This window comes from Nipponia nippon, unplaced genomic scaffold (assembly GCF_047370975.1).
Source record: "Nipponia nippon isolate SJK-2023a ecotype South Korea unplaced genomic scaffold, ASM4737097v1 scaffold_23, whole genome shotgun sequence".
Lineage (NCBI taxonomy): Eukaryota > Metazoa > Chordata > Aves > Pelecaniformes > Threskiornithidae > Nipponia > Nipponia nippon.
Window position 1 is genome coordinate 4,193,775 of NW_028262340.1, and position 136,129 is coordinate 4,329,903.

The following is a 136,129-nucleotide window of genomic DNA, read 5'->3' on the forward strand; positions in this document are numbered from 1 at the left end:
CTTTCTTCCAGCACTCATTAATACTGGCCGCTAAGAGCACCGTGCCTGTAACGAATCCCAAGAGCTCCCATCCCAACAGCTGAGTCATGAGGCCAAGCGGAAGGCAGACACTGTTTGTGCTTTGCAAAAATAAACCCCCAAATCCAAGCAAGAGGCACACGCACCCCCCCGGCCGCAGCAGCTCCTGGGCAGTTCAGGCTCTTGCTTTACCCCTGTTGTCTCCTGGTCTTTCTGCCCTCCACCAGGCTCCACCGTGCACAGCAGCATGGGACCCGCCACAGTCTCCCATGTGCAAGCCCAGGGGGGTGAGGAGAGCCCCCAGCCCCACACAGGGTGCTGCTGAGCGGGAGCCGGGGATACCCCAAAAGCATCGTTAAGAGCCCTTTGCAGCACCAATGAAGAGCAGCACCGATGAAGAGCAGCGCTGATGAACGGCAGCGCCGATGAACGGCAGCGCCGATAACGGCAGTGCCGGGCGGTGCAGAGGCTCGGGCGTTGCTGCAGACGCCTTTTGCCTGCAGACACGCTCGCCAAGCACACCTGTCGAGGAGGTGTGACGGATGAGCTGAAGGTTTGTTTCCAACACACGGTAAAAGCTGTGTCCTATTGGTACAAGGCCAATTAGCGCAGGAACAACCGAAAATGATGAACTGCAGGAACTTTGTCCTGATGGTGCAGAGAAATCTTCTCATGCTCCAGCCAAAGAGAAGGCGAGATGCTCTGAGGGTACCATCACCCGCAGCCCTGCAGCCAGTTGCAACCAGATGCTGTTCACACGGGAAGGCTGGGCCGGAGCGAGCCAGCTGGATTAGACCCTGGACCCAGGCTCTCCCTGGGCTTCACTCCTTCCCCTCGGCATTTAATGAGGTCCTGGCAGTCCCCATGGACTGCTGGGTCTGAACAGAAAGGACAGAGCCCTGGCAAGGCAGTGCCTCAGCTGCAAGCAGGTGACAGCTTTGGACGTCTGTCTAACGGATAAGCCGTAGGTTTTGGGGGAGCCAGGGGATCCCTACCTGGGTGCCTCTGCCAAGGCCTGCCCCTGTCCCCCTCTCATGGGTCCCAGCGGGCAGTTGCACCCATCTGGCGACGGAGCTGTGGGGCAAGCGGGCTCCGTTTGGCCTGGAGCGTGGCTGGTTTTCTCCAGCCACACCAATGGGTTTGGTGATGGATGTGAGTTTCTGGTACAGCCACGGAGAGCCAGGAGCGAGGTGCTGCCTGCCGCCCACCCCCCGAGGCGGGCAGGGGGGCTGGGGACCCTCCGGGCAGCGCTGGCAGCTCTGGGAACCGCTGGCTCCCGGCACCAGGCTGCTTTCCCGGGAGAGTGGGGCTCCGGGAATGTCAGCTCCTTAATTAATCCTGAGCCTTGTCACCTGCCTGGGGTGTGAACCCCCAGACACACTCTGTGTCTGGCCCAAAGGGAGAGTGAGAAAAGTTAATTGAACTACGTTCTTCAAAGTCACACAGAAGCTCTCCTGTTTTTCTATGCCAAGCAGCCTGAGAGTTTCCCGGAGCCTAATCCCCGGCGAGAGACAGACTGTCTAGCGACTTGGTGAATGCAGCAAATCCCGGCCTGGTGAATCTGCCCTCTGGTGCCGCACAGAGATTCTTTAATTAAAGCAAATGTTGCCATGGTGGGGCATAGAAAGCTCTTGACAGATGCAAGCTGGGGAACAACAGACAACGCACAATCTCATTAGCACCTGCAGCTCCATCTGGTTATTGGATTGGGATGCTTTGAATTTTTATTGTATGGCCTCCTTAGGTTCTCACCCCTCTCGTGGTGCAAGGCGCAGGTTTGTGGCAGGTCGCAGGCATCCCTGCTCTGATCGGCACCGGCACATCTCCCAGCGTGATGGGACCCTTAGTGCGGGTATTAGAGAAACAACAGCTTCTGCTCTGATCTTTGGAAACGAGGCAGGTTCTGGCGAGCTCGTGCCTGGCATGGATAAGTTGTGTCTGTTAACACAGGACCCCTCCGCAGATGGCAGGAAGGTGTGGATCCTGCCCTCAGCCCAGGGAACAGCTGCTGACGGAGAGCTGAGCATCTCACACCCGCCTCTGGAAGTGATGGGAGAGGCCGGGTTGTCTGACGGCTCCCGGCGCTGCTGCCCGCACTCCCAGTGAAAGGCAGATTGGCTGCCCTGCAAGTTGAATACGCCACACAGGACCAGTCACGTCCTGGGGAGCTGGAGTGGGACACACTGGTGAAATGATGTGCAATGGCGCAAAGGGGCCGCAGACCAAGCAGCCGCACGCTGCCAGCAGGGTTACAGGACGGAGAGGTGCTGCCCTTGCTGCAGACGCCAGCTTTGCAGGAGTGAGGGAAAAGAGGGTTTGTGCCTGCCCCCGATTCTTTCCGTAAAACCCTTTTGTGGTGTCCCTTGTTAAAAGCAATGACTCACGCTGGAGGCAGGCTCCCAGCTGGGCGTGCCTGCTCCCGTCCCATCCCATCCCATCCCATCCCATCCCATCCCATCCCATCCCATCCCATCCCATCCCATCCCATCCCATCCCATCCCATCCCGGGGCAGCTGTGCTGGGGCTGTCCCTGTCCAGCAGCACACGGCCCATCTGCTGAAGCGCTGGTGAGGAGGCCTCCAGGTCCGTTTCTTATCCACATCCCAGGCAGCTGCCGCAATCAGAACAGTCTGCTTTTTGCAGTAATTACCCTATTTGCCTTTACTCAGCCAGCTTTATTTGTAACCCGAATGGAAATCAGAATGATCCAACTTCAAAGCCGAGCCGAGATGTTGGGAGCTGGGCAACACCTGGTGCCCTTACCACAGCCGATGGTGGCCTGGGATGAGCAGAGCTTCAGCATTCACTGCAGCGCAGAGCCTTGCTATTTAGCATCCTCCATCCCACCCTGGCATATCCTCCCGTTCCCAGTCTCTCCCCACGGCCAGTGCAATTCTCAAATAGGGTGTGACGAAGCCTTTGTGGCGGCACTCAGCCCCCAAAGAGCCGTGCAGCACTTGCTCTTGCTGCTGCTGTGCTTCCAATTAGCTCACATCTGTTCCAACTATCCTTCCCTCCAGCCCCCACCTCAAGCGCCTGCAAGTGATTTTATGCAGTAATAACAGAAATCACGAAACCTGAAATGAATCTAAACAAAAGGAATCATTCAAATTACCCTTAACTCTTTGAAGACCAGGCCCTGGCCATAACAAAGAGGCTCAGGTTCAATGTACTCCATGACACAGATCCAGCATCTTGGCCAAATGAGTCATGACCTGCAGGAGAACCCAGCTGCAGGGCTGACGCAGGCTCCTGCGCACAATGGGTTATTTATGCTGAGAGTATCTGACACAGATGTGCAGTGCAGCACCCCGTGGTTCACATGGCATCCAACCTCTCCGCTCTGCGCGCAGCAAAACTGGCCTCTGCTTTGCTGTGCAAGCTGAGGCTCCCACGGTGACACCTGACTTCAGTTTCTAGAGTTTTCCTGCTGGAGGGAGCAGATACGTTTGCCTTGGGAAAGCTGCTGGGTTGTCCTGTTTTCCCTTTCCATCGTGCGATGCGATGTTGTGTAACATAAGATTTAATTTCTCCTTGGCTTAGGCAAGCTGCTCCTGCTGTATTGCTCCAGTGCATCGGAGGGGAGCACTCTCCCGTGCATTTCTCATGGCACGGCTCCCGCAGACCGCAGGGGTCCCGCTGGACAGGCAGGTGGAGCATTGCTAATGTTCTCAAGAACAGCATGCAAACCCATGCCCCAGGAGGTGGTGAGTTGCCAGTGGAGTTAGCAGGGAGCTGGCAATGCCCCGAGCACTGGTGACATGCTGCCCTGAGCCTGTGGTTCCCTGCCCCGCGGCACATGGCTCTGTCCCGCAGGGCTGCTGGCCCTGCTGCCATCCCAAAGAATCGCTGCAGACTCGCAGGGAAACGAGCAGGTCCCTCGCCGAGGTGAGGTCTGCACTGTGGTTTCCCACAGAAGCAGCGCAGTCCAAGGAGCAGTTGTCTTCTTCTGGAGCTCTGCTTTAGCAGCCTGAAGCTCTGCAGACCCACCAAGCGCTGTCTCCTGGCCTCTCCGCTGTCCCTCCCCGGTCTGTGCAGTTGAGATCTCCCACCGGCTCCGCCTTCCCACTGCAAATGTCAATACACCTTACTCCCTGTACAACTCTGGCTGATAACCAGCGTGCTTAGCACACTCTGTAGCGCCTGGCTTTATCATGGCTCGTGGCCAGGCTCATCCCAGGATGGCAGGATGGTTTTCACACCAGATTGCTCAGTCGTCAGAGGGCAGGCAAGGACCCACGTACATCTGCGACAAAGCGGGCAGAGCCCGGCGACCATGATCTTAGCCCATGAATGGAGCTGTCCTGCACTATGGCCACCCTGGGATTCCTGGCCTGGAAGGCTCCAGATGTCCACAGCGTTTTTATTACTGTACTCCAGAATTCTCAAAGGCCCAAATAAATAAATAATAAAGCTGCTTTTTTTTTTTTTTTTTTAAGGAACCCACCAGCTTCTTTCAACATGGCCCAATTCTGAGGCATTTCTGTGGGTTGTTGCAAATGACCCCCAAGCAGGAGGTTAATGCTGGTGGTTGTGGTTAGCAGTCACCCACAAGCTGGAGGCTTCTGACACTGCTAATAAGGCACATGTGTGTGAACGGAGAATACAGCATGTGGCAGCACCAGGATTTCCTGCGTTCAGGGCTGTCTGAAGCTCTCTGGCATGACCAGCTGCCAGGGCTCAGGTCTCCAAGACCTGCCGGGGCAGGCTCCCAGCACATGGCCTCAGCCGGCAGCAGGACGGCATTGCCATCCCAACCGAGTGCTGCGTTTCTCCTCTGCCACCTGCAAGGAGCTGGGCAATGAACACCCCTTCTGGCATGGAGGAGGCTTGTACAGCCGTGAGCATCCGAAAGGGCATCAGGGGGGTGGGCAACACTTCCCTCCCTCTGTCCCGCCAGTGAGTAGGCAAATGTTCTCCCCTTTCCTGCTGATCTCCAACAACCAAGGTCAGAGAGCTCAGATTTTGACTGAAGATCCATCTACATCTAAGGCTGGTTGTGATTTAATACTGGTTGTTCGCGTTACAGAGACCCTTGTCCAGGAACCTGTCTTGCATGGCAACGAGCATCTCCTGAGCCTGCCCACACAGCCGACATCTCTGTATGCTTTCCGTCCCAGCAGCAGAGAGCTGCCCTGCACACAGCAACCCAGCCTCTCCTGTTTTCCCCGCTTCCTTCATTTCCAGGCTCCAAAACTCCAAAATAAGCTCAACTCCAACTTGAGCAACTGACTGGGGATGCAACTGCAGAGCAGAGAATAAGGCACCACTCATCAGCATTGGCATGGTGACCACAACTAACTTATCCTTCTGTATCCCCCATACGAATACAGGTCCCACGTGAACACCTGGCTAATTTATGGGAAAAAAAAGGAGCATTAAAGATGATGTATTCAATAAATTAATGTCCACTTCTCCAGAGAGATGTCAGAAGAGAAGGTGAAGAAGTCTCCTGATGGCGAGATGACAAGTTCCCCATGGCACGCAAGAAGGTAGTGCCTTGCTGGCCACAGACTTCAATATTTGCAAAGGCCATTCTCATCTCTGTCAATCGGATAAATTACTCCAAACCCAGAATGCTTAGGAATTTGTCTCACAAGCAGTGCTGTATTTTGACAAGTTGCACTGCTAAAGAAACGCCATTTTCACAGCAGCAGTATCGCATTTTGCTATCACGCTGTAGCAGGTATTTTTGCAGAGGAGGCTCTACACTCCTCGTAGGCTGCAGTCACAGTAAATGTGTTTTTCACTTTCTTACCATGCTTAAAAATAGCATTAAGTTTTTGCTGATCACATGATTTAAAAAAAAAAAGCTAATTGAATGATGCAGGGAGTAAAAACATGTGGCACAGTAAAAACAAATTAGGTTCGCATATGTTTTGTGTAACCCTCAAGACTTGTCTGTATTAGATATCAGTAATGAAAAGAATATTAAACTCTAACAGCACAAAATACCATATGCTTAGGAATTCAAAGAGGAACAACATATTTGCATTGGATGCTCCTGAATGGAAAATGCCCGCAAATAAGCATTTTTTCCTTAGCTGTGGAAAAAAACTATCGTTCCTCTACTTTTCAGTAACTTTTTAGTAAGTTTTTAGGCGCTGCTGCCGAGTCACTGGAAGCCGCCTGTGCGTCCACCCCGCGCGGCGGCTGCTGGCCCGGGGGCCTGGGAGCAGGGGACGTGTTGGGGACGGCCACACGCCCGGCGGTGGGAGCAGCACGCACGGGGGGCTGCTGGCCCCCGCAGACACAGTGCCTGCTGGAGGGGCGCAGGCAGGGGCCGGGGCAGGCAGGGCTGCCAGCTCTTCGCCTGACCCATGGCCACGAGGAACCAGGCTTTGCCGTGGTTTTGCCCTGCGTACCGAGGAGAGGCATGGGTGGCGGTGGGGAGGCATGTCCCATCCCCGTCCCCATCCCCATCCCCGTCCCCATCCCCGTCCCTGTCCCCTTCCCGTCCCATTGCGAGGCCCCCGGGTGCAGCCCCGGGCCCCCGAGGGGAGCGTGTGTTTATCCCTCCTGTTTACGAGCTGCGAGTGGGGATCCTCGGCGTGACTCACCGCCTGCAGCCACAACTCAACCACAACTGTAAATTTCCAGTTTGCCTCGGAAAAAGGGGGGAGGGCAGCGTGAAGAGGGAGGAAGAGCTGGAAAACGTTAGGAAAAGGCAGCAAAGGCTCTAAAGAGACCAGAGGCAGCTGAGAAAAACAACAAACAGTCTTAGAAGGATATTAACATTTTAACGAGAATTCCTTTAATTTAATCACAATAAGATTCACCAAGAGGAGGAAGAAACAGAAAGCTTCATCTGAGCTCTTAACGAAAAAATGTTCATGCTATGGGCCAGTGCTCCTGCAATTAATTCCCCTTGGTGGAGCATTTCCATGTGCACCTCCGGAGTCAGAGCTTTCACGCCTTGGCATTCACAGAGCAACCGAAGGGGTGGCAGAGATTTATTTGCTTTAATCTTCTACATCTTCTTCTGATGTTTGTGGCATCGCAGACATTGCCATGGCCACTCGCTGGGACATCCCAAGTGGAAACATGTGAGGTGGCAGGAGGCTCTGCCCCATGGTCCTCTGCAAAAACACCCTGTGTGTCGCTGGGCACGGGGCTGCAAGCGGCGGGGACGCCTAGGGGGGCTGGGCCCCCCAGAAATGGGGTGCTGACAAGGCACCAGCCAGAGACCGTCCGGGAAATCCTGCTGTGTGCAAAGTGAGTGGGAGCGTGGCCGGGTCAGCCCCGTGGATGGGCGCTCGTGTCGGTGGGAGCAGCGTCCGCAGAGGCTCTGCCGGGACCCCACACCCCCCTGTCCGTGAGACCCCTGGGGAGCTCGCAGGGCGATCCGAGGTGAGACGTCCCCAGCAGGCAGGGTGACCCTGCCCAGGGCAGCAGGGTGTCACGTCTGAGCCAAGGAAGCTTCTTGGTAAGTGCTTCCCTCGCCCTGCCCCAGCAAATAAAATAAACTCATTTGGGTTTTACGTGGAAGCAGTGTTTTACTGCCTCTGAGATCAGCCGTGGTGCAAGGGAGCTGAAGTCAGACAATACAAATGACATGTCCTAAACGGCATTTTTAAAAGCTCAAGGCAAGCTTGTAAAGATTTTATTTGTATACGAGGCTGTAATGAATAAAGGAATTGGCATTGCCGCCTCCGCCACCCTCCAAGAGCCCTGTCTGCTTTCCCGAAGTAAACACACCAGGGAGCAGCGGCCGTGACGCCAGGCCCTCGGCGCCCGGGCGGCCGCAGCATGGGGCTCGGTGCATCGCCGCGCTCGGGGCGCGGGCAGAGGCGGCTCCGAGAGGATCGCACCCCCCGGGCTCAGGGAGTGGGGTTGGGGGCACCTCTCCCATTGCCGCAGCACAGCCCAGCTCCGCTCGCAGCCACAGCGCTGCCAAAGAGCAAAGCCGCTGCTGGCGCTGCTGGTGATGAGGTGCCCCGTTTTCACGCTTACTGCTTTGGGAAGTTTTTTAGCAAAAACATATCTTGCATTTAACCATTTTCCTTGGGAAAAAAGCAGGGCACAAAGATGCTGAGCACCCAGGGAGGGCTGTCCTGAAGCGTTCGGCCGGGACCCTGCCGGCCGGGACCCTGCCAGCCGGGGCAGCTGCGCAGTGCCCTGCTCTGAGCCGGGCTGCCACTGCCGTCCCCACACCCCGGCTCCCCGGGTGGCTCCTGCCCCCCCCGGCCTCCCCTGTACAAAATCCACTGCTGCCCTTTCCCAGACGCCCTTCCCAGGCTGTGCAGGGTGATTTCACCACGCTAATCCCGGGCAACTGCTGAACCATTGTCTGCCCAGCGCTGAGCTAGGATATTATGGCTGGGAAAACTTCCTTCCGAACTGCAAGCTGTGTGAACAGAACTTGTTTAAAATAGCTGCTTTAACAAACAAACAGGGCCAGCTCCATTTCCATCAGCATCTCCTCTCCTCAAACATCAACATTTACGTTTTGGTAACAGGAGACTGCCTTTAGAGCAACCAGAGCCACGGCCACGCTGATCGTCAGGGCTGCTGCCTGCATTGCTGGCAAAGGGCAGGAAAGAAGAAGCTGCTGAACGGCCAATTTGGGCAGCGACAGAATCCCAGACATCCCAGCATAGGTGCTGCCAGCCGGCAGCCCCGCCGGCACCCACTCCCTCGACCTCGGCTCCGCAGGGTGGCTGAGCGGTGAGGGGCACCGCGAGCACCATGGCAAGGGGCTGGTGTTTCTGGGTGCGTTCCCCGGGTTGGAAAGGAGTGTTGCTGTCAGAAAGCCCGTGAACCACAAAGCATCCCGAGGACAGACTTTGAAGCCCACATTGTTTTCATTTGGATGTTATTATTAAAAAAGTCACTTGCATGTTTTCTGGTAAAACAGTTTGCTGAAATGTTTCCTCTTCTCCTCCAGCTCAGACCAGAAACCGACGGGGGCACACACAGGGCCTGACCGTGCGCATGTGGGCAAAGGGCGAGATGGGATGGAGGTGCAGTTGGTTCAGCAAAGACCTCTGCAAGTAACCGGGGTGGAGGTGGGAGAGGGCCGGCAGCCGCCCGAGCCTCCCGGGCACCGAGGCGCTGTCAGGGCTGGGTGGCCCTGGGGTGCCCGACCTTCCAGATCCCATGGCTGGGGCTGGAGCTCGCAAAGGGGAGGGCCTCTCTGGGACGCCGAAATACGGCTGAGTTTCCAGCACTGTGCAGCCTTGCTGCAGGCAGTGCAGGGGCAGAGGAAAGAAGTTGTGCAGAAGCCCAAGCGGCTGGCTTAGCCTGTAGCCGTTCCCACTGCTCGGAGTGCTGTCGGGGACAGGCCACCTGCCTGGGCAGGCCAGCACCGCGCAGCTGGCACGGCTGCTCCCGCGGGGCAGGGCGAAGCTCAGCCCGTCCGTGCTCACGGCAGCTGCTGTGGCCAAAGGCGGCACTGGGAGCTCAAGTCAAAGCCCAGCGCAGCTGGGTCCCCGCAGCGGCCAGCCCGTGGGCTTCTCTGATGCCACATGGGGAACACCGGATTTGTAACGCACAGTGAAGCTGCCGTAGTGCTGTGGAGAAATCATGTTGTATCTAGAGTTATCTGATAAAGCTGAACAGTTGGGCTTGTGCAAAAAAGAAGCATGGTGTTGTGATAGGCAGGAACCCAGGGGTGCTGCTGCTGCCTCTCCAAGCCAGTTCTTGAGAAGAAAGGGTGGCCTGTGCTTTGGAAACCACTTTCACCGACTGGTAAACCCAGAGGATCCCTGCTTCTCAACTGGAAACTACCCCTCCAACAGAGCAAATTAATTATGTCCCAAAGACAGTGTGAGAAGCAGCGAGGAGGCCAGCTGGAAACAGCACTGAGTCCTCTCGCACCGAGGGCCAAGTTCCACTTCACATGACATCAGTGGGCGCTTTGACTGTGATGCCAATGTAATCAGGGTCTGCCCTGGGTGCAGACAGCTGCCTTCGTGGAGAGGAGAAAATCCAGGTCTCTGGATGGTGCTCCCAGCGCAAACAGTCCCCTCCCTGCTCCGCATTTGCGAGGGGGTTTGGAGCGCATCACCCTGCGCTGCAGTTCAGGCAGGCTTTGCCCTTGGCATGCACATGGCGTCCCTGAGCCGCTCACCAGGACAGCGGTGCTGCCTTTGCAGCCCCACCACCCAGAGAGCCCCAGCAAGGAAGAGCCACTTTCGGACAGGGCGTCCTCCCACCTCTCCTGCCTGCTGGCCGGGGGTGGCAGCCCCGAGGGGCCGGGGAAGGTGGTGGGGGCTGCCCAGGGCAGGTGGTGGGCAACCGCGTGTGCAGAGTTCCTTTGCCCTTGGGAGAGGGCGAGCATGGCCACGCGAGGTGCTTTCAGCCCTGAGGTCTGGGGATGAGGACTGGCAGAGAGCTGTCCCCAGGGCCTCTCCTCCACCCAGACTGAGGACAAGACAAAAACCTCTCTGAGGGAGACCATTTCATTACAGCAAACAGCTCTTCGGGGAGCTCCTCCTGCCGGTGCCGGTGCTTTGCTGGGTGACACTCCATGCGTGCAGCCCCGCGTGACACACAGCAGCCCGGGATGGACACGTGCAGCCGCTCCTTCCTGTGCTGAGCTGGGCAGCACCATCCCTGTGGATGTGGTGAAGATGGTGGGAAGTGGCATAGGAGCAGAGGGAGGAGAGACCTCGAGCCAGCCCTGGGGGACACTGCAGGCCTCCTCAGCTGCAGTTGTGTGTCAGGGACGGTCCCTGCTCAGCCTTGGCATTTCAGCTTCCTGCGCCCCTCTTTGCTCCTGCGCCAGCCCTTCGAGCCCTGCCTGCCTGATGGGCAGGATGGGGACATTCCTCCTGGGAGCAAGCAGGGCAGCATGGATGATGGGCACAGGTCCGACAGGGCTTGTCCCAGACCATCCCCACACAGCTCCCGAGCGCCAGCAGAGCCAGGCAGCCGTGCCACGAGCTGGGGGAGGCCTCACACCGTGCACTGCCTCCCCTGTGAGCAGTGCTCAGGTTACACTTGACATAGTGAAGTGGCAGCAAAATGGATTTAATTTATTTACTTTTTAAATGTAATGATGGAAAACAAAATATGTTGCAAAAGTTGTTTGTTTCGTACCAGCTCTGCACAGACCCACTGAGGAAGGAGTGGCTCCTGGCAGCTCCCGCTCTTCGGAGACCAGCGATTACTGTGCCAACATGCTCTGCCAAGGACCAGACGGCTGCTGGAGACACCCTCCCTCCCCAGAGGCTGCGCTGGGCGCAGCTGAGCCTCAGAGTGGGCCATCTCCCTGGCAAGGGTGCTTGTGCTCCGCAGTGGCTCCCGGGGCCGGCTGGGCTGCAGACCCACTGCCGTGTGGAGGCGCAGGTGCTGCAGAGAGGACCCAGGCCTCAGGGACCCCGAGCAAGCAATGAAGGTGGAGAGAGCTGTAAGCGACGGGCATGCTCCTGCACACCCTCCAGCAACACCCTTGGGCCATTTTGCTCCGCGCCTGCTGCGGGGCTTGGCACCCCTCCGGGCCCAGAACAGGGCAGGGGCGATGCAGGGAGCACGCCTGCCCATGCCTCCTGGGAGAAGGGATGCCCACCAAAGCAGCCTGCACCTCGCAAGGCAGGATGGAGCATGTGGATGAGGAGGGAGCCATTGGCAGAGCCCACCCGCCGCACCAGCACAACAGGTGCTGGCGGTGCGTGGGTGCCCGGTGCGGAGCAGCCCGCCGCGCTGGGGCAGCTGCTCTGGCGAGGGGCTCGAAAGTGGCGTGGGGCTGGGCTGGGTCACGCCGGGGGGAAGGCAGCTGGTGCGTCTTGAAAGCCGGGCCCCGAGATGCGCCCCGAGGTACCAGTCCCCTTGGTCCAAACTTTCCCATGGCACCATTAGCCCTCAAAATTTATGACGGACCACCGAGCCTGGGCATTGTCAAGTGCCTAATTGAAAACACTGTAAAGGCAACACGGCAACATGGCCTGGGAGCCTGATGCTGATGGCCACCCGGGTGCCCTGTGACACCAGAGCCCAAGCATGGCGCGGCCGCCATGCGGTGGTGGTGCGGGGCTGGGGTCCCGTTTGCTGGGCGCTGCCTGGCCTCAGGTCCATCCCGGTCAGGCATCTGTGGGCCGAGGAGAGGCCCCAGGGAAACCTCCCGCAGATGTGCTGCCTCCCATGCAGGAGGGTGCTCTTTCCCAGAACTTTGGTTAGGAGATACTCATGAGTTAATTAATCCTTGAGTTTTTAAGCAGAGACATATTTATGAGCCTTGTAAGAGGCTGGGGCCCGGAGAGACATTTCTTTATTCTTCCTCCAGCTCAGCTGAAGGAAACCATAAGGGGAAAGAGCGACTGAGCCACGAAAGCATGGAAGATGGATTTCAGGCTGGTGACGGGGAGACAAAACCCAACTTGCCTGGGTGGGAGTGGTGGCCAAATGACAGCTCCCTTCCCTCTCCTTTGTCTTCTCGTCCTTTGTCTACAGGGTGCTTGCTAGAGCCTGGCTGCTGGATGCCTGGGTATCTCCAGCATTTGAAGTGCATATGTGAAGCACGCATGTGGCATGAGTGCCCACCATGAGCCTCGCCGGCTCCTTTGGGCTGGTGGGGGCAGCTGCCGTGGTCCCATTGCCACCCTGCCGGCAGCACACAGCATGGGCAGTGCCGGGCTGTGCTTTGGGGTGAGGGTTCAGTCCCGTGAGCTGCCGGCACCCAACAGCTGGAGCCACCCAAAGAACAGCTAGCGAGGACACAGGCAGGGACTGGACCGCTCTGCCTGCACCTCCCTTGTCACGCACCCAGCCCTCTCCTCTCCTCTGCCCTCGCCTGGCTGGGCTGCCCTGAGAGGGGCAGGTTCACCTCAGATTTCCTTCCCCCCGCACTGCTGCAAGGCATCCTCTGCAGCCCCCACTCAAACACACCTGCATGAACTTTGCAGCTCTCCAAACTGCACCATAAGTGGACTTGTAGACGAGGAAGGTGTTAAATCAGCGTCTTGTTCCCTGTGATTCTCATGTGCAGTCTCCCAGCACCAGTGAGCGAGCTCTGGCCCCCAGGAGCCCGGCTTCCCCTGCCAAGTGGATCTGACGGGCTTTTCTCTCAAGAGATCTGGGACACCGCTGTGAGCGGGTGGAAACGACCATTGGTCGCCTGCAGCTGGGGGAGCAGAGGAGTGCAGTGATGCTGATTACATCAGCCAAGACGCCGATGGAAAACCAAGAGTGGAAGAAGCATCCACTGTGCTTTCACTGGGCTTCTCCGCTACATCACAAGCAGCTGAGAAAGTGCGTGATGGGGACAGCCAGATGCCTTCCTGGGCAGGGCACATTTTTCCAGGCTAAGAGCTTGGAACTGAGGCTATTTTGCTTTATCTCTTTTCTTGGAGAGAGCTGCTTATGACATTCGCTGTCTCTCTGCAATCACCGGTTTATCTATCCACCTCAAATGATGCTTCCTCGGCTTTACTGCGCATCTTGGCCAATAGCGGCAGAGAAATGTGGCCGCCACATGTTGGCAGCAATTGAATCCTGGGCACATTTTTTCTCTGCACAGCCTTTAAGCTGTGGGAACCATTTCAAAGGAAACCATTCCCCCTATAACATGCTTGTGATCTGAAGATGTCTATTTAGATGGCAGCCCGGCATTAATTTAGCAATTCACTACAGAGTTTGGCGTGATGTTTAAAGCACTAAAATAAATTGTGGTGAAGTCGTTTCCCTCAAACCAGATTGTGTGGTTTACATTATTTGTCAACCTTAAGTACAACTGGCATGTTTGTATCACTCATGCAAAGCCCCATTGTGCCTCTCTAGAAGGGGGAAGAATCCGCACAGAAACGCATCCAAGTTCCTGCCCCGGCAGTCTCATGTCCCTGGGAGATCTGCCCCGGAGGCATGCAGCCCAACTGGCTGGAAGAGAGCCTGGGCTTTCCTCAGGATGATGGGTGTTAAGTGCAGGCTCATATAGGTTATATTACAAAGGGCCATTTTAATCAGACGCAGATTTGTACTTTCTGCCTGCAGTGCCTAAAATCCACTGAGCCGCAATGACTTAGACACGCACATACAAGCGCGCACATACGAGCGCGCACACATGCACGCCGCCATGTGAACGGGGCTGCGTGGGTAACCTGGGCGGCTGTTTGCCCACCGAGGACGGTGCCTGCCACCAGCACCAGGTGACAGCCTGCCCCCACTGCCCCGTGCTTGGTGGCCTCTTGCCCTGCCCGGCATGCCCAGGGGACGATTGTGGCCAGGAGCTGCAGGGACGGAAGGGGCAGGTGATGGGGAGGCTGTCCTAAGCTTCTCGGGAGCCTGCCGGGTGCTTTGGGGCTGCCTTCTTGCAGGGGCTGGCAGCTCCTCTTTCTCCGGAGAGGCTGGTATGACATCCCAGCCACACAGGCAGCCAAGGGGAGCCGGGATGGGCTGAAGGCTGCCGGTCTCATGCAGGGGATGTCTGGGGAGGTGTCTGCCTCTGGCCAGGCTGAGATGCTGCCCCAGCCTGGCTGGAGCACCAGGCACCGCTGTGGGGTCCCCCTGTCTCACTGGCCATGCTCAGGCTGTCACAATGCCACCAGACCTGGCTGTTCCTGCTGCCTTTGGCTATCGGCGTGCCGTGGGGACGTGTGCGGGGTCAGGTGAGGACAGCACGTCGGCACTTTCACCCGCGCCGCCGGGAGCAGCTTGGAGGGGTGTGCTGTGGTGCTGCGCCTGCCTCTGGGCGAGCAGGCGGGATCCCGTCTGTGATCTCAGTGCTTTATCCCTTCCTTCCCTCCCTTTCCTCAGACCCTGCAGCCAGAGAAATCCCCGGATGGCTGTCACAGCTCTCTGCACACAAGCTGGCTGGCAGCGCCGAGGGTGTTTCATTCCTCCACCTCCCAGTGACTCGCTAGTGCCAGAAGAGCTGTCCTGCGGGAAGCAGCCAAGGCTTTGCACTGACACAATTGCACTCGCACGTCTCCTCCAGCCTCTGGCAGCTCTTGCAGGCTCTCATGGAGGGTGCTCCCCACCCTGCTGAGCTGCCCCTGGGGTGCCGGGACCCTCCGCTCAGACAGTCTCACTGCCTGCCCTGGGGATCACCGTTCAGTGACCGAGGGCTTGTGCCCTCCATGCTCTCCTCCCGCAGTTCACTGCACCACAGCGTACAGTCGGAGAGCAGGAGCTCATCAGCTGCACTTCTTCTGCAGCATCTCTGAATTGTAAGAGACACCCAATTTTCTGGAAATCTAATTCAGACAATAAAAAATTCTGCTGCTCCCAAGAGCTGTCCCTGTGTGCTCTGGCCGCATACATGTTTGTGCTTTCATTGGATGAGGGCAGAAACTCCCTTGCTCCTATGAAAATTCAAAAGGACAGAGCAGAAGCAGGGCCAGGCTGCAGAGACATCTGGCAGCTCCGGCTGCAGCCTCTGGATGCAGGCGCCCGTCCCCTCTCACACCCCGCAGCCCTGGCAGCCATGCAGCCAGTGCCCAGGTAGCCTGGGCAGTTTTGTCCTCGGCAATGCTTTAGATGAGACATTGCCCAGTACAAACACATCGTACTAAGGGCAACACAAAAGCTCCCAGCCATGGCATTAAATAATTGTCACATTTTTCTTCTGTAAGGATTAACGTTCCTGCTAACCTTGCAAACCTTCATTGAACTACTGTCACCCCCCGAAATGCAGCACAATTGCCAAGGGATTAGGGTGTCTGCGGAGCAGCCTGTCCTCACTATTGTGCGCTCCCGGCGGGGTGAGGAAATCCTGCGACATCAGCCGATAAGTCCCTGTGGCGGGGACGCCAAATTCACTGCAGAGCCAGGCACAAGGCAGCCCCGCGGGAGCCGGGGGCTGAACGCCTGTGGTGGCACCTGGGATTTGTCCCTGCAGCGGGTGGGCGGCTGGGAGCGCAGCTGGGAGCACGGCTGGGCCGGTGGCACTCGTGGTCAGGGCTGCCCTCTCGGCATGGGCAACCGCAGCTGTGGGCACCAGGGAGCCAGGCGGGCCCCCATCCCTTCCTGGCACTGGGTCTCCCCACTCGGCTCTGCCACCGTCTGGCCGCTGCCCACACCAGGCTCCTGGGCCTCCTAAGCCAGGCAAGCACGTTCATAAATCTGAAAGCTGAGGAAATCCCATAAAAATTTAACAGGAAATACGGAGCCATAAAGGGAAGCTCTTGGCATTTCTTGCCGGCAGTCGGCAATGCCCGCTGCGTGCACTGCGCTCAGGCACCTGGCAGCCACAGCAGGACCTTGGCAGGGACAGACTGGATTAGCATCTAGTTCCCACAGCCCTCCCTTTGGAGCAGGAGGAGTATGGCAGCAACACAGATGATGCTCTCAGGAGCAGGACTTCGGTTTCTGCAGAGCTCAGTCTCACAGATGTACAGCACAGGCAGAAGCTGTGTTGCAAGGATGCAACAGAGAAAAAGAATGCTAAAGCAAGCGCAAGATTTATGCACGTAGGTCCCAGGAGGGTCTTACAGTGCTTATAAATGACAATACATATTGTCGTCCCAACACCCGTGTTCAGTAGCAAAGGAAAAGAAGTGGGAAGTGTCTCCAGCTCTGGAGCCATTGCACAATAACAGAGAATGGAAAACAACTTCATCTGTTTGTCCCCAGCATCAGCATCCCCACTCCCATGGCACTTTCCCAAGAGAAAGAACCATCCCTTCCAGGGACAAATGGGGAGGATAGAGAGAGAGGAGAGTCCAGAGAGAGTGTGGTGCAGAGGGAGCAGAGCCCAGCATCCTTCTGATGCGCCCAGTTTGGACTGCTCAACCAGCAAACACCAAGCGCCTGCTTCAGTCCTCTGCTTAGTGTTGATAAGGACTCTTCTAGACAGAGTGAAGTCTCTGTCATGGTTGGGCGTTAGTTTCTGGGCACTCATTTCTGGCAAAGGGCTTGAGCAGGCTCTTGGAGAAGCGGCTGGGTTGGGGCTTGTCTCTTGCAGACCCGCACGAAGAGGATCTGCAATGGCAAAAGCAACATCAGGAGACCCCCGCAGCCCAGGAAATGTACTTGCCTGCTCTTTGGCAGGGCACTCGGTATTTGGAAGCCAGCACTTCCTCATTGTTACTGCTGTGCAGTGGGATTTCATGGGAGTTTTTCATCAGCTTTGCACGTGTTTGATCATATGAATAGGGACTGAACCTCCCCACAAGTGACAGCAGCCTGGCTGCCCAGGGTCCATTGGGTTTTGGAGGAAAGATGCCTGTTCTCATCCAGAAACTTACTGTATTCTCTGTGCACGTGGGGAGAATTTGGCTTCCCTTTTCTGGCATCGTGGCAGGGAAACAGCTTCTCCCTCTGCCTTGGGGACGTGCAGGTGGCCACGTGTGGGAAAAGAGCACTCCTAAAACATGCCTTCCACAAAGAAGTTCAGAACAAATGTGATGCCAGCATGAACATAAAGAGAAGCAGAATGTCACCCAAAGCCCAAGTGAGTTTGCTTTTCATTGGGCTTTGCTGGCAGGTGGGAGCAAGTGTCCTGGGAAGTAGCGCGGGTGGCCGTGGCATCCCCCATGTCTGCACCAGTGACACCGGCCTCACCACCGCCTCCCAGGTGGTGCACCCTGGGGCACGTGCTGAGGGTTTGGCTGGTGGTTGGCCATACAGCAACCAGGAGCTCCCCCTGCTAAATCCTACAGCAGGAGTTTCTCCTGGACACCTCTGCTGTAGGCAGTATGTGGGCTTTGCATTTTACTCCGTTTTGCTTCATCTGGAGAAGCTTTGAGAAATGAGTCCTGCAGTCAAGCTAGCTCTTCTCAGACTAATCTCACGAGGCTGAAATGAGTCTTCATGGGCAGAGAAGGACTGGCTGGGGGCACTGAGAGCCTCTGAGCGTTGGCTGCACCCTGTGCTGCTGCGGGACTGCTTCTCATTGAACTCTTCTCAGACCATCCTTCATTTTCTATCAGGGTGTCCATTTTCAAAAGCAGGTGGGGATTCTGGTTACCAGGATCCATCCTGAGCCATCTGGAAGGAGGCTGATTTTCAGGAGGTAGCAGCAGATGGGCTTAGTGCCTGTTGAAAATCACACCCTTTCTATATTGTCCTGAAGTTTCTCATGGGTTTTGAAAACACAAGCAGCTGCAAAAATCTCCATCTTCTGAAGGCAGGAGGTGGTGATGACTCCGCTTTGCTGGTCTGGCTCCTGCGCGGGGCAGAGCGCAGCACAGACCAGCGCTTGGCCACGCACGCGCAACTGCTGCAGTGAAATCGGGAAAGTTTCACTGGATTCATTTTTCACCAGAGAAGGTCATGAGGTCTGGGATGGGTGTCCCACGCTGGGAGGAGATGTCGGCTCATGCCAGCACAGCCACCAGCACGGCGGTCCGAGCCGCCGGCGGGCCGGGGCAGGCGGGAGTCCCCGCTTCGCCCGGCTCACTGTGACCCATGGCTATTGGCTATTCTGGAGCTGGTTTCCATGAGGACTTCTTCTTTTTTGTAAAAACGCTGAACAATTCTGGATTCATCCCCATGTGGAGCGGGAAAAATTTTGAAATCTTGAACATTTTTGAGGGCTTAAAAACAATTTCCCACCCAGTTATAGCCACCAGTCTCATCAGGATGTGTTTGAAACCACTCCAGCAGGAGCTGAGCAGAGCTGGTCTCAGCTGGATACCACTCTCGACGAGAAATGCCTTGGTCAGGGGTCATGTTTCTTCAGAAAAAAAGTATCTTCAATAGCTCAGGAAGTTATTAGTGTCTGCTAACAATAAGAGCTTTGGATTGATTCAATAGATGCTCATTTTAATTGTAAAATGCCAGTAATGAGAAATGTGCCATCCAATGACTCATTTTTCCCTTGTAAAAATTATTGGACATTTTTATTAGTTTTACAAATGACAGGACCTCGTATTTCTGAGAACACTTTATACAAGCCTTGCACAAGCCCACTCTCATAAAAGCGTGTCTGTGGTGACATCCAGAGCCACAAGAAGGGGAGCGGTAGAAAGGCCCAAAGTGGTGAGGACAGCCCACAAGTGGAACTGGCAGGACCGAACCCCAAGAGGGTGGGAAGGGGTGGATACAGCGCCGGAGACATGAGCTTCGGCGCTCCTTCCCAGCAGTGCCTTTCTGGAGAGGCACGGGGCAGACAGGGGGATGGGTGCCAGCCGGCGCCCGGAGGTCTGCCCGGCACAGAGCCCCGGCGTGGGGCAGCCACGCCGGCGCTGAGCGGCCGTCCGGGTGGGCGATGCGCCGGGCGCAGGGAGGGCAGGAGCCAGCCCCGGCTGGGCAGAGCTGAGCCAAGGTAAGCGCCGTCCCCAGCCGCGGCCCTTCTGCGACCAGCACCGGGCAGAGCGGGACCACACAACCTCCTTCTCCTCCTCTCCCAACGGAGAAGCCGCTTCGCGCCGTTAACCCCAGCGCCCAGCTTTATCCATCTTGGCGTTATCTCTGCCGGCAGACAGCCGGGGCCAGGGTGCGCTGGGCTGACCGCGGAGCACGCCTGCCCTTGGCTTCCCAGAAACAAGATAAGGAGTTGAGCGCGGGCAGGGGGCAGGGGGCAGGGGACAGGGGCAGGAGTGCAGGCAGGCAAGGGGCACGGGGAGATCCCGGACCCAGCCTGGCTGCGGCAGCATCGCTGCTGGGCTGCGTGGCTGGACGGGACTGGTGGGGAGCGCCGGCAGGGTGTTCCTCCTTCTCCGGAGAATAGAAAAGCTGCTTTGGCCAAACCATGCTCTTTTATAAAATCCAAGCAATTTCCCATGGAGAATTAATTTGCACAAGGGGGAAAAGAATCGTTTTTGAGAATTTCTCATTTCAGCATTTCATTTCTCCTCTCTTGTTGACATTATTTGTATTTTTATTTACATCTCCTCATGACAAGTCATCTGTAATTCTGCGCAGTGTACCATGAGCTGGCATGATATGACATAATGCAAGAGCTGAGATAGCCTACTTCTTCTATTTTAGTTTGGAGGATATTTTAAACTTTATGTTATCCAGGAAATTTCTGAAATATTTGTCTTCATTCCAAGCCAGAATGAAAACAATTTTTGAAATGTCGGAAGTTCCTGTGAAACAAGTAGCGAGTGCTTCCAGCTCTGCCGCCGCATGCGACAGGGTGGCCGGCGGGGAGGCCACAGCCCCATGCAGGAGGGTGGCAGCAGGCAGCGGGCAGCGGGCAGCAGAGAATGGGTAGGAAGCAGTGGGCAGCGGGCAGCGGACAGCAGGCAGCAGGCAGCACGCCTCTCCCCGTGCCTGCTGCAGCCTGGCATGCATTTGTTTTCCAGCAGCACAACTACAGTCATGCATTTAGGGCGGGGGGTTAACGGGAGGGATAGCTGAAGGAAGGGCACGGGGAGAGCGCCTGGCACATCCCTGTTCCCGGGGGCAGCAGCAGACACAGGGTCAGGGTCAGCTCGGACCCGGCACATACCACAGCCTCCCAGCAGTGTCCAGGCAAGGAGCTGGGACAGGGAGCAGGACGTGCCGCAGTGTCAGCCGAGGGAAATAGGGACAAGCAGCTCTGCCACGAGCCCGTGCAGCAGGAGCAGCCCTGCATCCCCCTCCCTGTCTGGGGCAGCACATGATGCTGGGCTGGTAGGGCTGTAGAAGTCGGGTTGTGCCAGCTTCCCCCAGCACTGTTCTTTGTTGGTGCAGTTCTGGGCCTGTCTGTGGGCTCTCCGCAGGGGTGTCAGTCCACCCCAAGCCCCCGGGGCTGATGCCTTGCAGAGAAGGTTGAGACTGTGTGAGGCAGAGAAGTGATACCAGCAGCCTCCCCGTGCTCTAGAGCAGATGGCTTCCTCGCACCAGAATATGTCAGGAGGGACCCGTGATCGCTTTGCAAACCTTCTCTGGTTTGGGGGGCACCAGCCCGGGGAGGGAGAGGCTTGGCCGGCAGCTGCAGGGCTGCAGGCAGGAGGAATCTGCTCCGAGGTGCTGGCCCTAATGCTGCATCCGCCGAGACCGAAGCGCTGCAGGACAGGCAGCGCTCTGCGGGGACTGCAGGAAGCCAGGGTCCCCGTATCCGTGTGTCCCGGTAGAAAGCGCTGTCAGGTTCCCAAAGTATTTGCCTTTGCCTCTGTGCTGAGACGCTGAGTCCTCAGAGCTTTGTTTTGTGTACTTTGGGAACCGACAATTTGTAAAGACATGCTGCTGGGCTAATCCTCCATCAGCTCCCGGAGCAGAGACCAGCTGGGATCTGGCAGCTCTTTCCCTTCTCCCACTTCAGTCTGCTGAAATAGTGTCTCTGTAACCAGTAGCTTACAGGTTTTGACTTATGCACAAAGCAGAGCAGCAGCTTTCTGCAGTTGGCAGCTGGGACTGCACAGGCACGTCGTCCTCCCGTGCCAGTGCGGCGACCTGCCGGGCGGGCATGCCAACTGTGCCAACAAGGTGTTGCGTGCCATGCCGAGTGCTGGGGGCAATGCCAGGCTTGGTGGTGAAATCATCTTGGCTCCCTCCTGGTTTTGGAGCCGTTGTTATGCCCTGGAGACGCTCTTAGGGACGGGAGCTCTTTCCATGGCACGGTTTGCTGTGGCTCCAGTCCACGAGCTAATGCATCAGGGAAGCAATAAAATTAGGCTCTAAAAAAAGGTACCTTCCTCTTTGTGCACAGGAAACCTCATGCTTTGCACAGAGCTTTTAACAGAGAGCACAGTAGCACCGTGGGTCTTGAAGCGAGTTAAAGATCACTTGTGCCATCTCCTCTGTTGAGCCTCAGCGTGCCGGCTCAGTGAGCAGCAGGCTCCACAGCTGTGCTGGACAAGCACTGGGGAGACCATTAGGAACAGGGAGACACATGCACTGCCTCGCTCGAAGGAGGTTTGGGAAAACAAGGAGGACTCGGGTCTCTGAGGTGCTGAGATTTCACTGGGGCCAGGAGTCGGTGCATAGATAGGTGCTGGCTGGCGTCAAAACCCGGATCTTTCCCATCAGTTAGCAGGTAATGAATGTAGAGCTGGAACTAGTGCACACTAATCTGGGGTCTGCCAAGGAGAAAGGCTGGCACAGGGACATCCTCAGTGAGCCAGCTGTCAGTGGAGAATAAATACAGCCCTGAGAGCTGCGCTGCACCCCAGGCCACTGCATGCAATTTGGAGGAGGCAGAACAGCAGGATGTTGCTGTTAACCACTGGCTGCCCAAAGAGACACCAGTGTCCCCACAGACTGGCTGGCTCCCTCCAGCCTGACCCCAGCTTGCCTGCGCCCACTTGCTCCTGCTCCCAGCCAGCACCGCTGCAGCTCGGTTTGGGGTTAGCCATGACCGGTGCTGCGGGAGGACAGCACAAGTGGTGCCATCGGACAGACTGTGGGGCACCCCAAAACCTTCAGCACCTCTTTGCCGAAGTCATGCTTTGACGGGACAGCCTGGGCTGCATTGCCTGTCCAGGCTGTCCCCTCCAGCACACTGTGTGGAAGCTGGCAGGAGAAACCTGCCAGTAGAGCCGTGTGTGCCGTGGCCATTGCTGGAGTGCTCCGATCCTGGGTTCGGGATTCAGGTCCCAGGGCCGTGTCCATGACCCCAAGGTGTGGCTGGAACATGAGCTGCCCCGTCCATCGCCCCTTGGGATGTATCTGGGAATGGCAGGGGCCTGGGGGGCACGTAGCCGAGGGACCAGCTCTGCGGCACACGGGGACCTGCCCCAGGTCATCCCAGATGCCAGTCAGTGGCCATGCCCCAGCTGTCGCCCTGCTCCCAGGTGTGCGCCTTAGGGGCACAGACACATGCCGGGGTGGGAAATCCGCTGCTGGCCAGGACCAGCGCGTGGCTGGGGTTCGCCCTTTGTAAAGACAGGTAGCGTCTCCCCGCCATGGCAGGGTGAGGCAGGGCAAAGGGACAAGGGTCCATCACCCATCACCCCCACGGCACAGAGATGCCCCCGCAGTGGATTGGGGTCCCCCATGGGCAGTGGGTGCCCAGAGGCACTGCAGGAGCCTGGCATCCACCGGGCTCATCCCTGGAAAATGGGATCATCCTGCAGCCCTAAGTGGGAAGGTACCAGTGCCATTGTTCCGTGTGTAAAGGGCCTGTGATTTTTAAGAAAACTCATTTTGAAGCTGACTGGAGTCTGTCAGAGCAAATTAGTTGCAGTTTCAGCTAGCCACTTGCTTCTGGTTCAACCCTGGGAAAGCAACTGGGCTACAAATGTTTACCTTATGAGGTAAACCATCAATATCCTTGAAACTTTGATTAAAAAAAATACTGGACTAGAGCATCTTGTGGTGGGGTTTTTTTTCCTGATTCGTTTCACAATATGCCAGAAGCATGGCTTGAGTTAGGGCTTTGGCAGGGGCTTTTATCATGATGGATATAGTGGAGGATAGAAAAGAAATTTGGTTATCAGAGGATGCCAGAACTCAACTTCCTAGCACATACATTTAATAATGCAAAAGTTCTCCTTTAAAGGTCTCCTTAGAACAAATCCTAGTCATCACAAAATCCATGGAGATAAATTAAATTACATTTTAATAGTGGAGAACTCATTCCTGGGCCGGGCGCAACAGTGAAAGTATGTTCTCTCTTAGACAAAAGTAGCCTCATCTCCCATCAAAATTCTGAATGTTACCATATGAAAAACTTAATTGGAAGCGAAACCCTGAAGCTCCCAGGGCGGAGGCACTACGAGAGGCTGTCATGGCTGTGGTAGCTCTCTTGCCGACATTGCAGTCACGGGAGCGTTATTATTCTCTCCCATTGTAAATGAAAAGGCATCTCCAAGAAATAGCATCTAATGTGTATTTGCTGGAGCTGCATCTGGAAGTGGCTGGCCACAGACGTTTTTGTCCAGCATAACCTAAGCTCTTCCTCAAGAAGAAGTACCACGCTTCTCACACAGGCTTCGTGCACTTCAGAGCCCCGCCATGGGCTTCGGTAGCACCCGCTCTGCCGCCCAGCCCAGCGCTCCGGCAAAGGCCTGGCTGAAGCGTTCTTGCCTTTGCCTCGGATCATTGCTTTCTGCTCTGCCATCTTTTAAAGCCAGGCTCAATCAATTCTCTTCTTCACGCTGTCATCTTGAAGATATTTAACATACGTACAAATGCCTCCCGTGCAGACACAGATATGTAAAGTGGGCAGTGTGTGCAATAAGTGCCGCAGTACGGGGCGATGCGGGGTGATGCGGGCAGGGCCAGTGGCAGCTGGCAGTGAGGCCTCACCTCGAGGTCCTGCATGATGAACACTTGCAAAAACTGAGAGAAAGGGGGAAAAAGGGCAGAAAGAGAGAGACAGAGGGAAGAGCTGCCACAGCTCTTCTGCTCATCCCTCCCGTCGAGCTGTGGGCCTGGCGAATGGGGCTGGGCCTGCGCTGGCACGGCCGTCCTGCCCTTTACTTCCTCATCTTGCCCTCATCTTCCCCATCTCGGCCTCCCTATTCCCCTTACCCCAGCCCCGGGAGCCCGAATCCCCACTCTCTGCCCTGCCTCCTCCATCCCCGAAAGCAGGGCCCGGCCCCCCGCGCTGCCCGGGCTCCTCCCTGCAGCTCCCCGCAGTGCTCGGGGCTGGGCCTTGCTCCTCTCAATGTCTGTACAATTACCAAAATCCCTTGGCAGAATTAGCTCCTTGCAGAGCACTGCATTCAATTAATTATATAGTTTAAAACACAATACGTAGACATATCCCATCCACACCAGCAAAGCTTTTGGCTCCACTGGAAATCTCTGAAAAGCCGCAGTGCAGCAGAAGGCAGGCCGTACGCACAGCCCTGCCTGGGCTCCTTCGGCATAGTCACAGGAGACAGTCTTTAATTGTAATTAAAATAATTATAGGTGTACTGCAAATGTCTTGGAGAATGCAGCAGAGCAAGCACATTTCTACAGCTTTTGCTGCACAAGGATCCCCTCAACATATGTTTTCAGCTGATTTATTTATGCTGGGCTCAGTATAGTGATATTCCTGTCTGCCTGCGTGGGTCTGGACTGACCTGTGCAGCTCCCTCCCCAGGGTACGCGTGTTCGCCGTCAGCGGGGACACGGCGACAGGCACTATTCACCCTTCAGTGCCACTTTGGTACAACCCAGAGCACCAGCGGCAGTGCTGCATCCCTTTGCGGGTCAGCGGGAACCTCTGGCTCACGCCTATGGGGTTCCCAAATTGCCCCGGGGTTCCCAAATTGCCCCAGGGTCCCCAAACTGCCCCAGGATCCCAAAACCATCTGAGGGTTCCAAAACCGCCCCAGGGTCCCCAAACCATCCAAGGGTCCCAAAACCTCCCCAGGGTCCCAAAACCATCTGAGGGTTCCAAAACTGCCCCAGGGTCCCAAAACCATCTGAGGGTCCCAAAACCGCCCCAGGGTCCCAAAACCATCCAAAGGTCCCAAAACTGCCCCAGGGTCCCTCCTGCCGGCAGCCTGCTCTCTGCAAGGGCCCAGCTGGGGCAGCAAGGAGCAGAGCCAGGGGCTCACCCTGGCCCCAGATGCTCCTGGGTCTCATGTTGGTCCCAGAGCCAGCCCAGCCGGCCGTGGCTTCTCTGCTCTCACTGCTGCAGGTTACTGACAGGGGGACTTGGGACTCCCGAGGTTACGAGCCTGCGTCCCCATGCAGCGATGGGAGCCCACAACAATTACAAGCTTCCTGCGTGTCCTTCTCTGGGGTTTTGTCACACATCATGTCTCACATCTGGGATTCGACCAGTTGGTGGGGATGGTAGTGCTATTTCCATGCCAAGCTGTAGCTTTTTTACCCCCAGCTGTTTCAGGGCTTACAGCTATTGTGTGGTTTTTTTAATGTTGCAAGAATTTATATTGGGAAAAAAGTGCCTTTTTTTTTTTCTTTTCTCAACGCCCTGGGAAATGTCATCCAGCAGGAATGTTCCCAAGAGTTGCTCGTGGCCGAGAGGAGGATGTGCTCGAGCAGGGGCCCGCATGCCCAGCTCCCATCCCTGTGCCCAGCCTCCTGGGACCAGATCTTTGGGCTGTGGCTCCCCCGGATGCCCCATCCCCCCTCCCCAAACTCTGCCCCATGCTCCCGGAGAACTGGGGCCAGCCCGGCCCCACGGCAGCACCAGCTCCTGCCCCGCTGCTGCTGGGCGCAACAGCAATGGAGGCAGAAAGGAGGGGGCAGAAGCCTGGAGAGGGACAAGCTGTTCACGGGGCTGCTCCTGCTGCAGAGGCTCTTGGTTTCGTGTCCTCTTGGCTGTGCCAGTGGCCTCTTCCACTTCCAGCTCTGGATGGAGTTACAAGAAACGCTGGAAGTCCCAGCCCTGTGGTGTGTCATCATTTAAACTTGTCTTCAATAGCGTCCCAAAGCAATTGACTTTTCCCAAACATCAAAGCCCCCAGAGCGACATGGGGAGAGGCAGGGCTTCCCCCACAAATCCCAGTGGCTCCCGTGCCCCCTGCCCTGCCCGGCTTGCGGGGGCTGGACACCCTTCTTGGCTGCGGCCAGCAGCCCGGGCTGCTTGTCCCCTCACATGCTGGCCCATAGAGCAGACCCTGCTGCAGCCTGTGTGAAGCGTGATGTGCTTTGGAAATGGATTAGCACTGTGTGAGGGATCGGGGCTTCGGCTGGGTTTGTTGAACAGCTGGACTTTCATCTCAGGGAGAGCAATGCATCTCAGGTGGGGCTGTGAGAGCAAGGGGAGGCAGAGCTGAGACATTGCACGCAGGATGAGAAGGCAGATCTTCCCCATGAAAATACAAGTGAGGTTTATATCGATTGCCCCACCGTGAAGGTGCTGGATGCCTTTTTCCAGGCTCAGCATCACATCACAGACCACTTCCACAGGACTCATTATGGGACAGAAAAGGCTGCAGGGACAAATGTCCGTGTTCGCCAGTGGTTTTGCTATGACCAACCTCAGAGGGGTCTGCTTTATGCGTGGGGAAGGGAGGGCAGGGAGCAGCTGAGCTAGTAAAGAGCTGAGTTGTCCAAGAAAGGTGCTTGCAAACCTGCCTGCCTGTTGGGCTTTTACACAGGAGGGAACTGATAAACTCAGAGAGAGAGAGAGCAGAGGGCAATGCCTGGGGTAGTGCTTGGGGCAGTGAGCAGGGCAGTGCCCGGGGCCGTGTGTGGGCAGTGCAGAGGGAGCCCCAGCCTGCCCAGCACTTGGTGTGAGGAGCGTGGGGCTGGGGATGGAGCCATGACCCCCATGCCATAACCCTGCCGTCCCCCGCAACGCTGGGGAAGAGCAGCAAGGCACTTGTGCTCTGGCTCGGGGGGGACGGGACACAGCTCCACCTTGCAGATGTGAAGTAAGGTGACCTGCCCAGGGACTGACACAAGGACCGGGCAGGCGCTGGCTGGTGGGAGCAGGCACAGCTTGGCTGTGGCTGTTGGGTATGGCCTGATGACAACACACCTCAAAAATCCAGGCCCAGGAGCAGGTATGAAGGGAAAAAAAAATAATGAGGAGAAAGAAATAGTGAGGAGATGCCAGTCTGCATCTCCTTCTCTTCTGCCAGGATCCAGAGTAGCCCTCCACCCTCCTGCGTGCCAGGGGATGCTGGGGGACACTGGGGGATGCTGGGGGATGCAAGTGGAGCAGCTCCTCAGTGGGACCTGTGTGCCCAGGGTGCTCCCACCATCCCACCAGCACTGCCTTCCTCCCCAGCCTCAGAAGTTTTGTAGAGGAAATCTTATAGAAAAAATTGTGGCAGCTCCTGCCTCTACAAACACAGTGCACTGCTGTCTCTGCCAGAGCTCAGTGCTGGTTTGCCTCAAGGAATCTGTGAGATCCGTCCTGCTGTGATCTGTAACAATATTGGGATTAAATTAGCTTCCCTGAGCTGCAGAGGGGTCAGCGTGTGAGGCCCCCTGGTTAATCCAGCAGGCCAAAGAGAACAGAAGCCTCCCTGCATTGGGAAAGGAAAACAACGGGGTCTGTTTGCAATCCGTGGAGCTAATTCAAACAGCATTCCTCAAACAACAGGGGAAAAGGGCCTTCGAAGCAAATGAGAAAGGAGCGTTTCCCAACATGCGCATAAGGTTGCTCCTTGGAAAGAGGCAAAATGTCCAGCCTGCAGGGGGCACGGTGTCAGAAAGTGCGGCAGGCAGGAAAGAGAGATCCTGAAAAGCAGGGCAGCTCGCTGGGGCGCACACGTTCACCACTCGAACTCTGCCTCCCTGCCCCGTGCCTGGTGAGCACAAAGCAAGTCGGTCCTGCCAGAGCCCTCTTGATCTGCCCATGGCATGATGTGCCACGTCTGGGGTGGGGTGGGTCATGCGGATCTTGCTCTTCCTCCACCCACAAAGAGTTTTATGCAGAAGTCATTTTCATGGCTCTGCAGCTCGCGGCTGCTCAGCACCAAACCAGGGTGACCTCCCCGGGGACACTCCCGGACAGAGACATCCTTCCCGGCACAGGCCACTGCCAGCGCCAACCCCTCCAAGCAAGGCCAGTGAGCAGCGCTGCCTGGCCAAAAGCCCAGGCTTGCTTGCTCTACCCGGGAAGAAGAGGCATGCCTGGGTGATCCTATCAGAAAGTCATCTCCCCTTCCTCTTGCTCCCGCATCTCCCCGTGGAAAGCATGATCCTGCGTGCCCCCGTGCCTGACCCCCCAGCATGGCTTGTGCAGCCTGTGTCAGGAACTTGATAGTTGTCTTTGCAACCAGAGCAGTTGTTTATGCAATAAGTTAGGCACTTGGGATAACTGTATTACCGGGGACTGAGGACTGCAGGTGTTCAGATATTATTAAAAACAATTGCCCAGGCTATCAATCATTCCGCACAGAGATAAGCCTTCTGAGAAGCAGACCTCTGTGTCAAAGCAGGGTGCAGAGAAGCAGCACACCACAGATTGAGGCTAGGAGCGTCGGAGACAACTTCAGAACGTTCTTGCTTTCCTTCTGCTTTCTCGGCAAGAGTCTTTTTTGATTTTTGCTTATGCTGAGATATTATCAAAGGCTGATGAGGCACCAGGGATGAGTAATGCACTCTCTGTGCCAGCCGAAAACTTGTAGGCACTGGTACCTGCCTCTGCACACAGGGTTAATGTCAAGGGCGAAGAGCCCTGGGTCTGACAGAAGCTGCGGTGCTCAGTGCCGGAGCTGCTGGATGCAGACCCCATCGCCTGCGCCTCAGGGCCCCCCCTGCCCTCAGCTGTGCCCAGAAGCTGAGGGACACAGCTCCTGGCAGGAGGCAGCTTGGCCCCATCCTGGAGGTCCCCATGGTCCCCAGGCAGGGCAGGATTTCCATGGAGGAGAGGCCTTTCCCCTGGCCAAGAGAGCAGAGGGGGCTGCAGGGCAGGAACTGGAGAGGGATGAACTCAGACCAAAAATTGACAGGTCTTTAATGGAGAGGGGAACCATGTGCTCGAACAGTGGGCTGAGGGATGTGGGGGAGTCGGTGCCTCCTCTGCAGAAATGGGGGACTGAGGTTGTCCCCTCGGCTTTGTGTGGAGCGGGACCCGGAGCCTGGCCGGGGAAAGACTGGAGCTGACTGGGCAGGGTCGCCCAGGCTGCGTGATACCTGTAATGCAGAATTAGACCTGCTGCTTGCTTTTCCACCCAAAAAACCCCGAAACAAATGAATTCAGGCAGCCTTCGTCTTCTCCGGGAACATCCCGATGCCCCTTTCCCCACACAGCGCGTTCCCCAGGGCGAGCTGTGGGCCATGGGCGATGTTTCCCCAGCACCGGGAGCTGGGACTGCCGCTACTGCCTGCCGTGCTGCTGCACCTGCGTGGCCCGGCCCGAGGAGCCCAGGCTGCCAGGCACCTGCTCGGCAAGGACTTCTGTGGGCGGCAGGGAAAATCTCCCAAGTCAGCAGCTCTGCTTTCAATCTGGAGCCGCTTGGCATTTTTACCCTGCTAAAATGTGGAATTTCATGTCCTTTTGTACGAGAGAGAAACAGCCTGTTTAGGATTAATTCAGGATCAGCCTCAACAGCCATTAACTAAAGAAAAACAAAACGGTAAATTAGCTGCCTGTCAGAAGAGGAAGAAATGTGGGACTTGATGCTGGATTTATTGTGGAGGGTGTTAAGGCAGGATTTAGTGTGATTTACTGTCCTCCGCAATGATACCTTCTAACACCAGGGAGCTGGCAAGCACACCTCCTTTGCCTTCAGTCAGATATACTGCTCTGTTCACTAATTATTGACGTGTCCGGTAGCCCTGTTCTTGCAGCTGGGTTTGTCAGCATTTCCATTCTAGAGCTCTGTCTTTGGGGTTTATTGCTCAGTTATAAACATTTGCTCCAGACTGAAACTTGATCTACAACTGTCAACTGGAGTTGCAGTGCTCTGAGAGAGATTAGAAAGAAAAAGGTTTGGCTATTCAATGCAAGCATAAAATACAAGATCTTTGGTTTATGAAATTTTTCACTCTTACAGTCAACTAAGTGAATTTGTCCCAGAGCAACATTTGATGGTACTTCAGAATTTCCTAGAATAGAAAAAAAATCTTGAAATATAAATAGAAAAGGTCTTTAATATGGGGATTCACAACAGTAAACACTTTGCATCTGCCCAATATTCAAAACACATTCACTAATGCTCCTGTGAGATAGCGATGAACTCAGAAAATATCGTTTACAAGTAGGAAACTAGGGACATTTAATGAGGTGCCAAAGAAAATTCAGGATGAATAACACTTCCATATACATGTGAATTAACACAAACACAATGCAAAGGAAAAGCTGCATAAAGGGTGGATTTTCCTTCTTGCCTGTTTTGGGTTATTTTGCATCTTTGTGTTCATACCTGCCCCCGCAAAAGCGCTGTGCAAAGCAGAGATGATTGCACGTGTGTGAAGAACACAGATCTGTGGGACTCTTCAAACCCCGGTGTGGCTGGGGGGCTGCTCCATGCCACGTCCCGTACCCCAGCCCTCCTCTTCCTCGGGGCTGCCAGTTCCATACTGAGTCCCGCAAAGAGCTCCAGGGCTCGTGCCAGCGACTGCTGGGGATGCTCAGAGCCCCATCTTCAGTGGTGGCTCGTGGGCAGCGGGGTGTCAAAGGGGACCTGCCCTGGTCCCCAACAAGGGACTCGGGTGGGGATTCGGGAGTTAGAAGCCCGTCACAGCCTTTGGAAGAGCCTGTGCCCTCTGGCTTCCAGCTAGGAGCCCTGCAAGCTTGGGGAGGGTCAAGTGAAGATAATTCTGCTCCTTGTTGCTTCAAGACTTTTGCTAAGCCCTGCAGGGTGAGTCACTGCTTGGCATGGGTGTCTCACCCATCAGCATGTTGTCCTGTGATGTCCCTAGGAACACTTGGAAGCTAAGACAAAATTTTACTCATTACAGAAGAATTAAGGCATTTGCTTGAGCGGATCTTTCTTACACCTAAAATAAATACTGAAACGTGTTCAGATGGTTGGAGAAGTTGACCCACAAAAGGGGGAAGGTAAAGATGGAGCATTCAGTGCATCTCCTGCAGCTCCCTCACTCCTGCCCACTGCAGGTCACTGGTTTGGGCTTTACGGAGACTACCTTGTGTTATGGCCAAACGACCTTCATGTAGAGAGTTTAGAAGATATTGCCATTGATTTTTGCAGCACCCCTCAAAAAGCACAGCCTGCAAATTACCTTCAGACAGAGAAAGCCAGAGGCAATTGGACAAGGAAAGTGTTAGAGAGGGGCAAGCTTTCTGTCTGAGATTCCCAAGAGAGGGAAGGTGAATGTGAAGAAGCAGCAGCCTCCTCCCCAGCTGCAGAGGCTCAGAGTGCAGGTGGCTCAGCAAAGCAAGGAGATGTACTCCACCCTCTTGTACTAAGGATGATGGTCTTAAATGGTAAGGAAGGGGGGATGGACAGACGTTGCTGTCCCTCCCACCACACCCTTGAGTCCTCCTGAGCCCACCCTTGGGTGGGAGCGGACCCTGCAAAGCAGGAACGCGCAACCTCCCGGGCTCTTGGGAGCACCAAAGGGAAGCACCAACCCTCCCCAGAAGACTGCTGGGGTCCACGGGGCACAATGTGGTGCGAGGCTGATGGGCAGCTTGCCACACAGCTGTGCCCCTGGGACCACCTGCCAAGGCACCAGGGCTCTTGGCAGAGGCCCATGGCCATGGGCACCGCATCGGCCTCACGAGAGCCGGGGATGAGGGTCATGCACGGGGACCCGCTGCCACATGGCACTGCCGGCCACTCGGGAAGCAGGCAGACACTGATTCCTGTTTATGGCTTGTACAGAGAGACGCTGGTGCAGGGTCCAGCACGGCTCCATGGCCACGTGCCCTGGGAGTGCAAGCTCCCTGCCTGAGTGCCTGGTGCAGGGGGCATGAGAGGGGATGGGGACCCCCTGCGCCTACCCCCGGGCTCCCCTGGGGTTGGGGCACTTCTGCCTCCTCCGTGGGGGACAGGCAGGTTGGGGCTGCCTGCTGCCAAGCGCAGCCGAGTCGGAATGGCATTGCGCGCTAGCACGCTGGCAAGGGCGAGTTGCTGGGTGCTGCCCAGGCCAGATCCTGCTCAGCCCGCCAGGCACAGTGGATCTCGGGGAAGGTGCCCAAGCCTCGATGTTCCCCTTTGCGCCCGTGTGAAGCAGGGGTCCGTCCCACGTCCCCGCTGGCCACCCTGGTTAAGGCAGAGAAGGGAAGGAGAGCTGACCACAGCACGGGGAGGAGAGCTCCCAGGGTGCCCAGGTGTGATGGAGGGCAGGTATCCCAGCACAGCCTCACTGCAGTCGCGCTGTTTTCCTGAGCGTGAGCATTTCCTCCTGCTGCACAGCCAGAGATTGAAAAATAACCAGGCTTTCAAGCTCTTTGCTTTAGTGCCTTCCCCCCTCCCGAGGATAATAAGCTGCTTTTAATATTTGACATGTTTATTAACAGATGCAGTTGTGACAGCTGATGACTTCATATGCCAGTTACCACTGAAATGTTAGTAATAACTTAGAATTAACTGTCATAAATAAAAAAAGACTACAAAGACAACTAGATGGTGTGTCACTCTGCAGTAATTTACTGAGACCCTGTTGGCTCTGGATGCAACGCTGGAAGGTCCTTTGTGGAGCTCCAGTCCGGGTTTTGCAACAGTCACAATATTTTGGCTGGATATTGTCTTAGGAGGTGGTACTAGTGGGGTGGAATTCCCTCATGCAGGAGTTTGCACTAGATGCCTTTACAAAGCTGGATACTCTGGTAATAATAATAATAAAAAGCCCCTACCCGGTGGATGGGGATGGAGTCTACGGCATTGAGACCAGGATTTATTAATGTGCAAATTGCTCTGATATGATCACATACTTTCTGCTTTGCATACGCAGGGAGCAGCGTGGGCTGATGGAGTATGAACTAGCCTGGGCGATCTTTACGAGCTGAAATCCTGCACATCACAGAAGGGTTTGTTTCTCTGCGCAAAACCTGGGAAGCTGTTAGAAACCTGCTTTAAAAAACAAGTGAACAAAATACCCAGACCCAAACGCACCAGACTTCTCCATGAACTCGCCATGAATATATTTTTCATTTTTTTTGACAGAAACGTGCATGTAACTTTCTCTGGAGGAACCGAGGATTTTTGTAGTTGTTCTTGTAGTATTTTAAAACTGAGAAACCAGTAGAGTCTTTTCAGCAGTGATGAGGGAGTGACAAGTCAGAGGTAAGGGTTTCAGAATGCATGTTTGTTTAGATGAAGCTTTTGCAATGTGGGCTGCTAATGAGGAATGCAAGCCTTGTCAGCATCCGACTTGCGGGTTTGCCTTGTGCAATGTGGATAATGAGTTCAGACAATGAAAGCTGTGAGAAATCACAGCACGATCTGTTGGGATCCCCGTCTCCCCCACCCCCAAGGTGCGTGGGGCTTTGCGGGGAAGCTGGGCTGCTGCGCGCTGTCCCCTGCCACTCTTTTACCTTCCCAGACCCGGGAAGGGGACACGGAGAGCTAGTCGCAATATTGATCCGTTCGCTGGAGTCGTTGCTGATACTGGACCAGCCCCAGGGTCTCGCCGGCCGCAGCGCAGACGCTGAGTGCTGCGCAGCGGGCTGCAGTGCCCTGCCTGCTTTCCCACTGACTTCCAGAGATGGGAGCGTGCCCGAGCTGAGCAATGAGGGGACGAGGCAGTTAAGCAGTTGCTGTATCAATATTGTCGTGGCTGCGCCTAACTCAGCCTCCTGCAGAGGACGGCACCGATGGGGGCATGGCAGGCACCCGGAGAGTGCGGGGTAAGTACGTACTCCCGGGGTTTTCGGATGGGGGATCAGTGGGGAAATGGTTAACAGTGATCATGGTAATAATTAGTCGTCCGTGTTAACACCCCATGCTGATGTGCAGGGGAAGTGCTGCTGGATCTTGGTGCTGGGCTGCCGAGCCTGTGGGTTAGCAAGGGCTCGGGGCTCGCTGCAGCGCGATCCCGCAGCCAGGCAGGGACACGGCTCCCCAACGTGGGCTCGGGTCAAGGTGACATTTCAGCCTCTGTCCTCCTGGTCCTCCGTGCCGACTGAGCTGGGGTGCTGTGAGACGCGGGTGCGAGCGACTGGGGAATGGTCATGCCTGGACTGCTGGGGTTTCTTGTAGGCTCAGGCGTGTGCATTCCCTTGAATGGCCCTGGAGATGGATGAGGGGGTGTTCAGGTGATGCAGTTTGGTTATGAAGGGGTGTCTTACAGTAAAAGGCATTAAAATAGGGTAATACCAGCAGAAGCACATGTTGCACAGCATGGCAGGCGTGGAGCCTTCGCTCTCCTGCACAGGGGCTGGCGGGTACCATTGCAAAAACTCCTGTTACCTGAAGGTCTGTGGACTTGGGGCAGTGCTTCCAGGGCTGTTTGTGGTGGCCAGGTTTAGGCTGAGATCCCGCGGGGACCCAGCACTTGCAGTGAAACATCTGCCCGAAGTGTTCTCCAGTTTGAATGATTTTGTCTGAAGTCAATCCGTGACCCTGGAGCAGGTGAGCTCCTGACTGCCCCATCACCTCATCCCCGCTGCAGGGCCAGGGCCACAGAGGCTGGGTGGGAGGACGGCGGCAGCACCGTGGGCCTGGGAATGCCGGCGCTGCAACATGCCTGGAAACCACTCTGGAAAAAAGGCTCGTTTCAGCTGGATCAGCTCCCCAGCCCCAGCGCAGCCGCTGCGAGAGCAGCAGCACCACCCTGAGGGACACAGCGGGGAGCGAGCCAGGGGTGCAGAGGCTCCAGGGTGCTCCAGGGCCACAGGGGCATGGATGTGACTCCCTGAGCACAGCCGAAATAACCTGGCCGTGCCAGCGTGCGCAAGCAGTGGCAGAGCAGAGCATAAACTCCACGTTTCCATCACCCAAGCTAGACTTGAGCTGGCAGAGCACCACTCTGCCTGTACTACAGGGCCATGAGACTGCAGTGAAGGCCAGAGCTGGGGGCCAGGTCAGCCTCTCCTGGCCTGTGGGGATGGCCCCAGAGTGGGAAAACGGGGACCACGCAGCTGAGAGAGGCGGGGACTGGCCGGCAGAGACATCGTCCCTGCAGCTCCACGAGGGCGAGCTGTCATCTCCCCGAGGACTGAAGTGCCCATCTTTGCCTGAGACCCTGGCAAACACAGAGACAGCCTTCCAGCCGTACCCACCAACAACCCACCTCCGACGATGATCCTCTGGGATTGCAGCTTCCCCACACGCTCGTGCGCAGCCAGGTGGCATGGGCTGGCTGCAGGATGTCCTTCATTGCCAACCACCCCGAGCAATGCCAGGCTCTGCAGAGCTCAGAGCTGGGTCCCCCTGTCCTGGTGGTGCAGGTTGCTGTCACCCCTCAAAAAGGCAGAACTCGCATGTGCTTGCGCCAGGCTTGCAGCAATGGCCGGTCTGGGGAAAGCTCAGGCTGCCCTGCTCGCTCCCTCCCACCAACCAAACGTCCTGTCCCGACCGATGCCCAAAGCTGAGGCTGCTGGTTATTTTCTCCCAGTTGTGTTTTCTTCTGCTGCTGAAATCAGTGCTGCTCCTGGCTCTGCAGGGCTCAGGTTTCCCAGGCAGTGACATTTTGGCGGGAGAGCCAATGCTGCAGGAAGCTCACCCTTGGCAGATCCTTCCTTTGCACATGGCCAAGCAGAAAGCCCCAGGTGCTGTTTAGGGTCTTTGCCCTGGGCTTCGTCTCTGCTTTTGCCTGGAGAAGCTGATTAGCGCAGTGGCTTGTGACTCACTGGGCTCCTGTAAGCCCTGGAAATTTGCTTCTGAAAAGCCTGCATTTAGAGTCAGTTGTGGAAGGCTGCTGTAAGCCCTTATTTGGACACATTTACACTGAAATAAGAGGGGAATTGGGTACTGAGCAGAACGTGTGCATACTCGTGTAGGACGAAAGCCTTAGGAGCCCTGGCTGTGCTTCCCATTTTGCATTAGACCCCCCTGCTCCCTGCACACTCAGGGTCTCCGGGAGTGGGGGCTGTACGCTAACATGGTGTGTATCCACTCTGCACCTCCCGGGGAATCTGCTGAGAACATCCCTGCATGGCAACAGGGCCTTTAGGGTTGTTGAGGAGCCCTTTTAATGGAAGAATGAGGCTTTCAGTGCCCTGGATTGCATTGCTCTGAAATGGGCTGTTTTGCAATTCCTGGTCTGAAATTTGCTTTGGTTGCTGCTGCTTTAGTGCATTTTGTCCCTGATTGGCATTTGGTAAGTGAGTTATTGAACTGTAGGAGGCTTAAACCTACCTGAAGTTGTAACCTAATAGAAATAGGTTTGCTTTTTCAGTGACTGCAGCTAAATCCCCAGGCAGCTTCCCGGTCTGCGGTGCCGGAGCTGCGCCTGCCAGGATGACTCCAGTGCATTTTCAGATGCTGCTCTGTTTTTGTTGAGAAGCAGCACACACCGAGCCTGCAGCCTGCCTCAGGGCTTCGCGGCTTCCTTCTCCTCCAGACCAGTATGCCACCTCCCTGCGCTAGCAAGAGGGTAATGGAAATCCCCCAGTAAAAAATTTCCTGATGTTTTACAATGCTGAAGCACAAGCGGTCCCGGAGAGAGGCCTGTGGCACTATTAATCGCAGCATTACTTGGAGCAGCTACTGTGCCGGGCACTGCACAAGGCAGGCGAGGAGCTGGCGCTGAGCGGAGCGGGGGGCTGGAGCCAGCGGGGAGGCTGGGGTGCTGCTGCGGCAGAGCCCCGGAGCGACTCCCTGCCGCCAGGCTGGGGCAGAGGGGCGGCCGTGGGCAGGAGCCTCTCCTCGGCGTATTCCCCATTAGCCGGTCACAGCACGGCTCCGCAGATCCGGGGAATGCAGTGCAGAAGCTGGTGGAAGGAGTCAGACCTCAACAATGCTGTGGAGAACTCTGCTGCCAGATTGGTTTTTATTATTTTATTTTTTCAGTGAAGTTTATGGGTTAGGGATTTTGCAGAACTTGGCACTCAGATATAATATCAAATGAAGACCTTCTGGTTCGGAAATTTGACTTAATGCAGCCTTCTTTTATTGCTTCAAGGATTAAGCAGAACAAAGTGGCTCTGCATGTGCATGTGCAGAGATGTTTGCTGGCTGGAGGCACGTGAGACACCCTGTGGCAGTCGCGATGACCCAGCTGGGCGTGCATGGGACCTTCTTCCGTGGAGGGTTTCACAGGGCTGCTCAGGTAGCGTTAGCACTGTCTCTGCCTTGCCAACAGGGAAACACCCCTTGGAAAGACAGCGAGAGAGGGAGAGACTTTCCCAAAGAGAATTGAGGACCCCCAAACCCGCTACCTGCAGCACCGCGCTGCTTTCCTCCCGCTGCGGGGCTGGCAGAGCAGACAGGGAGCTCCAGCCATGGGGGGCCACCCAGCGCAGGCAGGACAGTGCAGGCAGAGCAGGGACATCGGGTTCGGGGAGCACCAGCACCGTGGGCACATCTCTGTGTGCCTGTAGAATAGGAATAATGGTGCTGCAGGGCTGAACAAGCTGCCTGGGGTGCCCAGGCAGACAGGGTGTTTGGTATTGCTGGTCCTGCAGCACCCCAGCACCAGTACAGCCCTCACCCACTGCCTCTGCCTCCTGCCCAGAGGGTTTTTGTGCCGAGGCAGCCGTGCAGCCGGCGCGGGGCAGGCAGCCGGCACTGAGCCGCTCTTTGGTGCTCACCTCTTTGCCCCTCTCCCTTGCTGCTTCCTGCCGAGGCCGGCTCTGCTGATAGTCGCTGACTGCGCCTGGATGAGGCTCCCGCTCTTCACGCCTGCTGGCACTCGCCTCCCCGGTTCCTGACAACCGCGTCTCCTGGCAGGCGCCGGGGGAGCAAGGGAAGATGTGCGCTTCGGAGCCCGCTGGCTCTGCTCCCTCGCCAGGCTGGGGAGCCGCACAGCCACACCTGGGGCTGCGAGCTTTAGATGTCTTGGGGAAGCTTTGCCTGCCGGAGGCTTTCGCCAAGGGAGGGCAAGGCATGCAGCGAGATAAACGCGTGTGTGGGCTTCGGCTTGTTTGAAAGATGCCTCCTCTCCTGCTGGCTATATCCCACCTGCTGAGGTTCAGCCCTGCTGCAAGAGCAGCTTGGCTGCTCTCCAGGGCAGGGCCGGACTGGGGAGGGTGCGGGGGGCTCATGGTGGCAGCAGTGCCTCCAGGCAGGGAGCAGGGTGCCGCGCCAGCATCGCCCCATCCTACTGCTGCTTGACAGTAGCCCAGGGGCTTTGGTGGGTGCCGGGGAGCTGTGCCACCCTCAGACAGGACAGCTGGTCCCAGTGCCGGTCTGCAGGAGCACATCTCCTCCCACCCCTGCGTAGTCTCCTTTATCTCCCCTCCGGTATTTTCTGGGATTCGTACCCCCGCAGCCCCGCTCTGGCTGGCTCGGACACCAGGCAGCAACTCATCGCACCACGAGCGAGGACCACGATATGCCCCATGGACCCCATCCTCACGCGTGGCCCTGCTCTCCTTAGCAGCCCGCTCTCCTTTCCTCCTCCTTTTCCTCCTCCTGCTCCCCTCCCAGCGCCTCTGATATCCGGGTGCCATTATCGTTATTTGACCAGCTTGAAAGTTTACACAAAGGCAGGTTGGGGAATCTGCCGGCAGCATGGGGCTGGCTGCTGCCATAAACAACCGCCCCGGAGCTGGACTCTGCCTGCCCTGGGGCTGGAGAGATTTGTCCCAGGTGCCGTCCCCCATGCCCGAGCCTGCCGGGCGCGGGGCTGGGAGTCTGCTGAGACCAAACAAAACCGGGTGAAACCCTGCAAAACTGCAACTCTTCCTGCAGGCAAAGGCATTTCTGGAACCTGTTCTCCTGTGTATTTGCATCCCCTAAACAGACTACCAAGGTGGAATTCAAATTCTCTGTTCAGCTCCAGGACCTGGAAACCCAAATTCCCCTGCGCTCATAGCTGAAGTCCTGCTGGCTGTTGGCAGCTGACCTGGCAGTTCCCGGGGGTTCATTACTGCTGCTGCTGTAATCGGACTTTGTCCTGCCTCCAGCCCTCGCACAAGCATCTGGTCCTTCTCTCCCAGACTCAGTAAACCTTTGGAGAGCCCGTTTACATTACGGATAGCCTGATATATTCAACAAGAGGCAATATATCAGCAATTTAGTTATTGTGGATTAGGTCTTGAATATCCCGGGGATATAATGTTGGTCTTTCTCACCTTGTGTGTAGGAGGACTAATGGTAAATTATCTGGATGGTTTACATTTTCTGGTTTGTATTGGAGCTCCCAAGGACCAATTTATCCTGATTGAATTGCAAACAAGGCTTACTGTCATCTCAGATCCAGAGGCCAGGTCTCTCCATAAATGAATTCAGAGCAATTCAGGTTACCCCAAATTTTTCCTATCGATGGGATAATGGCATAAATCCTGCTAATGTTTAGACTGGAAATTGTTTGCAGCAACCTGAGCTTGACTGATGGCTGCAATAGCAGAAAGAATCAGAATTTGTGTCCTGAGGTGAGGGTGGGAAGAGCTGGAAGCCCGGCCCTTCTGCCGGTGGGCACGCCGCAGACACTGTGTGCTTGCAGGGACGTTTTGAAACATGGGGATCGTGCTAGTGACCCGCCTTGGCACTGGCTTTTCAGCATCCAGGATGCCAGTAACTTTTCCGTGCTGAGTGGGCAGCTGTGGCTGGAGGCCCAGGCTCTCTTTGGGCTAAAAAGCAAGGAAACAAGGAGGAAAAAGCGTGCGCTTGTCTGGTTTGTGCTTGTGGCCTCAAGGTTTCCCATGGCACTTCCCTCCCCTTGCACTGAACAAGCCCTGAGAGATGGGGTATGTGGCGGCGGCATAAGCGTCACGCTGGCTCTTGGCACGCTGGGGCTGTATTTGCTCCCTAAGAATATCCCTGCTGCTGTCCCCGCACCGAGGGGGCTTTGCCTGCGCTGTGAGTGTTGTGTAAACACTGCAGGACGCGGAGCGGGTTCAGCGTGTACTTCCTGCGAACGCGCTTCACCTGCAAACCCGCCGTAATTAAAAACAAGGGGCAGCCAGACCAGGGCGGCTGCACCGCGCTCGCTCCAGCACAGCTGGCACTCAGCACTAATTTGGGGAGAGTTTGGACTGTGCTGTACTGATGCTGCCGCGCTCACGCCAGCCAGCATCTCCAGGGTCCTCTGGCTGTGCCGTGCTGTGCCGCACCACGCCGTGCCATGCTGTCTGTCTGGAGGGTCCCTCCTCGCCCGGCCGCCTGTGCTGCCTCGCCCCCACGCAGGGGAGCCCCGCACCATGCCCACGTCCCTGCACATGAGCACGGTGCGGAGCGGGGCTGCGGTGAGATCCCCTCTCTGCACAGCTCTCCGCTCTGGTAAACACTCCCAACAGCCCAGCTTAAGCACTTGACAGTGTTTATAAAGCAGCTTGCAGCAAACAGACTTGGAAGTGCAGAACAAGTTGGTGTTTACACAAGCGACTAATTATTTATTTGAAAATCCTGTGGATGAGCTGTGGGCTGTAACGACAAGCACATGGGGAGCGCTGTGCTCCTGCCCCAGCAGCACTCGGCAGAGTCGCAGCAGGGACACGGTGAAAAGTTCAAAGCCATCGGGGCGGGAGGACAATGGCAGCACTCTGCAGTGCCCGATGGCCTCCGGGCCTCACCGGCACACGTGAGCCAAAGCTGCCATGAGGTACCTGCTCCGGGGCACATCTCGGCATTGAGGCACATGGTGCTACGAGGCCCGGCAGTACCCGGGTCGTGTCTCCCCTCAGCAGCTGACTCAGGATGCTGCCAGCCTGCTACCGCTGCTCTGGGCAGCCCTCTCCGTTCAGGTATTTTGCTGCCATAGCCGTAACCGCCCTACAGCTGGGCTAGGGCAGGGGAGCTGCTCCGGCCGGCGGCTCCTGGCCACGTCCCCCACCCCACGGTGGGCATGGGAGGGGGCCGGCACCCCGGGGCCCGTGTCCATCCCGCAGGCAGTGCGCGAGCTGCGGCCGGACTTCGTTCCAGCACCATAGCCGCTGGCCATTTGGGGCACTGGCAATTGCACAGTTATTATAAAGGGCTTTAAAACATTTTCTGTTTCATTTGACCTCACAGAGTGAATATTGTCACCTTTTTTCCCGCACAATGTCAGCCGTCGGTGGGGCTTTGCTCTGTCAGCTGCAGAAAGAAGAGTGTGGCCCTGCCTGGCAGTGCCAGAGCTCTTGGTGCAGCCCGGAGGTCGCCCGTCCTGTGCCCCAGCTGCAGGGCACACGGAAACCCACCTCCCGGGTCATTTCCCGGGGGCGCAGCAGACTGCTCCGCAGCAGCCCTGCCTGCGTTGCCCAAGTCGGGCAGCACAGCCGGCAGGAGCAAGATCTCGGATGCTCCAGGGTGAGGACGGAGCATGCAGCAGCTCCCAGGCTGGCTGCGCCTGGAGCCCGGCGCACCCCGCTGCCATCCAGCTGCGCTGGGCTTTATTTGCTCTCCAAGTTCATGCACAGCAATCGGTTTGTTGCCCAGCCTGTCCTCCCGGCATTCCTGTCGCATGGCCCTGTCCTACCATGCATGTTGGGCAACTCACCGCCGCCGCTTGGCAAAGGCAGCGCAGCACTTACAGCCACGCTCGCTGCCGAACGCCGGGCTTCCTCCGCCGGCAGGGCTGTGCAAGAGCCGGTGAGCCCTGGGCAGAGCAGCTCCTGTGCTCGGCCCCACTCAGCACTGCCTCTGCCCGCGCAGGCAGCGCTGACCCGTCCCTGCTGCTCTGGGGGAACGGGAGCTGAGAGGTTTGGAAATTCCCTCCGAGCAGAAACGATCCCACCCTGTCCCCAGACAGGCCTGTCTCCAGCTTGGGACTCAGGCTCGCTTTCTGCTCGGCTCAACTACCAGCCCCAGAGGTGCCCACTTGATGGGAAACATCTTGTGTGCTTGGCAGTCCGCAGAGGCCATCTGCTACTCGAGGAGGGGCGGCCGAGGGGGACTGGCACTATTTTAAACAAGTTACAGCTATAACCGTATGCAGCATTGGCAGATGGCAAAGCTGCGTTAGGCGTTTCTACATGTGCTAACTCTTATTAAGCAACGCAGTGGCTTGTGGATGAGGTTGGAGGGCGATTCACCCTGCACCGCTCCGGGTGCCACCGTCTGCCTGCACCCCCTGCATGCCGCTCCCCCAGTTCGCCCCACAGATTCTGCGCTCGCCCGCTGCAGTGCTGAGCCCAGCTGTTACGGGAGCGATGTCGACTGTCGAGTTAATCTGTTCTCCTCTTCCTTTGCAGTTCCTGGGAGCGCACTTGGAAACTGCAAGCAGCTAACGCTTGCTGCCAGAGCCCCCAGATGGGACTAGAGCCAAGCTCCTGCGCTCCTTACAGGGATGAAGGTAGAGCCATGTTACCTGCTACCTAAGCTCGCTGTTGCTGATATAGTTTGTGGATATGGTCCTGTACCAGGCTTCGTGCACAGACTCTCAGCTCTGATCCAGCCTGAGACGTTTTAGCGGCAGCAGAGAGATCCCCAGCTGTGGAGCGGGCTCCTCTGACCACCCTGCGACGGAGGGGCTGCAGCGCTGGAGAGTTACTATGCAGCTTGGACTGTTTGTGGTGGTGGTTTTTCTAAGCTCGATGGATCTAACAGGCAGCAGCAAAGTGGTGAAGGGCAAGAGGCAAAGACGAAGTATGTATGAAATGCTTTTCTTCTCTACTTCTCGTGATGCTGTATGGTTCGTGCAGATGGTGAATGTGCTTACCAACGCAGAGAGCTGGGCAGAGGCTCGGGGTGCCCCGCGAGCCCTCGGAGCTCCTCAAATCCCACTCCTGTGCAGAGATGTGCACTGCCCTGTTCCACTGGACCGGCCACAGCCCCGAGCTGCAGGCAATTGCGCCGGTGCCTGCAGGCTGCGGCTTGGGGCAGGGACTGGCCAGTGCTGCTCCTGGGGCTGTGGCCCTCGGGTGAGCTGGTGCCCACGGCAGCGCTCGCGGCCAGAGGAGTTTGCTCTGTGGAGCAGGACCTGGTTGGCCTCCCGCGGCGCCTCGGCTGCCGTGGCCCCTGCCCACCTCCGCCCCTGCAGGCACTGAGCAGGCAGGCAGCGGTGCGCGTCCCACCCTGCGCCCCACCGAGGCCGGCAGCCTCCAGGTCCCCCACCATCATCAGGTGCCTTCCTGGGAAAAGTGAGCAGTAGAGGGAAGGGAGCGTGTGAGCACGAGCCGTGCATCACTCCCCATCCGCCTCCCCAGCGCCGCTCTGCTGGCAGGCTCCTGCCCAGCACCGTCCTTTGCTCCGTGGCCACCCCGTCCCACCCCGAGCCGCCTGGCAGGCTCTGCCCCAGGCAGCAGCCACGCACGAGTGTGTTGGGCCGTGGAGCAGCCGGGCCATGGTGGGACCCGAGGTGCATGGGGAGTACAGGTTTTAATTATCCCTCCAGCCTGGATGGTCCTTGCCCGGTCCCAGCCCGGGGCTCACGCAGGGCAACCAGGCTGAATCGGCACAAGAGCAGCCACATGGGTTTGCCCTCATTTGTGTAAGCTAGTTTTAGAACTGTTTTACATTATAACTGTTTTAAATTAAATTATATAAAAATGATTTTATATTAAAACTGGAACTGCTGAGCCCTGTGAGAACAAGGAAGACTTGATGTCATGGCTAATGCTATAAGGTGCAATTTCCAGCAAGGGCTGGGTTTATACCTTTGCCATACAGGCAGACCTCAGCACCGTGGCTCAGCGCTGCGGGAGGGATGGGGCTGGATCCCCCGGGGGTCCCTGCGTACGGGGGGCCCAGGGCCCCAAAATGCCGAGGGGAGGTCCCGGTCCAGACTCAGCAAACCCTCCTGGCAGCCGGGCACTGAGGGTCCGGGGGGCTGGGGACCCCCATCTGTTTTCTGTTTCCTTTTCCAAGGCTGCGGCAGCCTCCGCGCCTGCGGACCCAGCGACGGGGCTGGGACAGGCAGCAGGGGAGTTGCCGGGGTCTCAGGTCACTGCGGGGGGAGAGGAAAGTTTTCTTACCTCTTGGTCTGGCATGTGAACACTGTGGTGCTCCACACTTGCTTTTGAAGTGTAGTAAACACAGTATTTAAAAGAATACATTTTTTAATACACAACTTTTCTATAAACAAGGATACTGCTTGCATAATAAACTAATAAAAATAACCTGCATTCTAGCCTGCAAAGAATGCTATTGGTTTCAAAACAAGCAGCATTTTATATGATAATTAAAAGCAGAAAACTCTCAAGACATGGGATTGAGTATTTTTCTTGGACTGAACTTAGGAGCTAAGAACACATCTCTGTTCTGGGGGCATTGAAATCTCCCGCACTGCCAGATATAGTTAACATGAGTGGGGTCAGAGCGAGATCTAGCTTGGGACGCAGCCTGGCCTGAAGCGCAGCGCAGAATTAGTTAGACGGTTTTGCTCCAGCACCGCGTGGCTCTGGTTCCCGCTCATCCTGCAACGCACCTGTAGCTCGGCGGGGCGGCACCGCCAGCTCCAAGAGGGGACGCGGCAGGGAGGCACTGGCCCACCCAGGCACGTGTCCCCTGTGGGTGCCTGCCCAGCGCGGGCGGCAGGGCTGATGGACAGGGCTGGGAGGCAAGGGGCTGGTGGGGAGAGAGCGCCGGGACTCTGGGGAGAGCTGGGGGCTGCTTTTGGGTCCTGCTCCTCACTGCTGCCGCTGCCATGACCCTCGCACCCGTGCTCAGTGTGGTGCTGGTGCCTGTGGGCATCAGGCATGGGGCCGTGACACCCAGCCAGAGCGGTGCCGGGAGCCACAGCGAGCGTGTCAGTGCAGCAGGACCCCAGCCCTTGGGCTGCCCTGGTCCCTGCCCTTCCTGCCGGTGGTGCCGAAGCCGGTGTGTGCAGAGCCCGGCCGTGCGGACGGGCACTAACCACTGCCTCTCTCTTGCTCTTCCAGTTAGTACCGAGCTGAGTCAGGGTTGTGCCAGAGGCTGCGACCTGTGCTCCGAGTTCAATGGGTGCCTGAGATGTTCCCCCAAACTCTTCATCCTTCTGGAGAGGAATGATATCCGGCAAATTGGGATTTGCCTACCATCTTGTCCACTGGGATACTTCGGCCTTCGCAATACAGACATGAACAAGTGCATCAGTGAGTATGGGGGTGGGAGGGAAAGGGCGAAACGCCGGAGGGTGGCGGTGCTTTGCAGGGGATCGTGCCACCTCCGGTCAGGGGAGAGGAGATGCTGTGGCTGTATCGAAGGGGAGAAGGTGGTGCTGAGCAGGGCAGCGATCTACCCAGGGAATGACCCCATAATTTATGCCGATGTTGGCTAACGCACCTTGCGTGCCCAGGCGCTTCCCCACCGCAGCACTGTGCAGCCGGTGCAGCGTGCAGCCAGGCTGAGATGCTCCTTCCCTTTGACCAGCCGCTAGACACTGCCCGGACAGTGCCCTCAGAAGGTGGGTGAGCATCCGCTGCCCCCACACCAGCCCTTCCATGCAGGTTTTGACTTGAGTTTTGGCCTTCCTGGTCTTTGAGAGCCTCTGTGGGTCTCTCCGTGCTGTGGGCAGGTGATGGTAATGGACCAGTGGTTCATTAGAGCAGAGGGCCACTGGCGAAGCTTTCAGGGCTGGATTACCCTGTCACAGCATGCTCAGCACCGCCCAGGTACGCTGCGGATGTGGCATCCTGCAGGACATTTGGGCAGCTCTGTTAGCGGGGCTGCCAGGCTGGCACCCTCTTTGGGAGGAAGAAGGAGGAGGGAGATCCTTTCAGCTTTTAAGGTACTGCTCGCACAAGTACCTTTTCTTCTCTCCTCTGCCCGCTCACCATAGCCAAGCAGCTCTCTGAATGAGATCCTTGGCCTGGGGCTGCCTCTTTCAGCCAGAGCACCAGAAAGAAGCTGGACATGGAAAAATGCAATCACTTCCCTGGCAGTTTCATGCAAACCACCCTCATGGCCAGATTTCCATCTAACTCCGCTTCTTTGCAGCTCGTACTGTAGCTGCAGCTGGAGCAGTTGATGCGAGACTTTATTCTTTGCACTGTCCCACTTTGGCTGACGGATGCTTAAGCTGAACACCAGCCCAAACCTTTTCCACCCTGCCTGGTTTCGATCTGGCAGCGGCTGCTGCTGGCTATGACAGCTGCAGCACAGTGGCTCCGTCCTGTACCAGGGAACGGTGCAAAGAAACCTGACTTCTATCTGAGTAGCACAACCAGGCCTGGCAGGACGTTCAGAGACTCGCCCTGGCTGCTGGCAGACCCCTTGGAGCCAGGAATAAAGTCCAGTTAGCAGTCAAGAGATTCCCGAGTCTTTTGCTCACATCAGACTACATGACGGCTTTGTGGTTTTTTTTTTCCCCAGAATGCAAAATTGAGAACTGTGAGTCCTGTTTCAGTCGAAACTTTTGCACAAAATGTAAGGAAGGTTTGTATTTGCACAAAGGGAGATGTTACGTCACATGCCCCGAAGGCTACTCTGCTGCCAACGGCACCATGGAGTGCAGCAGTCCTGGTAAGTGATGCTCAGGCACCTCTCACTGAGCTTTTCGTGCGTCTGTCGGGCCCAGTCACGTGTATTGCTACAGGTTTGGTTTAGATGATAAAACAAACCCCTCAGAGACGATGGCTCATCATACCCATGTCGAGTGGGTGACGGTACAGACCAGACCCAGCCCTTCAGAGGGCAGAGCCCTCTGGAAAGCAGCCTAGACGGGGAGCAGCACCCCAGCGTCGCTGCTGCGTGTTTGTGAAGCGTGACTCAGAGTTTGTGTGGTACGGCAAGGAAGGGGGTGCCTTGAAAACTTAGGAAGCTGCTGGGGAAACACACCTACCCTTCAAGCCTACAGTGGGGGAGAGGTGCGATGGCGTGCAAGGGCTCCGGGAAGTCCTGAGGCAGCCACGGAGAAATGAGAGTTACTGCTGGCCTCTCTTGTTATCTGGCAGCACAATGTGAAATGAGTGAGTGGGGGCCCTGGGGGCCCTGCTCCAAGAAGAGGAAGCTCTGTGGCTTCAAGAAGGGCAACGAAGACCGAACGCGGCGGATTCTGCAGGCTCCCTCCGGAGACGTGTCCCTGTGTCCTGCCACCACGGAGGTGCGGAGGTGCACCGTGCAGAAGAACCAGTGCCCCGAAGGTGAGCAGATGTGGAATATCTCACCATCCTTCCCCAGCATCCTTTATTTGTCAGGCACAAGTAACCAGCCAATTGTCCAGTATCATAAATGCGCTGCGCATCTCACTGCCCCTCTCCGGTACAGGGAACACAACGTGACAGCAGCTAGAAGGACCCCCGGGTGGGTGATGCTCAGCATGGCTTGCCACGTGTCCCACGGGCTTTCAAATATTTTACCTTCTTCCCCGGGCAGAGAGCAGCAAGGCAGCTGAGCCGCCGAAGGTGCACGCCTGTGCGCTGCGGTGAGGGGAGTCGTCTTCTCCGCTACCAGAATGCTTAGGTCTGTGTTTTTCCCAGGAATTAGAGTGTCTTCAGGATGAATGGTGGTTTGGTCATCCTCTTACAGGATGGACAAGGATTGCAGCTGGGTTGAGTGTTTTGAGGGAAACCGGTTCTGAGCAGTGACTAACACCACAGGGATTGAACAGCCGGGCAGGGGGAGGCAGACACGGCCGATCCGTTCCTGTGATGCACACAGCAGCGTGCGTTAGCTAAGGGGCTTGGTATGCAGCCGTGGAGAAATGCAAGTGTTAACACTTCTGCCGGAGACCGACAATTACAAAGCTAAATCCTGATTTGATCCTCTTCCCTGTTTATATTTAGGCAACAGCTCACAACGCAAAGTGCAGACTGGCAGATAGGGCGGCTCTCGGGCACCTCTGTGCCTGGCGAGGGGTGCAGGTCCTTTGGGCCACCGCCGGCAGCAGTGGGCCGTGGGCCAGCTCGCTCTGCCCGAGAGCCTCACGGTGCCCCTTTGCTTTACTGCAGGGAAAAGGAAGAAAAAGGAAGAGCAAGGAAAGCAAGATAATGCGAATGGGAATAGAAATCGGAAAGACACCAAAGACGCTAAGTCTGGCACCAAGAAGAGGAAGAGCAAACAGAGAGGGGCCGCGGTCCCCGCGACGTCCGCCAGCCCTGCCCAGTAGCTGCCCCTTTACGTCACCTGATGGCAAGACTTCATTGCTGCTATGTATATGAAAGCTTTATTGAACCAGAGCACTGCTACACAACACGTACACATGTCCAGAAAGACAGACATATACTCCCAGACCGACCCACAGACCCAACAGAAACCACATACACAATACTTAAGGAGGCTGCACACACATGCACCACCCAGGACCACGGAAGGACGCTGCCGAGGAGTGGGAGCGCACAGGGAGGGAAGCCCACCTCCCCAGGGCTCCGCGGGGGATGCTGCGGGGAGAAGAGGTGGAGTAGAAGTCAGCAAAGGACCCAGATGCGAGATTTCATGACCAAAGGCCTCAACTCAAGACCAGCCGCGTGGCCCCAGCGCAGCACGGCTGCAGCCAGAGGGATGAGACTGGACCCACACGGCCGCTCTCCCCAACCTGGGACCCGGACTCACACAAAGGCAGTGGCCTCTTTCTCTTCCCCCCACCCTTTATTTTGTGTTCTAAGCTGTATGACTTTATCATTGCGAATACATGTTAAACGTTTGTGGTAAGAGGTCAGTGGTATCTGCCCTGAATCTGCTTCAAAGAGTTATTTCAAATTAAAAAAAAAACAAAAAACAAAATGACAACCAGCTTCCCGAGTGTGTGGTTCATGCCTTGGCCCCTATGGAGGCTGGTGTCCCACAGGACAGAGACTCACTTGTGGAAGGGAAACTCACCAAAGCTTTAAGAAAATCCCAGAAAATGTTGCCAGCTGCACTGCAGCCACAAATCAGCCGTCCTGCGCTCGCAGGACCCCAGCTGTGCTCCGCGGAGCCCCCTGAGGAATTTCCCATTGAAGGATCCAGTTAACATGCAGCAGATTGAGAAAATGAGAGGCTACAACAAACCGCAGGTTGCCGAAACATTGTGACTCCGCTTGTACAGTCACAGCCGCGGGACTCCATCCCAGGCTAGGGACACGCTCGTCCGTCCGCCCGGACACCACCCAGGCGCGTAGCAGGAGGGAAGGCAGGTGGGAGGGGGAAGGCACAGTTCGGGCTCTGCAGAAGAGAAGCAAACTGTTAAGTTTCGTAGAAACTACTGGTCTGCATGCCGTCGACTGGAATTCCCTGGATTCAGCACAAGTGCTCCTGCTCTGCAAGAGCCGACACCTGGGCAGAGGAACCAGGACGAGGAGCGTGCGGGACAGAGACCCAGTGAGACCCGCACGGGGCGCGCGTGAACCCTGCCGTCTCTGCACGGAGAGCTTTACCCTCAGCAGTGTCACGAGGCGGCATACCGCTCAGTTTCCCTTATATTTTAAAATGTGCTTCCTCGATATAAATATGTGCAGACATTTAATTCCTCTAGAGTTCAGCAAAAGCCCTCTGGTCCTGAGGGATGCAGCCAGGGGAGGTGCCGTGGCTCTGAGATGTGGCCGGGGCGGATCACTGACGTGCTGCTGAAGCTCCCAGCTCCCCCAGTAAGGTGATGGGCAGGGAAAAGCTCACCCCAAAGCTAAACCCGGCAAATACAACCTCCGCTGTGCTTGCTTTGGTACCACCTTCTCTGCTCTGCAGTTCTGGAGAGGAGAGAGCACCAGTGTGTGGGGATGCCAGCGGGAGAGCCCCCTGCTCGCTCCGGGTCACCTGCCCGCGCCCAACAGTCCTGGTCCTCTCCTGCGAAGAGCTGGTGGTTTGTGGCACCCGCCGAGGACTCGGCTCCGGCAGCGGACACCTAAACTCTCCCTTCGCCCCGTTGGCTTTGCGGCTGGTTTGGCTCAGCGCAGGATGTGGGAGCTGCACAGTTGTTTCAGCTCCGGAGCTGTACCAAGCTCTCCGTGACTGCTCTGTTGGCAGCAAAACCTTTCAGCCCATCATCCACTTTGTGTTTAAGTAAACAAGAAGCCGTTATATCTTTTAAAGGGGATTCCATTTCAGCACAATGATAAACGACCAGCATACCAAGCAGAGAGAGAAAGAGGTTCTTAAAAGTCATCCTTTGAGTTGTTTATGGATCATGTTCAGACAATTCCTGAAAGCCTCCCAGCTGAAAGATCAGATCTCACTTTATTTTCTAGCCTCAGCTAGCCTGTGAGATAAGTATTTTGTTTGTGCCATGGCGTTGCATGTAAGCAGAACCATTTTTCCCTTCCGCTTTTTAGCAGCAATAATCAGTAACCCTTTCATGAACCTCAGCTTGCTAATTCATAAACGACTCCTCCCTCCCTCCTGCTGCAGTATCTCAATCCCGTTCTCAGCAAGGATTAGACAGAAGCGAGAGCGCATTAGTATGGTTTTATACACAGAGGCTCTGTTAACTGACTGGATTCCCTACGGTAACCCATGGCAATATTAGCACAACTATTTCAAAACTAAACCGCGTATAATAAATCAACACAACCTATTTTATAGAACTTTTCTAGAGTTTTTTAGAAAAACTGACAAATTTCTTTCTGTCGTAGCCTTTTCCCTTCTTTCTTCCTTTTTCACAGCAAAATGGGAAGAAAAAGGGAGAAAGGCAAAGGAAAGTTGAAAATGCATATTAAGAAAATCCAAGATTTTTCAGTATGGGTGATTTTAAAATTAAATTGTTTTAGAAAAACTAGGAGGAAAATATAAAAAACAAATCAAATTTCTTTTCTTTTTTTAATCAGCTCGAGAACGGTGCTTATTCCCACTCCCAGAGAGCTGGTTCATTTATGAATTTAGAAACATATTGCATTTGACCAACGTGATTTGCACGCTGAGCTCAACAGTCCAAGCCGGAGATGTCCTTAGATAGGTTGCTGTCATCTCAACTCACATGCACATGAACGCTCTCTTTCAGCCCACCAAATAAAATCTGTTGTGGTGTTCTCTCCACGGCATCACTGTAAAATATGCTTCTTTAAACAAATAAAGAAATAAATGGGTTTGCTGAACAAGCTTTGTTGGCTTTATTCACCAAAACTGGAGTCAAATCCCAATGGACCAAGAATGTCCAGAAGGAGAGAGCCTCTCCTAAGTAACTTCTGTCTACTGCTACCGTCCAGAAGCCCAACGTACCTATACGGATCATGGCATGGAAACGTTGCTGCTCCGGCTTCTGCGCGTATTCACGTTCTGTGCTTTGACCGTCTAGTTGCTGAACTGGAGAAGTAGTCGCTAGATGTATAGACAGACAGACAGACCCTTTGTCAGAAACTCCTTTGCATAGAAAACGTCTTCATTTATACCGTTGAACAAACCGGTGTTTATTCACTGGACAGACTTCTACGCAAAATCTGCAGTTTCCAGGCAGTTTACTTAGCTTTTGGGTAATTCATCCCACGTAACGGGGAACGAAGGGCAAGGAATAATATATTAACAGCTTACAGTTGTGGGGTTGGAACTGTTTAATTTTTCTCTCATTTACCGAGATTTAGGAGGCAAAGCAGACAAATTTCACCAAACACAGGTTGGTTGTATTATATTCTTATCCTCTCTGTGTAATATAAATCTGTATTTTTCATTAGCTGCAGTCAAGTTAAATGTGTGCACACATACTCCTCGAACAATAATTTACTGGCTTTCTACCCCCATGGAGATGGAGGTAATGTATATACTTTTTAGTTCATGTTTATGTTAAAATGATTTCTCACTCAGAAGAAATCTTAGCTTTGATTAAAGGAAATAGAGTAGGATAGCGAAACAGGTTATCCCTAATACTATTACTTGGATTACATTGTCTGAGAACACTAAAAGGGATATTTTATATATATTTACAGATTTTAAGTCAATAGTCTTCACAGAGAGAGGTTAGGCATTACATTTTTAAAAAAAAACCTCTATTAAAATTACAGAAATGCCAGCTGTATTTAAGCAGTCAGCATAAATAAATCACGCCGATGGTATTTATATACATGATAATATGTTATACCCAACTGAACGGCAAACCATAGTTTAGATGGAGCCGCTTGCCAGGATCTCCATGATTTTTGAAGAGCAGCAGGATCTTAGCGGAAAAAAAAAAGGGGCAACCAGGTAGATAATATATTGTTCGTTACAGCACAAGCAAAAGCGCATGGTTAGAACCTCGTCTGCAATTCACCACTGAAACGGCCTGCAAAAGGCCACGTCAAATCCCGCGGCGCGCAAGGCTAACAGGCGCGACGCGGCACGCACAGCTTTCCAGAAAAGAAGTCACTTTTCAGGACTATCAAAATCAAATCGCAAAAGTAAAACATTTATATGTAAATGCTTTAGCTTCCAGATTGCTAGTAAACACTTCATTCCTGCAAGAGAGAGCTGCAGCACTGGCGTATGTTCAAAGAGTAAAGCAGAAGGCTCTGCAAGCCTGCGAGAGCTGCACGGGACCGAGCACGACGTTCTCTCCGCAGGCTCGATCCTGCCGGGCACAGCGCCGCCCGCGCTCTCAAACTCCTTTTTCACCTTTTTGCCTTTTTTTTTTGCTCGACTTCAGTTTTCTCCTTCCCCCAGCTTTCCCCTACTGCTTTCAGTCGCCATTTTGGGAACTCCAGATCCAAGGCAATGGTAATTTTGTTTTTTCTGTTAAGGAGCCGTCAAACCTGGAGCCTTTTGCCAAGGAGCCCTGCCTCCCACTCTTGTGAGCTACATCCCTGAAAACCTATTCCTGAGAAACAGAGTTGGGAAAACTACTGTGGTGATAAACCATCTACGGTATCTTCTGGCAGTGCTTGGGATGATTTTGAGCTACAAAACCCACTTCTGTCCTTGTGCTCTGCAGGGAATCACTGCAACGAGGAGAGTAACATGGCTGATGTTGCCTTTATCCTATTAAATAAAGCAAAGTAGCTCAATACCACACCGAAAAAGTGCTCTGAGTACAAGTCCAGTCTTGTTCCGAAGTCTTGGAAATCTATTTTTCCTTCATTTAATTGACAAAATCTGTAGATCATACAAGGAAGACAGTCCCTGCCAAAAATCAAACATCACTAGTTTTTAATAATACAATGGGAATAACCCCTTAGAACATATGTAATTATGGCAATGAGTCATTCTGATGGCATCACATAACCACATTCGCTGGGATTTTGACAAGGCAGAGGCCACGTAAAATTGGAAATGATTTCATTTCAGCAATGGTCAGGCCAGCCGTGTCAACGAAGCAGAGGCTGTTCGGCAGATCCAGCAGGCCTGGCATCTATCACTAACCCCCCTGCCCTGTCTGGTACGCAGTATGGACAACATCCCACTGCAGCCTATTTAAAAAGAAGAAGAAAAAAAAGGTTAAAAATTGAAACGGGAAGATGCACCCATAGCAAATGAAAAGCTTGTGAGTCATACAGCAACGAAAAATTATTTTAGTAATAATTTAATCTGACTCGTATGTTATCAGATACACAAGTAAACAACCACAGCTACACAGATACTGCAAGTTAAATACTGTTAGCCCCAGTAATGTAATTTTGGTCAGAAAAAACACGAGAGAGAGGAGAGCGCAGCTGAAAGGATTAATTTATTCCAGTTTGAACGCAACTCCCATATGTTATCAGTACAATCTTTTCTTACGACAGAAAATGCAGGATTGTAGCCCACTCCGATATGGGCGACAGGGCTCGCTGTAAGCAAGGCTGGGGAAAGTGGTGCTGAGACCTCCGCGTTAAAGCTTTCAACGTGGGAGCTCAACAAATAACTCAGAGGCTTTACCAATAAAAGTTCTCCAAGACATAACCTCATGTCTAAAGCTAGCTATTTCTATTCTTTCACAGAAAGAGACAGCAATTTTCTGGACGCGCTCCAAGACATCTTGCTAACAATAAAAAGAGTGTTTTCTTAAGGAAAAGGAAGAAAGAGTGGGGGAGACCAGAGCAAGTATTACTCAACTATTTAGTCTAAAAATTTGAAAATCAAAAGGATCTTCTGACAGATTGATATCAACTCTAATAGAAAACACACTTGTCCTGAGAAAACTCTTTTACATGAGCCTCAAGTCTGATAGCTTAAACAATTATCTACAGCTTGGAATTAATTTTTATGCCCACATCAATGTGTATTTTTAAATGCCCAAGGCATAGATAATTCTATTAAGAGAAAAAACAGAAATCGTAGGCTTAACCAAAACTGACTGAAAAGTCAAGACCGCCATCTTACAAAACATCTCGCGAGTCTTGACTCATTAGGACTTCACTGCACAGTAGGGACTGTGCACTACCTAAAAGCAAAATGCTGAAAATCATTAAAAGAACAACATCTCAGAAGCTCTGTTATTGTTCTGGATTTAGAAGAGCATTAGCAGAACTAGAAGGAAATTGAACTAGCCCTGAATACTCTGCTGCGAATAAGTATTTAGAAACGACGGGCCAGACCTTGGTTTGGGGGACGATTCCCCGGCGTGCTGAGCAGTTTGGCCCCAGCCCAATCTCTGGTATAAATTAACACCGTTTCAGTGGAGCTTTGTTAATTCCCCCAAGGTGAGGATCTTTCCAATTCCTGTTAAAATCTGGCACTAACATGAACGTAGGCTCAGTCTTTAGACATATAATTTGCCTAAATTTGATTTACATTTCTGCACTGTCCATGCAATTCTGTACATGCATACAAAAACGCCAGTGTTATTACTTCTAATTTTAAAAAGTCATTGCCAGGAACCCAGAAAAAACAACGCTGTGTGCCCATAAACATCCCACCAATACAGCCCTGCCGCATGTAAGTATGCTCTGCAACGCCAGTGCTCCCACCAGCAGCCCTACACCAACAAACCAGCTTGCTGACCGCATGCATTCATCTGCAAATGGAAATACGCACTAACGCCAAGCTCCCAAATGATTCTCATTATGTTTCTGTGAACAAACAACATTTCACAAACAATGAGGACTCCTCTGCCAGCCCCCTCCTTATTACAGCCTTCCCTTCCTTTCAAACGGCCTGCGGTCCCCCCGCTGCCCAGGGCGGGAGCCTCGTCCGCGCCAGCAGCGTCCCGCCCTCCGCTCCGAACGGGGCCCTGCGGCCCGCCAACCTCGGCCTGGCGGGGCCTGGCGGGGCCGGGCGGGGCCGGGCGAGCCGGGAGGGCCCCGCGGCCCGGGCCGCCCCCCCGCCGCCCCTCTGGCCGCGCCCGCGGGGGGCTCCTGGCGGCTGGGGAGGAGGGAGGCGGCGGGGGAGGCCCCGGGAAGCCCCGCGGGCACGGCGGGACGGGGCGGGCGGCCGCGGGGAACCGGGGACACCGGGGCCGGGCCAGCCCCACGCGTTGCCACGGAGACCGGAGGGGGCCCTACACGTGGTTGTCAGGGCAGCGGGATGCGCCTGCGCAGCCGGAAGACTGACTCGGCGGAAGTGCGTCATGCCGCTGACCCCCACGTCGGAAGTGCTTGTGCCGCTGCTTGCTGCCCGGTGCGGCGCGTGTGGCGGAGCGGCCTCTCGGTTCCCCCCGTTCTCCCCCGGTGCGGCCGTGAGCGCTGCCCGCCCCGCTCAGCAGGATGGTGAAGCCACGCTACAAGGGCCGCAGCACCATCAACCCCTCCCGCGCCAGCACCAACCCCGGTACGTGTGGGGCCGCGGGCCGTGCCGGGCCGGGCCGTACCGTACCGGGCCTGACGCTGTGTTGTCTCCACAGATCGCGTCGGGGGCGCGGGAGGAAACAACATGCGGGACCGAGCCACTATCCGGCGCCTTAATATGTACCGGCAGAAGGAGCGGAGGTGAGCGCGGCTCGGCCCGCGGGAGGCGGCGGGGGACCCGGCCTGGCCGTGCCGCCCTTACCGGTGGCGCGGGGCGCAGGCGGCTCCCTGCGCCCGCCCGGGCGGAGCCGCGGGGTGGTTTCCCGCGGGCCAGGCTGGGGCGCGGGGCCGGGCGCGGCAGCGAACGGGCGCCGGTAAATGGCGCTGTCGGCACCGGGGCCGGGCCGGGCCCTGCGGGTCACCCCGGGGCCTGGCGGGGCGGGCAGCGCGTTCGCCGGTGCAGAGCAGCAGCGTGGCCTCTGGTGGGAAATGGCACCGCGCTGAGGGCAGCTGGCCCTTGCTCTGATGGCAAAATGCCCGGTTATTGGCGCAGAGCCGCTCCTTTGGTTTGCCTTAACGGTTTTCCGTTAATAGCGTGCGCTGGGAAGCCTTAGCCCGAGCGTCAGGCAGGCCAGCGATACGTATCAGGGAATACAGCTGGACACCATATGACGCGTAACAGCTGATGTGATCTCACCGCAATGTCATGAACCCAAAAATGCCCAGAATTCCTACATTTCAAACAACAACATAACTCAAAAGCTCCCCTCAAAATGTCTTAAGAGCCTGACTTCCACATGGCTCCTTCGCTGAGAGATGCCCCTTCGCTCGGCTTGAGAATTGCTGGCTGTGGAGCAGCTCCCACCTTGTAAACATGCGCGTCTGCCATGTTGTAGATGCCACCACGGTTTCTGAGAGTCCTGGTTCAGATTAGCAGATTTGTTTTGTTTTGCCAGATTTCACTTTGTTTTGAGAGCAGGCTGGGAAATACGTATTTTAAAAAATTCCTAAATGTAAGCCAGATCTCTACTTGGAAGTGATCTGATGATGAGTGCTCTGCACCAGCTGGTGGGTAGCGCTGATTAAAAATTTCCACGTGAGCCCACGAGAGAAGAAAGCAGTGTTTACTGGAAATGGTACGTTGGTGCTTTTTGCATCCCAGTAAGCCATTCCTCGTTTGACATAAGCAGCCTTCATGAAGAGTCTGGTCAAGCTGGCGTGAGAGTTAGGAGCGTGCGCTGGCTGACATCACTTCTTCTGTTCCAGCGTATGAGTTAATTAGCCCTTACAGGCAGTACCATCTCCGGTAACAATCTCAGGGGCACCAGTTCTAGATGAAGGGTCTTTCTGGATTGCGTGGACGTACTTCTGGTCTCGTGAACAAAAGTGCTAGAGGGGTGTGTGCTGCCCTTGCGTATTTACACGTGTTCTCATTTTTCACTTAGAAACAAATACGGTAAAGTGATTAAGCCTCTACAGTATCAGTCAACAGTGGCACCCGGCACAGTTGCAAGAGTGGAACCAAATATTAAATGGTTTGGTGAGTTTTTTTTCAGCTTTCAGACTCAGCAGGCTTAAAAACTGTTGAACTTTGTGTGTTTGGAGGGTGTTTATTTCAGAATTGTGGGCTCAGTGCTGTGTGGGACAGATACTGAAGGTGAAGGACCCCCACCGTAGCCGTGGGTGTGGGCTCACGCTTTGCGTGTACCTGTCCTTTGGGTGTTTGCTTTCCCCGCACTCCTCTAAAGTGTGGTTATTCTGTCTCCTTCGGTCATTTTCTGGAGTTTGCCCATGTGTGCGTATGTTGTAGCCTGTGTATGTTAAGTGTCCTAGGGATACTTTTAAAATTTTCTTTAAATGGTGGGAGATAAAAGGATTGGCTTATTTGTGCTAATTTGGGGTTTGTCTCAAGTCAAATCCTCTATGTTTTGTCACTGGTATTTTTGATTCCAGGTGGAGTATTAATATTTTTTTAGTGTACCCAGGGTCTCTGAAGCAGTTAAGATGAGGAACGGTCAGGTGCAATATTTATTTTTACATGCAGGAAATACTCGCGTGATCAAGCAATCATCCCTACAGAAATTTCAAGAAGAGATGGAAACTGTCATGAAAGATCCTTACAGAGTGGTCATGAAGCAAAGAAAGTTGCCGATGTCCCTTTTCTATGATCGGATTAAACCACATGTGAGTATCGTTCATCCGCACAGGGTGGAGGCTGGTTATGCGCACAGAGGTGTCGTGAATGTTGTTTATCTGTGGGTGATCGTGCTGTCTCTGCTCAGCCTGGTGAAATGTTGTGTTCTAGAAGCATTGGGAGGGGCAATCGAAGCGGATGACTTGGGGAAGGATGTTTTTGAGAGCCTATCACTGTGAACATCGAATGTGAAGGCGAAGAAACAGCGTATTACTTCCCCGCAGTTTGTGAGAAGGTCTATTATTTATTAGAAATCCTCGTTTTCCGATAGGAAATTTACCCTAAAACATCCTAGGTTAGCGTGCCAGCTAATGACTGTGGCAGCTTGCCACCTTATGTTCTAATGCTTCTAACAGCTTGTGTGACAGAGGGACTTTTTTTGAGGATGCTTCTCACTGCAAACGCTCTCGTGTGGTGAAATTGAACTCAAATATGTGCGTTTTATCTTGAATCAGAAATTCTTGTGCGTGCAGCCTTCATTTCTAGTACATCAAGTTTTAGATATTACCAGGTTTCTTTCATGACGTCTGAACTATTATTTTGGACTCTGGCTAGCTCTTTTTTCATATGGAAACTTTCCAGGTTTATGTCATAAAAATGTTACCTAAATTAAGGAAAAGGTTACAAGAAACTAAACTGTACATTACAAAACCAAATTACTTCTTTCAGCAGTGAATTGTATGCTGTTCCAAGAAAAGTTGGCATTCGTTACAGGCTTTAAAATCTACAGTTTTGATTGTAATTGTCCCTGACAAAACTCTGTGAATTTGGCAAGATTTGTGCACTTGTTAGGAAAATAAGAAATGATCAAAGATAGCAGCTAGATTTTCATCATTGTAGCTTTAATTACATTTGACGTCGTGAAAGAACTGAAGCGTAGTTCTTTGGCAAGTGCAATGTGTTTTGTTGGTTATTAAGTATCCACTCCTGTTTCTCAAAGATTAAGCTGGAGAACTCAAACATTGTTAGGAAGGTGCCTGTAACTCTTGTCACAGGTTACAGAGTTGTGTTGAACTAAGAGCTTGCACGCTGCGTGTGATGAGAGTGAAAAAAAACAGTGTTTGTGGGGTTTTTTACCAACCTGTTTTTCCTTAGACCTCCAGAGTTCACATTCTTGACACAGAAACATTTGAATCAACATTTGGCCCCAAATCACAGAGGAAAAGACCAAATCTTTCTGCAAGTGATGTGCAGTCTCTGGTGGAGAACGCTGAAGCCTCATCAGGATCTTACGATCAGGGCAAGGACCGAGACCTGGTGACAGAAGACACTGGTGTAAGGTAAATGGAAAGGAGAAATTATTTGTTGTTTACATTTCTGAAAGGCCAGCTTTACTTTAAAGAAGTATGTAGTGCATCCATCAATGCTGCTGCTGTATGAGGGGTAAGGGAAGTGAAATTAGCTGAATTTGGGATTTTTTTAATCCTGTTTTGCCCCTGTGTATTTAATCAGACTGTTGCTTCCATGGGACCTTTCTGTCTTTATTCATAATTTGTTTTCTGTTCCATGTCAGAGTATCTCCAAACTCATGTTTTGGGTTAGATAGGGACCTGACCAGTGGGCAGATAGGAATTGTTGGAAGAGTGTGTGTTTGTAGGATCTTTCTGCAAATGGGTAGATTGACGGTGGAGGACAGGGAGGGGGGCTAAATCCCAGCTGTCTGTTACTTGGGCCTCATCTCCTCTTTTGTCCTTAAATGGCTTTAGAGAAGACAACACTGTAACCCTGTTATTGTTGTTCCTGATATCTCTGCTAATCCACTTCCAGGGATGAAGTACAGGAGGAAATATATAAGAAAGGACAGTCCAGAAGAATCTGGGGTGAGCTCTATAAGGTAAGCAACGCTTATAATTTGCAGCAGAGTCATGTCTGTCAGCCTTTACGAAGTCAGGTGCTTCAGCACAGCATTGGAAATCCTATACAGCAATAATCAGAAAAGGTCTGAAAACCATTTATTGCTCTGTTAGGGAAGCTTTGATACAACTAAATTTGCTGTAAAGTTTCTTAGAAACATTAAGACAGTGACTTTCTTCATGCAGAGAAGTCCTGAGTTTGTCATTCCCTTGCCTGCTTTCCTGTCAGCCTAGTTGAACTGACTGACCTGAAACCATACACCCTTTGTCTGGTACTGATACAGTACATAAATGGGAACAGAAAAAGCCAGCTGTAGAAGAAAGCACAGATTAATTTTCAAATCTCTGCCTGACTGAGCTTGATTCTTGAGCTCTTGTCCCACTGGAACAAACATCCTTAAAATATATGATCTTGAGATGGACTGGCAGAGCGAAGGTATGAGCTTCTCTTAGATGCCTGGGGCTTTACTGCAAATAAACCCCAAAGTTTCTTTAGGCTAAAAACATCTGGCATGTTGATAGGGTCGTCTTTGGAGGGCTCTGACCCTCAGTTCCCTGTGAGCCACCTTGGCTGCTGGAGGAATGGAGGCTGAGAAGGAATTAGGGTTGTAAAAGCGGTTTGTCACTGACTGTTAGGTGTGAAGTTGCTTGACTTTTTGCTCTGAATTTCCAAATGTAGCTTAAAACCTTTTCATTTAGATCTAAAAGCGCTGGGAATGATAGAGCAAAACACATTTCAGTAAGATGCTGCCAAAAATGCAGGAAATAGCTGTGAAACAAATTCACTTGGCTTGAAGCAAGTCATAAAACAACAGCTCCCTGCTGTAGATGCTTAGTGGGCTAACAGCAGGTTCCTGCTTGGTTGTGTGTTTCATATTGATCCAGAAAACATACTTTCTGTCCTGATCCTTTATGAAATGGCAGAATTGAATTGCTGCAGAATGGATGGCGAACATTGGTTTTTGTCTACTGAAGCAATTCATTTTCCTGCTTGGGTGCAGTGTTTTCTTTCCCAAGTGCTGCGAGCACCTTCCTGGTGCCTAAGAACAGGTAAAAGCTGTTCAGCTGTCCAGCCCGAATGTGGAGGGGAGTTCGGGGGAGAGAGAGTGGAGGATCAATGGATATTAGTCTGAGCTTTACTAGTCTGTGCGGAAGTAGCAGTTGTTCGTGAAGGATACAAGGTTTTTAAATTAATGATGCAGTTTAGAAAACTACTAGTTTTCATTTTGGAGGTACAGATGTCTTTTTGTAAAATTCTTTCCTTCTGCATGATTTTTTTTTTTCAGGTGATAGACTCATCGGATGTTGTTGTTCAAGTTCTTGATGCCAGGGATCCCATGGGTACTCGCTCCCCTCATGTGGAATCTTATCTTAAAAAGGAGAAACACTGGAAACATCTCATTTTTGTCCTCAACAAATGTGATCTTGTTCCTACCTGGGCTACTGTAAGCACAGTCCTGCATGTTATTCCTTCTTTGTTCCTTTTGCAGCCTCTGCTTTAATTCTGTTGCCAGTCCTCATGCTGGTCTCAAAGGGCATAATGTAACTGGGTCAATGGGAACTCTGCTTGCCTGCTATAAAAGTAACAATTACAATGTAAGTCTGTCCAAGTTTGGCTGAGTTGAGCAACACTCACCAGCCACAAATTCTCTACTTCCTCTGTCTGGATTTAACAGTTCAGCTGATGTCTCCAGAGTATCCTAAATGTTAGTCCGCTTAAGATCCATATCCACCACAGCTGGTTTGCTTTATATCGTTAAACTAATTAGTTTTAGCTAGCAGTGAAGGCGTTTTTGGGAAATTGTCTTTTATAAAAACAATACTCAGTTTTTTAGCTATTGGGTTGGTGAAATGCTTCAAAGAGTCTTACATAGCAATTTTCATAGACAGTTGCATTTGTGACCCAAGCGAAGATGCTGTGTGCTTCTGCTCATAAGCAGATTGTTTCACCACCTCCGCAGCACAGGATCCCTAACCGAGTAATGTTTTCCTCTCCAGAAGCGCTGGGTTGCTGTCCTTTCCCAGGAGTATCCAACACTTGCTTTTCACGCCAGCCTCACAAACCCTTTTGGCAAAGGTGCTTTCATACAGCTTTTAAGGCAGTTTGGAAAGGTACAGAACAATTTTGGGGATTTGTATTGTTGTTTAGGGGAGGGCGTTTAGTGTGGAGTCTTCTGGTTTGTTAGTGTTTGGGGTTCAGTACGCTTTCTTGTGGCCATTCTGTCAGCAAACGACTCCGTCAATAAAGCTCCCTTCTTTGGAGAGAAATTGGAAAATATTCCTTCAAATAGGTTCAAAATGTTTGTCAGACTGAGGAGATCCAGAAAGCGTGGGTTTGACCATCAGTCTCTGGCCTAGGTTTCTTGTAGACAGAATATCCCATTGACACTCCGAGGTCTCATTTGAATGTGTAGAAGAAAGGAACATATTTCACACCTGTTTATGGCCGGCATGTATGCATATTCTCTTAAGGTATTCTCCTTTTAAGTGTCTTCATTTTTCCAAGAAAGGCACCTTCTGTTGCCTCTAGATTAGTTACTGTCTCTTCAAGCCACGTCTGTATTCTGTCCCCAGCTACTGTTTGTATTTGCTTGGTTTCTCAACCTAAACATTTTCTAAATAAGGTGTTCACAAGTAATTTTAGAGCAACAAGGGATTCACATCTTTGTTTTGAAGTAGCAAATATTTTCTTCAGTGCTTGGAGTTCTTGCATGGCAGGTTGGTTGTACCCTTACACATTTCTCCTGATAGAAAAGAGCCGATCTCATTTTTTGGTCTGGTACTTGGGCGTCCTCTTTGCTTTCCAATGTAGTGAGAACAGTAGCTGCTCAAATGCTCAGAACTGTAGTAGTAATTCTGTCTTTCTCTATGAGGTGGTAAAAAGATGTGTTATTTCTTAACAGTTACACTCTGACAAGAAACAGATCAGCGTGGGTTTTATTGGTTATCCGAACGTTGGCAAAAGCTCAGTGATCAATACATTACGGTCTAAGAAGGTCTGCAATGTGGCCCCTATTGCAGGTGAAACAAAGGTAGGAAGAGATCCCTACATTAAAGATAAAAATCAATTATGTAAGTGCGTTGTCAAAGGCAGAATTCATGTAAAATTAGCTCAATGACATTTTCAAGTCTAGCACTTGAACTGTACAGGCTGTGTGACCCTGAGTCTGAGGAGTGGCCGATGGATAGGCGTTGCTCCGAAGCGCTGCTACTGCAAGCATTTCTGAGTTCCCGCTCTCCCTGTACTGTAGTGCTCTGATCTCTGAATGCTCAGCTGCCCTGACTCAGTGTCTGCGCTTTCCCAAATGAAATAATTGGGTGTATTTGTGCTGTCAGGCTCTGTTAGTGCTGGTTTTCTAACTCTGTTCTTCAGGAATGTGACAATAAACAAGAAGACAAAGTTACAGGAATCTTCCTTGCTAGCCTGTTCATTTTACTCCTAAATATCACTAAAGTTAAGGATCATGGAAGAGGAAAACCACAGAATATCAGAGTTTGTCGTGATTTTAGTTTCCTCACCTTGGTCTTGTGAGTTAGTAGTTCGATGCGAAACCTTAGGGATAGCATTGGCTGATCGAGAAGGAGCAAGGTGCAATATGTCTTGGCTAGCTAACAAAAGTCCCAAGTTATATTCTGTTTCTGTGTGTTAATACCAAGTTCCTAAGATGACTCCTGTGTGTTAGAACCGTGCATTTAAAAAGCAGAACGGAGGGCTGTCTGTGGAAGGAGATAACATGGGGAACTCCTGATCCCTTTCAGGTGTGGCAATACATTACCCTGATGCGGCGGATTTTTCTCATCGACTGCCCAGGTGTAGTTTATCCATCTGGAGACACGGAAACAGACATTGTGCTGAAGGGAGTGGTATGTATCGGCTCTAAATGCTGGAAAATCTTTGCTGTTATTAACATGATGGGTTCAAAGAAATGAATGCACACTTTCCAGAGGGTTGATGTTCTACCATTTGTTTTCAGGTTCAAGTTGAAAAGATTAAGAGCCCTGAAGATCATATTAGTGCCGTGCTGGAAAGAGCCAAACCAGAGTACATCAGAAAGACATATAAAATTGATTCCTGGGAGGATACAGAAGACTTCCTTGAGAAACTTGCTTCTAGGACTGGAAAACTGCTAAAGGTGTGACAACTTTCTGTATTTGCAGGCTGGAAGAGCACGTGGCCTGTTACTGAACATGGGAAACACAAATATTTGTTGCTTACAGGTAATAGAAAGGTGGTATGCCCTGCAAACGTGGACATAGATTGTTACTGGGTTCTTTCAGGGTGGTGAGCCTGACATACAAACTGTGAGCAAGATGGTTCTCAATGACTGGCAGAGAGGCAGAATTCCGTTCTTTGTGAAGCCTCCGAATGCAGAAACGGGTCCTCAGGTGAGAATGTGATGCTCCTGCCTCTTCTTCTCACATTATTCAGTTTTCCTAATGGTATTCACTGCTGTTTTTCCCAGAGTGCCATGTAACTTGGGCAGTGCACGTCTTGGGCTCTGCCCGAGTCTGGTGCTTCAGGTGACACTCACTTGAATTTGGTGAGGACCAGGTAGCAATGCTCTTCACAGAGATGTCTGAGCCATTTTACATTCATCTGACTACCAGAAATGTCAGTAACTATCACATCATTAGGCTGTCATCTTAGGCTTTTTCCAAAGAGATACAATGGAAATTGCTCTCAGAGATGATGGGACAGACTTTGTAGATAATATATCCGTGACGCTCTTTCTTGTAGCCTCCTGCGTTGGAAGTAGCTATGACATCAAGCCAAGATAACAATGAGAAGAAAATCTCTGAGTTGGTAGCATCAAGTGTGGAGCCAGCAGAAGAGAAGAATAATACAGACACTGAAATTAAGCAGCTCATGTCGCATGTTCGGCAGAACTTTGGGAGGATTAATGTGGCACCTGAGTTCTCAGAAGAAGACCTGGTTCCTGTAGATGTGCCAGGCTTTGATGAAACAGACAGCGATTCTTCTGGAGAGGAGGAGCAGGAAGAGGAGAAGGAGGAAAAGGAGCAACCACAAGGTTCAGTAGAGGAGGAATCTCAGTTGGCTGTACCAGGTGCCAGGGAGAGCTCTAAGGCAGTTCTTAAGGCTTTGGAGGAGAAGATTGCAAAATACAAAAAATTTCTGGATAAAGCCAAAGCCAAGAGATTCTCAGCAATAAGGTATCTGAATCTGCTCAGTGATCCAAATATTTCGCAGGGGGGAAAAGGGTTATTGTGGTTCTGCTGTAGTCTCACTCCATTCATGACTTGCTTGACTGGTTCCTCTGTTGCCACACACAAGTTGCCACAGCTTATCTATTTTAGCCATAAATATTTGAACTTGGGCTAAGCAGCAGTTTGTTTTTTGAAAGATTATTCCAAAAAGTCCTATTTACCAGCATAACTAAAAATGTTCTCGCTTTTGGAAAGCTGCCTCTTAAGCTATGGATTAGAAATCTGTTGGTATTCTGGGAAGTCTCCATGCGTGTACAAGAGTATCCTAGCTCATACAGCAGGTCCAGTTTCAGCAAGGCTCATCCACCAGCTTTGTGAGGACTAAGTTTTCAAGGTTAAGTGTTATATTTTGTCCCTTTGTGCAGCTCACAAGCGCAGTAAGTCCAGAGACGAGATTACTGTAATATGTTTTTTAGGTGCAAAGGCTGTGGCTTTGCTGCTGACGGGCTGCTGGGATCTACTGGAGGCTGATCACTTCTTGGAGATGGTTACATTTTGTTGCGACATTCTTTTATTGCTTATTTTATCTTTTGTAGAATCCCTAAGCAGCTGACTGAAAAAGTGTTTGCAAAATCCATGCAGAAGTCTGAAGAACCCAAAGAAACTGAAGGCAGAGGTAAAACAAGATCAGCAGATGTTCTCAATTTACATTTGGAAATCCCATAAGCAAGAGAAGAGAGGGAGTTAGGGGGAGAAGCATTCATTAGCTCCTGATTGCAAGTCCTTTTTCCCCTAAAGCCATTTAAATATTTCCATAGCTAACCTGAGGGCTGCCTGATGACCTTGCTGTAGCCTGCCTGTAGAACACCTGTCTGACATACAGTAAGATATCTCCCTCTACTAGTGAATGAGGGTAAAGTGAAGACATATGTTGTATTTCCAAAAGAATGGTGCTATGGGCAGATTGCAGTCTGAGCAACTTCCATTCCACGTGGCTTAATATTACACAGAAGGGAGTGGAAGGGTTTTACGACATTATAAAAGCACAGAGCTACTTCAGGCTGTAGGTTTTACTGTGGTGACTTCAAGAGGCTGTGGCTTCCGTTTCCATAGTAAGTTTGATTAAAGGCAAAAATCCTGTGGGAGAACCCTATTCTGACAAAGCTATGAAATCCTTCTGGATTTGCATGGGGCTTTAAGCAATCTGCTGCTCAAGAGGAGTTCTCATAGTAATAGCCAGTGATTCTCTGGCAAGGAACACGCGTGCTGTTTTGGTAGAAGCTATACGACCAAAGGAATGCTTTGCTGAAGTAGATGGAATGGTGACCCCAGTCTTAAGTTCTGCAAACAGATGGGTGTTTTGGAGGATGCCTGAGTAGTGATCTCTGCTGTTTGCAGGCAGCACAGAGAAGAAAAGAAAAAGGAAAGCAGAAGAGGAAGGTGATGATGATGATGATGATGACCATTTGGGTAAACAGCCTTGCAAGAAGCTTACATCCAAAGAAGTGAGTGTGATGTCTTGTGGTAAAACAAATGAGCAGAGCAATGTTGCTGGCATTCTTTGTACATAGATTGCCCGTTATCACTTAGGAGCTTTGAGACTGGGCACTCGCAGGAGGGAGGGAGCGCAGGGACTGTAGCTGAGGTGGGGGGACTGTGAAGACAGGGTGACTTGCTGCTGCCGTGAGATGTGACAGTGGCACGTTCCAGCTGAGCATGGACCCCTGAAAGGGTCCAGCAGGTAACCATGACAGAAGAGTGGCGAGGGGAGAATCCTTCGGGGAGAACTCTTCTGCTTTCAGCCTTAGCTTGCCCACTGATGCTGTTAAGAGAGCAGGGGTCTAAGTGCTGGGAGATGGGAGAATTTGGAACTAGATGGGCAGTACTGTTCTCTCTTCAAAGAGAGCTGCTGCTATTTTCTGTTTGTGTTAGTCAAGTCAAAACAATTCTTCTGGAATAACTTAAATACCGAGTGAAATAATCTGTCTGCAGGACTTTGAAAGTGATTCGTAAGCCCGCTTGTACAGCAAGGGCTTTTTGGAGTGTTGCTGTGGGCTGTTAGGACTGTCGGAGGGGTGCGGAAGACTGAATTCCGTTTGTGAACGTTCTGTCACACCTTCTGTTAAAGATCTCTTACGTGACTGCACATCAGGTTCCTTCTTGTATCTTGTTTACTGCTATTGTAAAGATTAAAGCCTATCTTGTAACATTTTAAGAGCATGGGTGGGTGGATTCCATACAGATGTCCGTTTATTCATGTCGGTAGTGTTTTGTTTGGAATTATTTTACTTGAGGCATGTGGCAAAGTGAACAACATTTGAAAGAATGCAAACAAATTCAGGCTGTGGATACTGTGGATTTGCTAATGTGGTTTGTGTGTATTTACAGAGGAGACGAGCTGAGAGGCAGCAGCGGTCCAAGAAAGTTGGAGTCCGGTATTATGATACTCACAATGTGAAAAATAAGAATAAGAACAAGAAGAAAACTGGCTTGGAGGGACAAAGATCAAAGAACAAAAAATATAAACATAAGCAATAACTGATTATTCTATTAAATTTTACATAAAACAGCTCTAGTATGCAGTGGTTTTTTTTAATACAACACTTGTAGCTCCCATTCAAAGCCTAGTTTGACTTGTCTGTCTTGTTCCCAGGAGTAGCATCTCACTCTGTTTCTGCATCATCTGAAAGTTCTGTCTGCAGCTGGAGATCTGCATCTTTCTGCATCACCAGCTAAGGCCAGTAAACACTGCATTGGCAAAACATCCTGACGTGTTATTCAGTGGTTTGGTTTATTTTCCCCCCAGAAACGAGCTTTATGGAGGTTTTCGTATGACTACAGTGAATTATCTTTCCCATGCCTGCTTGCTACCTATAACCAGCTAGTTACACAGGTACCTCGAGTAAAGAGTTCATTTGCTTCCGCTGAGAAGTGACGCTTGGAATGGTGTCGCACCCCTTTATTTCATCAGAAATAACCTCGTAGAGAGCTTTGGCATTGCTCATCCTAGGTTACTGCTAACGGCTCTGACAAGGGCTGTTGATGTACAATTAACACCAACTTGCACGTACTCGAGGAAACGCCCTCCAAACGCCTGTCCAAGAATTGCCTGTGATTTGATTCTTAGTGAACGTGACTTATATTTATTGTAGACACTGCATATATTCTTTCTGAATTTTCTACAGCCTTTTCAAAGAAAAAATATTACAGAGAGGCTTGCACATAAAATCATTTATTAGTTTATTGCTTTGGAAGTCATCTAGCGTATTACCAACAGGCAAGTCCCAGACAGGTTCACTATTCAAGGAGCTGAATGCTGAGATGGCATTGAAAGAGGGTGCAGTAATTAACGAAGCTGTTGAATTTCAACTCTTCAAGAGAAAAAGAAAGAAAGAATACAATTACACTGCCTTCAGTTACCAGTAAGTGAAAATGCAAGACACTTTTATGAAGACAAATCTTTGTCACTAATTGCAAACTTCTTGCTCTGACAGCTCTTCGGAGCGCTGCCTGGAGGACAGCAAAAGAATCTACTTATTTGGTGCAATGATGCTTTCAAGTTGGGCCTGAAAAACAAATGAGACAGTAAGTCAAATTAGATTCAACCTAAAAAATAAACGCGCAGCGCTGTACAGTGATAAATTGTCTGTTAGATATTCAAAGTGAGGAGCTGGGGGATGGTGCAGTACTTCAAGAGAAGCAGGCCAGGGCTTTTTTCCCTAGATATTCCATTCCTTGCATGTTTTATAAATTAGCTTTTCATTCTTGGCATACACACTTGGTGCAGTCGGAGAAGAAAAGAGCTGGCCTCGGTTCCATACAATGAAAGACTCATTTTATCGTGTAAAGCATTGAAAAGGAAATTAAATAAAAGCTGTTGAAACAGTGGTCTGAATTCTCTGATTTCAGGCTGGACTATGTTAGCTAAATTAAATAGTTGGCTTTCTAGCATTTGGAACACAAACTCTTGACTCTGGGAGAAAAGTAGCCGGGAATGGCAATTTTTTCAGTTCCTGAGACAACTTGACACCCAATTAGTAGATTGATGGGTGAGCTCCGTGTGCTTTGGGAGTCCGTGAAGCTTCCAGGGCTCTTAGATCGTCCTCTTCCTACAGCTGCCGTCGCAATACACAACAGTGGTGCATGCACAGCTGCTAGAATACCTGTACCTCAAGGAAGAAACGGATTCAGTGGCAACACGTATTTGATCTAACGGTTATTCTGTTTTGTGCCCTAAAGCATTCCAAGATGGCCTGAAGACGTTAATGGTTTAGAAAGGAGGAACAGTGAAGATAAGGAAAGCAGCTCGGTGTAAAGGAAATATTTTTAACTGTAGCCAGAAACATTTAACGTTGTTTACGGTAACGCTTTTTCTTTACTCAAATGATGTGGGATTTCTTCCTTTCAAAAGCGAAGTAATGAGCAGAAGCTCTGTTTTCACAAAGCAGCGTGCACAGAATTACTCCTGTAATCATGCAGTCCCTATTGCGTAAGTACACAATTGTTCTTATTAGGTGATATTTAATGTTAAATGGTGTGTCTTGTTATCAGGGAGCCAACTTTAATGGCAAAGAACCAAAACATCTTAATTTGCCTTCGCTAGAGTTTCTATTTTGTAGTTGAGAAGGGGCGCTAACCATTCTAACCTCACAGTCGAGTTATGCAGAAACAGATTCCTAGGGTATCAGTCAAGTTTGAAGCCTCTGCGCTGGGGGTTCAGCTGCACGCGTCTGCTCTTCTCCAGCTGGCTATGACAATCGATCGTTCGCTGAACAAATCCTGATCTCCCCCTGGCAAATGTGTGTACGACTAGGATGCAATTAATCTGACCTGCTGTTTGCATCATCGGGTTCACTAGTAACGACCAATTACTGACTGAGCCAGGAAGCAGAGAATGCAAAAGCACTATTTTCCCATTTCACTGAGAATTTAAAGTAAGTGGAACATCAATACAAATGCATCATAAATGTAACACTTCTAAAACCATTAGGAGAAAATTATTTTTAGATCTTTCCAAATACAAAGTGAGAAGTTTTACCATTACTATTTGGAATTGCATTTTTTTTACTAACCTTCAGCTGTTGATTTGTTCGTTTCAGGAACTGAACCTCTTCAGTGTGTTTCTTCTCTTCTATCTGTCGCCTTTCACTTTCACGCTTTTCAACAGCTTCACATTTAGCTTTCTCTTCACTCACTTGTCTTTCCAGCTCCCGCTTTTCCTCTTCTAGCTCTGCAATCTTGGAAAAGAGGACAGATCTCTCAAGTTTTGTTTGTTAATAATCGATTTTCAGTTAAGATGGGACAAAGTTGTATGTTGTGCAGTCTTTAGCAGATAATTTATGAAGTGCAATTAAGCCCTAGGGAAACAGTAAGACGAGTATTTTGATGATCTTTACTGCCATCCAGTGGAAATAGAAATAACTGAGTTCATATAAAATGATGTACGTAATATTCTTATGCTGTATCACGTGCAGAAAACAACATTATGGAATTAAGAGCCCAACTTACTCTTTTTTCCATGTCAGATTTGCCTTGCTCAGCTTGCAGTGCCTTCCGCATGCCAAACGCAACGCTGCTCTCGTACAAGGTCTGATAAGCAGCAATTGTCATTTGGATTTCATCCCTGACTCGGAGCAGCAACAGTCCTCGCTCTGCACAGTTAATTGTAGTTTCACGGATCAATTCATCTTTAAAGAAAGGGTGGAACAGTCTAGTTAGAGTAGCTGCTGTACATTTAGCTGGGAGTGCTGGATATACTCAGGGTCCAGAGCTTGTTGTCTTACCTATTCTCTGCACCACAAACTAGAGATAGTCACAATTTTTGTTGTTGTTGTTGCATTACAGCTATAGCATCAAGTGCTAGCAAATAAAAAGAGGGTGCTGGTACAGAACCTATGGTAACAACAGTGATACCCATCTACTAAAGCTGTAACAGCAAACACCTAAAAATTTGTAATGATTTTTTTAGTTATCGGGAAGCCTCCAGAGGAGTCAAGAGCCTCCAGAGGAATCGTGCTCAAACCAGTGAGTCTCTTGCGTTTGGAAGACCAACGCCACGTCGTCAGAGCGCGTAAGAGAGCTTAACAGTTGTGCAGTGGTTTAAGTTATTTTAAATTAACTGTTGGGGTTAAGTACAACTAAGAATTTGAAGCTTCTTTGCATCTTTTACTATTACGGATGTGTAAGTATACCTTTACGACATGTTTTTTGAGTGTCAGCTTTGTGAACAAGAGGGCACTGTAAAATGCCCTGTATAACACCTGCCTAAGCTGCCAGCTTTTAATGGTCACGCCGGTCTGATCCGCAGGGCGCCGACGAGCTGGAGGCCGAGAGGGAAGGCGAGCGCGGCTGCTGGAAGAGCCCCCTTGCCCCGCTCAGCCTCCCTCGCCGGCACCCCTCAGCCCTGCCCCGTGGGCACCGAGGCTGCGTTAAGCCTTCCGGACGGAGGAGCGCTGACGGGGACGTGGACTGGGGTCGGGGAGAGGCTGCGGAGCGACGGTTTTCGCTGGGCACTGACCGAAGCACTGCCCGTAGAGCTCCCTGCGGACGGGGCAGATGCCGGTCTCCCGCGCCTGCCGCTGCTGCAGCCGCAGGTCCAGCTGCTCCTGCAGATGGACGACGTCCAGGCGGGTGCTGGGAGCGCTGGACACCTCCTGCACCCACAGCCGGTTCTCCTCCTCCCACTCCCTGCCACGACAAGCACCGGGCGTCACCGGGCGCCCCGCGGGCCCGGCCGGGCGCTGCCAGGCGCGGGAGGGCCCGGCCCCGCTCACCGCGGCGGCAGGATGGCGTTGAGGATCTCCTGCGGTTGTTTCGCGGACTCAGCGGCGGCCGCCGGCCGGGGGGGCGGCGGGACGGGCCCCGTCGAGGCGGGCGGCGGCGGGGTCCCCTTCAGCGGGCGGGCCTGCGGGGGGAGAGAGAGAGCGGAGCGCGGTAGGCGCGGGCGGCGCTCATTCCGCGGCCGGCCCGGCCCGCCCGGCCCCGCTCACCCCGGGGGAGCGCTTCTCCGTGCGGCGGCTGACGAGGACCGGCGGGTTGTACCGCAGCAGCGAGTCCGGCGGCGGGATCATGGCGGCCGCGGCCTTTGTCGCCATGGCAACGGCCGCCGCGCGGAGGGCGCAGGCGCAGAACGCGCCCGCCGGAAGTGCTTCCGGGCGGCGGCGCGCGGGCCGGAAGCGGCGCGCACTTCCCTTTGTGGCGGCCGGCGGCGCCATGGAGGCGGCGGCCGAGCGGCGGCGGGGGGAGCAGCGGCGGCGGCGGGAGGTGGCGGTGAAGGCCGAGAAGCGGAGCCCCCGGCGCTCCGCCTCCCGCTCGGCGCGGGGCAGCCAGTCGCCGCCGGCCGAGGAGCGGCGGGGCCCGGGCGGGCAGCGCCAGGGCAGCCGCGGCAGGAGCAGCAGGTAGGGCCGCCCGAGGGCCGCGGGCCCCGCGCTGCGCCCGGCCCGGCCGCGGCTCCGCAGCTCACCCTTCCTCTCGCTGTTTTCAAGATCGCCCAAGAGGAAGAGCAAGTCCGGGCGGAGGAGCCGGTCCCCGCGGGGCAGGAGGAGCCGCAGCCCGCACCACGCCGCCGTCAAGGTGAAGCAGGTAAATCGCGTTGTCGGTAGCAGCGAGGCCCGGTCCTGCCCGCCGAGGCGTCGGCGGGGCCTTGCGCCCTCCCCGGCTCCGCTACGGCAGCTGTTCCTGCGAGACTCGGCCGTGCCAGGTACGAAAAACCACGTCCGCCTGGCAGGTATCCTCTTCTAGTCCCTGTGGCGCGGCATCTTAGGAAGAGCAGGGTCCTGGGGGTTTAATAGTTCCCGCTGCCCACCTCGGGCTGTGCCTTAAGTGCCCGGGTGCTCACACGTGTGCGTGAGCCCGGCCTTTGCCCCTGAGGCTGGCGGCCCCGCGAGCTTCTTCATCTGCCCGGAGCAGGTGATGCATCGCGCCCTTTCTTCATCTTGCTTTATTCTGTGCAAATTGTAGGAATCTCAATAGTTTGGCCAGGAAATAAGCGTCTCTCGCTTTGTGTTAGATCTGCACGCAGCGCATCCAAGTACGTGTTTTCCGTGTGTCGGGTTGTGATTTTCTTAAAAGCTGAGGTAGGTTCACTCCTCTTTCATTCGAATTCTGAATACGTCAGTATAAGCGATTCTTCATTACAGGAGCGAGATGATCATTGTCGTAGAGGAAACGAGGAGCGAAAGCAGAGATACTCATCAGAACAAGAACACAGGAGAGACAGAAGTGGTGACAGAGATAGACACAGAGACCACTCAGACAGAAGGAAGAATCCAAACGAAAGGCCTGGAGTTCGAGGCCACGAGCGAGAGAGGGATGTTCAGAACATCCGTGAGCAGCAAGCGGAGAGGGAGTTCTATAACGAGAGAAGACGAGAGCATCGACAAAATAACGAAGGCAGTGGTGTTGACCAGAATCCAGAACTCAGGCAATCTGAGAACAAACCTAAAGAAAAAGCTGCTGTAAACAAAGAGAAGCCAAGCTTTGAACTGTCTGGTGCGCTTCTAGAGGATACCAACACTTTCCGAGGTGTTGTGATTAAGTACAGCGAGCCCCCCGAAGCTCGGATTCCGAAGAAGCGATGGCGCCTCTATCCTTTCAAAAACGATGAGTTTCTCCCGGTCATGTACATTCACAGGCAAAGTGCTTATCTCCTGGGCAGGCACCGCAGAATCGCAGATATTCCTATTGACCACCCCTCCTGCTCAAAGCAGCATGCTGTCTTTCAGTACCGGTGAGTATTACTCTGCCTGCTGGTGAAACAGGATTATTCAGGAGCTTCTGAAGGAAAAACCAACCAAACAAAACCTGGATATGTGCAGTTGAGCGGTACGAGTTTGCTGTAAGTACGTTAGAGAGAGATGGAATTTGTGTTTGATGGCTGTATATCATCCTAGCAGTAATCAAAAAGATCTGTAATTCCTCTCATTTAACCACAAGCAGCCTTTTAGTAAGACAAATAACACAGCAGGGTTAAACACGGAACTGTGCGTGTATCTGAACTGGAATAAACCGGCAGGTGTAATTGGCAGTAAAAGTGTTTCAGGGAGAGGTTTTTTTTCATTTGGTCTTTCACAACAAAGTCTGCTGATCTCCTCTGAAGCAGCAGGGGTTGCCTGCTGCTGAAGACAAAGATGCTCTCTTAGGGAACAGCCATCTGTTCTGCTGTAGGAATTACTGTGTTATAGCATCGGAAGTTTTAGAAGGTGACGCGGTCTGTCAGAATCCGCTCAGTCTCACACAGTCTCTCATTGCTCTCTCCAGACTTGTTCAGATCTCTGCAAGCACAGATAAGTATTACCTGCGCTGGGGCTCCTGCGTTGGAAAACCCATCTGCTTTCGGAGTACGTTTTCTGTCTTTCGCTGTTGTGATTGAAACGGTGTTTTTTGTTTTGCTAGGCTCGTGGAGTACACTCGTGCCGATGGTACCGTTGGCCGCAGAGTACGGCCCTACATCATCGACCTGGGCTCTGGGAACGGCACTTTTCTAAATAACCAGCGGATTGAACCTCAGCGTTATTACGAACTAAAGGAAAAGGATGTACTGAAGTTTGGGTTCAGTAGCAGGGAATATGTTCTTCTCCATGAATCTTCAGATAAATCTGAGGCCAACACAAAGGACGATGATGAGGAGGAGGAGGAGAAGGAGGAAGAGTCTGACAGTTAACAGATGAGGAGGAAATTGGGGGGGAGCAGGGGAGAGAAATTCTTTGCAGTTGAATATGCATTGGGATGTAAAGATTGGAGCATCGCAGCACTGATGCCTCGTATTGCCTTAAAGTCCTTTTTCTGTTGCTGATCAGTTCTCGTAGTTTATTTGGGGGGACTTCACTGATTATTCATCTTTGATAGTTCTGCATATCAGGAAATACAGCTTGCTTTTTTTTCGCCTTTTTTCCCCCTGACAAGCAAAAGAGCACCTGAAGGTGAAAGCTCTGATGCTGGAAATATTCAACAAATGTTGAAAGACTGTCCTCTTCTAGGAAAGGATGTAAAACACAGCTGGCATAATTAAAATGACTTTTATTAATTGTTTTGTTGTAGCCCTTTGAAAATGCTACTTCACTGAAATATTAGTTAGAAAGTAACCCGATGCATTTTGTAACATGTCTTGTTTGGTAGAGTTTGCCAAATTCCTTTGCCTGTTAGGAGTCCAGACAGGAGAATTTACCAGGCTCGCTGTGAAAAAGGCAGAAATGTTGCAGAGCCTCTTGGATTTGTATATTCTGGGGAGCTGCTTTGCCGGGTGATCGCTTTCAGGGACGGGCATTTCACTGGAACACACCACCTGAAAACTGCAAGGTAACTTGAAATGGAATTTAAACGCTTCCTGGGATTTTAGGTGAGGCTGCTGTGATTCGGGGGCTGAGGTCTGGGTCGGGGTCTGCCCGGTACGCGTTCCAACGTACGATGCTGAAACTGTTCCTGGATGTTGAGTGTCTGGGTCTGAAGCTGGGGCCTTTATTTCTGATACCACCCCTGCCCCGGGAACAGCTTCTCCTTGGTTTTGTTTCTATTACGCAGAAGTACCTCTTATGTGGTGACGTTTTTTAACCAGAGTTTGCACTATTTAAGTTTTCTTTTTATAAAAAGTTACACAAGTCACTTGTTCAAAATGGCCTTCTCCCCCGTAAAACAAAACAATGCTTTAGGAAGAGAAAAAACAAGTCCGCTCGCTGAAAGTACTCGCGTCTTGCGTATTTTTGGATGTCTTCTCCCCACTGCTTTATGGTATAAGAAATGTATATTTTCCACACTGTTTACTAATTAGCCTGGATGTTTGTTCTGTGGTCACAAGCTATTCATACCTGCTGTGTATATACTTTGTGTATACAAGTGCTGCATACTGTATACACAGGCTGGAACATTTATGATGTAAATATGGGGCATTGAGGTAGGTTTTCAAACGGTAGGTAGAATGAGTTTTGACTAGGAGGATCTCCTTTATATATACTCTAGGGGTTTTTAAATAAAGAATTTGTAAATTTAGCCCTCATTACCTTTAGTTGTAATGTTTTTCTCGTGTCCCTTTTTTTTTCCTTTACGTTGCTTGAAATAGACGAACTTTCAGTGCTCATTTTGGTATTAAGGACACCAAATAAGTTTAAAAAAAAAAAAAAATTGCGTGATTTGTGTACTTGGGAGGCTGTGACTGTGGAGGGTTTGTACCGCAGCCCTCTGCCCGGGCCTTTCTTACCCGAGTGTGGGCCAGGTGGCTTCTTCTGTGCCCAGGCCGTTTGCCCCCGACGCAGACAGGTTCGCACTCGGAAATACGAAATTGCTGTGTGGTTTGAGCCAGAGGTGATCTGCCCCGTGAAGGGGCGAACTAAGCCCCTCCAGTCTCACTTATCGCAGAGCGTTTAGACTAACATAATTTAAAAGACGCTAGAACATAGCTTAAAAAAAAGTTTTAATCAAACATACACAAAGTTGAAATGACCTATTTTGAATGTGGTTTTGTTGGTTTTTTTTCCCCACAAACATGGAGCACGGAGATGGGATAATTACGGCTGTGATGAAAAAGGGAGACCCTGTCTTGCCTCAGCGAGCCTCTCGTTCTGGTTTTGTGCCCGTCCCTCTGTGCTGCCAGCTGTGAGACCCCTCCTTGGCTGCTCTCTGGCCATGTCCTGCTGGTCCTTGGGCTGGAGGCACAAAAGCAGGAGTGGAATTCCCCAAAAGCGGCACAACGGGCTGTGGCCCGAGCGCACCCGCCGTCCCCAGCACTGGGGAAGGGGTGGTGGGACTGGGGGTCCCTGCTGGCGGTGGGCTGAGGCCGGGGGGGTGAAAACTGAAGCCACCCCAGCCCAGCAGCCATGCAGCGCCTGAAGCGAGGCCTTCGGGATTTGTTGCCTTATTGTCAGCGCCAAGTTTCCTCATCTCGGTGCTGCCGATACCGGGGCTCCTGGCCCGCTGGTGTGGCGGGCTCGCCCTGCGTGGCCAGAGCAGGGCAGCGAGGCTGGGGCAGGGGCTGGAGCACAAGGCTGGGGAGGAGCGGCTGGGGGAGCTGGGGGGGCTCAGCCTGGAGAGGAGGAGGCTGAGGGGAGCCCTCATCGCTCTCTGCAACTGCCTGAAAGGAGGCTGGAGCCGGGGGGGGTCGGTCTCTTCTCCCCAGGAACAAGCGATGGGATGAGGGGAAACGGCCTCAAGCTGCGCCAGGGCAGGTTTGGGTTGGATATCAGGGAAAACTTCTTCACGGAAAGGGCTGTCAGGCCCTGGCCCAGGCTGCCCAGGGCAGGGGCTGAGTCCCCATCCCTGGGGGTATTTAAAAGCCGGGGAGATGCGGTGCTGAGGGCCGTGGTTCAGTGGCGGCCCGGGCCGTGCCGGGTCAGCGGCTGGACTCGATGATCCCGAAGGTCTTTTCCAACCCCCCCGGTTCCAGGATGCCGTGCCGGGCGCGGGGGACGCCCCCGCGGGGCCGGGCGGGCGGGCGGAGCGGAGCGGAGCGGCGGGGCCGGGCTCGGCGCTGCCCCCGGCGGCCCCTCCCGGCAGCGCAGCCGCCGCGCCCCGCCCCGCCCGGCCCGCGCAGGCCGCCGCCGCCGCCGCCGCCATGGCCGCGCTGCACGCCAAGGCCGGCGGCCCCCCGCAGATCCCCGACACCCGCCGGGAGCTGGCCGAGCTGGTGAAGCGCAAGCAGGAGCTGGCGGTGAGCGGCGGGCGGCGGCGGCGGGGCCGGCGGGCGGCGGGGCCTACCTAGGCCGCGGGCGGCGGCGGGGCCGGGCGGGCGGCGGGGCCTGGGCCGCGGGGCGGGCGCGGGGCCGGGCCCGCTCCATGCGCTGCGCTGTGCCCGGCAGGAGACGCTGGCCAACCTGGAGCGGCAGATCTACGCCTTCGAGGGCAGCTACCTGGAGGACACGCAGATGTACGGGAACATCATCCGCGGCTGGGACCGCTACCTCACCAACCAGAAGTGAGTCCCGGCGGCCCTGCCCGCCCCGCCCGCCCCCGCCGGGCCCCCGCCGGGCCCCCGCGACCTTGGCTCTCTCTGTTTCAGGAACTCCAACAGCAAAAACGACCGGAGGAACCGCAAGTTCAAGGAGGCTGAGCGGCTCTTCAGCAAGTCCTCGGTCACCTCGGCAGCGGTGAGTGCCGGGCTGGGCTCCGGTGGAGCTGAGCAGACCTCCCTGTTCCCCGTCCCCGTCCCTGTCCCCATCCCCGTCCCTGTCCCCATCCCTTGGTGCTTCTCGGTGCAGCTGGTCGCGTGGTGATTGCCTGGGCTGCTGCAGGACCAGTTTTCCATTTAAGCTCCTGTACTTGCCCTGTCTCCCCTGACCCGAGCATCTTCATCCCAGCCTCTTTCAGAAACCCCTTTCCTAATGCCCAGAGAGGTGAGAGGGAGCTGCAGCCAAGAACCACCCGTGCCACACGCTTGTCATTGCCATCCCTGTCTTTATCTTTTTGCTCCTAACCCCCGTCTGCTGTCCCGTGCTGGTGCTAGGTCATAAGCTCTTTCAAGCAGAAGCCTGATGTGTCTTTCTCTGTGACGTGATCTCTGTGTTTTTGAACATTTGAAAAGTGGTGAGTCAATTACTGCTTTCATTAACATCCCTTTCGCTTTTCTAGGCGGTCAGTGCATTAGCTGGAGTTCAGGACCAGCTCATTGAGAAGCGTAAGTCACTTTTTCCTTTCTCTCAGAATTGGGAAGGAATTACACTGCTCCCCACCATTCAGCTCTGCCTCCAGTTGTCTGGATCCGCGCTGTGCTCGCTGCTCCCCCGCAGCGCTCCCCGTCCAGGGACCTGCGGCTGCTCCTCTTAGGCCGGCTCCTGAGTGCTCCCAGCACAACCACTAGCTACAAACGTCAGCAAAGTGGCCCTGTGAGAAACAGAAGGAAAGTTGAGCTTCCTTTCTTGAGTAAACTTTTATGCTCGGCAAGGGTTTATTGTGCATAAAACTTATTTAAATGGATTTGGTGCTTTTTGGAGAAAGAGGTTAGAAGAGCCGAAACAACGCATTTCTGTTTGTGTGTCTGTCTGTCAGCTGCAAGTGACGTGGGGAGGAGCCACTTAACGTTCAGGATTTTTAAAAATGTTTTTGTAATCAGTACCAAATTGGATGCAATTCTAGTGTGCTTCGGTTGCTGAGGAGGTAGCTTGCTGTCCTTCAGAAATATTTTTCAGGTTCTCTTACGTACCTGCCGGTGCCATACGGCTCAGCGTCTCTGCTTCCCCATGCAGTGTTGCTGGGGGTTGCTTCTTCCGTGCAGGGCTTTGCCAGGGCAGCCTGGGGTGTGAGCTGCGGGGAGGTGACCATTGTGCTCGTCCTTCTCCTGCTCTAGGGGAGCCAGGCAGCGGCACAGAAAGTGACACTTCTCCAGACTTCCACAATCAGGAGAATGAGCCCAACCAGGAGGATGCTGAAGAGCTGGATGGGTCTGTGCAGGGGGTGAAACCCCAGAAAGCTGCTTCCTCTACTTCTTCTGGGAGCCACCACAGCAGCCACAAAAAACGGAAGAACAAAAATCGACACAGGTTAGTGGTACCAGCAGCCTTCTTGTCATGCCTTCTGAATGGTTAGCTGTTGCTGGATCTACTTTGTTATGTGAAAGGAACTAGGAACTTGTTAGAATAATGAGCAGCTCAGGTCGTTTGTTTTGGTGATTTCGCTGGTTTTTAGTTGTGTGCATCCTGCAGCGTTCATCAGGACCTCGTTGTATCAAGGAGGGGAAAGCATGCTGAGGAGGTTAAACAAGCAGTCAGCACAGGGTGCTCACTCCAGCTCTGGTACAGCTGTGCTTCTGACCTGGCCTTTTCGGCTCTTCTCTCTGTCCAGGAGAATAAAGCTGTCTTCCTTCCAGTAGAGGAAGATTGCAGTCCTGGCCTCCTGTGCTCGCTTCTTGGTTTCTGCAGAACCAAGTGAGATGATAGGAATGTCAGTACTTTCTTTGGAAAAGAAGGATGAAAAAGCAAACTGGAATGTTTTTGGGGTTGTGGACACCCTTCCCTAAGATTTCCACTCCAAGCCCTTTCAGTTTTCAGTGTCCCAAACGGAGTCTCTTGATTATAGCACTGAAGAGTTGCTTTATCACATTAACCTCAAAATGTTTGTTATTAAACTGACCCGAAATTCATGTGAAACAAAAGCTTTTCTGAACTCTTTGGGGTTGAATTTAGATGACCACTTCTGCCCCTTAAGGTATGCCCCTAAGGCGTGATGCAGCGTGGCGGGCTCATGGCTCAGAAATCTGCAATAAACTCCCTGCCTTACAGTGCTGCTCTGCGTGGGCAAACGTCACCCGCTGCTTAGCCATGGCTCGGTGCCCCTCAGCAGAGCTAGCCCAAGGATTTCTGCAGAGTATGACAGTGCGCTGTGGAGTCACACCCTAAGGGGAAAAAAAATACGTGGAAACCCATGCTTTTGGAAAGAGGAGACACTGCAGAACTTCGCCTCTCTGGAAATGATTGCTGGAACTGGTACCTAAAGATTATTAGAAGTAAAAGAGCTTTTAAAAATCAAGTGTTCTTGCAAACTTTGAGCTTGTTGGTTGTGTCTATGGATGGGCTTTCCTCTTTGAGGGACTTTCCCATACAATTACAAGAGAGATATGTTTTAAAGAAAAGTGGTAAAAATTTACAAAGATTGCTGGGGGAAGGTTGGTTTGGGAGATGCGGAGGTAGGTACAGTACTTGAAAAACGCTTAACTGCTTTTTCTCCTTCATTAGGTTTTGAGTCATTGGTGTGTCTTTGATTCCTAGATCAAAACTTTCTTCCTACAGCAGTCTTAATTGGGCAAACATCCTAAAATAGTGGCTGTCCCTTTGGTTTCTCGTGAGCTGGGAATCCAAAGCAGTTCAAAACTCTTTTTTTTTTGCCTGTAGGCAATTGGAAAGAAGTTCAGGAATAACCCAAGAAACTACGTCTGTAAACGAGTTCAGAGAAACAGTCTGTAAAACTGAAGTACAGCTTAAGAAAACTGCTCTTTCAAACAAATTATAAAATATTCTCCTAGGCACTTACATGGACAGCAAACCAATCCGCTGCAGACGCAGTGGGGTGCAATACAAATGCTGTAAATAATATAAATTCTTTTGAACCCGAACTTTAGTGACAGGAGTTAGGAAGAAACTGCCCTACTGGCAGGTTGTGTTGCTTTGGGGTTTCTTCTGCGTTCCTTCCACTGAAGCAGCTGGTGCTGGCTACTGCCGGGGACAGAATGTTGGACGTGAGGAGCCCTGGTCTGATCTGGTATGGCAATTCTTATCATCCTAAGAGATACGTCAGACACATCGACGTTACGGAAAGGCTTTTGCATTTAGTAACTGACTGTTTTGTAATGCTTAGCATGGCCAGGTAGATAATTAAAAGAAGATAATTAAGTTTGTCTGTAATAAAAACAGTTAAAATCGTGAATGCCGTTACTGATTACCCCCTACATTTTGGCAGAAAAGACCAAACAATTTTCAAGTATTTCTAGGATAAAAAAAGCAAACAACAAAACAGTCCCAGTCTACTGAAGGTATAGCTAAGTGCTTTAAACTGCATTGCAGCCCAGAGTGCTCTTTAGGAAGAGGCCTGTGTCTCTGTTTCTTGAGTGTCGTGGAAGGAAAAAAGAAAAAAAAAGGCAAGAAAAAGAAATATTGGCGTTTCTTTTTGTTCAGAAGCTCTTCCATTTGCCAGCATACGCTTGAGTTCTGTTCGCCTGTTGCTGAAGAACTGGGAGGTGTTGGGAACAGGCACCCCGAAGGTGCCCTGACTCCGCTGGATTTTCTACTTCGTGTGCCACCGAGGGCAGTGTGGGAAGTTCGATTCAGACTGGGCAGAACTGGTGTGAATAGGCAGTTTCACTTCCAACAGTGAAAAACAGGGAATCAGGTGGAAGTTAGTGTCTTTATTGAAGTCGTCCTCCGTTCCCTCTGAGACCGCAGGAAGGCCAAGTTGATTATCTTCTGTGTGCTCAGCAATTTTCACGGCTAAAAAAGTATTTCGGGAGAAAATTCAGTGCCGAAAAGCTACTGAGTTACAGCTGATTGATGATGAGTCCTTTCCAGCCAACACAGTCGTCGGCTTTGGGGCAGAACTGGTTCCAGAGGCGGTGCTGTGCTGTCTGTGCGAATGCGGAGAGGAGGGGTGGGAATGGCACCAAACTGCAGTTAGCTTCGGCCGATTGACCCTCTTCCCTTCCTAGCTCGCTAAAGGAAGCGAGTGCGAGAGGCTGTGTGTATGGGGGTGCGTTCGGAGAATAGTCGAATGCGACGTTGGCCACTCAGTGCTGCGTGGCCTCCACCTCTGCCTGAAGACGCTTTCTTTGCCGTAATAATCTCGACAAAGCCACTGCTTTCTGACCGCCCGCTCGTTTGTTTTTGCAAGCAAATCAGTTTTCCTCTCTGCCTGCGAGCTAGTGTGCGCTCTCACGGATCTGATGATAGCTTCCTTTTTCAGCACCTAGAATTCCCTCCATAAAACCACTCTGCCTCTGTTCTAACACCTCTTTTTTCCCAGAAATCCGATTGGGGAGGGGGACTCTGGATTGCCAAATCTGGAGTGCTTTTTGTGCCCAATTCTGGTTAAGATATCTTAAGAACTTTATGGCATTTGAGCACTGGCTTTATTATTTTTTAATTTTATTTTATTTTTTAGTAATCTCGCTAGGGTGGCTAATCAACTAATTTATTTAATTCATTAGTATATTAATTTCTATTGCTTTCTTCCTTTCAAATGCTGCCCCTCAGCCCGTCTGGCATGTTTGATTATGACTTTGAGTAAGTTTGACTTGAATTAGTACTTGTGCTGTGTTGTTAGTGTGTAGACACCAATGTGCCTTTTGAGACCTTTCTAACCCATAGTTTATCTGTTTAATTGTAGGTATGTATATTAGGTTAGGCTGGGAAGTTTTTTTTAAAAACAGAAAAGCGTGATGGAGGTAACATTTTATTTAATAACTTCAGCAAAATTAAATTAACTTCACTCTCCTTTACCTTTCTATTTCATTTTTAAATAGATAAACTTTTTAACTTAAAAACTTAGTTTAAAAACTGATTCTTCTGGCTTTGCTTCTTAAGGAGATTAGTGTAGACTTGGATATTTCCTTCTGGAAAAATGTAATGAACTCAGTATCTTTGACTCATTTAACCCCTGTCATCTTAAACTCCTATCTCTATTCCAAGTAAATAACCGTTACCACTATGTCTGAATAATTACCTGTGGCATAGTTACACATCTAACAAATTAACATAGAGCATGCGTATTTAACCTTATCTCTTTATGCTGCGTAACTTCCCTGTGATTTTAGTATGAATCTTTATTAACTCTTTTTTTGGAGTGGACGGAATATGCATTTTGGCAAATAAGAAAGAATCCACTCTCCGTCTCTTTGCTGCTCTCTTGTCCAGTAATATTGGGACAGTGATTTGGCTCAGCCGAATTGAGAATGTGGATTGAATTAACCAAATAGTCTTTGTTGTAGCCTGTGCCATATGCAGTAGCTGGTTCTTTGAACTCTAGTCTCGGTTTAATGTATTGAAATGGACGTTTCTCTTATCTTTCCAACCACAGGATTGATCTCAAGTTAAACAAAAAGCCAAGAGCCGTAAGTATCAGTGCTCTGTCGTTGTTTTCATTGCTCATCTCTAGACTTGAGTGGCTGACTGACTCCTAATCTTAAAAAGCCTCCCTCTGCTGTCATTTAAGATCTTATTTTCGTGGTTGAGGAATATCATGGTGTGAAATAAGCATTGTCTTGTGGATTTGACAGTAAATAAGCCCAGGTAGGCTTGTTATGAAGCTAGGTCACAGTTAAGTCCTATGCACTTTTTCTGAAAAAAGCTGTTTTGCGTCCTATTATCTTGTCATGATCTGGAACACTAAAAGCAGCTGGTTTGAGTTGATGCGTTCTTGAACTAAGGTTTTGAAGGGTCCTTTCTGTTGAATGTTTCGCTACAAGAAAAAACCTCTTTTTCTGTTTTGCCTGCAACTAATGGTATGTAGAAATGAGAGAAGACTGAGAATCCCAGCTCTGCAAGCAGAATTGAAGGTAGAAAGGTCTTAATGTGCCTGTCCTTTCCTTTCTCTGCAGGACTACTAGACTCATCAGTGCTGATGCTTCTGGGATTTAGGTCTACATGAATCCCCACTGAGAAAAATGCCAGTCGACTGAATGAGCACGATGGCAGCTCTCTGGCCAAGTGTCTGCAGATGGGAGTGGCTCACTCTAAAGAACTTAGATGGGGGGAGAAAATCTTGGACCATGTACTTTGCATCATTTTTAAATCACCTGAGTTGCAGGGAGACTAAGGTGTAGTAGTAGTAGTAGTCCTGAATTCCTGACTATTCTGTGCTTCCACCTCAGTCGGGAACTTCCTAAAATTGGCTGATCTTGCTGCTGCCGCCCCTGTCATCTGCAAACCCATGGAGAGGTATTTCTTTTTCCACTGGAACTGGGGTACGATTCAGTACGTCCCATCCATGTTGTAAGACTTAGATTACTTTTGTTGCTGATACCTAGCTTTGTAGTTTTGGTTTTGTTTTTTTGTTTTTTTTTTTGTTTGTTTGGTTGGTTTTTGTTGGTTTCATTTTTGTTTTTGTTTTTTTTTAAACCAAAATGTATAGTTAACAAATTGACTTTTGGTTTCTTTGTTTTAATCCATGTAGAGTGCAAGGTTCTTCATTTTGTGGAACAGCTCATTTTGATTCGTACTCAAGCAGAGAAGAAGGTGGTTAACCCTTTTCTTAACTTTAATTTTAAACACCATCCCCTAAAATTTATGCCGTGCTTTTAGAGGCAGGGAAGGCTGGAGCTGAAAGCCATCTTGCTCTTTGCTATCTTTGAGGTTGGGTGGATTCTCTTTTTAATACAAACTTCTGTCATTTGTACATAAACAATAAAAGTTACATGTTTGTCTCTCTTCTCATGTTTTGTTCGGTCCACAATTTGACTCCTAGCGCTTTTTATTCTCCATCTGCTTTATGAGGACTTTGCTGGAATTCTTCCACTTTTGCATAGTAGCTGTTCCTTGCCTCCTGACCATGAGGAGGTTTCCTTTGTGCTTTCTTTCCTCCGACAGACATAACATTGAGTGCTTGAAAGGATTGCCAGGCACTGTGTTCAGCTCATCCCGCGTCAAGGTAGGGCTTGGATGTCAGTCAGCTCTTGCTGATACTGGCGGAAGGCCCGCAGATAAGGGAGGAGCAGTCTGCATTGCCGCTGGAAGCGTACGCAGGGGGATGAGTGTTAGGTGCTTTTCAGGGTAGCCAGGCCGAGATACCAACGCCGATGTTGAAACAGGCTTTGCATTTCTCAAAGTGGTAAATTGCCTTTGTAACCAGCGCTGTAATGCATTTGTGTCTGCTTAAACATTGCTGATGGAGAGAGTGCCGTGGTTGTATCGCTGCCAGCCCCCCAGTACGTGTGCGTGCGCACTTGTTGGAGCCGAGGGTTCGTTCTGTTCTGCTACGCCTCTGCTTTCCTGGGGTCTTGGGGTCGTCTTCAGCTCCCTCCAGGCCACCCAGTCAGTGCAGAGCGGTACCGAAGCGCGAAGGCAAACGGATAGGAGCGAAGTTCTCCCTTCGTCTGGTGTCTGGTTCAGGGATCAAGGCAGCTCTGTGTTTGTTCGTGGTGGGAGCTGGCTTAGCCCGCAGCAAGCGAGCGGCTGGCACTCTGCTGTCAGGCTGCTTATCCGCAGGGAGTGTTGGGATGTAACGGCTTAATGGGAGAGCTGCAAAGCTGCCCTACTTTTTTGTGTTTGAAGTCACAGAGGTTAAATACAGGGGGGTGGAAGATCTAGGAAACAGCATAAACTCCTAAAAGGCTTTGCTTTTCCATAGTTCTGGAAAAAAGAAGTCTTAGCTGATGGTTTTTGATTACTTGGCCTTGATACAAAAGCAGCTTCTCTCCCACGACTGCTGCTGTTCCAACGCAAGGATTGCAAGACCGCCTGAACTTCAGAAGGTAAAAATCTTCGCTGCCCCTCTCTGACCTCGAGGAAAGCTGCTGTAGCTTTTTGGCCGGAACATTTACCTGCAGAGAAATAGCAAAGGGCTCGTGTAGCGTGGAGTCCTGTGTCTACAGGTGGTTTTTTTGTGGCAAAGTGTCAATCATCAGCTTCGCTTTCCCTGTGATATTCATTGGGGATGCTGTGGGGACATGGGGAAAAGGTGACCTTTCCGGCCGCCAGCAGTGTTTGTCACTAAAGGAAGGGGACAGCCTGTTCCGATGAGGAAGGTGCCCGATGGCAGCAGCTCTGGGGAGCCAGCGCGTTGATCAGGGCAGAAAGTTAAATGGCAAACGCTCGGTTCGCAGTTAAAGGAGCCCTGTTCTGCTGATATGCAGCTATTTATTCCCCCCAGGTCCTGCTGACCGGCAGCAGCCCTTTGGCTGCCACAAGACCGGTGAGATGAAGAGGCGGTGGGGCCCGGCGCGGTCTGCCCCAGCGAGGGAACAGCTCCTTGTCCCAGAACAAGAACTGGGGGCCGCGGCTCTGCAGCAGCAGCTTCCCTGCGGCGTTACCGTAAGGAGCGGGGAGGATGGTGTGCGGGGTCTCCGATCACTTTGGGAACATAAGCACTGTCACCTACAAGAGAATCGTGAGTTGGATGCTGGAGGCTGACTCTGGCAGTTTTGCCTAAAATGTCTGTTTTATTTCTGAAGACTTCTATTTTTCTTCCTAAACAGCACGAGTGAATAAAGGTCCCCAGGCTCGCCAGTGCCTGGCCTTGGACACGGGGGGGGTCAAGAGAGATGCACAGGCTGTTACCTGAATGATAATGAAAGCTAAAAGTAGTAGTTAAAAATAAATCACAAGTCCTTTGCTTGCAGAAGATGACTCCTGAGCAGAGCAAATGAGGGGTGGCAGAGCAGCAACTGTCCTTATGGCCACCAACGGTGGAGCAGGAGAACCACTAATCCCCTGCACAGCCTCGTCACCAAGCGGCTTAGGCAGGAGTTTATCGAGCCTGCGCAAGCAGCCGAGCAGCAGCCGAGCGCTGACACCAGGCAGGAGGGGCAGCAGCCGCCCCAGCCACGGCGGGGAGGGTCTGCGCGTGGTGCATCGCTGGGTAAGGGGCAGAGCCGGGGAGGGGAGCAAGTGTCCCCGCTGAGCACATGGCCTGGGCGCTGGCCCCGCAAATGCTCACCTTCCCTTTTGCTAGCCTGGCCCGCGGCGAGCCGGGCTGGGTGCCAGTATGCGGTGGTGCAGCATGCACCCCTCCGGTGCACAGAGCGCGGTGGGTGAGACAGTGGCGTGGGCACAGCACCTCTCCGTCTCCTGGTCTGCAGGGTCCCCATGGGCAGGCAGCGCGGCCCACTGGTGCCGAGGTGGAGGCAGCTCCTGTGGGCTGGGTGCTGGTGGCTCCTGTCGCTCTCCGGGACAACACTCCAGGCGCTGCGGTGGCTCTGGAGGCTGGCATGGGTCGGTACCGCAGGGCCCCTTCCCCAAGGCCCTTCATGCACTTGTGGCGGCTCCAACTGTGGCGTGTGTCCGGACCCAGGGGCTGGGGCATGGGGTGGGGGGTGTGCTGCCAGGGTGCCAGCTCTGTACCGGGGGGTGCCGGGGGCTGTGGTTTGGGGGGGGGTGGGCACCACCCCATCTGGCAGCATGACTGAGAGATCGGCTCTTGGCTCAAGGCACTGGATGGTTCTTGGGGACGTGGGGACGTTGTTCCGGGCTCTGTGGTCCCTGGGGCAGGTTTGAGCCCGCCGCTCTCACCATGCGGCCGCTGTCGTCTCCCCAGTACCTGCTGATCTGCTACAAGAGCTGCTGGGATGGCGCGTTCCAGGTCACCGAGGAGGTACCCCCCCCCCCCAACGTGCCCCCAGGCCGTGAGGGCTGTGGAGAGCTCCAACTCCCCCCCCCCCCCGCCCAGGACACGGCTGAGCCGGTGACATAGCCTGTTGGGTGGCCCTGCAGTGCCGTAGGTCTCCAGGGCATGGCACGGCGCAGGTCCCTGGTCAGGGTTGGTGCCGGGGACCACCCAGCTCGGCTGCCCATGTCCCTGCTGTCCATGATGGCTTTCAGCTCAGCACGGCGCTGCGGTTGAGGCTGGAAAGTGGCAGCAAGGGGAGTGAGGAGGAGGACGGGGGCTCCGCTTCTGCGCCGGAGCCGGGGCATGCCGGTGGGTCCCCAGCATGGCAGTGCGGGTGGGAAGGGGCATCCCTGGTGCAGAGGCCAGGCAGGGCAGGTGTCGTGGGGCACTGGCGGGAGCAGAGCTGTGGTGCCAGGGCAGTGGTGGAGCAGCAGTGGCGTGGCGACACCAGCGAGGCCGTGCTGGGGAGGCTGGAGGCGCTGGAGGCCGACGTTCGCTTCCTCTGCACCGAGCTGGGTGCTGAGAAGCTGCTGTGGAGCAGCCGGTTCCTGGAGCTGCTGCAGGAGCAGCAAGGCCTGCGCCAACGGGTGAGTCCCCCATGGGGCCCCCAGCCCCCTCGGTCCCCTCTGGTACCCCGGACCCTCACACCCTGCCCCAGCTGCAGGAACGCCCGTGGCGGTGGGACAGCGGCGACAGCCCTGAGCTGCCAGGGGAAGCAGAGGACCAAAGTGCCAGTGGGAGCGAGAGACAGAGCCCGGCAGGTAGCAGCTGGGGCCTTGGGGTGACGGGCAGCCAGTGGTCAGGGAGGGGGACGACCTGCCACCTGCAGCCAGACCTGGGACGGGGCAACATGCTGAGCTCGGCCAGCGAGCAGCATGGGGAACCCACCAGCTCCCACCTGGGCACTGGGCAGCACTGGTGGGCACTGGGCTGCCGTGGGCTGTACTTGGGAAGAGAGGGTGCTGGGGAAGGGTCGGGGTGCTGGCTGCCCGACCCCAGGGGAGGTGGCCCAGCCCTGGCTGGACCTCGCAGGAGGAAGCAACAGCAGCGGGGGGGCTCCACGGGGGCAGCTCCCGGCCCCAGGCCTGCACAGAGCAGCTCCCCAGGGTCTGCTGCCACCCCTGACCTGCCCCAGCACCAGGTCGTGGCCCCGTGCAGCTCCCAGTCCTCTGCACCAGTGACCAGTCACCGCCGGGAGCCCGGCAAAGTGCGGGCCACGGCTTCCCCTCTCACCTTTTTGCTTTGTTAAAGGACACCGGTGGATGGAGCCACCCTGGCAGCCGGCCCCGTGCCCAGGCAGCCTTCTGAGGCCCACAGCTCCGTGACAGGCAGAAAATGTAAGTGAAGGTGTAAGCGGGGTGTGGGCGAGACGGGAAGGAGCCGCATGTCCCTCCCTGCCCAGGCACCGCAGGACACAGGCCAGGACAGCGCAGTCCCGGTTGCATTCTCGTGTCCCTTTATGTGCCTCCATCCCTCAGTGCCAGCCAGGCCCTGCCCTGTCCTGCCCAGCCCTGCCCGTTCAGCAGAACTGCAGCTATTTCCCAGAAGCAAGAACCAGCCAGGAGGCAGATGAGGGCAGGCCGCTGCCTCCTGCGCTGCCCAGGGCAGGTCACAGCCACCCCCTGCCAGGGCCACCCCAGGAGCTGACTGCGCCCTGGGCAGGTTGTCTCCAGCAAGGAGCAGCTTCCTGATCCATTGCAACGTGTTGGGAGCTTCCAGAAGTGAGGAGTAAGGTCACTGCCAGCTCCCGGTCACCTTGCACAGGCTGGATGGATTGCAAAACCCAGTGCTGCCCCATTTCACTTCCTCGTTGGCCAGCTAAGTCCCCTCCATCAGCTGCTCCTCACACATGTTGCAACTCTTGGATGGCTCCTTGTGACAGCACTGGGGGGGAACCCACTCTCCTGGGGTGGCCAAGGGGCTGCCGCCCCAGGAGAATGGCTCAGCCAGGGATGCTGCGCCATGGGAGCACCAGCCGTGAGCAGAGCAGGCTCCGAGCTGCACCAACAGCACCTGAGGAAACCCACCTCTGCCCCGCGAAGTGCGGTGTTGGGTCAGCCCCCAGCCCAGCAAAGGGAGAGGAAGCGGCTGGGGGGGGCTGGAGGAGGGCGCTGAGCCTCCCACCCCGGGCAGGCAGATCCAGCACCACCACAGGCCCCCACGGGTGGCAGGATCAGGCTCAGGCTCCTGCATGAGGCGCAGGATTGAAGGGCCGCCCTGCACCCAAGCCCTGGTTGTGCCTCGGGGGCTACGTGCTGCTCCCCCCCGCCCTGGGCTGCCGGCGCTGCTCTGCTGTTGTAAAATACAGGCGGCCACTTTCCACTTGGGTGTGTTTGCTTGGTCTTTCCACTGCGCAGGCTGGGAGAGCTGTGCCACCACCGCACTGAAAAGACCCCGGTCCCGCAGCTCTTCAGGGACGGGGTGCCAAGCTGAGCTCTTGCTGCAGCAGAGAGGGGACGGGTCCCCACCCCGCGGCAGCCGAGCGGTGATTCAGTCAGGGAAGTGTGCACTGCGAACGTGAACCGCGCTGCTGAGGCGAGCGTGCGGCAGCAGCACTTCCCGCTCGGGAGATAATCCTGCCTTGTGAGAAGGCCATGCAAACCAGCCGCTCCTTGCCAAGAGATGGGCAAACCCTTTTCATTGCTGTTCCCACTGCTCAAAACATGTCTCGCCAGCCCTGTGTGCACAGCCCTTCCCTGCAGGCCCCGGCACTGCACTGTCTGCCACCAGCAGCTGCCTACACCCTCAGCAGTGGTGACCCCCTAAGTGTCTGGCTCTTAAGAACACCCAGCAAGTGCCAGGTAAAGTGGGAATGAAGCCACTCACTGGCACATGGCCTTTTGCAAAAGCTGCGGCTGCCCCTGAGCCACTACTACAAGAGAATCTGCCCTCTGCCATGGGCAGCACAAGGCTCCTGCTGTCACTGCCTGCACCATCACTTCTCCACCCAAAGGGCTGTCAGGCCCTGGTCCAGGCTGCCCAGGGCAGGGGCTGAGTCCCCATCCCTGGGGGTATTTAAAAGCCGGGGAGATGTGGTGCTTGGGGACATGGGTCAGTGGTGGCCTTGGCAGTGGCTGCGTTAGCAGTTAGACTTGATGATCTTAAAGGTCTTTTCCAACCTAAATGCTTCTATCATTCTATTCTATAATTCTATGACCTACAGGCACAGCTTGCTGGGAGCCCGGTAATGCCACCAAGCCCCAGCCTGCACATTAGGCAGGGAACAAACTGCGGAACCAGTCTGTGCCCACAACCCGCTCCCTGCTTCCCAGGCAGGGCAGATGCCCTGATCCACCACGCAGGCAGGCATCTTCCTCTTTCTCCTGCCTCCTCTCCAGCTGGTGCTCACTATGGGCTGCCATTTGCACTTGGGGTGAGTGCAAAGAGCCCCCCATGGCACACAACTGGGGGTCAGCCAGTGACCCTACTCCTCCCAGTCCTGCAGCCCTGAGAGCTGGCCTCCAGCACGAAGGCTTTTATGGGAATACTTTCATTCTGGTTTCGTTGCTGGCAAGATGCTTGTCTGATGCTGCTTGGGCTCTAACCCTGCAATGCTGTGGAACGGCTGCCATGACCCTGGGCCTGCTGCCATCCCCAGGATGGGGACACCTGGACACCATCGCCACAGCCCTGACGGCAGCCTCCGTGCCTGCCCCGGGGAGCTGGCCAGGTGCAGGGACTGAGGACAGGCTCCTACAGCGAGCAGGGATCCTTCCTCCCAACGTGCCCATGCAACAGCCCGCACCATCAGGGAACTGACGCAAAGCAAATAGCAGCAGCTTGACTCATCCTGCACCAACCTGGCTCCTGCACGGTGTTTGAGGTGGGACAGCCCCATGCTTCTTCAAAATACCAAAGTAAATCAGGTCCTGTGAACGAGCCACTCCTGCTGCAGCAAAACCCCAGCCCCAAACTGGCCATCCCCGCTCCTGCAGGAATCACCACAGCATCCACGCAGAGACACCTCCGGAGCACCGGCGGCCTCAGACAGCAGCTTACAGCGATGCGACAGGGTCCCGGCCCTGCTGCAGCCACGGCTCGGCTCTCCAGAGGCAATCCACAGGGCTGTGCTGGAAATCCCCTGCCAGCCCCGCTCTGCCAGCGGCTCAGCGACTCTGCCATGGCCAGGGTTCAGGAGGTGGAGGGGGAAATCAAGCAGCATTAGCTACGTTCACCAACATTTCCTCACCACCGGAGCAGCCCCCCGCGGGTGGGCAGCCCCCGCTGCAGCGCTCTCACCACGCCACCTCCGAGTGAGGCAATAGCTGCCTTGCCGGCTGCGGAAACCTTTCCCCTGGGCCAACAAGCCATGCAAATCCTCCTGACCTATTGCTCAACCAGACGCTGTATTAACTCCAAAACATTTGTGCAATGCGGGCCTTTGGGGGCGCGGGGGAGACACGCCAGGCCACAGAGCAGCTCAGGGCTGCTTCTTGTCCGTGGCTTGGCCAGGAGGGCTGAGCTGACTGCTGCCACCCCAATGGCTGCAGCAAGGGGTTTAGCTTTGCTCGGGCCAGTCTGCTCAAGGAGAAACTAAAACAGCAAGAAAGCACTTCTGCTGCTTCTCCTGCAACTCCCTGAGGGAAAACTTTCCACAGGCAAACCCCGGCCTTAGCAAGCCCAGGGGTATTCAGGGCCTAAACCCCAAGGCACCACAGAAGGCTGGTGACAGGCAAACTGAAAAATGCGTGGCTGGAGGGTGAGCAGTGCCGGGTGCCTGCACAGGAGCACCTGCACAGGAGCACCGCCATCCCCAGCACACCACCAGCCTCCCCGTCCCCACCTGCTTTCCTTCCCTCTGGCAGCACCCAGACCCCCTCCAGCTGCTGTACCTTTTTGTTCGCTTCGGTGCAACACGTGCTCCGAGCAGTTACTCGCTTCCTGCATTTCTTTCTTACAGCAAGGCTGTACCCCAAACTGCCTCTGAATCAGGCAGCGCAGAGCTGCTGCCGTGCTCGGGCCACCTCTTCCTCTTCCTGTCTGCAGGGAGAGAAACAGCCCTGCAGCCTCCGAGCTGGGCGAAAGCAGCGGTTTGACACTGAACCTGCTTCCTTGTAAGGTGGCCTGCCCCAGACGGGTGGCATGGCCACAGCCCCCACGTGACACCGCACACGCGTGTGCTTCCATTATGCAGCAGCCCTTTTCCCACGGTCCGTACAGGAGGCCTGGGTCAGATTCCTGCCTCTGGAAACGCCTTAAAATGTTCAGAGTTGAGCTAGCCACATCCTGGAAATCCCCCGATGGGAGGGAACCAGATGGGTTCAAATGAAAGTTCAGCGAGCAAGAAGGGCACAAGGCAGCTGGTGAGCAAGCCCCAGAGAGCAGGCTGGGGCCCCGCGGGCACCCCGTGCCTGATCCCCGCTGGGCTGGGAGCAGGGGGCTGCAGCCACCACCCAGGGCCCCGGGTCACCACCCGGCCCAGGGGAAGGAGAGGCAGGAATCCAGCAGCCTCTACCCTGAACTCTGCCACAGCGCTGCTTCCCATTTCTTGCTTCCCTCTTTTGAGTATTGATTTAACAAAACAAAACCCAAAGTCAAGATATTCTGCAGCACTGACTTCTGAAGGAGGGCTCTCCCCTGCCTGGCCGTCCTTTTGTTCTGCAGCAGATGATATTTATTACCTTTTCCATCTATTTCTAGCACAACTGGGAAGGCAAAGAGGAGACTGTTCTCCTCTACCCCCAAAACACACCATTGGACCCCTCATTCCTCTCTGCAAGCACCCCCACTCAGCCTCCTCCCTCTCACACCAAAGGAGTTTTTCCTACCCAGGCCCACCCTCCTTGGCTCCCTTGACCTTGCCTTGGGCTGCTGAGGATGCAGCCACAGCCACCCCCCGCCCCCCCGCCGAGAGCAGGCACCTGGCTCCAGCAGGGAACAGCGCAGGCGGCAAGGGAGAACGACTGGGCCACTGCTGGGGGGTGAAAGATGGCACGCTTGATTCGGAAGGAAAGAGCTAGCGATGGATGGGCTCACCAGGCTTGTTTTGCAGAGCTCACAGCCGTTCAGCCAGCTCCAGTCAGCCCCGCTGTCCAACGGCAACAGCCTTGGGTCATCTCAGCAGTTCTTCTCTTTCCCATGGGTGTGCCCTGACACTTCTCAGGACCCTTCTGCACCCCAGCTCAGCCTGGGAGCTCCCCCTTTCAAGGAGAATGGCAGCGATTCCTCACCCTGTCAGGGTGGGAAGAGCTGCTCGGAGAGGAGCCAGCCTCCTGCAGAGCTTGGCACGAGGCTTTGCCAACTGCACGAGGCCGACAGGACGAAGGCAGGGCAACCCCGCTGAACTTTCAGCAGGGTGCCTGCGTGTGACCCTCAACTCAGTAACCTGACAAGAAAATCTAACCTATTTTAGAAGGATAAAAAACGCAACGCGAACACACAGCAATCATGACAGGTCCTCCCCGCCGATGCGCCCCGAGGAAGCGGTAAGCCACAGGATGCGTCTTGAATATTCCACAGTAACAGCAGAGCGAGAGCCCGCCCGAGCGCGGCAGCCCGCAGCATGCAGATAGGCAGCTCCTCTGACTCAGTGTGGATGATTGTGCGGGGGGGAAAAACACATGCGGCGGCGACAGTTCCGATCAGCATTCCCCCCCGTTTCCCGAGCAGCACAGCGAAGGGGCCCACCGGGACACGGGGCACACGAGAAAGCGGTACTTACACCCAACCACGCAGGATGCTCCAGGGGCAGGAGGCACAGGTTCACTCACGCAGAAGCCTTGTGTGAGAGAATGAGAGCATTCAGAGAAACAGTGGTTGGATTTCTGCTGGGTGTTCTGGGTGGCACGGCGGCATACACAGCAGCAGTTCGCGGGAATAATTTTGACCTGGCTCATGTTAGGGACTGACCCTCCCAAATCGCTCTGTGTGCCACCAGGACCGTCACTGCCATAGAAAAGTTAACATCATAACCAAACTGAGTCGCCACCAGCTCTTCCCTTCTTAGTTATGGTAACGAACCTCTGTGCTTCTGCAATGATTCCTTTAGTTGTATCAGTCCAGCCTTGATAGAAATAAAATAAACGTGCCCCCCACATCTACAGATCCTGCAAAACTAACATTATCTATTACGGTATTTTACTGGAAGATCAGCCTTAAAATCCCGCAGCATTTTTCAGCTACAGACCCCAATACAAACAGCAGAAAAGTCTTCACCTGGTTAAAAGGTCTGATCAAACCTATGACACAGCACTGAATTCCCCCCGCCCAAGACCCCAGCCATCATACCTGTACAGAGCCACGCGAGGCTGCTGGCGCTTCAGATGACATCCTTAGGAGCGTTCCTCTCCCACAGCCAAGAAACGACCTTTCAGACTGTGAGGTTCAGATTTCAGATTTGTTTTTTGAAACAAAGCACTATCTCCAGGAGCACCTGCTTTCCTTGGTTTTGATTAACTAGAACTAGCCATTGCTCTGTATTAAATTAAGAGCACAAATTTGAATGAAGACCATAAAGTTATTTAACGAGTCAGATAAGAACGTGCCGTGCTGCAGTACAGCAGGTGGGAGGGGAAGATTCTTATACAGAAATGTGAGCATTGATATCCCCTCTGCATTTCCTCCCCAGTTCCTAACAAAGCTTTAGAGCAAAGTCTTGACATGTTACAGTTAGCGTATTATCATGCTCAACATCTGGCACAGATGTGCTACATAACTGGATAAAATACGCATTTATTTCCAGACTGCACTGTGGAGCTGGCTATTAAAACTGAAGCACAGCCCGCTCTATTTATTCCAAAATAATTAGGAGCGTACTATTCTTTAGCACCCGAGACATCCAACAACTCATACTGCAGTTAGAGCCCCACGCCAGCACGCTGCTGCCTCGTTGCACCTCGACTGCCAGCGCACCCGCTGTGCGGTCAGCTAACTTCAGTAACGCCGAACGAACAGTAAACGCTGGACATGCTATTATCTGCTACAGAAATTTGGAGCAGTCTGGGTTTTTTTGACCTCTCACAGCACATCACTTAAGAAGCCTGTTCATATCCAGCCATCGGACTGGTGCTGCCATCAGACTGCCTATGGAGAGCTAAGATTGTCAGAGGAACCCCAGGGAGGAAGGATAAGTTCTCTGACTTTCCTGGAAAGCCACCCAAAATGTTGAATGGTCTTCCAAAAAGCCACCAGAGACCAAATATTTCAACTCAGCAGTTTTTATTTATATAACACAAGGTCTTACGCTGCCATGGCTTTCACACGGCTGCCTCCATTCAGTACATAAACTATATACTGCATAACGATACAGAAAGTTCAGTAAAATGTCAGCTTGTGAGTAGAAAATGTTAATCTTCTGATTGCAAGAGAAGCAGCATGTATCAGCATTCCACCAGAAAAAAAAAAAAACCAAAAAACACCACGCCAAGTAACACAATGGCTGAGTCGAGAATAGTACTAATTAAAAACAGCATCAAGCAGCAAGTTGCTGGACAATAACATTAAAAACCATTTTTCCTGTAATTTACAAATATGCAAAGTATCAGGTTACTTAAAATTAAGAAGCATTTTGCTTACTAACATGAAACATTACTAATTTGTAATGTATCATAATTAACCAGGTATACAGGTTTCTGCGTCCCTGTGGTTTTTATGGCACATGGTGCCAGTCTGGGTAGGTCACGCCTTGGACAGTCAGAGGGAAGAAGGGCGATAGACAGAACCGTTCCTGAAGAGGGCTCTCAGGAACGGCTGTATTCCACTCTCCCCTTCATAATTTGCCACTCAACAACCTTGGTTTAACCACAAGATGGACATATTTAAAAAACATAACAAAAAACACAGATACAATGTGTATCAACAAATCAACTGCTTCTGGCCTGCAAGTGCAAGAAACATCTTTGCATTCTGAGCACAATGAAATTCCAGGACCAGAACCAATTACTACAGCAATTGGTTTTGCATATTTAAAATCTGTTACAGTATCTACAGTAAAAAAACCAAACCATCTTACAGAGTGAGAGGGAATGAAAGGGGAACAGTCTTACCAAATAAGTCTTATTCTATATTTTTGGATGCTGCTATGGTTTGATGAAGCTGAAGGGGACAGGAAAACGTTAGTAAGAAGGAAGATGAAGCAACAGCTTTACAGAGAAAAATATTAAGGAATCCTCAGGAACAGTACTGGCAGCAGTCCAGGCATGACTACAGCTGTTTTACTGAACGCTCAGAACTATTGCTGTCTGAGGACAAAAGGCACAACATCATAAATCCTCCTTGTCAGTGTTGTACAGAGATAGCCCAAGACAGGTTACCAGCCAAGGTTAACGTTTCAGAGCAGCATCAACAGCGTGGCCATCCACGTTCTGACAACTGCATTTTTCAGCAAATGCCAGACACGCAACTCGCATGTAGCTTTGGAGCGGCGTCAGGCCTCTCATCCTGAGAAAGGATTGCACTCCTAGCTCCTCTTATTTCTGGGAGCTGAGCAGCTTACTAAGCACTTGTGGTACATATTGGAGGATTACCTTGTCTCAGAGAGGTAAGCATAAGTGGGAGGGGTATGGAAAGCATCGTTAAAGAAGTGCACCAATAAAACCAAATTAAAGTCAGCTAAACCTAGCTTCGTACTAGATTTATAATCCAACATTTTCCACAGATCTGCATGGTAGGATTTAGCAAAGAGGCTTAGTTAAGAGCTAAGAACAGCCTTGACAATGCATTTCAGTCGTCACAAATAAGCCTCGCACCGTTGCAAAGGCAGCACCCCCTTATCTTTCGCAAGCCCCCAAGAGTCCTCCCTCCCTATGCCTGATAATACACTAAGCCATCTCAAAACTGAAGCTAACGGGAGGAGTAAGGTCACATTCGGTTCTCAACAACTGCAGCAATTCGGGGTGTGCCTGAGTCGCCACACGACTCCAAAGGAAAAATCCTGCTCTGAAGCTGCAGCCTCTTCTGTCCAGCACCCAGAGCCTCTTCGGCATTCTGCAGGGCAGATGGGACCCGAGGCTGCCTCTCTAAGAGCAGCACACTGTCATGTCTAGACCAGAATTTGTTGTGAGCATAGCACATCTGGTATCCAGCCTCCAGCTGGAGCCTGGTACTTCCAAGGAATAAGGAGGAGCCCTCGGAAGGCACCTATGGCAGCTATAGAGTGCAAACACTGTCCCTCAAGCTTCTCACGTGCCTGGCTGCCCTCGGCATCTGCCTCATATACCTGGGTTCTGAGACTTGTACGTTAGTATCTCTGCAGCCAGCCTTTGGGGATCCAGAAGCCGAGGGAAACGGCTCATCACAGCATCGACTAAATGGGGATGGAATATGCCGCACAGCTTGACATGCACATTGGCCCGCTCCTCCGCAAACTGGTCAGAGACAGCCCACTGGCAGGAGTCCCCGTATGCTGGCCCTGGGGCTCTCTGTACCGAACGAGGATCTCGCACACTGGTAGATCGCACTGGAGGAGCTGGCATCTGGTACGGTTCAGACCAGTACTCGCGAGAATGGGGTGGAGGGGTGTTATACTCATTGGGCAGACTGTATTGCCCAGCATTACCTGGGTGTACAGGTACTCCATAGCCTGAGAAAGAGTGAGGTGGCCCTGAGTGAGATATCTCAGGGCTGTACTGCAAGAAGCTAGCACCAGAGGAAGATGATTTATGGGAACCATGCTTGTAAGAGACCAGACCATTTTGCTCTAAGCTGGGAGAATGTGGGTAGACAGGTCTCCGCCTACCACAGGTGCAGACTGCCACCTGATCAGCAGGGGAATGATCACAGTGACTGGTACATCTGTAAGGCCACATGTCAGACAGCTGGTTCTCCAAAGACCCAATGCCTGAGTCAAGATGCTCCTGAGAGATATAAGACAGAGAGTCCATATGAGGCTGCTGGTACCTGTCAGAGGACCTGTGGCTCCCACTGTTAGGAGGGACGCTGCCTGACACACAGCCTTTGACCTGAAGCGGAAGATCGCTGGGCTTTGCTTTGTGGGTCAAGCTTTTCCTCTCTGCAGAGACCTTCTGCAAAGAGCTTTTATCACTCTCTGCGGGCACAGAGCACAAGAGCTCTGCCTGGGAACCTCTTTTGCCCTTTTTCTCCTCCTTAGCACTGGTACTTCTGGTAGGAGACAACCTTGCATTGGCTCGGAGTTCATCAGCTAATGAGCGCTGGGGCTGATTGATCCTTTCAGGGTGGTAGAATTTACACTTAATTCCATAAGTGCATTTCTTCCCTGCAAGGAAAGGCAGAGCATGGAATCAGCATGGAATGACCAGCTGAATTTTACTACATGCACGAGTTACACTCACATGGACACCTCAGTCTTCATGTTTAGAAGGCAAGTCTTACCATAAGGGCACTGTTGTTTCTTGTGTTCTGGCACCACAGGTTTCTTTCTGAGAAAGTTATCCAGGCTGGGGCCATGTCGCCCTAAGGGATCATCTGGAGGCATAAACCTAAAGAAAAAGAAATCTCAATCAGGAGCAGTTCACTTTCTTGGGTCAGGGTTTCATTTCTTCTAGAAGTCTCCCATTTCATTGAAGGTTAAAAGCTATCCGAGCCCTAAAAAGCTTTCCCATTTCACCGCAGTGACAGCTCTCCCGTCACCTAGTGAAGACGGCCATGAAGTGCTTCACTTCAGGCACAGAAGAGGTTTTGTGCTCTGTTGCTGACCAGAATTAGTACTTGCTGCTGGGCCTGCTACTGATCGCCCTGTGAGGAAATCAAGTCCTGGAGCTCTCCTAGGAACTCCACTACAGCAGAACTCCTAGCTCCAAACCATGAACAGCTATTAAGATGACTCCAATTCCTTATGCCTTTGTACCAAACCACAGCTTGGCAGTTCTTCCCACCACACTTCCTTCTACCTAAAAATATCTCTACAAGATTTTTTTTTTTCCATTCTGTACCACCACCATTTTGCTCTTTTCATGCATCACTTGCCATTGCTTCATTAAAACAAGACAGCATGCTCACACGGATCTTTTTTAAAAGCAAAGGAAGAACGGGAACATACTTGTCGTTAACAAAGGAATACATCAGCAGACGCTCCTCAATGAATTTCTTCCACTCAGGACGCTCATTTTGCAGGTCCCGATAAGTATCGTTAGAAACCACAATGCCATCAGACTCATGTGCCAGTTTCACAATGAATCGATCATCGTAACAGACAACACGCTTGCCTCCAACCCGCCTGGAAGGAGTGAACACCAGAATTTTCTTCTTTTCAAGGTCACGGAGAATGTACTGGTCTGGAACAAACACAACTGTGAACACACTTACACAGCCCAAAGGCCTTCGGAAAGATAAAGTAACATTATAAAAAAACCAGCAAAATTCATGTAAAGTCATTTCATCTTTCCACAACCCAGCCTGTGTTCTCATCTCTTTTCTTATACCATCCACCAGGCTGTCAGAGGCGGATTCCTAGCCACGGTGCCTGCATGGCACCCAAGAACACGCAGAGCACACGACAGCGGCTGCCGTAATACAGCAAGTCCCATCCACATAATCCTCTGCATGCATCAAAGTGCGATTTGCATTTAAGGCTGGCAGGCTAGTATCTTTTGTAATGCCAGTTATGTAGAAATCTCAGCTGTTTACCACCTCAGAGCAAACTCCCCTCAATTTGAATAATTCTGACTAAACTCCCATCAAGCTTTAACTTTTAGCATGCAGAAATTCTGTACAGTCTACAGTGTCAAATATGTTACAGTCGAATACATAGCATGAAGACATGTCCCTGAAAGAGGAAAAAAAATGCAAGTAATAAAAGAGAAGAAGTTAGGAAGCAGAATTGTTCTCCGAATTATTCCAACTGATCCAGGCAAGAACTTGCTTAGGGGAGAAGTTAATGACTAATTCTCACTGGTCAGCTCAGCTCACTGGATCTCCTACTACCTACATCTTCCATTCACAAGTTAATTACTAACCAGCCAGAACTTTGCAAGCTCATTAAGTGACAAAGCAGTAAGCCTGAAAAGCTACTTTTGGTTTTCGTATTTCCACACCTGTTATAAGTACGTCTGGTCGTGGCTGCTCCTTCCTCCAAGATGGCACAAAGACTGTAATATCCTTGTGTCCCCTGTCCCAAAACCACTGGACAGCCAGAAGGATGCCTCGGCAGGAGAACACTTCTTTATTTCCATGGCTGCATCAAAGAAGAAAATTGAGAATTTCAATATTCAGGGTATGTACAGACTAGTCAGGCAATACAGTAAGCAAATGGATCCAGCAATTCAGACAACCTTTAGCGAAGAAGTGTTAGAGCAGCACAATCAGTATTCACTGCTCATCTCGTGTAAACAGCAGCACTAGGATCTTCACAGAGTTACTGCTGCTTTTAGCACCTCAGTATATGTACAATAAATACCCAAATCCTCGGCGGGAGGGAGAAAGCAGCTGTAGCTGAAGCAAAGGCTGTTTCAGAGCAGCTGCAACAACTCTGGACTCTAGATCTTTATTTTTAGCCCTGAGTACAATGTGATCTTGAACACCCTTTGTCCTATTCTGCCAGCTAGCACCCACGGCTAACCTCTGCCAGTGTAAACTGTACCCTCACTAGGTGTTTTGCTTGTGAAGTTAAGGAAAACAAGACATTTTATGCACTCAAGGACATCACCACTGAGGAAAGATGCTTCTTCATTATATCATGGCCCAAAAAGTCAGTTGCAAATGCACTCTTTGCACAAAATAGCAATGTCTCCTGTTAACAGGATCCGTACTGAATGTCTTCACAGCACTTGGCAGTTTGAGAACAAAGTTTGACAACAGCATCAGAAGCTACGTACCAATGCAAAAAGCTGCTTCTTAATTATTCATTAGGTCATATCAATAAGTTTCCAGAACTTCTAAGAGCAAACTACCACTCCTGTTCTTGCAAGTGCCAGTATTTACAATGTAATCAGCTCTTCTGTTGCTCCTGGTTCTGGCAAACTTTCACCATTTCTGTATTACAGCCCAATTTGTCATTCTGGGGATCTAATACCCAAGCATCATCCTGAACCGCAGGCTAAGATGCACTATACTGAAGATAACTGGTCTCATAATTTGGCAAGATTTCCCCCACCTGGGCACTACCCCATCCCAAGTCTTACTCTTCCCATCTCCACTTAAATGACATTTCAACTCCCACCACCACTCGGCATGCTGGTGAACTCCTCCATAAAGTAACTACTGAAGAGCTTACAGCCCAACAGAGGCATTGCTAAGAAGTGCTGCTACTGTAGTACAACCATACCACTGGAAAGAAACTTTATTTCTCCTCCTGTCCTCACCCTTCTCTGAAGCTATTAAGAAAACTGAAGAGTTGGACCAAAATAATTGTTCTATAAGAACCATACATTTAACACCAAAACTAACACCTAAGGAGACACCTAACACATCTTCATTAGAATCCCAAACTACAGAAAGGCTGACATTAACAATCAGAAGAAAGATGCTCTAAAAATCTTCTCCAATGCCAGACTGGTTTTGCTAGAGACAGCCAGACACAGGTTACTGCAGTCTTTTAGAGATAAATAAGAAAAGCAGAGATTTTTCTTGAGTCCCTGCTACCAACCTCAAATCTACAGAAGGTAGCTAAGTGGGCTGATCTGATTTGGCAGCAGCCAAGAAAAAATTCCCTTAGAAGGAAGTAAAAGCTAATTTCCACTATGATTTGCATATGTTTGTCAAGAGCTGTTCAGGGAGGCCGCTGTACACACTGCAAATGAATCAGCAGGGAACATCACACCATCAATACAGGAAGTTTCAGAATGGAATTCCCCTTCTAGCAAATTGCTTAAAAAAGCCAGACTGCTTTTTTTCTCATGTCAAACTCTGTCCTATCGGCAACGCTATTACCGCCTGGCCTGCCCTGAGTCAGATTTGCTGTGGTCTCTCCTGTGCTTTTTGGGATAACTTTCAGGGGTAAGAGGCTCCTCATTCAGAAAAACACAACCAATTCCGTTGTCTAAGCCTGAGCACTTAATCTAAGGTAAACTTCACTACAAGAGCCACACTTATCAGCCCAGGCCTCACAATGGGCCCTTTTCTTCAAGTGACTGCACAGCTGCTGGGGAGCCGCAGCAGCAGGACTGCTCTCCCGCAGACGCCCAGGTCGCATCTTTTACTCTCCGGCCCCGCTCGATTGCCATCAGAATTCCTTATTTGCCCTGAGACTCCCAGGCTCCATTTGTCGGTCGCACAGCGGACTGTACCCCATCTTTTCTCAGTCCTGTTCTCAGAACTGTCAACCACAGCTTAGAGAAAACCACACCTGCAAGCCTATCTCCACTCAGCACTTTCACCTTAAACAAAGGCTACAGTAACGCACGCAGCAGCTCTGCTGTTTTTTTTTATAAAAAAAGTCTGCGTACACAAACACACATTACAAGATCTATTAAGCTAAAACACAGTGAAGGAGGCTTGCTTTTGAACTGCAATGACAAAACCCAATGCGGAAGCCTGGTGCATTAAGTTAACAGAGCCCAGGCCCCCCCGCACAGAGGTGGGGAGCACAGCACTGCTGGGGCAGGCAACGCTCACCATCGTGGGGAACAAAAGCCAAGGTGAAAGTAGGGACATCAGGCCAATAAATACCCAGCTCAGAGATTCTGGGTGCTCTGTAGGTATTAGGGCTCCTGCGCTCCCAAGTTACTGCTCCAACCCAAGCGGCTTCACAGGCTGCCTGCGGTTGCAGTACCTGGCAGGACCTGCGCCATCAGCACCAGAACACGTGAGATGCTGAGGGTGAGTCACAGCCCTGCCTTGGTGACACCATGTACTGGAGTGCCCTTCTGGCATCCCATCCGTTCTCTACGCTGGACGGAAATTTAACCGAAATACAATTTGGAGACTGGTCTCCAATGCAGGAGACAGCTCCGTATTCTAAAGTCTTCTTTAATTAAAGCTGTAATTATTTGTTGAGCAATTTCCTGCTACAGAAACTTACATAAAGCCATTAGGTAAGAGGACAACGTATCGTCAGTTCTCCTCCTCCTAAGCTAGAAACTAGAAGTAAATGTCTTCATTGCCCAGGAAGCACGCCCGCTCTTGTCAGAACCCTGTGACCACTGGTTATGGGCCGGCAGAGACCACGGGCAGGAGAGGCCATCGAGGCAGAGCGCATCTGCAAACACGATGCTCATCCTTGTGAGAGCTATGCCTACTGGTGAGGTGCCTTCGAAAATATTACTAGCCACTACCAGGGCATCCAGCGGTAGCTGTTTGCCGTGAGAAACCCCCAGAGTTTTTCTGGCTCCAAGCGCTTGGCACACCTCATAGCCAGAGCTCACGCAAAACCAGCACCTCACCGGGCCACCGCAGCGAGCACCGACAGCCCCGGAGAGGCCGCCGTGCCCACCCAGAAACCCCAAACGCACCTCATGGCCACGTTGCTGCCATCGATAACGATGGGCTTCAGGTTCTCGCTCTCCGTCTCCTCCGGGGCCGGCACGGGCGCGGGGGTCTTGTTGGCGGCCCCCCCCCGCGGGACCAGCGGGGCCTCCTTGGCCTCCGGCGGGGCCTCGGTGCTCTCCCGCTCGGCCGGGCCGTGCTTCACCAGCTCCCCCAGCACGGTGTTGGTGTCGGCGTTCAGGCCGAGCTTCTGCAGCACGACGTGGATCTCCTCCGAGGAGTAGCCCAGCTTGCGGAAGAAATCCACCTTCAGCTGCATCTCGGCGCTGTCGCAGGGCTCCCGCCCGGGGCTCCCCGCCTCCTCGGGCGGCTCCGCGCCGGGCAGGCCGCCCGGGCCGAGGCAGCGGCTCTCGCACGGGTCTCTGGCGCTCATCCTCTCTCCGAGCCGGGACGCCGGCGGCCTGGCGGCCGGGAGCGCCTCAGGCCAGGCCGGGACGGAGAAGACGCTGCCCGCGCTCATGGCTCCCGGCGGGGGACTCCCGGCCTCCGCTCACGCCCCGGACCTGCGGGCCAAGACGGGCGTTAGCCGCGGGCCCCGGCACGCCTCCGCACCCCCCCCCCCCCCGCCCCCGCGCTCCCGGCCCGGCCTCCGCGGGGCCCCGCCAGGCCCGGGCCGCCCGCCGCGAAGCCGCCCTTCCGCCCCCTCTCTTACCGGCCTGCCGCCGACGGGCCGCCGCTGCGTCTCCATGGGGCCGAAGCGGGCCGGGCGGCGGCCGCCGCTTTATACCGGGGCTCCGGCAGCGCCGCGCCAAGGCGGAAGGGCAGAGCGGGCGGGGCGGAGCGGCCGCCGCTTCCCGGTCCGCCCCGCGCCCCGCCCGGCCGCGGCCCCGGGGCGGGGAGGCGGCGCGGCCCGGCCCGGCCCGGCCCGGCCCGGCCCGGCCCCGGTGTTGCGGCCTCGCGGCCTCGCCTCGGGCCCTGCCGCCGGGCCTGCCGCTCCCCGGGCTGCGGCCGGGCCTGCCCCGCCGGACGAGCGGAGCGGAGCGGGGCCGGAGCTTGGCCTCCCAGCCCCCGCCCCGGCCCCGGCTGTTCCCTTTGGTCCCCTTCCAGCCCCGCCGTTGCCTCACAGAATCACAGAATCATTAAGGTTGGAAAAGACCTGTAAGATCATCGAGTCCAACCATTAACCCAGCACTGCCAAGGCCACCACTAACCCATGTCCCTCAGCACCACATCTCCCCGGCTTTTAAATACCCCCAGGGATGGGGACTCAGCCCCTGCCCTGGGCAGCCTGGGCCAGGGCCTGACAGCCCTTTCGGTGAAGAAGTTTTTCCCAATATCCAACCTAAACCTGCCCTGGCGCAGCTTGAGGCCGTTTCCCCTCGTCCATTTCCCCTCCTTGCGGAATAACCCCGGCAGATGTAGAGACAGGTCCCTGCTGCAAACACCTGGTTTTTATGCAAATCGTGTTGCAATGCAGGCAGATTTGCCCCGACAAGCGTGCTCGTTAGGTAAACGCTCCCTTCTGCTTCCTGGTCTCTGCAGGGACAGCCCATGCTCCCCGCGCTGTGATCTGTGGCCCTTTGACCTGGCCAGCCAGGGCTGTGAGCGGAGTAGGAGAGGTGGCAAAACCCCGAGTTAGCAAAGGCAGGCGAATCCTGGATCAAAGAGGTCGATGTGGTAGAGAAGCTGGTTCCTCAGAGGGTTTTCCAGCTTGTCTTTGGCTGCTGTTACTCTGAGGTTGAAAACATTAAAACTCCAGTTCTGCCTCTTTTTTACTTCCCCCCACCATCAGAGGTGGATGTCAAATGGTAATTGAGTCCCAGAGCTCCGAAACGAGTGCTCAGTGCTTCCCAAGAGAGAGCACATCTCCTGTATGGGGTGTAAGGCAATATCAACCATGTTAAAGCCCAGGCTTTGGCCTAAGAGCTGTCAGAGAACATCGCTCCAGCCCTGGCGCACTCAGTGCCCAGTGGGAAAGCAGAGGAGACGCGCGAGCTGAAACTGGAAAGGGAGGGAAACGGCACAGAGGGCAGGGGACGGTGGGTTGTATTAGGTGCAAGGACAATCCTGCAGTCACCGAGGAGTCGCTGAGAATGCACCACTGCTGTTTAAGCCAAGCCTAAGCTGTAGGCAGCTTTAGGCAGAAGGAGCGCGTGAATGCACAGCCACAAGCTTCGGGCACATCATAGAATCATAGAATCATAGAAGCGTTAAGGTTGGAAAAGACCCTTAAGATCATTGAGTCCAACCGTTAACCCAGCACTGCCAAGGCCACCACTAACCCCTGTCCCTCAGCACCACATCTCCCCGGCTTTTAAATACCCCTAGGGATGGGGACTCCACCACTGCCCTGGGCAGCCTGGGCCAGGGCCTGACTGCCCTTTCCATGAAGAAGTTTTTCCTAAATATCCAACCTAAACCTCCCCTGGCGCAGCTTGAGGCCATCTCCTCTCGTCCTACCACTTGTTATTGGGGAGAAGAGACTGTCGGCACCATCAGCAAAGGTGCTCTGTGTATTTTCATGTTCTGTATGAGCTGCACTTCCAGCAGCCGGTGCTTGCACACAGCATACGGTGACACTGAAGTCACCTGATGGATGGACACAGCAGAGCGCGGTCAGGGGTGCCAGCAGCACCTCCTGCCGTGGTGGCCCCTCCTGCACCGGCGGTGACCAGCCCGGAGGCACGCAGGCTGCACACCGGGCACGCACCACGCAGGAGGCTGGAGTCTCTGACACGTCCCTTGCACCACTGTGATCATGATGTGATGCAGGTGGCTGTGATTCAGCCGGTGGAGGCTTATCAACCCGGCTTTTCAAGGAGATAAGAGCTGGCAGGAAGCATCTATCAACCACCAGTACCTGTCCCCTGATGTTGGCTAGAGCCACCCTTACAGACTGTACGTAACTACAGGAATTGAACGAACATTTCACAATGTGCAAAAATTTTACGTCTCTGACTTCTGATTAATCATTCCTAAACAATTTAATGAAGGTAGTTGCAAATTTGCTTCCCTGAGGCCATGTACCAGAGCCCAACTTAAGAGCAAGGGAACTCTCCCAGTTACAGGAATACATTTGCATTCATCTTCCTTGTGGTTACCCCGAAACAATCATTTTTTCTTGTCTCTGGCCATGTCTGAAACCGCACTGTGTACTCAACAGTAACACACACACAGAGGCTAGATTCAGATCAGAGATAATATCCTTAGTCAGTACTTAAGTAGGTGCTTTCCCAACTCTTCTTTCCCTTGGAATCTACTCCAGTCAGCATGAATTTAGCATTGTTTGTATGCTTTTGCTTCCAGGCTAAAGCGTATTGCACCAAAAAGTATGGCCACAGATGTGCTTTTTATAGGAAATACCCCAAGTAAGAGCCACAAAGCTGGAGCTTCTGATTTATGCAAAGCAGTGACAGCAACTGCATGCTGCCTGTTTTGGTTTGGTAAAAAGAGAAGCCAGGATAGAGAGAGCGTCTGTTGGCTTCTCCACCCTAAAAGTCAAAAAGGGGTCGTACGCTGGCCACGCTCCAAAACTCCCAGTGGTTACTTTTGATTTTTTCAGTTTCACATTTGCATTTGCAAACTGCTTTGAAGAGAAAGTGCTTCAATTGTTTGGCATTGCAAGGGCTGTTGTGGAGGCTGCAGCTTCTGAGGATATGAAGATTTCCAGAATAAAGCCTCTGCCAGGATCACTTCCCTACCACGTACAAGGCAGGAGACTGTTTCTTCCCTGAGGTGTACCAAGGGTCCCCTGCGCAGGGCGAGGGGCTGGAGGAGCGGAGCTGCCCCATGGTGTCGCCTCCTCTCCCTGCTGGGGAGAAAGGCTCCTACAGCTTCTCAGTTCCAAAGCAAGAAACTGGCTCTCACTTAATTGGTGTGATTTGAAAGTGCATTGACCCATTCCACTCCACGACATAGAGGAGGAGGAGGAGGTATTGCGGTTAAATTCCTTGTGCAAACAAGCCTGGAGTGTCTTCAGGGACAGTCACGTCTCTGCTCCACCGTCCCCTGGACCTCACGCTGTGCAGCTGCTGCTGTACTGCCTGCACGGGGCTTTCCGGGAACGAGCGGCTCTCCTCCTTCCTCCAAACACCCAAAGGTCTCTGCCCCTCTCTGCTCACCCGGGGGGGCCACATCCAGCAGGGCTTCAGTAAAGCCACTGCCTGGAGAGCAGTACCCTGCAGAAAACCACGACCGCAACAGCCCGCTGCCACCAAGTTTGGAGCAGTGAGTTGTCCTGGAGTGGGGAATGCTGGAGGAGCTGCACAACGGAGAATCAGTCTGAGGGGCGGGAAGGGAGCCATATTCAGGAGAGCCTAAATAGCACCAAGTCTGCCAGACACCTGCCAATAACCATTCCATGGATTTCATAAGGGGTCCTGAGAACCTCCACGGCATTTTGCGGAGTGCTTTCCAAGTTGCACGCCCTGCTTCCACGTCCAGGCGCCAACAAACACCACTTGGTTTTGGTAAAGGCATCTTGCACAGCCGAGATTTTGTGTTGTGCACCAGAGGTCAGGCCCTTATCTCACAGGGATTTGACTTTCTGCTGGGCTGGTGGGGTTGGATGGCGTGCCGGGGGCCACAGACCTGGTCCCTGGGCTGAGGCGCCCAACGGGGCTTGTTGGGAAGTCTCGGCTGGGGAGCGGTGGGGCTGAGCAGGAGGTACCGTCCCCTTTCTGCTGCGGGCCGGGCCGGCCGCTGGCGCTGCTGGCCTGCCAAGCGGTGCTCCTGCCTCCATCCCGCTGCGAGATATCTGCACCCACAGGACAGAGGTGGAAATCCCCTCTGCGGTGCACGCAAGCATGGGGCCTTTCCTGAGGAGGAACTTGTGAGAGCGAGGGGGAGGGCAGCGGGCAGGCAAGGCCAGATGCTAGACCACAGGATGTGCCCACCCGCTCCAGGCTGGGTATCGAGGGCAGCCAGCAGTGTGTCTCATGCTGCTGAAGGGCCGCCTTTCTGAATCGGGGCTTCTAGTAAGCCTAAAACCTAACAAAAGCATGCAACGGCAGCAGTGACGGCAAGGTAGCCTGTGACAGCAGGAGCCCTGTCCCGGGATGGGGTCAGTCCCTCCCAGTCCCCCGTCTCCTTCCAGTTCTCTGCTGACTCCATGTAAAGCAGTGCTTTCCTCCAGTCTGGTTCCTTGCTCAGGAACAAATCTCATAAAATCCTGACATCACATTTTTCTAGGGATTTTTCTAGGGATTACCACTCCCATGTCCTAGATTTTAAAGGAAGAGCTCGTCTTCTGTCAGAGCCTTTCATCTCCCCCTCGTACATTTAACGCAGTCAAAATAGGTGGTATTCAAGGATCTTATTATCTGCTGGCGGGGAAGAAGCTGGCCTCGTGCCAGTTCCTCGGGAAGAGATGCCAACACTACAAAACTATTGCTAACCAGCCTCAATCAGGAGCCGTGTCAGCAAACTGGCCGTGGACCTGGCTCGCCTACCTCGGAAGCTCGAGGCAGCTAACTCGCTTTTAAAAATGGGCTAATTAAACCTCATTTATAAATGCCTATATGGGACCACTTATGTTAATTAAGGACAATTTAAATGGCCTTATTTAGTAGCATTTGGGAGTAAATTAAACTGAATTAAGGCCACTTTAATTCTGAATGAGAGTTTAATACAGAATTTTAATGCTCTTTAATCCACTTTAGATTTGGTTATTTCAATTTAACTTTGTGAAGAGTCCTGTGTAGACAAGCCCCGAGCAATGAGGGGCGGGTACCCGTACCTGCACGAGCTCACGGCTACAGCTGCTCCGGGAGGGGACGGGGCTGGGGCTGGCTGCCCTGGGATCTGTGCATTCCTGACAGCTTTGGCATCCTAAATCCCCTGTTCATCTGCAGAGTGACCTCATGGCTCGTCTCACTGCACTCACCAGCATGTGCTCCTGGGTGATGCGAACAGTACCAGGTAGATTAACTGAATCCTCCCATCACCTGCGATGTTAGGGATCCAAAAGGCTGGCAGAGCTGCACCTGAATTTTCTTTTACAGTGAGCAGTATAATTTATTACACAGTACTCAGCACATCCAGGAATTAAAGGAAAAAACAAGTGATGATTTATGCCCTTTCTTTGGAAGAGGGTCACCATGCCTCATGAGGAAAGCTGAGCAATAATGCTGGAAGGAAAGCTTAGCAAGATCCCTTTACAGCAGTTTGCTTTTATAGCCGCAACCGCTCACATTTATGGAGATGCTGACTGAGATACCATCTGCTTCTCCTGCTTGCTTCAATAAAGACGTCTCTGATGGCAGCATCATAGCTGGTTTCAGAGCGGGAACTCATCAGCTGACGCATCGCTCCAGTTTGGAAGCGTGCCCAGCGGAGGCACCAGTGGGAAGGTCACTTCCCTCTCGCCGGCCAGCTCCGCTCCTGTGCACACGCCTTGGGCAAGAGCTCTTGGCCTCCCAACACTGCTGCTACGTGCCATACTGATTCAAGGGGAGAAAAGGTAGCTCAGGTCTTCTCAGGAAAAAGGAAAATGTAGCAAGGGAGAACTAGAGGAGAAGCTAGACCAGGATTTGTAGAACTTGCTGACTCACGTTTTGAGCCTGTATGCCCACAGTACTCGTGACATTGCTAGCTGTCTTCCCAGTGCCGCCTTCATCCACGAGTATGGGATTCCTTTGCAGCTGCAGACAAACAGACTGATTTTTCTTTGAAATATTCTCTCTTGAACTTATTTCCTGGCTTTTAAGGACATCCTCATAAGCACTCTGCAGTCACTCACTCCCTGCATAGCCTGAGGGCTCCTTGTAGAGTAGATGTGTTTCGAGGCGATCACTTGCTCTGGAGGAGAGCACACACTCCCGAGGGACCGCGCCAGAGTAATTTATTTGGCTGTCACTGCACACTGCCTGTGTGCCTGACTAGACACGGCCTTAGGTGCTACTCTGAGTAAGCAGCCTTGATCTCTACCTTTGGTCTTAGTGAATAATGGCATTAAGTTATAGGAGGACGAGCTTATTTCCTCAGTGACAGATGGATCGGGCACACCCTCGCTATTTTTTGCTCTTGCACTTCTGTTAAGGAAACGAGCCATCCTTTCAAGGTCTTTTTGACTATAAATCTGTTTTTGTTGAGGGTCGAAGGGACAGAGACAGCAGGAGCCTTACCGTTGCCTGGGCTGTCCCAGGTGCAGCGCATGGTGCTGCACGAGCGCATGAAGTCTCAGCTGACCAGGCAGGGGTGGTGAGACAGGCACCCCGCAAGGGAGCTGCGAAATGAATCCTTCCCGTCTGTCCCACCCCAGGGCTGTGCAGCTCGGCGTGCGTCTCCTGAAGTCTTCCATGAAAGGTAAACCTGCACACGAGCAAGGCACAGACAAACCATGGCTGGTGTCAGACAGCTCCCAAGAAACCCTGTCACCGACCTCGCTGGCAGCAAGGAAGGGGCTTGGCTGGGCCTGGGAAAGAGGTTTCCCCCCATCCCTGTGCCAAAGCCAGGGAGAATTGGTCCCACTGCCCCTGCCCAGGGTGCATCAGTGACTCAATATCCGGATGATTCCTCCCTGCTGTGATCACCTTGTCCCAGCAGAGGTGTTTAACAGAAGTACCCAGGGCATTTTCACTCAGGTAGCACCCTCTCCTTTCCAAAGCAGTGCTCCTGGCTTACCGGGTAACCTCCCGTTTACCACCGCAGAGCCAAAGGCAGAGAGAAGCAACAGACTCAGCTAATCACGATGGGGAAACCCAAGCAGTTACGCAAGTGTCTGTGACAGCAGCTATTTACCGTTTTGCTAAGCCCTTCCCAGTCACGGCCCCTCTGCCGGAAAATATCGGCTGTCCCCTTCTCCAGAAACATCTCTGCCTGCTCCGCCTGAGTTTTGTTTAGATGCAGCATCTGTAGCTGCAGATTTGCTGTACTCTGACATGCCTGGGAGCGTTTACTACTTCAGAGGTGAAAGAATAATATAAGTTGAACAAACATTTAATGGTATTAACATAAGATGTTTAAAAAGACAGTCACAGAATATTTTATCCCACCCAGAGCAATGTGAAGAGCAGAGGATTTATGCCTATTGCTGAGTAAATACCTCCTGAGGAGTCACATCCATCTGGGAAGCAGATAGGTTTTGTTCTAAGGAGCTGAAAGCAGAGCACGCCTGAGACAAGCGAGCTGAGGGCCGAGTGCCGGGAGCTCTCCCGCTCTTCCCCTCCCAGGATGGCAGGGGATCCTACGGAGCGGACCTCGCCTCGGGGCAGAAGATGCAGAGCTCACCGTGCCTACGCTCTGGGCACGCAGATGGTGGGGGGGATGCCCCTCGCTCTGCAGGGAGAAGGGAGATGTGTTTGCTCTTTCCGTGTGCCCCGCACATGTTGGGGCAGAGGACAAAGCCTCCCAAACTGCCCAGGGCTGAGATCCCTGCAGGTTCCGAGGGAGAGCCCTGGTGCCCACTGCAGCCTCGTGGCAGCATCTCCATCACGTGCCTCCAGCGTGTGGGCGCGTGGTGGCGGCGGGCCCCAGCTCAGCACGTGGGCTGGGAGCGAGCCAAGTCAGCAAGGCTGGCTTCGCAGTGAGGCGCCGAGGCAGCCCAGTGTCAGGGTTCATAGCTGTTAGTCATCTGTAGGCACGTCTCCGGGATGAATGGAGACATGTAGCAAAACCCAGAAGTGTCAAATGCTTCCTGAGCAAAGGGACACACATGCCTGTGCTGTCTGCTCTGTGGTTTGCTGTTGCGTTTCCAGCCCTGAGAGCAGGAACGTCTCCCTGAGTCACAGGGACGTGCTCTCACCTGGCAGCTCTCGGTGCCCGCAGCAGGAGGGAGCAGTGGAGGGGCAGCGGCCATCCCAGCTCGGGCCTTCAACTCCCGCAGCCGAGGGCACGGGTGCCAGCAGCCGCTCACCAACAGGCCAGTCCTGCGCTGCTTCACACGCTGGTGGTGCCACCGTGCAGCGGCAGCGTTACAGGGAAGAAGACTGTCCATCTGGGAATAACTTCCAGATGTTCCCAGGCTGGAGTGCCTGCTCTGGGCAGCCAGGAGGTCAGGGAAGGACATCGTCAATCCTTCCCTTATGAGCCCTGCTGAAGTCTACAAGCCCAAAGGGGTTAACTCCTCGACAGCAGCTTTGGGACCTTTTGTGCTAAGTGGGCTCCTCGTCAGCCCCTTGGGACACAGGCTGGGTCTCCCCAATGCTCCTGTTAAAGCTGCGCTGAACGGAATTCCCGGCTCTGCCCGGCACCGAGCTGGGCGCGCATTGCCGGTCAGGAAACTCTCATTTCCTCCTTCTCCCGGCCAGGACGGCGGGGTCAGCGCGGACCCCAGACACGGGGGCCAGGGGTCGCCATCGGGGCTGTGCCACTGCCTGCCTGCCTGCGCAATGTGGGACAGCGCTGGCTGCCCCAAAACCCTCCCACGAGACGGATGTGTGTCACCGGGACAGAAAGACAAACAGACTGCACAGCTCTCCCCTCGTGGCTCCCATGATGTCAGTGGCAGCGGGAGCCACTCCATTTGCTGATCTGATATGACTCAGCCTGTGTCAGCGTGGCAGCCAGTGGAGCCGGCAGGCAGGGGCCGAGAGGTGGTTTCCTACCTGCTCAGGCTAAACATAGAGAAGGTGTTAACTGGCCCACGGATCGGTGGCAAAGCTTGTACCCAGCGTTTGGCAGATGGCCACGAGCGTGGCCAAGGACTGAGCCGTCTGGTATCGGAGGACAGCTCCGTGTTTTGCACACCTTGCAGCAGTTGTGCAATGCACACAACGCAGAAGTGCAAGCAGGGCTGGCCTCTCCCTCACTTACATTGCTATTAAAGCAAGCCTGTCTCCGTGGGGCAAGACCGTGCTTTCGCTACCTTTGGCTGGGGATTTCCCCAGCATGAGGAGTGCCGTGCTGGTGTGGAGCTGGAGCAGCCTCGGGCTGTGCCGGGCTCTGCCTGCTCCTGGGGAGCTGTGGGTTTCTGTAGCATCCGGGGCACGGGGAGCTCCCCCTGCACAGCACCGTGCTCAGGATGCTGCGGCCGGTGGCTTGGGCCCCTGCCACCTCCTGTGCTGCCCAGCCCCGCTCCTGGTCTGTTCAGTCCTGCTGATGGGAGAGCACAGCCAGGCCCCAGCCTGTCTTTCCACTTTTACACAACAGTGTACAAAAGGAGTGATGCATTTATTACAAAACAGCATCTGGAGCAGAAGGCTCAAGAGACAATATTCAGGAACAGCATGTGGGATCTGAGGTCTGTTTGTCAGACTATTTCAGTTAAGCCCTCGCAAGCCTTTGACAACGTCCTCCCAACCCACATGCCTGATTCACATCTGACATCAAGTAAAGAGAGCAAAGAAGTGATTGCACTTTTAGTTTTGCTCTTTGGGACAAACTATCCCTTTTCTAATAATTAGATTTTATTTTCTCAGCCTTCCACCTAGAGGACTGAACAAGGTTTTACAATTTAGTCCAAACTCGCTGATCGATTATCCCCAGCTTTGTGGAATGAGCATTTGGGATGAAAAGGGTGGTGTGATACAGGTAGTAGGTTATTGAGAGACTAAAGCCTGGTTAATGCCACCTTCCAGTCATGCTGATAAACGTGTGTTGCATTTCTGGGCTTGTCTGTCCAATCTTATGTGCAGAAATGGAAATATTTCCTTTGGTTTATAATCTTGAATTCTCTGTACAGTAAATACCAACAACTTCTGATTGCTTAGAGCAGAAGATAAATCTGGTGTGCCTCTCCCAAGTCCCTGTTTGCTATCCCACCTATTTGCAGACTTGGCAGAGCAGCACATCCATCTCTTCCTTCCTGATCTATGCACAGTGTCTCTGTGAAGGCTGGAAAGTTGACTGTTTAACAGTGATAACTGCATTTTGGTAGAAAACATGTTTTCATGAAAATAGAAGACTGGCTTTTGGTTTGCTTTAGCAGAGATTCTGCTCATTAATGTGCTGTTGAAATGAAGGGAAAAACCTGTGCACGCAACAGCTCCTTAAGAAATATTAACAGTGTTACCCCAGTGGTCTATTATAACTTCTTGCTTGGGTAAGACTCCAGCTTCCTCAGGCAAATATCTAAGGAGGCATTGTGCCTCGCCAGCAGTCTCAATTTCTTGGTGTCGCTGTCATTACATGCTTCGGGCTATTCCCACACAGCAACAATCCACGGGGATCTGAGGGCAGCTCTTCCTGCAGGAGGGCCCGCCAAGCCTCCCCAACACTTCCCAGAAGGACTCAGATGCACTATGGACAGATGTAGCTTGGACAGTGTTTGCGTGGGGAGCAAAGGGTGCAGGAATGAAGAAGGATTTCAAAGAGAAAAAGTCAAACCTCGCCTGGACAATCCTGCCCTTTAGGGGATGATGGCCTGAGAGAGCCAAAGGTGCAGACTGCTGATACTGTAGGGAAGGGCAGAAGGCCAATATTCATAGAAACACAGAATCCTAGAATTGTTTAGGTTGGAAAAGACCTTTAAGATCATCGAGTCCAACCGTTAACCCATCATTGCCAAGGCCACCACTAACCCATGTCCCTAAGCACCACATCTCCCCGGCTTTTAAATACCCCCAGGGACGGGGACTCAACCACTCAACCCCTGCCCTGGGCAGCCTGGGCCAGGGCCTGACAGCCCTTTCCGGGAAGTTTTTCCTAATATCCAACCCAAACCTGCCCTGGCGCAGCTTGAGGCCATTTCCCCTCTTCCCATCGCTTGTTACTGGGGAGAAGAGACCGACCCCCCCCGGCTCCAGCCTCCTTTCAGGCAGTTGCAGAGAGCGATGAGGGCTCCCCTCAGCCTCCTCTTCTCCAGGCTGAGCCCCCCCAGCTCCCCCAGCCGCTCCTCCCCAGCCTTGTGCTCCAGCCCCTGCCCCAGCCTCGCTGCCCTGCTCTGGCCACGCTCCAGCCCCTCCATGGCCTTCGTGGGGTGAGGGGCCCAGCGCTGAGCACAGCATTCGAGGGGCGGCCTCACCAGTGCCCAGCACAGGGGAACGATCCCTGCCCTGCTCCTGCTGGCCACACTATTCCTGATACAAGCCAGGATGCCACTGGCCCTCTTGGCCACCTGGGCACACTGCTGGCTCGTGTTCAGCGGCTGTTGACCAGCACCCCCAGGCCCTTTCCCGCCGGGCAGCTCCCAGCCGCTCCTCCCCACGCCTGCAGCGGTGCCTGGGGTTGTTGTGCCCCAAGTGCAGGACCCAGCACTGAGCCTTGCTGACCCTCACCCAGTGCCTGGGCCCATGGCTCCAGCCTGGCCAGAGCCCTCTGCAGAGCCTCCCTGCCCTCCAGCAGGTCAACGCTCCCGCCCGACTGGGTGTCACCTGCAAACTGACTGAGGGTGCCCCCGATCCCCTCGTCCAGATCTTTGATAAAGATATTAAACAGGACTGGTCCCAGTACCGAGCCCTGGGGAACACCACTGGTGACTGGCCACCAACTGGAGTTAACTCCGTTCACCACAACTCTCTGGGCCCGGCCATCAGCCAGGGTTTTACCCAGGGAAGAACACGCCTGTCCAAGCCAGGAGCAGCCAGCTTCTCCGGGAGAATGCTGTGGGAAACGGTGTCAAAGGCCTTACTAAAGTCCAGCATCCGCAGCCTTCCCCTCACCCACTGCGCGGGTCGCCTTGCCATGGGAGGAGGTTCAGGCCCGGCGCCCCCGGCCCCCGGGCCCCGCTGCCGGGGAGGGCGGCCGGGGCTGCCCGGCGGGGCCCGGCGGAGCGGAGGGCTCCAGCGCCCGCTCCGTGCTCCCAGCCTCCCACCTAGAGGCCTGGCTGGGCGTTGCAGTCCCGGGCAGCTTTCCCGGTGCTGCGCCGGGATGCGAACGGAGGAGGATGCTGCCGGGGGGGACAGGGCTGCTTGCCAGAGCCTTATCTCCGCTCCTGCCACGGCCGGCAGCCCAGGTCTGTGAAACCCGCCTTGAAATCCCCAAAGGAACGTCTTCAAATACTTTTGAAGGGAGCAGTGTTGAGCTGGAGCCAGCCCTTCCCGCTGCAGACCGTGCCGCGCTGGCCCGTCGCTGCTGAGCGTCCGCGCTGCAGGCCAGCCGCTGCGCTACCGTGAAACCATCAGTGGGACAACACGGGCCGACGCGAAGACGTCTGAGCCATAGAATCATAGAATCATAGAATCGTCAAGGTTCGAAAAGACCCTTAAGATCATCGAGTCCAACCGTTAACCTATCACTGCCCAGTCCATCTATACCATGTCCTCGAGCACCTTATCTATCCATTCTTTAAATACTTCCAGGGATGGAGACTCAATCCCTGCCCTGGGCAGTCTGTTCCAATGCCTGACAGCCCTTTCGGTGAAGAAGTTTTTCCTAATATCCAATCTAAACCTCCCCTGGCGCAGCTTGAGGCCGTTTCCTCTCGTCCTATCACTCGTTACTGGGGAGAAGAGACCGACCCCCACCTCGCTACAAGCTCCTTTCAGGCAGTTGTAGAGAGCAATAAGGTCTCCCCTCAGCCTCCTCTTCTCCAGGCTAAACAACCCCAGCTCCCCCAGCCGCTCCTTGTAAGACTTGTGCTCCAGACCTTTCACCAACTTCGTTGCCCTCCTCTGGCCACGCTCCAGCACCTCAATGTCCTTCTTGGAGTGAGGGGCCCAAAACTGAACACAGCACTCGAGGTGCGGCCTCACCAGTGCCCAGTACAGGGGCACCATCACCTCCCTGGTCCTGCTGGCCACACTATTCCTGATACAAGCCAGGATGCCATTGGCTCTCTTGGCCACCTGAGCACACTGCTGGCTCATGTTCAGGTGGCTGTCAACCAGCACCCCCAGGTCCTTTCCCGCCGGACAGCTCTCCAGCCACTCCTCCCCCATGCTTAACGCAAGGCTGCAAATCCCAATCCATTGAACATGACCAGAAAAAAAATCTGTGCTAATAACCTGTTGCAGTTTAAGGCATTTAGACAATTCTCTCTCTTTCTGTAATTCTTTGTAATAATAATTAAATGACCTTTAAAATGGCAGTGGGTGGAAAAATTCGGTAAAGCTGAATAGCAGTTCAGCAACTGCTACAGAATGTTGAAACTCAGGAAGAAAAAAACTCACTTTGATGTTAAGGGATGGGGGAAAAAAAAAGAAGTGAATCAATCAAGAGTGAAGCTGAAAGTTTGTTCTTCATTTGCACTGATTTCCACGTCCTGTTGGGCAGAATAAATATGGGAGCACTAAAAACCCCACAGATCCATGAACAATCCCCGGTGCTCAGGAACCTTGACTGGCCTAAGGCCTCTCTTGTCCGGTTCTCTATACCCAACGGTCACAACATCTGCTCCAGAGCAAGGGCCAGCACAGCGGGCGACGACAGAGAGCTTTGCCGTGACCAGCGGCTCTTAGCGAGTGGCCGGGCTGGGACTGCTGAGGGCTTCGGTCCTTCCTGAGAGGGTGGTTAAATCAACTGTGGGTGCTCACAGGCCAGGGCTGGAGAGCAAGGCGCTGGTCCCTCTGCCCCGTACCCACTTGCCAAGCAGTAAATGTCCCCTCTGCCCTTCTCGCTTTGGACACTGATTTCACCCTCACCTGTACAGTGCCAGAGCAGCTTCGGGACTGACCCGAGGCCGTGGTGATGGTTTCACGGTGCTGGCCCTCAGCAGGTTCACCCAGTGCCCTCACACCTGGGCAGAGGGACCAGTCTCCCTTCGCCAGCACTCCTGCTTGCCTGGAGGGGACAGCACGGCCGGGGACACGGCCGGGGACACACACAGCTGGAGACACACACGGCCGAAGACACGCGTGGCTCCCAGGGTGCTTCGCAGCGGGTCCCCCGACCGAAGCAGCGGCCAGGCCAGGCAGAGCCGCCATCGTCCTGGGAGAGGAGCTATCGGCGCGCGGCGCTGCCGGCTGCCAGCCCAGCCTCCTCGCCAGTATCGGCGCTTTGCAGCCTTGTGTTGGATTTGATCCCCTACAATACATGGGATTTATCTCTCTCACTTTCATGTGCCTTTAAGGAAACACCACTTTTTATCTCATTTCTGCTGCTTTTTATCATCACAAAGAGTTTTTAATGAAATGAGAAAGCGTCTGTTTCTGCAGGCCGGAGCGGCGTGGGTAATTTCAATATAAAACAAACAAGGCAGCTTTCAAAATTAAAATTTTATGTCTGGCATTTTCTCATTTAACGGAATGCACAAAGACGGGCAAAACCAATTAACAGGACGTTGAGACTCAGCACTCGGCAAAATTAAACAACGGGACTCTGCAAAAGGAATGATTTGTTCAAAGGGAGCCGGAGAAAGGGATGGAGAGGAGGAGAGGAATCAAGGCTGCTCTCAAAAATTCACCACCTCTTAAAAAAATAAATGCAAACAAATCTGCATCCTACCTCACATTCCTCAGACCAGCTTCGGAGCCCCACAGACCAGGTGGAAACACTGGGGAATGGCAAGGATAATGTCTGGGAACATCAGCTTCCCGGGAGAGCTGGGAAAGTCCTAAGTCAGGGCTTGGATGCTGCCAGCGGCAGGAGAGGTTGGCTCCCAAAATGTGCCTGCCCCAGGCCGGCAGCTCACGCAGGGTGCAGGGCTCCTCTGGACACCCTTCAGGGAGGTGCTGCTTCCTTCCCCAGCTTTCCCTCTGCTTCCAAATCCCCTCCCACCAAGAAAAAAAAAAGCAATTCCAGCAGAAGTTAAGCTGGAGACAAAAAGGAGACAAAGGTGGAGAGGAAGAAGGTGGCTGACCAGGAGCAGAAGGGCAGCGATGCTGCCACCCGCCCCGGGCACGGTCCGGGCAACTGCACTGCTCCTGCACGGGCCGTGATTAGCGGTGCGGTTAGTAACACTGGGGGGGGGCTCCAGATGAACCGTCTTAAAAAAGAGGAAGAGGTGGAATTAGGCTAATCACTCGTTATCAACCTGGGGCTGTGCCTGCAGAGTTCAAGATTTACAGTCCCTGGGAGGCAGTCAGAGTTGGACTCTGATTGCTGCAATCACTGCAAAGTGGGGATGGGGCTTATTTGCCTGCTTCGCACATAATTTATGGGGTGAAGTGCTGAATTCTTTAAGGTGGCAAGGTGTCTGGATGTATTTAACCAGATTTAGCCCTGCTGGGCCAGAGCAGGGGCTGCGAGTTCTGCCTTGCAGCATAACACAAGCGAGCAAGTCGAGCATGTATCTCGGGCACGCTGCCCTTCGCTGGAGCAGCAGGGATCACAGTGGGAGAGAGTCCCTCTGCCTGGTGAATAAAATATGGAGCAGCGTTATTTACTGTGCTTCCAGCTCTGGTTTCCACAGAGCAACCGACGGAGGAGGCAAAAGTCACTTGTTAACAAGGGGCAGCAGGAGCCCAGCCCCAGGCAGGAGCTTGCTCCTTGCACGTAGCAGCTCTCAGCTCCACATCTTGACAGAAGAGGCAGTTCCTAGGAGGAAGACTTTGGGAAGGGATGTGCCGAGGAGCTGTTCGGTGAACCCAAAGCAGCTTGGGCAGAAAGAGGTCACGAGCACTTTACACCTACTAATGTGGGAGACAGAGCTAAGGTAGCACTATTTCAGCCCAAAGCTATTTATGACTGACAGTCTGGCGGTGCCAGATGAAAGGGGAGGACCCCAGGCCTGTGTTTGGAGGGGGACACCAGCTCCCCAGCCAGCCTGCTCGCCGGCCGGTCTGGCAGGGCAGGTCCCTCGCAGAGCCGCAGGCAGCTGGGGAATGGCCTGAGGGTGCTGGCAGCCGCTGGTGCGGCCTGGCCATGGGAGCCGCTGGAGAGTGGCACGGGGCTCCCGGGCATGCCGGGGCATGGGCACAGAGTGGGAACCCTCCTGTGTCTGGGAAATGAAACTTTTCACTGAAAGGAACAAAAAAGCAAGCCTGTGGAAAGAGAGGAACAAGCTGCCAAGCCAGGTAATCCATCTCAGGAGCGTAGGCGTCAAGATGATTCATGTCTTCCAATTTACTCCCAGCTCAAATCTAAAGTAAATCAGTCCAGACTGTTCCCCGCCCTGTGCGGCCGGACACAGCGCCGGGGCGCAGAGGAACATCCCACCCATCCATCTCGCTGGGCTCACGGCTCCTGGCTTTAACGCTTGTCCCACGTAATTAGAGCCAAACTGGCTGTTGATAGGTGAAGGAAGGAGAGGAGGTGCCCTGGGAAGGGAGATGGGATGTGAAAGGGGATGATGAGAATGGATTTTTTTTTTTTTAATATGCTCTTCAGTTGCTTTTCTGCAGCAATTCCTTTCACATGAGAATAGCCCAGGAAGAATATTATCAATATTAGTTCCCACCTGTAATAAGAAAGTTGTCCAAAGTCTTAATTACCTTTTAAAACTACTTACAATTCTCCTGCCTCCTTACTGTGGCCTTTCCGCCAGTCCTGAGCCGTGCCCACGCCACCTCCGCCAGCAGCCCGGTGCCAGCCCCTGGTGCTGAAGAGGAATTTGATCCGTGGGAGTGGATCAAAGCAGGGGAGCAGCTCGGGGTGTCCCTCTGCAGAGCCGCTGGCAGGGAGCTGGATGGCACCTGCGCCCCAGCACCCCAGCGCAGCCTCCCCGGGACAGCCAGCTCTCGCCCCGGGGCTTCCATCGCACCTGGGGGACCGACACCCTGCCCGGCCCAAGCCGTGGGGCTCTGTGCCCGCTGTGCCCCGGGCGCAGGAGCAGGCTTGTGTGGGCAGAGGGGTGGGAGCCCTGTCCCTGCAGCTCCCCCGCTCTCGCCTCCCTGGGGTGCCTCTGCTCCGTGTCCAAAGAGCCCACAGAAAGGAGCATCCGGGGTCTCGTTCCTATACAAACCGCTGCTGAGGTGATGCCCGCGGCCTGGGGTGAGCAAATGGAGACCCTGCAGCACTGCCCAGGCGCGGGAGGCAGACGGGCCCCGGCGCAGCCCCAGCCCTGCTCCCTGTGTTTACCTCAGGAACAGCATGTGTGGGTGCTGGCAGGCCCCTGGGTGACACGGGGCGCAGGACACGCCGCGGTGGTGCGGCGGGAGGGCAGGAGCAGAGAGGTGACGCGGGGGAAGCCGGTGCCGCTGTCTCGGTGTCCCGTCCCTGCGCAGCCCCAGGTGGAGATGCCCTGCTTTGGTGAGAGGCCATAAATCCATCCAAGGACTTCTGGAAAGGAGAAGCTGCAAAAGCAAAGCAAAGCAAGGCAGCTGCTCCCCAGCTGTTTCCTTATATTGGCATCTCGCACTTCGTTACAGCTAATTACTGACAAAGGGCCCAGGCAATATTTCGAAGGCAAGCTATGAGGTGCCCCAACCCTACCTTCAGTGGAATCAGTCTGGTCGGGTTAATTTTTGTTTATAATCAGTTTGAGGGCAATTTCATTTTCAAGTTATTGATTTGAATTTCATGGTGTTTGAAAAACACTGGAAAAAAGATTTTATCTCTTTAAGGAAAAATGTTGAAAGAATGCGTGCCTTGGCCTCAGGGTTTTTAAAAATAAGTTTGTTTATATATAAACTGGCAATTTTGGGCTAAATATGAGCTGACTGTAAGAACGGTACTTTTGCAGTATGCCAAATGTAAAATGGGGGGGCAGAGACCCCCACGAGGGCCCCGTGCACCCAGAATTTCCCAGGTCTGTGCCGGGTGACAAGGAGCTTTCGCTGCCTTGCCGCAGCAAGTTGAGGGAAAGACAAGCAACAGAAGTGGGTTTGGGGGATGCGAGGGAGTTTCAGCTTCATCTCCTGAACTCACCTCCGCTCTTGAGTCATTTAAATACAAAAAGTTGTAGGTCTGACTGTTTCTCACTGGCGTGAAGCGCCAGCACTGCCGAGGCCAGTCGGGGTGCTCCCGTTCTCATTTTCTGGCTATTGGGAGCAATCACGGCTGCACAGTTGCGGGCATGAGTGGCAATCAGCCACGATTGTCTGCATGGAGCGCAGGTTGGAGGGGTCGAAGCCACCAGCCCTGCGGCAGCTGCCGATTAACAGCGACTCTAGCAGCAGAGCTGGAAAAAACCAGCGTGGGACTGAGGGTGCCCAGCCCTCCCGGAGCGACCGGCCTGAGCGCGGGCCGCGGAGGGGGAGGCAGAGCTCGCCCTGGCCCCCGAGCACCCCAGCACCCCCCGCTCCACCCCCAAGAGCACAACTGCCCAAACCCATGGGCCGTGACCCGGCAGCGCTCCCCTGCCCGCAGAGCTGGCTCCGGGGCCTGCGGCGGTTGGGGGGGACAGAGGGGCCGTGTCCCCCCCCCAGGCTTTCGCGCTCCCTGAGGAAACCCTGCGCTGGAGGTGCGGGGCGAAGCGCGCTGCGGCTCCGCTGCAATTCTGCCCAGTTCTGCAGCCTGGGGGAGCTCAGCTGACGAGCTTTACTGAGGATGCGTATAATTAAAAGGTTTGGCTGGCAGTCCTGGAAACAGTGACGAAGTGCAGTAAGCCTGCTAATGAGCCAGACACACTTTAAACACTAATTCACTTTATGATGAGAGCGCTGTTGCTGTTCAGATTAAGTATTTATCTACTTGTTTAATACAAATCAATAAATGAATAACAGTTCAATGGAAGCGACATTGGTGGAACTCCGCAGTCATTTGTAACTCATGTTTTAATGTCTTTTCTAATGAGCAGCGTGAGCTCTGCGCAGCTCAGGCCGTGCACTGAAAGCAATGAACTCGAGCAGACCATCCTCAAGAGCCTCCCTCGGTGTGCCGGTCTGGGGATCGTGTCCACTTTTGCTTTCCAAGTATTTTTCCTTTTTTTTTTTTTTCCTTTTTTTCCCCCCTTTTTTTCCTTTCCCTTTGGCAGAAGCAAGCCAAGAGGGCCGGGAAGCAGCCTGCCAGCGAGGGCGGGAGGCGAAGCCACGCTCCGGTGAGGTCTCAGCTGGGTGTTGACATGGGTTGGGAACTGCTTTGCCTTATTCTCTACCAACTCCCTGCTCTTTGCAGGAGCTGGAAGAGTTATCCCTAAAGCCTTATTTTCCTTTCATTTCTATTATTTTGAGCCAGTGGAAGTTCTTGGAAAATGGGACTTGCCTGCCTGGATAAGGCAGGACTCTGCAGAGCCCAGTCGCGTATCGCAGGCAAGGCCAGCTTCTGGGTGGGAAAATGCAAGAGAGAGTTTGGGAATTTCAAGATCAGGGAAGGGAAGGACCCCAGGGTGCCATCTCAGCCCTCTCCCTGCTCCAGGCCCTGTCCACCCCAGCTCTGACAGATGTTTTTAGGGCAGTTCCTAAAAGGATCCCTGAAGGAGCTTTTAGCTGCTTGTGGGCAGCCCCTATTGCTTAGCATCCTGCCGACATGGGTTCTGGAGCCGTGCCTCCAAAGTGTCCTAGAAAGGGTCCCCAGAAGAAATCATTACCAGAAGGGCTGGCCTTTATGTACTCCAGCCATGTATAATTTGCTGAATATTTCATGTTGTTGTGTTTGGTAGCTCTTCTAACTCTTCAAAAGTGAGAAGGCAAACTTTTAAATCTATTGTCTGGGGCCATTTTGCATCTGTTACCCCATGGCTGCAGTCCCAGCGCTGGAGGCACCATATGGCTCGCATTGTTATTAGAAAAGCAGCACACACGCAAAGAGCAGCAGGACTGAAAAAAATGGTCTGGAATTAAAATTCACCTTGTTGCTAACTGCAGACTAAATGACTAAGCCAGAGGGACCGGGTATCTCATTGCAGCGGTTAGAGTGGTGTTTATTTCTCTTCTGAAGGAGCCCTGAAGTATTTCTATATTGTGTCTGATTTAAAAACACAGGAGTCACTTCCACTCCAACTGCAGCACAACGCTTCCTCCTGTTGCTAATGAGAGTTGCACAAATACCAGAGTGGTAAAATAGGCCCTAAATAGTAGTTAAATTTTTCATGATATGGGAAATAAGAGTGTCCCCAAAGGGAGCTGCCTCTGTTAAGGACTGGCATGGTGGAAATAATCCATTTATGCAGCAAACCTGCAATTAGATAGCTACCTGGGTGAGCTGCCCATCATCCTCCAGCTGAACATGCCTCAGCCCTGCCTAACACGGCTGCAAACAGGGGCCTCCCAGACTCCACCTCTGATTCCATTAGCAACAAATGTGCATGGCAGAATAAAACACGTCCAGCCTCTGTGCTGCAGCTGTCTTTGGGCACAGCCCTTTCCCTGGGAGCCAGGGGTCCCCGTTCAGCCTCTGCCGCGGGGGAATGCACGCCTTGTCCCAGGAGCGGGCACCCCACCGCTGCCGGAGCTGCAGCACGGCGAGGGCTGGTCCCAAACTCCCACCCGCTCCCCCAGCACTGCATGGCAGCACCACGCAGGAGAGACGAGTGAGGGGCTGGCAGAGCTATTTTCTGACCCAGCGAACACAAATAACCCGTGTGCATGCAGGTCTGTGACCCATGCACCAGGACGGCTGTGCCTGAATTTCTGTTTCCCTTGGGTGCCGTTTGGGAGGGGAGCAGAAAGGAGGTAGAAATGCTTTTGTGATGAAAGGCAGGAAGATCCCCAGCCCCTGCTCTGCGGCGGGTACGGACAGGTAGTTTTCCATCTCTGCAGCAAGGAGACAGGCAGCAGGCTGCTGGCACAGCTCAGTGTATGCTCGAGTCAAAACTACAGCCCAGACCTCTCTTGTTGGAGGCAATTGCATCTCCCTGGCCCAGCCCGTCCATGGTGCTCACCTTTGCGTGCAGGGTACACATTTCTCTATGCTTTGGGTTTTATGCTTGAGTAGACCTGAGTTCGACAACCATAAGGCATCAGTTGGAGGATGCTTCCCACTAATGAGATCTCTGAGGGTTTCTGCTTTCACCTTTCACCGCTCTCCTCCGTATTTATAACGGCAGCCGGGCTGGCACTGCCATCAGCATCTCCTGCTACCACGCAGCTCTCAGGCGCTCGCAAGGGGAATTTGCTACGGAACTTGCTCTGCAAGCTGAAATCTGGCATTAAAGGGTCTTCCTTCCTCTTTGAAGTTAAGAGCAGATTAGAAACATGGCAGTTTTGGGGAGAGAGCGCAGGAGTGAACAAACTCCCGAGGTGTGCTGTCGCTCCCCACGCTGGGCCAAACAGATTCCAGGATCCCGCACCGCCCTGGCCCTGCGCTCTCCCGACCGCTCCCCAGCGTGTCCAGGCTGAGACGTCCTGGACATGGAAACCCTGGCAGGTGAGCCCGGACCTCACCAACCCACCAGGACTGCAGAGCTCTGTGGCAGCAGCATCAGAACTGACCATAAACTTGCCTTACCAAACAACAGACTGGGTGTTTAAAGGCTGCCAGCCCCTCGGTCCCCAGGGAAGGCAATGCTGCCCAGTCCTCGGGGCAGGGACATTTCATAGAATCATAGAATCACAGAATCGTTAAGGTTGGAAAAGACCTTTAAGATCATCGAGTCCAATCGTTAACCTATCACTGCCAAGTCCACCATTAAACCATGTCCTCGAGCACCACATCTACGCGGCTTTTAAATACCTCCAGGGATGGGGACTCAACCACTGCCCCGGGCAGCCTGGGCCAGGGCCTGACAGCCCTTTCGGTGAAGAAGTTTTCCCTAATATCCAACCCAAACCTGCCCTGGCGCAGCTTGAGGCCGTTTCCCCTCTTCCCATTGCTTGTTACTGGGGAGAAGAGACCGACCCCCCCCGGCTCCAGCCTCCTTTCAGGCAGTTGCAGAGAGTGATGAGGGCTCCCCTCAGCCTCCTCTTCTCCAGGCTGAGCCCCCCCAGCTCCCCCAGCCGCTCCTTGTAAGACTTGTTCTCTAGACCCTTCTCTAGACCCTTGTTCTCTAGGCTGTAGGTGAGAGAAGGCCTTTAGCAATACAGCTACCAACAGCAAATGTTTCTAGAAATAGGAATTTTTCTTCAGGAGCTGGGCTGGCAATGTTATCTGCTCTTTTTGAAGAAAGAAAATACTGCTGCCTCCCTTGTGCCCTTTTGATGGTACCCATGTCCCAGCGGTCCCCGCACGGCGCTGAGGGACCTCTTCACGTCCTCCCCGAGCCAGGCTCTGTCTGGACAGGACAGGGCAGGACTCGGATTTCAGCTCTGATTTCCTCCCCTCTGTTTTAGCCCTCTGCATGGAGGTTTTTTCCAAGACTCGTAGCCGCCTTTGATCTCAGAATATTGATGTAAATATTGCATGATCCTGCCTCAGCCTCCAGGAAACCCAGATGTTCAATTGATTAGATCTTAACATCAAGTTCAAGAACTCTGAAAAGCACATGAAATAATAAACTTGTTCCAGCGTGAAGTTTCTCTGTTCGGGATCAAATTCAGGGTTAATTCATTATTCTTGACAGCTATTGCAAGAGACAGGGCAGTTGAGTAAACTAATTGCAGGGTGGATTCTGCGTGAGCTGAAGTCAACAGGTCACATACAATTAATATTCAAATCAATCTCACACAGAAAGGAGTAATAGGCTTCTCACAGCTGTGGACTGTGTGCAAGCAGTGAGGAGGATTGAAACGTCTCACCGGAGGAACCGGGAGGACTCGAGGACTGAAGCAGGGAAGATGGGGTGACACCGAACTGCAGCCGCTGTACTTGCGTCCCTTCACAGCCGCGGCATCCGGCTGAACAGCGTCACTCTGCCGGCCGAGACAGGTGGAGCTTGCTCAGAGTACCCTTATGCATAAGCCCAGTTTATATTTCAAAAGCAGGGAATCCAGCTGTGTTTTCATCTCTAGAAGAGGCAATTAATAATTTTCGGTTTTAGGAGAATGATGTTCTTCCCCCCCAACACCCAAAATGCTTGTTAAAGGACAGTAGCAAAAGCTGTCTCTTACCTCAATGGGGAGCAATGAGGTTTGAGTCCCGGCAGGGTTAACCCTTCCGACAAGGGAGGGGTCCTAAGACAAAGGGAAGTGGAAAAAATTAGGTGTTAAGAGTTACAGTCATTCTTTTTAAAGCCCAGCCAGGGCCGACTGCCTCCAGGCTCATCACAGTCAGACAGGCAGTGGAATTACTTGTCCGCAGCTGCAGCAAGTGCGGTAAATAGATCTGTGGCAGATCATGAGCGATTACAGAATTGGGAACCGAGTTACAAAGAAAAAAACATATTAATGAAAGCCATCTCTGGTTTATGCCCGAGCAGGGGGCTCTCCCTTGGCACGGGCAACCCAGTGCGGGCAGCTGCCCGCTCCCGGCCCCGGGGCTCTTTCCCTGGGGGCTCTTCCGTGCCCTGTGGAGTCCCTGCCCCTCCCCAGGCTCTGCCAGCCGCTCAGTCCTGTGCAATGAGAATAATCCTCCCCTGCCTGCTGCAGGCCCCAGCTTTCGCCTGCCTTTTCTGCCCTGCGCTGGCATCGATACTGGCAGCAGGGCTGAGTGTGCTCTGGAAGGAACCTCCCTGTTGTTTATTGAAGTGTTCAAATATCCTGTCCAGGGTCAGGATTTGGGTGTTGCAGCCCTGCATCTGGGTGCCAGAGTCCCAGTGCCCTCGGGGTGCAGAGGCAGGCAGCTGCCAGTTGCTGCTCTGCTGCTTTTGAAGAGCAAGGAGGTGCCTTCGTTCGACTTCAGCTGTTGGCAGCAGGGACCTCGCTCTGCGCTTTCCTCATCTTGTGGCCCTGCGCCGTGCAAGGCACTGCCTCACTCTGGTGCCATCGCAGTGATTATGGTGATTAGAGAACTGAAATGAAATATCCCAGCTCGCAGGGCAGCTCCGTGGCTCTGCCGGACACGGGCAGCAGCCTGCGGGAGCATGACCTCGCAGGGGTGTTTATTGCTCCTTACGCCTGCATTTGGAGATAGCAGGATGAGGAATAGCATGCTTAATTGTGGCAGCAGTGACAGTCTAAATTATATCACGTCTTACTGGTTATGCCGGCTTTTCTAATTACCAGGGAGCACTGGCGAGGTGCCGAGACAGGCAGCAGTCAGGGCTGACCTCCGAAGCGCCCGTTGCCTGGCTGATGCCGTTTGCTGCCTGCTAAGTGCTGAGGATGGGCTCGCTGGGGCAGCGCTGATGGTTTCCATGTCCTGGCCCTGGGCAGCCGCAGCACTTGGCTGCGCTTGGGGTGCTGCTGTTTCGGCAGCCCGCAGCAGCAGTGGGCTGAGCGGTGCCAGCGCAGGGACCCCCCTTCCCCGCACTGCGAGGGCGATAACAGGAGCCACTGAAAGTGCTGCGGTCCCCAGCCCTGGCTGAGGAGCGAGGGGCGATGGGGCCGTTCTGGTGCTGAGCCACCTCCAAGCACGGGCACGGTGTCCGGATGGGGAGACCGAGGTCTGGGGCTGTACGTGGCCGGGTCAGGGCAGCAGCAGTGGAGCTGGAGCGGGGCTGGACCCCAGCGCAGTGCTCAGCATCCCTGGCCAGCCAGGATCTCTGGGTGGAAAGATGAGTAAGGCTGAATCCAAGTTTTCCTAGAGTTCCTTGTGCTGTTGTTTAGATAAGTTTAAATGAGCTGTGATTAAGCTAATTTCAAGCTAATTAACTCAGAAAGATATCCTCCACTTTCTAAAATTCTAAGTGGTTGTTCATTAAGAGTGAGCAAACGGGTAAAGGCTGCGTCACTGCAGCACGAGGAGCTAAATGCAGAATGAGAAGCAGAGTCATTACTGAAATCTGAATATATCTAATTAAATGGCATAATTAATGGACTGTTACTGTACTGCTGCTGTGGGGACGTGTGCCCTCGTGCAAGCAGGCGGGGGGAGTGGGGGATTTGGCTCCTGACCCCCCGCTGCCCTCCCGGCCGCTCGGTGCAGGGTCAGTGCTGCTGGACGCGCCTGGGCTCGGCCCTGCTGCGGTGGGTGCGAGCTCTGGGAGAGGAGGCGGCGCTCAGGGACCAGCCCTGGGAGCTGCGTAGCCCGGCCCTTGGCACCCCCACCCAAGGCACGGACCAGAAGCCTGCCTGGAAATATTCCCTGCCTAGAGGCTGGCTTGTACCCAGGGCAGGAGGCCACATGCACCCTTCCCACATCAGTCTGCTCAAAAACCATGATGGAAAACCCCACACCAGCCATGCTCCTGGGATGGCTGTGATGTGCCTGCATCCCAGCACTGCCAGGGTGATGAAAAATGGATGAAAACAAGATTGGGAGAGGAAGCCACGGGTCTGTCCAGGGAGACAGCACTGTCTGTGGGCTGAGAGCAATGAGTCTGGTGGTGTCGTTGCTGAGATCTAATGGCTTTTGCGGTTCAGTTTCTGGCTCACTGGAGCATCACTTGATTGAATGCACAGAGGAAGGGCTGGGCAATCCCCAAGGCGTCTTGGCCTTCAGTTCAGGCTGAGCAAGCACACTGGAGCAGAGCAGCGCAGAGCCGCGGCGGCCTCCCTGCCTGCAGTGGCTGCCTGGGCAGGCTCCTTCACCGTTCTGGTGAACGTGGTCTGGAGGGGCCAGGATCCCTTACCCAGCCCTCCTGCACCCTGATGGTCTCCATCTGCCATTGACAAATCCCCTTGAAAACGTGGCGAAGGAGCTCTGGCTGTGCCTGGCAGAAGCGCCAGCCCTGCTCCCGTTGTGCAGAGGCTGAAGCGACAGCGGCGCATCGGCGGGGGGATTTCACGAGCAGCAGAAGGTGCTCAAGTAGGTGACCTCTGCATTAAAAAACCACAAAGCCGTAACACAGAGCATCACTGGGTGCAGCAAAGATCTAAACTGTGTATCATCATAACTCATGAGTTTTCCTTTCCTGCCCAGGTCATTCTGCGTTGAATGGAAACCGGGGAGCTCTTTCCTTTATTCTTACGTCCTTCTCTCCACAGCTCTTGTTCCTTCAAGTGAAAAACCTGAAAATCCCTGAGAAGGTCATGAAATACAGTTACAATGGAGTGAGAGGCATTAGATTGAAGGATTGATCCTGGCAGCAAAGTCATTTCCTTCTGTTGTGCACATATAAATAAATCTGGATTGTGTGTTGAGTGATGAGCTGCCTCTCCAGACAGGCTCTCGGCACAGGGAGGAGGGCAGAGTGCGCTCTGTGCCGTGTCCCCGGGCTGCTGGAGTTGGCCGTGTCCTCAGCGTGCTCCTCTCTCGCCCCTCGAGAAGGGCTGGAGGGACTGCGGTGCTCCTGGCAGGCCCACGGTGGTCCTGGTGGGCTCTGTGGCACCAAGGGTCCCACCGGTGGGTGCCAGCCTGGGCCTCTCTCCGGCTTCTTTTGCAACTTGTGGCGTTGGACCAGGCATGAAGGATGGCCAGCGCGCTGCCCCGGCTGCCGGCGGCAGGGTGACCCCCCCGTGCAAAACCTCAGCCCCCGACAGGCGTGGGCTGGGAGGAGGCACCTTCAGGGCTGCTGCAGCTTAAGAAAGGGCTTTTGAAAAGAGACCTGATAGTTCACGTCTGATTCATGCATAAATGAGTAAAGGTAATTAGAGACTCTGTCTCCCTGGTGCTCTGAGCTCTCCTAAGCACTCTCATCCCAGCTGCTCCACGGCAGTGGGAGAAGGTGCTGCACTGGGGATGTTCTCTGGGATTCAATACTGTGAAGCCAAGTGAACAAGCAACATGGAAACAACCCGGCCTTGGGATCCTTATGTAAATTCTGCCCTGAGTTTTCCCAAACCAGACAGAGAGACGCTCTGGGTACCTGGGAACCTCCATTTCCCTGCCTCGTCTGGACCGATTCAGGGCCACGTGCTTCTCCCCTAGAAGAAGTGGATCTAAGCCAGGGCTTAGATCTCCCTCTTCGCCCCAGCTCTCAGAAGCATGTCCCCTTGCAGCCCTCCTGCGGGAAACACGGTGGCCCAGCTTTGGGTTTCCCACTGCCCTGATTCCTTCCGGCACCCCACAGTGATATTATTGAAATTTCACAGTCATCAGTTTCAGAAATTATTTCTGAAGTTTCCACTGCTCTTGGAGTCGTAATAATTTATTCATACATTTTCCCTCAGGAGCAGGGGAGCGGGAGCCACCATCCCTGTCAGCAGCTCCTTCCTCTGATGTCTGTAGGTTGCAACCGACTTTTTTTCTTGATAGGTGCAAATAATAATATCCAGAACCTGCCCGCCCCTTTTCTGCTCCTGTCAGGGAGACAAGAACGTGTACCACCGAAGCTTTAACAGCAGGTTTCCCTCCTCCCTCGCCACCCCGCTCACAACGCACGGCCGTGCTGCAGTGACACAGCTCCCATGCAGGGGCTGTTAAGCTCAGTTTAAAGAGAACACCACAGCAAAATGCCTTTCCAAAGGAGATGATAAATCAATGCTAACATCTATTTTGCCTGATAACGCAATGATACGTTCTAGCAGGAGAGAAGACGCTATTTTGAATGCGATCCAATATGAACTGTTCCTCTCTAGCCTTGCTCTCCTCCAAACCTGCTCTGACTAATCCAACCTGAGCTGCTCGGTTTGAACAGCTAACTGCTCAGGTCAGGGGCTGTTCTGTACGTGAGAGCTCTGCTTACAAGGCTGTGTAGTTTGATGCTAATTTGAAGTAATGAATTGAACTTAAAAGTCATAATCTCCAGTTCTGCGATCTCTCATCTGTGGCTTCAGAGAAAGGTTTAGTGCAAACTAATTCTTTGTGAGAGCTTGCTCTTGTGATTAGTAGTGATGAAGGGAAACACCACATGATTATTTCATAACTCTCAGAAATGCAAAGAGATTTTTTCCCCTCTGTATCCTTGCCTTCTTTAAAGGAAAGTAGAAGCAATGTTGTGGGGGAAGAGCAGAAAAGCCATCTGTGCTGGTTTTGGCTGGGGTAGAGTTAATTTTCTTTATAGTAGCTAGTGTGGGGCTATGTTTTGGATTTGTGCTGGAAACAGTGTTGATAACACAGGGATGTTTTCGTTATTGCTGAGTGTCCTGGTTTCAGCTAGGTTTATAAGCCGGGGAGATGTGGTGCTTAGGGACATGGGTTAGTGGTGGCCTTGGCAGTGCTGCGTTAACGGTTGGACTCGATGATCTTAAAGGTCTTTTCCAACCGTAACGATTCTGTGATTCTGTGATTCTGTGATTCTATGACACCCTTGTGCCAGGTGATGACCAAGCCAAGGGTCTTGCTGTCTACAGGACGGCTGCAATCTTTACTGTCCTCTCCTGTGAAGGAACAGCCTGTCTGAACTTCGGCTCTTCTCAGAGACATAGAGGCTTCAGCCATGGGAGGGAACCCTGCTCAGCTCTGCACAGGCAGGGTGCCGGCAGCTCTCCCCTCCCTTCTCCTGCAGGGTTTTCTTCTACTCGCTCCTCTGTACTTTAGTTCAGCCTCCTCCCCCCGTGACACTCCTTTACTCTGATGATTCAAAGTTTCTGGTAGGCAGAGGTGGATGAAAGGGTCTCAAACTCCGGCAGGTCCCAGCCCAGCCCCTTTTCAGCCTGGCATCGCCAGGTTTCCTCAGCCGATGCCGTTAGCTGGGCCAGGCGCAGTACAGATCCTGGGGGACAGGGCAGGGAAGACGGTAAATCAGACCTACAAACACATGATGTCGCATAGAAAAATACCCTCTCTCTGGGTTATGACGACTGAATTCTCCCTGAGGGAGCCCCTCCGCTACGAAGGAGAACGCTGGGAACTGGATGGGTTTGCCTGAGTACAAGGAGGACCTTCAGCTGAGATTAACGACTCTGCTGCCGTTACCCAGCCTTAAAATGCTTAAAATGCATTAAGATGCTTAAAATGAAGCAAGTGCCTCGTTGGGCAGGGATGGGATTATTACTGGCATTTAAACGAGGGGCTCTTTTGGCATCCTGTGAAGTGCAAAGGTCTGGCGCTACAGATCTGGGAGAAAAAGCTCTTCATTTGAATGCAGTTCATAATAATAATGGCAGCATATGGCAAGTGACATTTCAAAGCGTCTAAATCTCACCAAGGCACAGGTAGACTTCCTAAATGTAAAATATTCAGTCTGCTGCATTAGAAAATGTGAGACAAAATCCAGCACTGACAATGCTGAGAGGTAGAAGAGAGTCCCTGGAAAATGACTTAGTAAATGATACCAAAGTTCACATTTAAGTGTCTTAAGAGTGCACTTTCCCGACAGCTGAACATTTCCTTTAAGTCTCATATCTTGTAACAAATTAAAGGCAAACAGGCATTCATCAAAAGGGAATATTCTCAATTGTTACAGCAAATTGACTTTAGATTATTGCCGGAGATTGAGGGTGCCACGAGGAAGGAGGGCAGCGGCGTGCGGGGCCCTGGGCTCCGGCTCCCCGAGCAGAGCGCGGGCGTGAGCAGGGAGGACGCCCACCCGCGCGGGAAGGACGGGTTAAAACACCCGATGGCTGAACTGGAGCCACTGCGGTGCCACCTCCGCATCACTCACCGGCTCCCCTGGCACCCCTGTCCCTCCCTGGGAGAACGGCAAGCCTTCCCTGGTCCCCGAAAGTGGTGGCTCCGAGAGAGCCATGCCTGGGACGCGTGGCAGTTCAGAGGAGGCAGAGACCCAGCCGTCAGCGACAGACCTGCCTCAGCAGAGACCTGATTCCTCCTTCCCGTGCCAGTGCCTCCCCACCGCGCTACTCCTCGCCGCTCCGTCCTCCAGCACATAATGTCCTGCCGTGGGAGCGATGTGCCCAACACCTCCCAGGGAGCGGGGGTACAGGAGAGGAGCTGGCTGCTCTGTGTCCGGCGGGGCAGTTTGCACCATCTATGTTGTTTCACCCCAATCTCAAGCAAGCTGCTTAATTAAAGTAAAAACACCAGTTATTGAGGAAAAAAAAACATCAAAAATTGCCCCTGAAGCATAGAAATGAAACACTTTTTAGATAATTATTTGAAGGTTCAGCAGCAGCAAACAAAGCTAACAGGCACATGAGGCAAACAGCCCCTCTTAGCAACCTTCTCCCAAAGTCTGAGCTCGAGATTATTGCATCTGGGCTACGAGAGCTGCAGAAATCCTGCTGCCAGGGGAGCAGGGAGCATGTGCCACCAGTACGACGGGCAGCGGCTGGCAGCGAGCCTCTGTTCGGAGGCACCAGCTTTGTGCCAGGGAGGTGCCCGGCAGCGGCACAGCCCCTCCGCTGCCCCGGCCACCCGCACACCTGTGCTTTGCTGGGGGAACAACCGGCCGCTCGCTCCCACAAGCACGCAAAATTAACTGTTTACATGGATTTCCAAGCACAGGGGAAACTGTCCCCAAACTCAAGCTGTTCATTTTTCCCGTTTCTTGACTTTTCCTGATTTATTGGCAATTTCTGACTCATCCCAAGCCTCATCACCATGTCCGTTATGGAAAGCTGCCTGCCGGCATGGAAGAACAACAAGCAGGCACCAACCGATTGCTGTGGAGACATCAGCAAGGGACGAGGGACCAAGGGACCCCTGAGCTGCCAGCGTGCGAGAGGAGCAGGGGGAGTTTGGGGCTCCTTGGAGGATGCCAGAATCGCTGCTTTGCTTTGATTTCTCCTCTGACTCAGCCATGTAGTTTCTGGGGCTGTTGCTCTTCCCAAGGTGTTAGGAAGGGCTCTGCAGAGCCAGACGGGTCCCTGGCATTGCCCCGTCCGTGTGGCTAATTCATAGAATCATAGAATCATAGAATCATAGAATCATAGAATCATTAAGGTTGGAAAAGACCCTTAAGATCATCGAGTTCAACCATTAACCTATCATTGCCAAGGCCACCACTAACCCATGTCCCTCAGCACCACATCTCCCCGGCTTTTAAATACCCCCAGGGATGGGGACTCAGCCACTGCCCCGGGCAGCCTGGGCCAGGGCCTGACAGCCCTTTCGGTGAAGAAGTTTTCCCTAATATCCAACCCAAACCTGCCCTGGCGCAGCTTGAGGCCGTTTCCCCTCTTCCCATCGCTTGTTACTGGGGAGAAGAGACCGACCCCCCCGGCTCCAGCCTCCTTTCAGGCAGTTGCAGAGAGCGATGAGGGCTCCCCTCAGCCTCCTCTTCTCCAGGCTGAGCCCCCCCAGCTCCCCCAGCCGCTCCTCCCCAGCCTTGGGCTCCAGCCCCTGCCCCAGCCTCGCTGCCCTGCTCTGGCCACGCTCCAGCCCCTCCATGGCCTTCGTGGGGTGAGGGGCCCAGCGCTGAGCACAGGATTCGAGGGGCGGCCTCACCAGTGCTGAGCACAGGGGAACGATCCCTGCCCTGCTCCTGCTGGCCACACTATTCCTGATACAAGCCAGGATGCCACTGGCCCTCTTGGCCACCTGGGCACACTGCTGGCTCGTGTTCAGAATTTGGGATGGAGCAAGGTGTGGGGAGGGCATCTGTGCCCCCTTGCTTTCCACCGCCCCTCTGGCCCTTAGTCACCACTGTGTTACTCCAACGTAAGTTAACTGCCAGGGAGGAATTATTTATATTGCCAACTAGAATGCTTAGTTTTTAATTACACAGGCAGTAAAAATGTCAAAACTGGTTTCTGTTCTTCCATTTTCACTCCTGAAGCTATTAATGGCCGTTCAGGAGGCGCGTTGCAGCCCCCAGCCCCGCTCCTCAGCATGTAACCCCCCAGCCCCTTTTCTCTCCAGGTGAAATGCTCCAGTCCATCACTGCCCCGTCCTCCAGGCAGGACCAGGACGGTCCTTCAGCTTCAAACTGCAGAGCTGCTCAGCCGCTCGGGCTGGACACCGTCAGCAGCTCCCGTCTCGGTCTGCCAGTCCTTGTCGGTGGAGCACGTCCTCGCTGCGGTCTGAGGACGCAGGCGTTAACGCACAGGTTCTCAACACCTGCCTTATGTTTTAGTAAACTGTTTTAGGATGGGCTATGGGGGAGCATAGCAGAAGGCAAAAAATGCTTTTGGATGGAACTGTAGGATATGTTTGCTTGGACAATATCTTTCAAAGAATTGTTGGGAAACACTGCTT

At 53.3% G+C, this 136,129-nt stretch overlaps 7 protein-coding genes across 38 annotated transcripts; 5 read left to right on the forward strand and 2 right to left on the reverse strand.

Moving 5' to 3' along the window:
• The first annotated feature begins 19,026 nt into the window (after window positions 1–19,026).
• On the forward strand, window positions 19,027–50,792 carry RSPO1 (R-spondin 1). Of its 4 annotated transcripts, XM_087760863.1 has the most exons (8): window positions 32,830–32,866; window positions 32,992–33,067; window positions 33,204–33,323; window positions 42,257–42,650; window positions 44,885–45,076; window positions 46,296–46,445; window positions 46,877–47,065; window positions 47,873–50,792. In XM_087760863.1, exons 4-8 carry the CDS (start codon window positions 42,557–42,559, stop codon window positions 48,028–48,030), a joined length of 783 nt encoding a protein of 260 aa, XP_087616989.1. In that variant the 5' UTR covers window positions 32,830–32,866; window positions 32,992–33,067; window positions 33,204–33,323; window positions 42,257–42,556; the 3' UTR covers window positions 48,031–50,792. The 4 variants fall into 4 exon arrangements, with proteins under 4 accessions (XP_087616990.1, XP_087616988.1, XP_087616989.1 ...); XM_087760862.1 differs by having other exon boundaries at window positions 32,813–32,866; window positions 32,992–33,323; XM_087760864.1 differs by lacking the exons at window positions 32,830–32,866; window positions 32,992–33,067; window positions 33,204–33,323 and adding an exon at window positions 19,027–19,162.
• Window positions 50,793–55,182: 4,390 nt separating this feature from the next.
• Window positions 55,183–67,223, forward strand: GNL2 (G protein nucleolar 2). 4 transcript variants are annotated; one of them, XR_015705438.1, is made up of 17 exons: window positions 55,188–55,484; window positions 55,558–55,642; window positions 56,887–56,981; window positions 57,486–57,625; window positions 58,731–58,915; window positions 59,403–59,469; window positions 60,775–60,933; window positions 61,487–61,600; window positions 62,392–62,520; window positions 63,248–63,352; window positions 63,463–63,621; window positions 63,767–63,874; window positions 64,227–64,660; window positions 65,251–65,330; window positions 66,053–66,159; window positions 66,647–66,806; window positions 67,043–67,223. XR_015705438.1 is itself a non-coding variant. In XM_009470872.2 (16 exons), the coding sequence occupies exons 1-16, from the start codon at window positions 55,421–55,423 to the stop codon at window positions 67,190–67,192; spliced, it is 2,181 nt and encodes a 726-aa protein (XP_009469147.2). In that variant the 5' UTR covers window positions 55,188–55,420; the 3' UTR covers window positions 67,193–67,223. The 4 variants fall into 4 exon arrangements, 3 of the variants coding, with proteins under 3 accessions (XP_087616807.1, XP_087616808.1, XP_009469147.2); XM_009470872.2 differs by lacking the exon at window positions 66,647–66,806; XM_087760681.1 differs by lacking the exons at window positions 61,487–61,600; window positions 66,647–66,806 and having other exon boundaries at window positions 55,183–55,484.
• Window positions 67,224–67,877: 654 nt separating this feature from the next.
• On the reverse strand, window positions 67,878–72,003 carry DNALI1 (dynein axonemal light intermediate chain 1). 2 transcript variants are annotated; one of them, XM_087760683.1, is made up of 6 exons: window positions 71,644–72,003; window positions 71,428–71,558; window positions 71,172–71,341; window positions 70,163–70,341; window positions 69,727–69,891; window positions 67,878–68,220 (listed from the first exon to the last, which is right to left on the reverse strand). In XM_087760683.1, the coding sequence occupies exons 1-6, from the start codon at window positions 71,866–71,868 to the stop codon at window positions 68,185–68,187; spliced, it is 906 nt and encodes a 301-aa protein (XP_087616809.1). In that variant the 5' UTR covers window positions 71,869–72,003; the 3' UTR covers window positions 67,878–68,184. The 2 variants fall into 2 exon arrangements, with proteins under 2 accessions (XP_087616809.1, XP_087616810.1); XM_087760684.1 differs by having other exon boundaries at window positions 71,428–71,474; window positions 71,614–72,003.
• SNIP1 (Smad nuclear interacting protein 1) lies at window positions 71,867–75,644 on the forward strand. Its single transcript, XM_087761283.1, has 5 exons — window positions 71,867–72,051; window positions 72,139–72,235; window positions 72,326–72,380; window positions 72,524–73,382; window positions 74,048–75,644. The coding sequence occupies exons 1-5, from the start codon at window positions 71,867–71,869 to the stop codon at window positions 74,313–74,315; spliced, it is 1,464 nt and encodes a 487-aa protein (XP_087617409.1). The 3' UTR covers window positions 74,316–75,644.
• Window positions 75,645–77,130: 1,486 nt separating this feature from the next.
• On the forward strand, window positions 77,131–84,492 carry MEAF6 (MYST/Esa1 associated factor 6). Of its 7 annotated transcripts, none has more exons than XR_015705436.1 (8): window positions 77,131–77,291; window positions 77,440–77,555; window positions 77,640–77,727; window positions 78,209–78,254; window positions 78,924–79,116; window positions 82,448–82,505; window positions 83,138–83,171; window positions 83,658–84,492. XR_015705436.1 is itself a non-coding variant. In XM_087760660.1 (8 exons), exons 1-8 carry the CDS (start codon window positions 77,196–77,198, stop codon window positions 83,664–83,666), a joined length of 612 nt encoding a protein of 203 aa, XP_087616786.1. In that variant the 5' UTR covers window positions 77,131–77,195; the 3' UTR covers window positions 83,667–84,492. The 7 variants fall into 7 exon arrangements, 6 of the variants coding, with proteins under 6 accessions (XP_087616786.1, XP_087616788.1, XP_087616789.1 ...); XM_087760660.1 differs by lacking the exon at window positions 82,448–82,505 and adding an exon at window positions 82,315–82,344; XM_087760662.1 differs by lacking the exon at window positions 82,448–82,505.
• Window positions 80,021–89,704, forward strand: LOC148055376 (uncharacterized). 19 transcript variants are annotated; one of them, XM_087760651.1, is made up of 8 exons: window positions 84,637–86,164; window positions 86,397–86,635; window positions 86,856–86,988; window positions 87,204–87,367; window positions 87,487–87,969; window positions 88,041–88,143; window positions 88,634–88,719; window positions 88,861–89,704. In XM_087760651.1, exons 2-7 carry the CDS (start codon window positions 86,420–86,422, stop codon window positions 88,705–88,707), a joined length of 1,173 nt encoding a protein of 390 aa, XP_087616777.1. In that variant the 5' UTR covers window positions 84,637–86,164; window positions 86,397–86,419; the 3' UTR covers window positions 88,708–88,719; window positions 88,861–89,704. The 19 variants fall into 19 exon arrangements, 18 of the variants coding, with proteins under 18 accessions (XP_087616767.1, XP_087616777.1, XP_087616782.1 ...); XM_087760656.1 differs by having other exon boundaries at window positions 87,487–87,691; window positions 87,798–87,969; window positions 88,634–89,704; XM_087760653.1 differs by lacking the exon at window positions 88,041–88,143 and having other exon boundaries at window positions 87,487–87,691; window positions 87,798–87,969.
• Window positions 89,705–95,522: 5,818 nt separating this feature from the next.
• ZC3H12A (zinc finger CCCH-type containing 12A) lies at window positions 95,523–104,525 on the reverse strand. Its single transcript, XM_087760638.1, has 6 exons — window positions 104,373–104,525; window positions 103,687–104,223; window positions 100,333–100,472; window positions 99,339–99,573; window positions 98,672–98,778; window positions 95,523–98,555 (listed from the first exon to the last, which is right to left on the reverse strand). The coding sequence occupies exons 2-6, from the start codon at window positions 104,178–104,180 to the stop codon at window positions 97,531–97,533; spliced, it is 2,001 nt and encodes a 666-aa protein (XP_087616764.1). The 5' UTR covers window positions 104,181–104,223; window positions 104,373–104,525; the 3' UTR covers window positions 95,523–97,530.
• Between the last annotated feature and the right edge of the window lie 31,604 nt (window positions 104,526–136,129).

What these genes read in the sequence shown, in the direction of transcription:
- RSPO1 (XM_087760864.1), top strand. Translation starts at nt 42,557, where the DNA reads ATGCAGCTTGGACTGTTTGTGGTGGTGGTTTTTCTAAGCTCGATGGAT. An exon ending in GGGCAAGAGGCAAAGACGAA is followed by an intron (nt 42,651 to 44,884) that starts GTATGTATGAAA and finishes TTGCTCTTCCAG; the next exon opens with TTAGTACCGAGCTGAGTCAG. An exon ending in CATGGAGTGCAGCAGTCCTG is followed by an intron (nt 46,446 to 46,876) that starts GTAAGTGATGCT and finishes GTTATCTGGCAG; the next exon opens with CACAATGTGAAATGAGTGAG.
- GNL2 (XM_009470872.2), top strand. Translation starts at nt 55,421, where the DNA reads ATGGTGAAGCCACGCTACAAGGGCCGCAGCACCATCAACCCCTCCCGC. An exon ending in TCTGGGGTGAGCTCTATAAG is followed by an intron (nt 59,470 to 60,774) that starts GTAAGCAACGCT and finishes TTTTTTTTTCAG; the next exon opens with GTGATAGACTCATCGGATGT. An exon ending in GGACTGGAAAACTGCTAAAG is followed by an intron (nt 63,622 to 63,766) that starts GTGTGACAACTT and finishes GGGTTCTTTCAG; the next exon opens with GGTGGTGAGCCTGACATACA.
- SNIP1 (XM_087761283.1), top strand. Translation starts at nt 71,867, where the DNA reads ATGGAGGCGGCGGCCGAGCGGCGGCGGGGGGAGCAGCGGCGGCGGCGG. An exon ending in AAACCACGTCCGCCTGGCAG is followed by an intron (nt 72,381 to 72,523) that starts GTATCCTCTTCT and finishes TTTGCCCCTGAG; the next exon opens with GCTGGCGGCCCCGCGAGCTT. An exon ending in CATGCTGTCTTTCAGTACCG is followed by an intron (nt 73,383 to 74,047) that starts GTGAGTATTACT and finishes TTGTTTTGCTAG; the next exon opens with GCTCGTGGAGTACACTCGTG.
- DNALI1 (XM_087760683.1), bottom strand. Translation starts at nt 71,868, where the DNA reads ATGGCGCCGCCGGCCGCCACAAAGGGAAGTGCGCGCCGCTTCCGGCCC. An exon ending in CGGAGAAGCGCTCCCCCGGG is followed by an intron (nt 71,559 to 71,643) that starts GTGAGCGGGGCC and finishes CTCCCCCCGCAG; the next exon opens with GCCCGCCCGCTGAAGGGGAC. An exon ending in AACGCCATCCTGCCGCCGCG is followed by an intron (nt 71,342 to 71,427) that starts GTGAGCGGGGCC and finishes TTGTCGTGGCAG; the next exon opens with GGAGTGGGAGGAGGAGAACC.
- MEAF6 (XM_087760659.1), top strand. Translation starts at nt 77,196, where the DNA reads ATGGCCGCGCTGCACGCCAAGGCCGGCGGCCCCCCGCAGATCCCCGAC. An exon ending in AGCGCAAGCAGGAGCTGGCG is followed by an intron (nt 77,292 to 77,439) that starts GTGAGCGGCGGG and finishes TGTGCCCGGCAG; the next exon opens with GAGACGCTGGCCAACCTGGA. An exon ending in GGACCAGCTCATTGAGAAGC is followed by an intron (nt 78,255 to 78,923) that starts GTAAGTCACTTT and finishes CTCCTGCTCTAG; the next exon opens with GGGAGCCAGGCAGCGGCACA.
- LOC148055376 (XM_087760641.1), top strand. Translation starts at nt 86,420, where the DNA reads ATGAGGGGTGGCAGAGCAGCAACTGTCCTTATGGCCACCAACGGTGGA. An exon ending in GGCTCTGGAGGCTGGCATGG is followed by an intron (nt 86,989 to 87,203) that starts GTCGGTACCGCA and finishes TCTTGGCTCAAG; the next exon opens with GCACTGGATGGTTCTTGGGG. An exon ending in AGCAAGGCCTGCGCCAACGG is followed by an intron (nt 87,970 to 88,040) that starts GTGAGTCCCCCA and finishes ACCCTGCCCCAG; the next exon opens with CTGCAGGAACGCCCGTGGCG.
- ZC3H12A (XM_087760638.1), bottom strand. Translation starts at nt 104,180, where the DNA reads ATGAGCGCGGGCAGCGTCTTCTCCGTCCCGGCCTGGCCTGAGGCGCTC. An exon ending in GGCAGCAACGTGGCCATGAG is followed by an intron (nt 100,473 to 103,686) that starts GTGCGTTTGGGG and finishes TCTTTGATGCAG; the next exon opens with CCATGGAAATAAAGAAGTGT. An exon ending in GAAACAACAGTGCCCTTATG is followed by an intron (nt 98,556 to 98,671) that starts GTAAGACTTGCC and finishes CTTTCCTTGCAG; the next exon opens with GGAAGAAATGCACTTATGGA.